This window comes from Haliotis rufescens, unplaced genomic scaffold, assembly GCF_023055435.1.
Source record: "Haliotis rufescens isolate VD_foot unplaced genomic scaffold, xgHalRufe1.0.p SCAF_6, whole genome shotgun sequence".
Taxonomy (NCBI): Eukaryota; Metazoa; Mollusca; class Gastropoda; order Lepetellida; family Haliotidae; genus Haliotis; species Haliotis rufescens.
Genome location: NW_025964334.1, coordinates 16807971 through 16926499, shown reverse-complemented (window position 1 = coordinate 16926499; position 118529 = coordinate 16807971). Strand labels below are relative to the sequence as shown.

Genomic DNA, 118529 nt, shown 5'->3' with positions numbered 1-118529 from the left:
ATGGGGTTAAAAATTCAATAGTATAGAACACCGTTAAATTGCAAAGTCAGAGTTTGGCCCAGTACCGCGGGACCGCAATTCTGACACAGCGTTGCTATTTTAAAACTCTGGGTCTAAAAAATTAACAGGATTCAAGCGGTAATGTAGTGAATCACAAGCTTTTGGTCATATCTCGCGAGATCTCACCACATGGTCCACCTACAACAGAGGAGTATGTGACGTTCAAACACACTACTGCGTGGTCCCACTCACACACCTACAACAGAGGAGTATGTGACGTCAAAACACACAACCACGCGGTTCCCCTCACACACCTACAACAGTGGAGTAAGTGACGTTACAACACACTACCATGAGGTCCCACTCACACGCCTACAACAGTGGAGTAAGTGACGCCCCAACACACCACGTGGTCCCCCTCACACACCTACAACAGAGGAGTAAGTGACATTACAACACACTACCACGTGGCCCCCCTCACACACTTACAACAGAGGAGTAAGTGACGTCACAACACAAACCACGTGGTCCCCCTCACACACTTACAACAGAGGAGTAAGTGACCTCACAACACACCACACGTGGTCCCACTCACACACCTACAACAGAGGAGTATGTGACGTCAAAACACACAACCACGCGGTTCCCCTCACACACCTACAACAGTGGAGTAAGTGACGTCACAACACACTACCATGTGGTCCTACTCACACGCCTACAACAGTGGAGTAAGTGACGTCCCAACACACCACGTGGTCCCCCTCACACACCAACAACAGAGAAGTAAGTGACGTCACAACACACAACCACGTGATCCCCTTCACACGCCTTCAACAGAGGAGTAAGTGACATCACAACACACTACCACGTGGTCCCCCTCACACACTTACAACAGAGGAGTAAGTGACGTCACAACACACAACCACGTGGTCCCCTCACACACCTACAACAGTGGAGTATGTGACGTCACAACACACAACCACGTGGTCACCCTCACACACCTACAACAGAGGAGTAAGTGACGTCACAACAAACTACCACGTGGTCCCCTCACACACCTACAACAGAGGAGTAAGTGACGCCACAACACACTACCATGTAGTCCCCCTCACACACCTACAACAGAGGAGTAAGGGACGCCACACCACACAACCACATGGTCCCCCTCACACACATACACCAGAGGAGTAAGTGACGTCAAAACACACTACCACGTGGTCTCCTTAACACACCTACAACAGTGGAGTAAGTGACGACACAACACACCATGTTGTCCCCTCACACACCTACAACAGTGGAGTATGTGACGTCACAACACACAACCACGTGATCCCCCTCACACACTTACAACAGAGGAGTAAGTGACGTCACAACACACAACCACGTGATCCCCCTCACACACTTACAACAGAGGAGTAAATGACGTCACAACACACAACCACGTGATCCCCCTCACACACTTACAACAGAGGAGTAAGTGACGCCACAACACACAACCACGTGGTCCCCCTCACACACTTACAACAGAGGAGTAAGTGACGTCACAACACACAACCACGTGGTCCCCTCACACACCTACAACAGTGGAGTATGTGACGTCACAACACACAACCACGTGGTCACCCTCACACACCTACAACAGAGGAGTAAGTGACGTCACAACAAACTACCACGTGGTCCCCTCACACACCTACAACAGAGGAGTAAGTGACGCCACAACACACTACCATGTAGTCCCCCTCACACACTTACAACAGAGGAGTAAATGACGTCACAACACACAACCACGTGATCCCCCTCACACACTTACAACAGAGGAGTAAGTGACGTCACAACACACAACCACATGGTCCCCCTCACACACTTACAACAGAGGAGTAAGTGACGTCACAACACACAACCACGTGACCCCCCTCACACACCTACAACAGAGGAGTAAGTGACGCCACAACACAAACCACATGGTCCCCCTCACACACTTACAACAGAGGAGTAAATGACGTCACAACACACAACCACGTGACCCCCCTCACACACCTACAACAGAGGAGTAAGTGACGACACAACACACTACCACATGGTCTCCTTAACACACCTACAACAGTGGAGTAAGTGACGACACAACACACCATGTTGTCCCCTCACACACCTACAACAATGGAGTATGTGACGGCACAACACACTACCACGTGGTCCCCCTCACACACTTACAACAGAGGAGTATGTGACGTCACAACACACTACCACGTGGTCCCCCTCACACACTTACAACAGAGGAGTAAGTGACGACACAACACACTACCACATGGTCTCCTTAACACACCTACAACAGTGGAGTAAGTGACGACACAACACACCATGTTGTCCCCTCACACACCTACAACAATGGAGTATGTGACGGCACAACACACTACCACGTGGTCCCCCTCACACACTTACAACAGAGGAGTATGTGACGTCACAACACACTACCACGTGGTCCCCCTCACACACTTACAACAGAGGAGTAAGTGACGTCACAACACACTACCACATGGTCCCCCTCACACATCCACAACAGAGGAGTATGTGACGTCACAACACAACACGCGGTCCCCCTCACACACCTACAACAGTGGAGTATGTGACGTCACAACACACTACCACGTGGTCCCCCTCACACACCTACAACAGAGGAGTATGTGACGTCAAAACAAGCTACTACGTGGTCCCCCTCATACACCTACAACAGTGGAGTAAGTGACGTCAAAACACACTACCACGTGGTCCCCCTCACCCACCTACAACAGTGGAGTAAATGACGTCACAACACACTACCACGTGGTCCCCCTCACACACCTACAAGAGAGGAGTAAGTGACGTCACAACACACCACACGTGGTCCCCCTCACACACCTACAACAGAGGAGTAAGTGACGTCACAACACACCATGCGGTCCCCTCACATACCTACAACAGTCGAGTAAGTGACGTCACAACACATAACCACGCGGTTCCCTCACACACCTGCAACAGAGGAGTAAGTGACGTCACAACACACAACCATGCGGTTCCCTCACACACCTACAACAGAGGAGTAAGTGACGTCACAACACACAACCACGTAGTCCCCCTCACACACCTACAAGAGAGGAGTATGTGACCTCACAACACACACCACGCGGTCCTCTCACACACCCACAGCAGAGGAGTATGTGACGTCACAACACACACCACGCGGTTCCCTCACACACCTGCAACAGAGGAGTAAGTGACGTCACAACACACAACCATGCGGTTCCCTCACACACCTACAACAGAGGGGTAAGTGACGTCACAACACACAACCACGTAGTCCCCCACACACACCTACAACAGAGGAGTATGTTACGTCACAACACACCACCACGCGGTTTCCTCACGACTCACACAGCTGGGCAAGCTCGGCCGACCACAGCTGACAGGGGGTGAATAAATAAAGATGATGTATATTTTTTGTGTATGTGTAAAATGGATATGATGTCACGTGTGTCTGTGCCAAGCATTTCATTGCAAAGCCCAAATTGCCTCTTCGTGGAGATAATTACAATGGAGGTAAACACCTGTTTGGCTAAGACACTGTTCAAGTACATTGACACATATACGACCTATGTGGGAATAGTCAATGGTAGAGTGTGGGTAGAATCAGCAGAAGTGTGGGTAGAGTGAGTAGAAGTGTGGGTAGAGTGAGTAGAAGTGTGGGTAGAGTCAGTAGAAGTGTGGGAATAGTCAATGGAAGTATGGGTAGAGTCACGGTCGTCTCCGTGGTCTAGTGGCAGAGCGTCCGCCCGAAGAGTGGAAGGTCCGGGGTTTGTCATGCCATACCGTACTGTCTGTGGTCCGTATACCTGTCTAGCTGTCTGTTGCATGCATACCTGTCTGTCTGTTGTCTGTATACCTGTCTGTCTCTCTGTAGTTTAGTTTAAACATATTTTATTCTCATGAAAAGGATTGGGCACAAGTTATCACAACTTGGAACGCCCTCTCTCATAGATTTACATGTATGCTCATTTACAGTTAATAAATCAAATGACAGAAATGAAAGAAAAGAGATAGAGAAACGTATATTCAATTAGCCAGTCTTGAGCCAATTCATTAATTTTGTTTAAAATGCTATTCATAGTAGTAGTTTCTATACTTTCAATGTTATTTAAGAATTTACCTTCACTTTGTGTGAGTTCATTGAAGTATGAACCTTCATAGAGTGACGGCCAAACTGTATGAACGTCGGAGCTTGAGAATCATACACAGAAACATCTTCACTTACAATTATCGGATCTAGTAAAGTAGTCGTTGTTGTAGAAATCCGAGTAGGTTCATTTATCACATTATATAATTTTTTCCTAACAAATCATTTACATGAAGTTTTCTCGCAGACAAAAGATTTTCATTTATATCTCCGACAATCACTAAATTACATATTATATCGAACGCATTATCAATACTGTCGTCTAGGCGATTCCAGAAATTTTTTTTATATACTCTGGTCTGTACACAACACACAGAATTAAGGACTTTTGTGGTAGAAATATCTGTATCCATATAGTTAGATCAATGATATTTTCTGATACATTCAATCTTTTATATGTTAACCTTTCATGTACATAGGCTCCCTCCAAATGCATTTCTGTCTTCTTTTCTTATCGGATCGTGGTAGTTTTGCCATCGTAAGACATCATTATTGACAGTATCATCTGAATGAGATTCAGTCAAACTCTCTGTCTATCTGTTGTCTGTATACCTGTCTAGCTGTCTGTTGTCCGTATACCTGTCCAGCTGTCTGTTGTCTGTATTCCTGTCTGTCTGCGTGTTTTCTGTATACCTGCCTGTTGTCTGTAATCCTGTCTGTATGTCTGCATATCTGTCTGACTGTCTGTTGCATGTGTACCCGTCTGTCTGTGTGTTATCTGTATACCTATCTAGTTCACTGTAGGTGTGTATGTCTATCAATCTGAATGAATGCCTGTCTGTTGTCCGTATACCTGTCTGTCTGCTGTCTATATCTGTATATATGTCGGTTCTTCTGTTATTTGCCTGTATATATGTTTGCCTGTCTGTCTGACGGTATATCAGTATACCCGTCTGTTTTCACAAGAAATTATGTGGTTTGTTCTGGAGAGTGCGCAGACTTCTGCCAAGAGCATCCCAGAGGTGTTCGATGGGATTGAGGTCGGGAGACCTTGACGGCCAGTCCATGACGCTGACTCCTGCATTCTGAAGGAAATTCCTTTTCAAAATTGCTGTGTGGGGTCTGGCATTGTCGTGTTGGAAGATCAAACCGGGCCCATGTGCTGTCATAAAAGGCAGAAGTTCTGGTGCCAGTACCTGGTCGCGGTAAGCAGCAGCGTTTAGGTTGCCACTGATGACAAGAAGCCTGGAACGTGCATTGCTACAGAAAGCACCCCACACCATGACACGTCCGCCTTGAAATCTGTCAACTTCCTGTACACAACACTTGGCGTAACGTTCAGGACGGCGCCTCCACACCCTCGCCCTACCATCAGCAAATCGAAGATTAAATCGGGATTCATCACTGAAGACGACTTGATTCTAATTCTTACGAGTCCATCTATGTGCTATTGGGTTAAGATCTGGAGATCGCGACGGCCAGGGCAAGGCATTCATTTCGGCATGGAGGTAGTCTACCGTGATACGAGCTGTGATCGGTGGAGTGTTGTCCTGTTGAACCTCATGAAATTGTAATAACAATAACTTCGCAGATATGAATAGCTCTGTAGTAGCCTCATGACACAAAGGCATAAAGAGAATGTACTAGGTTATGTAGCTCACATCATATATAGTATATGATATCGGTAAATATTACACCTTAGAATTATATGTCAGGGGCTACAAATTAAAAAGATTAAAATCTATAAATAACAAACTGCACTACTAGTGAATATGATTGATATGTGCATAAAGTTTGGTGAATCTCTGTTGCATGGTTTAGAAGATATGCTCCAGACGAGGACATTAACCTCAGTTCATCAATTTTCAATTGAAATTGAAAAAAGACAAAAAAAGAAAAAATCGGTTAATAGCAAAGGCACCACTACATAACCTGCTTGATAGGTCTAAAAAACTTTTGAGAAGCTAAGTTGTATGGTTCGAGAGATATGGTCCGGACAAGAGCACAACCCTCAAATTTCCTAAGTTCATAATATTTCCATGGAAACGACAAAAATAAAAAATTCTAAAAATTTCTAAATAGCCATAGGCACTACTACTGAGCCTGATTGGTAAGTGTACCAATATTTGTGAAGCTAGATTGTACGGCTTAGGAAATATGCTCCGGACAAACAATGATTACAGACGGACAGACAGACGGACGGACGGACGGACGGACGGACGGACGGACGAACGGACGGACAGACGGACATACTGATGGCTATATCCCCCGTCATTATATGTTGGGGGATAACAAGCGTGAAAACAATGCCGTTTAAGACACTGCATATCGAAAATGGCTGCGTTTTGACGCACCGTTTGTCGAATATCGAAAACAGTCCGAGTGGCTGAAGGGACAATCATGGCATGCCTGAAATATTCACAATGTTAAATACCACCCGATTATTTATATTACTGTGGTTGATATGTGTGTGAGCGAGTAAGTATGATTTTACGCCGCTTTTGGCAATATTCCAGCAATATCGGGGACATCAGAAATTGGCTTCACACATTGTACCCGTATCGGGAATCGAACCCGGGTCTTCGGCGTGACGAGCGAACGTTTTAACCACTAGGCTACCCGATCCCCAGTTAATACGTAATGGCATGACAGATTAATTATAATAATATGGATAATACGGATGGTCTTTAACTTCTATTTAGTGGTATATTCAGGGTCTTGTTTTCTCACCTTAGAGAGTGGTCCTTACTCCTCTACAGTAAAGTTATACACACATACACGGGATAGTTCGGTCTTCTTACTTCTAAGCCTTTAATAACAATACAAATATTTGAAAACATTTAATAGTTCATTTCACACTATTAAGGCCATGTGACGCCTGGTGAAAAAATGTATTTTCGGACAAAATTAAAAATCATTACAAAGAATGTTCCATCAATTCTACGTGTACAGGGTGCGTTGGGGTCGCCTAGTAACGCCTGGGGACACTTTTTCTAACAAAATTTGAAATTATTTACAAAGATAGTTTAATCAATTTAAAATGTAGACGGAGCGGTGGGGTAGCAAAGTTGATAAAAAGTTCCCCCTTCAGGCAGTAGTCCTGGGTTCGATTCCCCACATGGGTGCACTATGTGAAACCCATTCTCGTGTCCCCCGTCGTGATATTGTTGCAGCATTGCAAAATGCTCACTCACTCTAAGTGTACACGGATTGCAATGTTGGTTAAGATAATGCAGGCATGAATAATTGACATCGACTGTCCATTCGGGAAACATAATGGCTTGTTTAAACAATAATAAGATGCATTTTAACCGCGGTGAAATGGCTCAAGACTGACTCTATCACAGCTACTGATAACATTAGATTTATATATCAAAGAGTATTGTGTAGATGTCGCTTAAGGTTTTATCTCGATTTGCAACAGATTGCCATCAGAGATATGATCACTCTCATGAAATAATTACATCTTAAAGCTGCTTCGAGACTGATATCCAGAATCCCAGAATCTTCGCTTAAATCGTCAAACAAAATGTATGCCACATCACAGGGCTTTGAATCTAAGTTTGTTTGTTTGTTTGTTTTTGTTGTTTAACGCCGTACTCGAGCCCCGTGATCCGCCTTCTTGTCTTAGAACTGTATGTCCTGTCTTTAAGCCACTTGAAAGTAATGCGTTTACCAGCAGTTACCTTGAAACTCTTCAGGACACGTGCCTGTTTCAACTGGTAGCAAGGTTCTTTTGGCTTATAACAGCATATTGGAATAAAAAACTCTAACCTTTATGCATGAACCTAAAACAGACGAGGCTGTTCACTTGTCTCTTTCATTGCGAACTCATATTGTTTTTTATCATTTTAAAAACGGCAATGTTACTGCATAACGTCAAATTACTTGTTGAACAAATGTCAAGATTAAGAAGGCACCGTCGTCGATAATCCCACAGAAAGTGCATAAAAGCATAAAACGTGTGTCATATAGTTCATCATACTAGAAAAGGTTAATCCTAAAGCTTGTTCATTATGATTGATGATTAAACCACATGATTTCCTGTGTTTTAAATGCTTACAGTAACGTCCAAGGATGTGAATTTGTAATGGTACTTTTTCAGTGGACAGAGATTTCACTATTTTTCATTCATAAACACATGGTCATGATGTGGTCGGAATCGTACAATTGAAACTGCTTTATGCAGAGATTTCTATTAGATATGGAAAGGGGTTTGTCACTATATTTAATGGAAACATGAGACGCACACGCTTTATCCATCGCTCAATGTAGTCAGGGCCCCGGACACCATACACGAGATGCTAAAACGATACCTTTCTTATGATTATGGAAAGGTTTTTGGCGCATTTATTTTCATGTCATTGCAGTGTAAAAATATTTTCAAAATTCAAGCCATAATTCCATAACAAAAAGGCAAAGGAATTAAACAATTCCTGAATTCATGTGTGATGCTGTGTTTCTTTATATAAATGAACACTGTATTATGAGCCCATCACACAATCTCAAGGTACGATGACACATGCTGAAGGAAGACACAATTACCACCCGATCAATGTAGTCGCCTTTTAAAACAAGTATAGGTTGCTGGGGACCTACTGGGGAATGACATAAGGGTTGCATGATGTATAATATGTATACAAAGTTTCATCAAGAACTGTAAAATGGTTAATGAGTTATGCTATGAAAAATGAAACCTTCAGGTAAATCTTAGTCCGACTTTATATTACCCAAGAAACGCAAAATCTAGAAATTAAGAAAACAACATCACCTGAAAAGTAGAAGGAACCAGTTCGACCATGTGTGTAAACAAAGTTTTACAAAGATATAGTAAACAGTTATGAGCTTTGACTTACCCTCCGGAAGTTAAGTCAAAATTGATGCACTGGAAACGGAAAAAAAAACTTAAAAAAATTATAAACCTTTACATCATTGAAATATTACATTCGTGAAGATCCGGGGTAGAAGAGGTCTTAAGCAATCCATAAAAAAGCCGTAAAAAGCGACTATGCTTCTCGTAAAAGGCGACTAACGGGATCGGATGGTCAGGCTCGATGATTTGGTTGATGAATGTCTTCGTATCCCAATTGCGTGGATCGATACAAACGAAATATTACATTCAAATTAAGTCTGAGTGACCTATGAAACATTTTCTTCTTGAACACCGATGATACAAAGTGGATAGTTTTCATTGTAATCCATGATTGTCCATTAACGACTTTTCCAAGGACTTTTGCGCAAAGTGTCGTTTTTTCTGCGTAGTTTTCAATTCATTTTCGCCATTGATGATTGCATGAAATTGTTGCCCGGAAGTAGATTAACAAAAAAATTTGATTTCTTCTGTTTTATCAGTTCAACAATTCAAGTAATTATCACTTGACTATTACCATTCAACGTTACTGGGGACCAACTCGGAAGGCCCGGTGTGCCTTAGGACTAGCACTGGGTACTCTGGACATTGGAATTCCCGCGGTGCTTTAAGACAATGACTTAGTAATGGGCACCTATTCTAACCCGGAAGTCCCAACTGGGCCTTCAGACAAGCACTTGGAAGTGTGGACCTATTCTAACCTGGAATCTCCAATGTACAGGGTACTGGGCCCCTATTCTAACCCGGAAGTCCCAACTGGGCCTTACGACAAGTACGGGGTACTGTGGACATGCTCTAACCTTGAATCTCCAATGTACTGGGCCCCTATTCTAACCCGGAAGTCCCAACTGGGCCTTACGACAAGTAGGGGGTACTGTGGACATGCTCTAACCTGGAATCCCTGCGGGGCCTTAAGACAAGCAGATGGTACTGGGGGCCTATTCTTGCTCAAAATCAGAAGGAAGATTTTTCGCGCTGACACATGTTGGAAAAGAGGTGTTGCTCATATGACACGTAAAAAGTGTTTGGGGAGTTTTTAATGGTACCGTACAAAGTGTGTTCTGTAAAGATTTAGCGATTTGTTGAATGTTTGGAGGTCGAAATAAAAATATAATAATTGAGAAGTAGGTAAGCTTCGTGTTTGTAAACATGAAACAAAGAAGTACTATTCATGGTCCTGGCGAACGTTTAATACCACGTAAAAATAGACATGATAACGTATGGAAACGAGATGAAAAAAAATTGTTCTAAAGATAACTCACAGATAAGAAGGACTGTACACCGTTTGATACACTAAATGCTAAAAGCTTGTTATTTTGGAGATAGCAGACTTCACTCTGATATTGCTATTTCTGTGAAACGCCTGTGTTTGTCTGTAACTGATACGGTAAAGGGTGTCGTTTAACTGGACACAATCACGAAAGTCCTCTCGAAGAATGCATCAGTTCTCTCCTCTATTGCTCTTACAATGTATGTTTCTTCTCAGCAGTGTAACTGTTGATGGTAGTAGCGTCATGACAGGCTTGATGATGTGCAAGCGTTGGTGCGAGAGAAGAAGCTGGTGCGTAGAAGCCACGTATGACTCGCACTCACTCCAGTGTTCGACCGAGAAGAAAACGCCTCGACTTCCTGGACTGACTGTGATTCGTGTTCAGGTATGTGAAAACAAAACTTGTGGTATTATTGACAATGTTCATCATGATCATATGAGGTGAGGTGGGGATTAAAACCGCGTCCAAGATTATTGCACTTATATACCGACGTGTATGCACGTGCGTGTGTGGCCGCTTGTACGAGTTGGGACTAATACCGATAATATAGTGCTATCCCACTGAGATGCCAAGCTGCAGTTTAACATGAATACCCGACTCCGACGAGTCCTTTTCTCCCCTCAATGCCGAGCCCCAGGCAGGGTAACAAGTAGTACCATAACGAATATTGGTATGATATGCCGAACGGGGACCGAACCCCGACATTCAGCCCTTCGCACAGATGCTCTATCCACTAGAACATGGAAACCATCACTTATGCAGAAAGAAACTGATCAGCACGGATGGGAGCTCCATCAGTTAGATGAACTGAATATCTGTCTACAGGCTAAAATCAAGCACTAACCAGGATCTGAAGAATAATTCCAATATTATCATGAAAGAAGCCGACAAAGGTGGTGCTGTTATAGTAATAATGAATAAACAATTCCATAAAGGACATCAGAAACTTTGGGAAATCGAGAACAGTATAAAGTCGCAGGGGAAGAAAACGCATCAAGCACAGGACAATTGTATTAGTAAGAAAATCAATGATCAATTACGGGTAATTATGAAAAAATGTTTTAATGGGTTTGCGAAAATCCACGGAAACATATGAACATAATAATGTCATAGTGGCAGTTTCCGATCGCGAGGACCTTACATACAGACCAGTTGTTGGAGGACCGGCAAGTCACAATCAACGATTAAGTAAACTTTACACACATTATTAAAAAAAATCAGTAAACATGTTTAACGGGTATTTAAGATATTATCTCGATTTCATGTTCAAACATCCTAAATATATTTCACCAGGATGTAAGCATTTCGTTTTGATATAGAACCGAATTTATTTCGTATAGTCTTGCCATGAGGCCAATAGTACAGATGGTTGGATAATATTTGACATATTGTGACAGAGCGCTTCAGTTAATATTGGCTTTGGAATTTCTAAGTTTAAACATTTTATCTAAATAAAGATCTAGCTGAAATAAAATGTTGTCGTCATTTGTTGTGAGTAACAATACAAACTTGTGCAGGGTAGGATATTGATAATAATACGAGGGCAAATACCTTATCCTTAAGTTAGGATAAGCTGGACATATAAATGCGCATCTAAGTCTTCTTTACAGAAAGTGCATAGAGTGTCAGCAAAGTCATGGTCACTAGACATTCTATATTTATGTATTTTAAAATCATTTGAACAACGTCTAAATTTTGTTAAAGATCTTCTTAAATTTACAGTCTTAATCGATGATAGATTTTTTTCTTGGTGCAGTAAGGATTTGTAATATAAATCTAGCCTTGGTGAATTAGATATACAATCTGACCATTCTTGCATAAACAAATCTCTTGTTCTTTCCTTAAATGTATAAATAAAAACATCACAGTCTCCGACATCTTGCATCAACCATACATAAGTACCGATACCATAACTAAACAATGTATATCTTACAAATGAAACCCAATTTGTATAACCTAATTCATCATATTTACAAAATTTAGTATGTATAATTTCAACGCTTTTTCTTTCTTCTGTACACCATATTTCCGCACCATATAGCAAATTGGGTAACATTTTACAATCAAATATTTTAAAGTATCTATCAACGTTTACGTCTGGATATTTTACCATCTTTCTTTTAATTGGCACTAGAGCCTTGTTTGCCTGTTTAGCTAAAGTAACACATGCTTGAGTAAACATATTTCTACATGAAGTTAGAATACTAAGATATTTATAGTATGACACCACTTCAAGCTATTCACTTTAACTAACTTTTACGTTGCTATACATACATTAAATACATTTCCATGGATGCACTGTGTCAAGCCTAAATACAGTAATTTTGTCCTATCAACCATATCAAAAGCTTTCTTAAAATCAATGAACAAACAGTAAAATTTACCTCCTTTTTTCCTTAAATATTTATGTGCCAGTGAATGGAGAACAAATATATTATCAATAGTGGAATGACCCTCTCTAAAACCAAACTGTGATTCGGATATGCAATTTTGAAGTTCAATCCAAAAAGTAAGTTTTGTATTAATTACTGATGGAAAGATTTTCCCCATAATATTTAGGAGGGTGATACCTCTATAATTACTTGGGTCAGTTATACTTCCTTGCTTAAAGAGAGTGGTAATAAGCCCATTATTCCAAGCCTGTGGAAAATATCCCTTCTTTAATACTTCATTAAAAAGTATTAATAAATAAGGCATTATGATATAACAAGATTCTTTAAATATTTCGGGTGGGAGACCACCAATTCCTGGAGATTTTCCAGTTTTCATTTTTTTCAATGCATGTTTAATTTCTTCTTCAGTTATTACACCTCCTATTAAGACACCACACTGTGCACATTTTCTCACAATTAGCAACATTATGATCTAGAATGTAATTCTTGACATATTCGTTAAGCGCAGCATCTGATTCTATCTCTGGATTTAAATGTTTCTTAAAATAGGGCAGCCATTCTTCTCCTGATATTTCTTGCCTTAATTGTTGGTAAGATCCACATAGTTTCTTAATTAGTTTCCAGAATATCTTACAATCTTTGTCTTGTGCTGCTTTAGAAATATCCTCCATAATCTTATTCTCAAAGTCCTTTTTCTTCTGTTTGCACAAACTTCTAAAATGATTCTTCGAAGATATATATTCTGTATAATATTCAGCATTATTTGTCTTTCTAAAAAGGTTTAACGTTTTATATTTGTTCTTTTTAGCACTGTGGCAGCTCTTGTCGAACCATTGTGGTTGCTGGTTAATTATCTTGGTTCTTTTTCCATTAGTAGAATGAAAACATGTCTTGACAAGTGATTCACTAACAGCTAATTGTAATAGTTCAACACTGTAATCAATATCATGTTCAACTGCCTTTTTGAATGTCTCTATATTAAAAAATTGTTCATTACTAAGGTGGTTGAGGAATGCATCGCGTCTACAGTTCACCCACACAAAGCGCGCCAGGTCATGCTGTTTGCACTGTGTTGCACCTGCTGCATCGTGCTGGTTTATTGACATGTCATTTTCATTTGGTACAGTTATAACTGCATTCACGGGCATGTGATCTGAATGCATTTCGCTCAGCACATGAAAAGATTCAACATAACTAAAGATATCGGATGACACTACACAGTAATCGATGACACTACAGCCCTGAGAACCTACGAAAGTGAATTCGCCACACTCATGCTTTCTGCCATACGTCACGTGCATATCAAACTGACAACACAAATCTATCAGTGATCGACCATAGCTATTAACAATATAATCCTTTGATGATCGAATAATATTAAAGCAATCGATACTGTAGAGGCCATCATCATCTAATGGTAGATATGCTGTGTCATCATTAATTCATTAATAGGTCCTGCAGTTGACCCATGCGGGCGTTAACATCACCAAACAATATGAATCTGCATTCTTGATATTCATGGAAGAGAGAGAGAGAGCGAGAGAGAGAGAGAGAGAGAGAGAGATTCTTTATTTCCTCCAAAAGTTAATCTTAAGATTATACATAATTAATCAAACGTATTCACACAAACTCATATTACCTGTACTTATATACAATACAAGACAGTAGCACCAGTGTTACGCCATTCACACAGTACAAAAGGTTAGATCAGATGTATACATGCTTTGGCAAAGATATCTGGCACATAGAAAAAGACACAGTCCTCCCACTCTTTATGTATTCTCCTGAAGTGTTCGTATAAGCCTTCCTTAATATAGACGGCGATACCTCCGCTATATCTACCTTTCAAGTGTAGTTTCTGTCCAGTGCATTGAAATGAAGAGTAACCCGGAAATAAATCCCGAAAGTCTGTGTCATTTTTAGCCCATGTCTCAATGTTTACTTAATATGCATTTAAGTTCGTTAAGTTCTGAGTTAATCTTGGAGTATAGTCCATTGATATTCCAACAGAGGACAGAAATACCTTGTATTTTGTGAAGACGGTTGCTTATACGTCGAATATGTTTGTCCTTGGTCAAAGAAGTATCTTGTCGGCCTCGGCCGTATCCCTAGGTTGTGTTAACCTTCTCAGTGTCCTCGTGATTACGTTTCATTGTTTGTCCCTGAGTTCTCTCCCTTCCTCGCTGTCCCACACGAATGAGTTTGTCCTTAACACTGTCGTACTTATAAGCACGATTTGATACAATAAGTTTATCATATGAAATATAGCAGTTTTCTTCACCTTTATTTCTGTATTCTTCCAGATACTTTTCAAGTTGTTTCCTCGTCTCTCTGATGTTTCTTGTATATTCATCACCAACTCTGTAGGCCTTGTTACCTTTCAACACCGTTCTTGCTTGTTTCTTCACTTTTTCTTTTTCTTTGAACGAGGAAAACTTCGCAATTATAGGTCTGGGACTGGTCTTTGTCAGTAATCTATGAACCCTTTCCAGGCCGATGTCATCAACATTTTCTAGTTTCAATGTATGTTTCATAAAGTTTCTTACTTTATCTTCACTTTCTTCCCATGTTTCTGCAGCCTCATCATCTATTCCAAAGATTAACACATCTGATCTCCTCATCTGTGCTTCAAGTCTATCCACGGAAGTTTTAAGTTGTTCATTTTCTTGCCATAACTTGTCATTTTCCGCCCACAGATTGTCTTGTTCGGTTTTCAATTCATGTATCAGTTCCTTCATTTCATCAAATTTTCCCAAAAGTTCGGCCATAGATTTTTTATTTGATTCGACAGTTGTTTGTATATCATGCAATATATCTTTCAACTCTTTATCTGATTCGGACTCACCCTATGATGCTGTGTCGACTTGCAATCCTCCTATCCCACGTGCAGTCAGTCGAACTTGACGGGTGTTATGTCCGGGACCCGGGTTAGGATAAACACTGCCACTCACAAGGAGGAGTAAACACACGACGATTGCAACTTGAATTTGTCGCTTAATTAGTCCACCACACACAAATGCACTTTAGCACTAATCTCTGTTCCTTCCCACGTAGGGCGGTCGGGTAGCCTAGTGGTTAAAGCGTTCGCTCGTCACGCCGAAGACCCGGGTTCCATTCCCGACATGGGTACAGTATGTGAAGCCAATTTCTGGTGTCCCCCGCCGTGATATTGCTGGAATATTGCTAAAAGCGGCGTAAAACCATACTCACTCACTCACTCCTTCCCACGTTGTGTGAATAGTCCAATTTTTATCCTCCATGCCTCTATTGAGATTCCGATACTGATTTGTTCAGCAGCGTTTTTCAACACGTCTTCACTGTCACCATTGTAGGTGGCGCTCATGTCAGTTATCACTAGATTGTCTGGTCCACGCTCGATTATTTGGCTGTATTGCTGGACGAGGCGTTACGGTAAATTGTTTGCGTGGCGGGTGATGTCGGTAAAGCAGGACATACCTACCCTTTTCACAAACTTCTGATGTCATCACCGATTTTCCCATATTTTTAATCGCCATTTCGCCTTTTGCGGTACATGGAATGTTTTGCCAGACTCGAAACTCATCATTCTCTGGATTTAACGTTTTGAATTGCCGACTGTAACTTAAGTACACCCACCTGTAACACATTGGAAGTCTCTTTTATACAACTCTCTGACAAATCAGAATAGTAACACATAACATACAATATCAAATGATCATGCCCTCAGCTCTTGCTATGTTCACAAAAGAGCAAACATCCCCATTTCAAGCCCGGAGAGCGGAAGTTCCGGGGTTCGATCCCCGGCCACGTCATACCAAAAGACGTTAAAAGATGGTACTTGTTGTTACCCTGTCTGGCGCTCGGCATTAATGGGCTTAAACAAGAACTGGTCGGCTCGGAGTCAGTACACTGTGTCTGAGTGGGGTATTCATGTTAAACTGCGGCATGGTATCTCAGTGGGCTAGCACTATAAATCGCCATCAGTCCGGAATAGTACAATCAGCCACACACACACACACACACACACACACACACACAAACACACGTGCATGCATGTCGCTATATATGTGCAATAATCTTGGACGCAACGTTAAATCCAATTTCACCTCACCTCTGATCCTCTGATACTTGAATATTCCATTTCAGCAACATCTCTGTAAAACGTGCCCACAACATCATGTCTGTCTTCGCACCAGAACAGGTGCCATCAAGTGCGTGAAAGAAGAGACATCCAGTGTGTCAATAAAAGGTAAAAACATTCCTACTTCATGTTTCATTGTTGGCATCTCGAGAGTGAGTGCGTGACGATCAGTTACGTCACAGATTGCAAACACTAGATCCTCATTCTGGTCGACTAGCACGGGAGTATTTAAAACAATACACAATTAAGTGAGTATGGTTTTACTCCGCGTTTTGCACTATATCACAGCGGGAAATCCTATCCATGTGAAGCATCGAACCCAGGCCTTTGTTTTGACGAGCAAACGCTTGAACCACAAGGTTACCCTGCCGCCCACCATGGAAAAGACGTAATCGGTATATAGAGTTAGGTTATTTTGTTTGTTTGTTTGTTTGTTGTTTAACGCCGCACTCAGCAATATTCTAGCTATAATATGGCGGTCTGTAAATAATCGAGTCTGGACCAGACAATCCAGTGATTGGCAACATGAGCATCGATCCACGCAATTGGGATCGATGACATGCATCAACCAAGTCAGCGAGCCTGACCACCCGATCCCGTTAGTCGCCTGTTACAGCAAGCATGGGTTGCTGAAGACCTTTTCTACCCCGGATCGTCAAGGGCCTAGTGTTAGGTTAGCCAAACATGATTAGCTGAAACTTATAACAGAAGTGTTTATTTTTACGAAAAGTTCCAAACTTTGTAGCTTAGGAGTCTTTGGTTGGTGGTTCCATTTAAGGTCGATCTGATGGGAAAAAAACTGGTTTTGACAATGTTTGGAAAAGATGCGGCCATGGACGCGGCAATAGAAAGAAGGATTGTATGGGAGGAAAACGCTGTATAAGTAGTTTATAAGTATCACCAAGACACTATTGCCGTCACGACAGCCATATTTAAAGCCTTATGTATGGCCCTCACTCAGCCATTTGGGTTCACAATATTACGAAATTTGGAATGGGTTGAGTTTGAAGTGGGGCTTAACACATATGTTGCGATATTTTAAATTTTGACATTTGCGTTTGGAACATAATCTTAAATTCTCTCAAAAATGCATTTCTTTGAAATGAAGATATCATCTCCTGGACCAATGAAGAAAACAAACCAATGACGACACCCGGTAGGGCAGGACACATTCATCTTTTCGCTGACACTTGGTATTATTACTGTTTGACGGTCATCCATAAACACATGCTTATGAAATAGTCGGAATCGTACAATAGACTTTTAGAAGGGATTCCTTAAAATTTTGGAAAGGGTTTTGTGGCTATTATTTATTAAAATTCTTTCACTATGTATTTCTGCAGTTGAAGTTGAAACTTCACGAGCTTGTTCCTAATTTTGTTTGTATAATTTAGCCCCTGTACAAATGGGCATTCTCAAAGAAACCATGCTGTGCTTTGACATCACAGGGGTATCATAGCATGCATATCTATTTTAAAGCCCTGATTAATTGGTTGGTTGGTTGGTTTGTTGTTTAACGCCGCACTCAGCAATATTCCAGCTATATGACGGCGGTCTGTAAAATAATCGAGTCTGGACCAGACAATCCAGTGATTGATATCATGAGCATCGATCCACGCAATTGGGATCGATGACATGCATCAACCAAGTCAGCGAGCCTGACCACCCGATCCCGTTAGTTGCCTTTTACGACAAGCATAGTCGCCTTTTACGGCAAGCATAAGTTGCTGAAGACCTATTCTACCCCGGAATCTTCACGGGTCCTGAATAATTGAATTGATAGATTGATATGTCATGTTTGTTTGTTTGTTGTTTAACGCCGCACTCAGCAATATTCAAGCTATAAATAATCTGTATAGACTCGAATCTGGACTAGAAAATCTAGTGATTGATATCATTAGCATCAACCCACGCAATTGGGATTGATGACATGCATGAACCAAGTCTGCGAGCCTGACCACCCGATCCCGTTAGTCGCCTTTTGCGACAAGCATAGTCGCCTTATACGACAAACATGGGTTGCTGAAGACCTATTCTCCAGGATCTTCACGGGTTGACATGTCATGTAAAGGTTCAAGGTCATCCTCACGATCACTGTCTGATAGAAATGCGTGTTTGCCACTAAAGGATGTACTGTAGGTTAATGGAACTAGAATGTCTTCCTTAGAGTGGGGCCAAGATCCTAGTTCATCTTTGCATCCAGCGATGGTCCCAAATGATACACCCGTGAAGATTCCGGGGTAGAATAGGTCTTCAGCAACCCATGCTTGCCGCAAAAGGTGACTATGCTTGTCGTAAAAGGCGACTAACGGGATCGGGTGGTCAGGCCCGCAGACTTGGTTTATGCATGTCATCGATCCCAATTGTGTGGATCGATGCTCATGATATTAATCACAATCGACTCTGCTTTATACAGATATTCTATTGGATATGGAAAGGGTTTTGTCGCTTTATTTGCAAAAAAGGTTCCGCCAGTCAGTTTCCGATATATAGAGTTGGGCTTGAGACCAATGTCTTTTTGTTCTAGTGGATAGAGCGTCTGCCCGGAAAGTGGAATGTCGTTGGTTCGATCCCCGGCCTTTTTATACCAAATTATGTTAAAATGTGGTACTTGTTGTTATGCTGCCTAGCGTTCGACATTAAGGGGATGCAACAGGTACTGGTCAAGTCGGGGTCCATTAAAAATGCATAATTGTGTATAAGTGCTCATTTCACCTCCGTCAGTGGTTTTACATTATTTTGTTTAGTTTCCATGTGGGGAGAAAACCAGGGTGTGGAAGATATCAGATTTCCCCAGCTTTAACTAAGCGTTATGGGCTTAATGCTGAGCCAATAAAGTATATGAACCTCTTCGACGAGGCCAATAGAGAAGATGAACTTGTTGAATGTCTTTGCGTGATGTCTTGTGTCAGGTTGTCATTGGTAGAATGCACAGACTGAAAAAGAAGTATTGGAATCAACCTATTCTGACATGTGGCTCACCTGCATTCAAAAGATTGTAATTGTTCCCTCTCATAAGGTTTCAAATACCATAAAAATCACACGCATTATGAATCACATTACTAGTTATTCTTCTGTCAATGAACTTGGAATAAGTGAAACATCAACTGCCACGAACAAGGCGAGTATGTTAGCTGAGGAAGAGGTCAGACGAAACCACGCATCAGTCATCTTAAAAAAAAGAAGGGGATCATGAAGTATGAATGTTAATATCAAATACTAGAACAAAGAGACGTATTGACGACATACATCCCCTGCAAGAATGTTTATGACTTTTAAACGTAACACCAAAACACATCCTGTACATTACACGTGCCTCACGAAGCACCGCCACACACGGGAGATGGTGTCATTCCTGATTTTGACACTGTGAAGGAAGGTCGATTAATCTCTGTGGACCATTATTTCTCTCAATTGTGATTACTTGATTTCATTCATCGTTTGTGTTTGAACTTGCGATACAGTATGTGATTAGCAGACTATGGAGCAGGTACCAACAAACCAAGAATGTTGACGATTGACAAGTTCATGGAGTCCCAGGTCAACGACACAATACCGGATCCGACAACGGGCAGAACGAAATCAAGCTCAAACGGCTAATCAAACTGCTGTAAACTTGCATTAGGTTACTGGAGTACTTTTTACGGGTCAGACGATTAGAAATCGTCTATTTTCACGTTTTGGGCCGCTCCCTTCAAATCGTCATATTGACAACAGATGTCAATAGTGTACAAAACTATTTCTGATCATCCCCTTCTTTGTTTCAAGAGTGTATTAAACCATGGTTTGAATATAAATCCTGAAGACATGACCCTTCTTCTTTTGTACTGGAATCCAAAGCTCACTAAAATCTGTAATGTTCAAATCAACGGTTTGGTATGGATTCATGGTTTGATGACGATTGCAGGGATTTGAAAAAACTCAAATATATATATTGACAAATGTGCACGAACAAGGAAGGGATGTTTGAAGATCAAAATAATGATCAATCCAACAGTTATGACAACTACAAAAATAAATAAAACTGGTAATTTTTGAATGGGTGTCACATTTAGCAAGTTTTAGCGAGGAGAAACCAAAATTATTCCACGATATTGACTTAATGTGTCAAGGTTGTTCCAGGGTATGAAACTCCAAAAAATTTCAGTCAGACCACAGGACTGGCTAGCTGAAATACTTGCCAGCCCTGACCAAAACCTGCCTGCCCACTATAATCATATGTTTCTCAGGATAAGCTAACGGGGTTTCTTTTTGGTTACATTTTATCATTCATCTTTACATGTGAATTAATGATTATCATCGGGAAATATTTAGAATATTGTCACATATGAAATATAACCCGACCGTCGGGCAGGGGGATTTGAAAATCTGGCAGCCCGAGTTGAAATCAACCCGTCTCGGACGGTCGGGCAGGCAGGTATTTCGAACACTGGTTGTTAACGATACTAGCACTTTACGGAGGAAAAGGCACAGCCTCAGGCTTTTTGTTGCTTGTTCGTTCGCTACACTCACCAGACCCCGAGCTGTATGACGCTGACAGTCTGTAAATAACTGAATATGGATAGACAGCATGGCCATCTATCCACGCAAATGGGATACGATGACACGCAATCAGCCAGACCACCAAATCGCATCTTACCATAAGCATAAGAGGACCCATAATCCCCATGGATAGTTTTTCTTTCTTTCGTAGATTTTTGTGATGAATGTATTGTGACCTGTTGGTAATGACATAGCTAACTACGATCAGTTTAGATCAGAAAACTGTGGGCAATTTGAGGAACAGATACGGAGCTTCTTATGCCCCAAGATTGGTGTCATTACTGATTTTCAGTGACCCATTTGTATACTTTCTCTGCTATTCGGAATGTCTTTGGGCAGATATTCCAGACTCTGCCAGGGTCTTACATATTATTTTTGTCCATTCAAGGTCCAAACACTCACAGTTCGAGAATGTCCATTTCCGGGAAACAGTCAAAAGGCGACACAAAAAAGATATGTTATGGACAAATAAACTGTAAGTATTTCAAAGAACGGCGAACTCTTAAATAGTTCTTAACATAAAAGTTGAAGCACGGTAAGGCTTTCAGTGCTTTGCATGTTAGTAGACATTACTAATCAGTTAGAATTTTGTTCACTCGTTGGCCTATCGTCACTAACTAATAAAGGTTAAATAGTAATCAGAAAAACTTTCATTGGCAGCTTCCCGTATAAGAAAAATAGTATTAGGCATACAGCAACTACACATTGCTGAACACCAAGGAAGAGAGTGGGATGGGTCGGGCTGCTTGGAATTCTAACCTGGAATTTACAAGGCAATTTCGGAATCAATGTAACTTTTGATGGACTTTCCCAAAGCCCCTGGCAAGTGACTGCAATGACCCATGAGGAAAGACATTCAAATAATTCAAAGGTCATACAGTCGAACAACCTCAACGCAGTTAAGCTTTTTTTCTGAAAACACGATGAGAATTGAGGAATTGTAATCCCAAAGGGGAAATAATATATTTTTGATCAATAGATTGGTTGACATAGCGCAAGGACACCAGGTGAATTTGAGGTGACGCTGATGAGGATTAACTCGGCGTTGATCTTCTCGCAGTCACCAATGGTTTGCATTGCTCACTTTGTGATTTGCAGGCCACCAGTCATAGATGGCATATCCAAATATATGTATTTTCATTTTCAATAATTTGTTGTGCAATTTATTTCAGATGTGGAATTGCAAAGGCCCTTTTTCGCAGATGATGCTGTCTATTATGACATATTTGCAGAATGTCTTGAAGACGAACAATTAAAACATGACGATGAATTAATCGGGACTTTTGAATTATCGTGTTTCAAAGAACGGAAGATATACTACTGGGTGATGACATTAGAAATTGATCAGTTAGGGTCACTAAAAGACACAAAAAATCTTTCTTTCGATGTAGGTGTCGTAAACGCAAAGAAAGTATCTTCCAACATTTTGAAAAGAATTGGAAGCTTCAAGGGTTTCACAATAACTGTTGGCAGGAAACGCATAACTTTCAAACCTTACAAAGCCAGGACGTACTTTCCAAAGACAAGAAGCCGTGGACCTTATCGATATGTTGTGGCACTTGACAAAATCAAAGGACGAATGTTTCTAGGTACCAGAAAGGCTTGCTATGCAATGGAGGACGGCATAGATATCACACATGACCAGTGTCCGGTCGTAATATATCCACGCGGACATTCACCAACCAAAAATAAGATGTTGTTTGACAGCATCAGGGGTGGGGAGTACAACTTCACACATACAGACGTAGAGGCCTTGATGTTGGAATGTGTTCACAATTATTGATATTTAATGCCACATTGAGAATATTTCAGTTTTATTGCGGCGACCCATTATCAAACGAGTAACGTCTCGCGCCGCCGAAAATAACTAAATTCACTCACCAGAGGACGGAATAGGGAGTTTAAAAGAAATGGCTACAGAACCCCCCAAAACGCCTTGTATTTAATTCCAGTTACAGGTATGCCGATCTCCTTTATATAACAGAGTGTGAGTGAGGTCTAATTCCACTTTAAACAGTATTCCGGTTAAATCACGACGTGTCAGTTTAATGTGGGAGGAAAGCCCGAAGTGATGCAGCCTCATACCTTTACCACTCTGGTAAAACCCTTCCAGCATGGGTATTGTGCTGACAAACCCAGAAACAATCGGAGCGAACCGAGATTCGAACCCACGATCATAGTTTCGTGTGTGTTAAAGGGACACAACCCAGCACCCGTGCCAACCCCTGCCCCCCAGACTCAATTATTTACAGTCCCCCATATAGCTGGAATATTGCTGAGTGCGGCGTTAAAAAAAAAAATATCACATCACATCATGAACCATTTGGAATGAACCCATACAGATGACTGATGACATCATATACATCCCTTATTTATTTCATGTACATGCACCTCCAGCTACCTGTGAATGCCTACGGTGTTGTTTCCGAATTTACGCGATTTGATCGACCAAGCGACGAGACAGAAGGTCATTCGGAGGAGATAATGATTGAACCGAAGACTATGTACTGTATAGTGCTATAAGTCCTTACCGCAACACAATATTCTCCTTAGAACAGTTTGTTTCTCTGATTTATTGAGTGAGTGAGTGAGTTGGGTTTAACGTCTATTTTTAGAGTATTCCAGTTATATCACGGCGTGCCAGCTTAATGTGGGAGGAAAGTCCGAAGTGATTCGGGTCTCACAGGTTTACCTTTTCGGTGAAGCCGTCGAGCACGGGTATTGGTGCTGACAAAGAAATATAATCGGGATCGAGCCGGGATTTGAACCCACAATTATAGGTTTCTGGCGTGCCCAAGGGACGCAAATCTGCACAGCGAATCGCGGCGCCTTAGACGACTGGGCCACCCGTGCCCCCGATTTATTTAGAGTTCACAACTGCGGGCTCTCGTAGTGTTATGACTGTCCGATGCATGGGAGTTCCAGATACCATCTTTATACATCGTAAGTTGCATTCCTGACCAACTCGTGTTATTCCGGGACAAGCCGAATAGCGACTCGTGCCCCTTTCATGGCCATTTTTGCGACTGGGTTCGCAAACGGGCATACCTAAAACAGTTGTCAACTCGTTGCGTAATGGTTCACATATATTTCCCCATATATTATATATATTTCAGATGCACATCGGGACGAGCGGAATTATACAGTATGATTGAACACATTTAAATGTGTCTTGGGTATATTTTTAGATGCAAGACATATGTAAAATAAAACATTATTTATGAGGGATTATTTGACAAAGAACTCGAAATCATACGCCTATTCTGATTGGTTTGTCGTATTTTCGCACATACAGTCATCGATAGGGGGACGAGTCTTCTTGCAGGTTACGGAAAGGGGCGAGTGGTGACGAATGCGTAAGTTGGTGCATGACGTCACTGGGAATCCCTTTGAGAAAGTAGTTCCGGATCGTAAGTATCTTCTGCAGCCTTCAACGAACAACAATATTGAATGTTTATTCCATGTAAGCCAATCACAATCACGGAAAACAGAATAATACATGGATGTCGTAATTAGTGAGGTATATTGCGTTCAGTATTACACAAATGACCATCATGTCAACCAAAAGTGTTGGGCTTTAAGTCATTGATCTTATTTTAGCATCTGTTATGTTAACAATATCGAAACTAAAATACTTTCATTCTGGTGAAACTTATTCAGAAAGTTTACACATAAAATCAAAATCATCTCTTAAATACCTGTTAAACATGTTTACTGGTTTTAAAATAAAGTGTATAAAGTTACTTAATCGTTGAGCGTGACTTCCCGGTCCTCCAACAATTAGTCGGAATGTAAGGTCCTCGGGATCTGAAACGGACACTATCAATTATCCTGTGCATTTTTTCCGTACGAATAGTGCTTTCTTGTGGATGTTCGCAAACCCATTAACATGAGAAGTTTTTCATAATTACACATAACTGATCGGTGACTTCCTAAGTAGTCTACTTATTGATACAGTGAACCTGTGCTTGATAACTTTCCAATTTTCTCCAGCAACTTTTCGTTGGTTGGTTGGTTTGTTGTTTAACGCCGCGCTAGGCAATATTCCAGCTATATGGCGGCGGTCTGTAAATAATCGAGTCTGGACCAGACATTCCAGGGATTGATATCATGAACATCGATCCACGCAATTGGGATCGATGACCGTGCATCAACCAAGTCAGCGAGCCTGACCACCCGATCCCGTGAGTCGCCTCTTACGACAAGCATGGCCTACTGTTTATGAATATGAAAGTTATGCATTTATAACGTTACTTAATTAGTTCGTTTTTGTTAAAAACATTCGTAACGTCCAGTATAAGTACCAAGGAAGCGACAAATATGGCGATTTTCGGCAATTTTAAGATTTCATAATAGAGCTAACTAGTTTCTCTTTTATTTTCATTGTAAAGGAAATCGGAATATTATGAAAAAAAATAATTAAGTACGATGAATCATCACATATTTCCCGATAGAGTGTTCTCGGTGACAAGGGTGAGTTAAGATTTAAAATGTAACGTCGCATCGGCATTATTTCAGCCATATAGCGACGACATGAGAAAATACCGTAAGTCATTGACTTACATAACACGATCGTACGAAAAGTGTTGTCTGTTGTTTATTTGTTGTTAAACACCGCACTCAGCAATATTCCAGCTATATGACGACAGTGTCTAAATAATCGAGTCTGAACCAGTCAATCCAGTGATTGACATCGAAGATGCAAACAGTAACGTAGATGTAAGTTTTACAATTTTTTAAACATATGTTTGTTAATTTTTCTAATTACTTCAGTTCATATATTTACGATTTGATTGAAAAGTCTTAAAATTGTTCTTTGGCATGATCATATCCGATATGGACCCATCTTCCCAAGGCATGAGACTTGACTTTCTATAAAAGTCAAGTTTCCACCCTTGCCGAACTAGGCTGGTATTATGGAGTGACATTTTGGCTGGACTAACAAGTCTATGCATAGTCCAATCAAAATCGCGCACCGAAATCGTAATCCGGTTCGTAAACTGTCGTGCAGATTTCGGTCGATTGCAGGATTTGCAAAGCATGTGCACCGCCAACTCGTTGTCAGCAGATATTTTCCAAACCTTTTCACGTTTTTAATCAAGGTGTTCACGTGATTAGATGCATTTCGCGATGTAAGACCCGTTTTATCACAATATAGATCTTGATCATTGATCAGATCGTCCTGACTGGGCGCCACCGTTTTGTTTGAAGCAAATGCAAGTGACACGAGAGGTGGAATCTGATTGGTTCATAGGAGAGGCTTAGAAGGAACATAACTGGTAATAGCCACTGGTGGCGCTACGATCGAGCCCAGTAATTCCAGCCTAGTTCGGCAAGGGTGGAAACTGGACTTTTTTAAAGTCAGTTAACACTCTTGCCTCGGGAAGATGATATGGACCCGTTGTCGAAGCATGTGTCCCGGATAATTTTTTTTCCAATAACATTTCGGGATGTAGTTCATAATTTTATATCTATTGATAAAATGCGATACATTGAAATGAAATACAGTAAACTACGTTTATAACGAACACGCTTATAACGAACAGACGGATATAACGAACTTGGTGTTTTGTCCCGGTCACTTTCTGTAAAGATGATGTATATGTGCTTATAACGAACTACGGTTATAACGAACTAAAATTAGTGGTCCATTTGAGTTCGTTATAACCGTAGTTTAATGTACTTATTTTCAGACTTTGTGAAAAGTGATTTAATAAATGAATGATATGGCAGGTAGGTTGTATACTATTTTGACGTGTTTACGGTGTGTCCGGTACACCGGCCTCCGGTGTTGAAAGAGTTAACTAACTGGTACTTTGGAACTGGACAAAGCAATCTTTTTGTTGTGATACATGTACCATGTTAACAGCTCAGATAAACAGCCTGCTGAAATTTAAAACTTATCAGCCCGAGAACAAATCTGTCTGCTTCCGGCCTACGGTTGGTTGGTTGGTTTGTTTGTTGTTTAACGCCGCACTCAGCAATATTCATCAACCAAGTCAGCGAGCCTGACCACCCAATCCCGTTAGTCGCCTTTTACGACAAGCATATTCGCCTTTTACGGCAAGCATGGGTTGCTGAAGACCTATTCTACCCCAGAATCTTCACGGGTCTCCGGCCTACGGGCTGGTGTCTATTTCGAACACTGTAGCTCTTGAATATAATTTTTCTCATTTGATCCTGATGCTATCTTTGGATGTGTAGTGTTGCTGAACACTAGTCTCATGTGCTTGAGACAACGAAACATCAAAATTCATTTGATGGTGTCCCTCCCGCGTGCATCGCGTGCATCGCCAGATCCAGGTTCTTTAAAATAATAATAATAATAAGTGCATTTATAATGCGCCAGATTCCATTCACCAAGTGGATGCTCATAGCGCTACACTATTATTACCCCGGTCAATCGATCAGTGAGCACTCGATTTTCATTCTCAGCTCCCTAATAAGGAGACACCACATGTGGTACATGTGCTTCAGTGTGGGGCAGGACCGAAGCCCTAAAACTCTCAAGAGTCAAGCTGCTGAACGTGGTCACCCATCCAACTACTCTCCGAGACCGACGTAGCTTACCTTCACCTGATTAACGGGTGCAGGTGGGTTAATCAGTGGCAGGGAATTAGCTATTTAATGGTTAGTTAACGGTATCAGAGCATCGATATACCTGAAGCTGAAGTTAAACCTCTTGGCCAAATTACCTTGTTTTCACCTTGCCAATCCAAACATAGATGCATGTGCGTAACGAGTGAGTGAGTGAGTGAGTTTGGTTTAACGCCGCTTTTAGCAATATTCCAGCAATATCACGGCGGGGGACACCAGAAATGGGCTTCACACATTGTACCCATGTCGGGAATCGAACCCGGGTCTTCGGCGTGACGAGCGAACGCTTTAACCACTAGGCTACCCGACCGCCCCATGTGCGTAACGAAACCGATAGGGATAAAGCATAAAGGGACTGCAACCATGTTCACACAAATAGCTACCACACTTAGGGCGTTGTAGAGACTGATACCTTCAGTGACCCTCCCCTCACACTCCCTTCCGTGTCCACAGTGAGACATTCCATATCCATATCCCGATGAAAATCCAAGGACCACGAAAATAAAACGACAAACCCCTTTCCATGATGATATGGATATCTCTGCCAAAAGAACAGTTCATTGCACGATACTGTGTTTATGAATCACTATAAAATCATGACGATACCAAGTGCGTCAAAGGTGGCTACAGCGAAACTGGGTGCTACGAAGGCTATTATTCCATTTCAGCAGCATCTCTGTGGAACGTGCTAGCTAGCAGCACTATGTCTGTCTTGTGTGAAAGAAGATACCTCCAGGGAGTTAATGGAGGGTACTTGTTGGCGTCCAGAGATTGGGTGAGTGCCAATCAGCAACATCGCAGATTCTAAACATTAGATCCTTATTGCCTTATTGTAGTCTACAAGCGTAGGAGCATTTAAAACACAACATAATTAAGTGAGTATGGTTGTAAGTCGTTTTTTTGCACTATTCCAGGGTTTGCCTGTGAACCCAAAACCCAGAACTTTGCTGTATCGCTTTAGTGACAAGGTTACTATAATATGTACCATATATCAACATCTGTTTGATTTGCTTTCATAATGAAAGAAAAGAGTTACAATAAAATGTACTTTCTCTCTCATGTATTTTGGGTTTATGTTACGAGTACCCAACTAAGAATTTTTGTGGATGAAATCTCAGCAAAAGAGAATAAGTGGATCAAGATAGTTCACGCTGTTAAAGTGCAGGCATCACACTATACTATCAAGTTTCAAATCATATTCTGCTGCATACAGCCACAAGAGGGCACTTGGTGGGTATATACGAGTATATAAATATACTGTGTCACCAACTCGTAGACGTGGAAGAACTTCATTGCAGCTGCGAACACTTCCGCTGAACAGTTTCCCGCCTTCTTGTCTGAACCCTGAACTTAAGTCAGTGTACACTATACTCTGTCCACCATGAGAATCAGGAATAAATGTAGCGTTGACCTGTGCATTTGCCATTTTCCTTATGATACCGACTAGAGCGCCGACGTTTGCTTTGATACCGACTCTGGACAACGATTGTTTATAGGCGGACGTGATATAACTTGAATTGCCTGACTGCGGCGTCAAACAAGATTCACCAACTCACTGGATGTAATCGAATTCAGGCAAGGTGGAACTGTTAGTGATGTTTGAGTGAACCTATATCGGAAGTGTAGGCGGGTTCTTAGATAAAATTGCTATTATGGGGCACAACTGTGTTCGACGAGTCAGCGAAAATTATAGGATGATAAGACGAGTTAATCTAGAGATCAGTCTCGAAGCAGCTTCAAATGTAATTATTTCAGGAGAGTGATCATATCTCTGATATCTGTTGTAAATCGAGATAAGACCCAAAGCGTCATCTACATTGTACTCTGATATATAAACAAAATGTTATCAGTATTGACCCCTTTCACCACGGTTAAAAAATACATCTTATCCTTAAAACAAGCCATTATGTTTCCCGAATGGACAGTTGATGCAAATTATTCATGCCTGCATTATCTTGCACCAAAATTTCACTTCCTGTACACTTAGAGTGAGTGAGTTTTCAGAAGTATTCCTACAATATCACGGTGGGAGACAAGAGATATGGGTTTCACACATTGTACCTGTGTGGGGAATAGAACCTGCAACTTTGGCGTGCCGAGTGAAAGCTTCAAGCACAAGGCTACAACTCTTTGTCACAATTAGCTTGTTTTGTGATAAGATTTGCAATACATTTTCCCAGACAGAAGATCCTTTCGCCTTTTCAGTTTGTTTGTTTAATGCCTCACTCAGTACAATAGGTCTTCAGCAACCCATGCTTGCTGTAAAAGACGACAACGCTTGTCGTAAGAGGCGAGTAACGGGATCGAGTGGTCAGTTTCGCTGACTTGGTTGATGCATGTCATCGTATCCCAATTGCGTGGATCGATGCTTATGATGTCAATCACTGGATTGTCTGGTCCAGACTCGATTATTTACAGACCGCCGTCATATGGCTGGAATATAGCTGAGTGCGGCGTTAAACAACAAACAAACAACATATGATGGGATACGATTACATGTATTAACCAAGAGACCGAACCTAACCACCTGATCCCGTCATTGGCCTCATTGGTTGATGAAAATCAATTCTTACACGGATCTTTTGGGTGCTTTTCGAGTTTAAATAACATACATATATATGGTAGGGGGTTTGACAACTTCAGTAAACATACCTATCAAAATCGAGGTGGATTCAAGATAATGTTGAAAATGTAGCTTTGATCAAGCATTCCCTCTCCTTGGATACAGATGCAATCGTTTGGGGACAATTGGGGGACAGGTCAGAAAAGGACACTGAGACCTCAAAGCTTTTGTTGTTTCCAGAATATATTAAAAAGGTTTTTAGTCCCACAACTGTAATGTAGCTTTCTTGTTTAACATCCCGTGTGGCTGGATGATGAAGATCATAGGTCTCGAAATACATTTGCTGTTGACTAAACATTTTGCATTTACAATAGTGTATCAATAGAACGCCGTTATGGTTTCAGGAGAAGTCGGTGGTGATTAACAGCTCCATCAACATGTTGATGAGTACAAATATATTATCTGGAAGATTCCTTGATCAGCTGAAGACTTTGTTGTGTTGTGTTGCATACAACTGTTCAGGATTGATAAAAGTGAGTGAGTGAGTTGGGTTTAACGCCGCTTTTAAAAGTATTCCAGTTATATCACGGCGTGTCAACTTAATGTGGGAGGAAAGCCCGAAGTGATGCAGGTATCAGACGTTTACCACTTCGGTGAAACCCACGAGCACGGGTATGGCGCTGACAAACCTTGACACATAATCGGGTCGAACCGGGATTCGAACCCACAATCATAGGTTTCTGGCGTACCCAAGGGACGCAACTTTGCACAGCGAATCGCGGCGGCTTAGACGACTTGACCACCCGTGCCTCCTCAGGATTAATAATAATAATAACAATAATAATACTAATAACAATAATAACAATAATTAAACTAATACTACTACTACTAATAATAATAATAATAATGTATGCATTTGTATAGCGCTTCATTCACTGTGCAAAAGTGCTCTGTGCGCTGCAATGAAGCCTATAGACAGTGAGAGTGTTTTTTGAAAAGGTGGGTCTTGATGGGGTTTGTTAAAGGAGGAGAGTGATGAGGAAGTCTTTATGGAGAGAGGCGGTTCATTCCACTTGGAGCTGGCTTTGTAGGCGAAGGTTGGTTGGTTTGTTGTTTAACGCCGCACTCAGCAATATTCCAGCTGTATGACGGCGGTCTGTAAATAATCGAGTCTGGACCAGACGATCCAGTGATTGATATCATGAGCATCGATCACCGCATTTGGGATCGATGACATGTATCAACCAGGTTAGCGAGCTTGACCACCCGATCCTGTTAGTCGCCTTTTACGACAAGCATAGTCGACTTTTACGGCAAGCATGGGTTGCTGAAGACCTATTCTACCCCGGAATCTTCACGGGTCTAATGATGATGTCTTCACAGGTGGAACTGTTAGAAGGAGGTGAGTTTGGGACCGCAGAGAGCGCACATTCTTGTAAGGATTCGAACAAGTGCATACTGAGAGAACATTTTACTCGAATTGCGTTGAATTTTATTTCGACGTTTAACACTACTTTCAAAACATGAATCATAAAGAAAATGTTCAAATGTAAACAAAATGAAAACTATATCCAAACAGCATATGTTTTTTTTATGTATTGGCTACTTTTTTACAAAGAGTTGGTCAATACTGTGATGCCCTATACTGTACCCAACTGTGATGTTGTTGTTACGGGTGCCACAAGTGATGCAGGATACGCCCACCTTTTCCCGAACACCTGGTATCATCCCTTAAATAGTGCCCATAAACATGCTCATAATATAGTTGGAGTGAGTGAGTATGGTTTGACGCCGCATTTAGCAATATTCCAGCAATATCACGACGGGGGACACCAGAAATGGGCTTCACACATTGTGCCCATGTCGGGAATCGAACCCGGGTCTTCAGCGTGACGAGCGAACGCTTTAACTACTGGGCTACCCGACCGCCCCTCATATAGTTGGAAGTGTACGATGGACGTATTAGGATAATGGAAGTGAATTTGTCGCTTTTATTTCACATACACAGAGATAAACTATCACTCTCACTCCCTGATATTCGTTTTGGTTTCTGTCACTTACTCACCCAATACACTCAAAATACATTTCTCTTGTGTAGAAGGTCAGACAAAGAAATAGACTTCTAGTTAAACACGTTCATCCTATTTTGTTTCATTTGGGTATTTAATGGAATTCCAAACAATTACCCCAACCTTCACTCTGACCATTATGCAGCCTCCATACACGTTTGTTTGAATTTTGAATCTACCGCCGACGCACTTGACTCTTGTCTATCTCGCGCAAATGACAGTTGGATGGGACTTCACACCACATATACATGTTTATTTGTTTATTGTTTTACGCCGCACTAAGCAATATTCCAGCTTTTTGACGGAGGTCTGCAAATAATCGAGTCTGCACCAGACAATCCAGGGATTGACATCATCAGCATCGATCTACTCAATTGGGATACTATGACATGCATCAACCAAGCCAGCGAGCCTGACCACCCGTTCCCGTTAGTCGCCTCTTACGACAAGCATAGGCGCCTTTTATGGCAAGCATGGGTCTTTTCTACACCGAAGATACATGTACACCAAGAGGTACGGGATTAATCCTGGCATATGTTTGGGTGGCCTTGAAAGTTGAGGTCAGTCAGAAGGAAACTGACCTAAACGATTGTAATTTGATGAATCGTCTCATTCGCATCAGCTTTTGGATGGTCGAAGTACAGAGGTCAAAGGAGAAAAAAAGGATTGAAATTTCAGGAAACTTTTTTATTCATGAAGTATCGAGGCATATTTCAATCATGAACTATAGATAAAGTGTTTATTTGTTGATCGCCGTATTTGATCGTAGTCTGTAAATAATCGTGTTTCCAGTGATTGATATTGCGAGCAGCGATCAACGATGTCGGGGAATGATGACCCCATGACAACATATTACTCTACACCGAATTCCCCATGGTGTCAAATGGAGAAAACGTTATGTGTACGTATGTGGTGTTACGCTATGATGGACGTCCACCAATGCCCGAACTGTTAAAACATGAAATACTTTTTTTAATTCATTACAATAGAAAACGTTTTTCAATTATACATAAACAACTGCCAAGCGATAAGATCGTGAAAACACATTTAAACACCGCAAGACATCTTCACGGTATCATTCAGATTCTAGTTACCTTGTGCTACGGTAGCTATGTGACGCCACTTGTGCTTACATTTTTAAATATTCACGCAACCCTGTGTTTGAATGCTAAGGATATCAGACCGGACGTGCATATAAGTTGCAAAAGTTGCAATAAAGGTACCTGGAGGTATGTATAGAGGCATTACTATTGCTGTATTGCATTGGTCAACTGTTTATCTAGCCTGGAAATATTGTAATTAAGCGAAAGTGCTGAAAGCCTTCTCATTAAGGTAGCTATTGTCATGGGACTTTCAGTTTTAAGTTACACTGCAGTAGATAAAATTAGGGATATTGTTAAGGTCATCTGACTTCTAAGTCCAACTGGTTCATAATACATATTTCTTGTGGGTATGGGGGATTGGGCCGCTTTGGATTTAGCATGCAATGCAAACACCATTCTTGTTTTATCTATATATCACTAGTATTATTATACAAGCTGCTAAGGGTGGCCCTGTCGCAATTCGATAAACAGGGTTTCGTTATGGGTTCTAATCCCGGTTCGCCTTAATGACGTTTCGAGGTTTGTCAGCACAATACCCGTACTCATGGGATTCAAGTGGGAAACGTATGAGACTTGCATCACTTCGGGGTTGCCTCTGACCCGCCGTGATATAACTGGAATGCTGTTAAAAGGGACGTTAAACCCAACTCACTCAACGTTATACATAACGGAGAATATACACTTGAAATACACTAAGGCGGTCTTAGAGTTTCTGTATCTAAACACATGGGCAAAAGAAAGTATCTACTTTGAAATTAATTTTTCACCAAAACTATCAAAGTGAGCAAAATGGTATAATGCTTAAAACAATTGTCCAAGAACTGGAAAATCAATCTCCACAACGCAACGCGTTGGCCGTAAAGAGACACGTTCAGTGGCCCCAAATCACCCAACAGCTTTTCCAGGTATTCAGAAAATTGCACGTGCTGAATTTGTATAAAAAGGCGACGAACCATTGCTAGACATCACATGTAATAAAAACAAGAGTTTGCCACAAACGTGGCTATATTCCCCGCCCCTGTTGCAGAATTTATGACATAATTAAATCTAAACAAACCCTAACCTTTTTTAACCGAGGTGGAACTTGTCATGGACATTGTAAAAAAGAAGAGTTTGGAACCTAAGTCCATCTTGTTGCCATGGAAACGTAAAAAATAAAAATTTATATAATTTCTAAATAGCAAAAGGCACCAGTTTAGCATTTACCTGACAAACCTGCAAAGTTTCATGAAAAAATATTGAACAGTTCATGAGTTATGCTCCGGAAACGAACCCTACCCTCACAGAACCTAAGTCCATCTTGTTGCCATGGAAACGTAAAATATATAAATTTCTAAAATTTCTAAATAGCAAAAGGCACCAGTTCAGCATGTACCTGACAGACCTGCAAAGTTTGATGAAAAAATATTAAACGGTTTCTGAGTTATGCTCCGGAAACGAAACGTGACGGACGAACGGACGGACGGAGCCCGTTTCTATATCCCCCGCTAACTTTGTTGGGCGGGGGATAAAAAACACACCAAAGATATGCCACGGTTGCAGAACAAAGAGAAAGAGAGCCGTAGGTTTGGACCAGATGGGAGCCAAACGCACCAAGATTGCATGAAACCAAACTGAACACGGGCAACGGTCGTCAGACTGTTTCAACGCTTCAGACAGACTGACCGCCTCTGTGGTCTTGTGGTAGAGCGTCCGCCCGGAGAGCGGAAGGTCCAGGGTTCGATCCCGGGCCGCGTCATACAAAAAGACGTTAAAAGATTGTACTTGTTGTTACCCTGTCTGGCGCTCGGCATTAAGGGGCTAAAACAAGGACTGGTCGGCTCGGAGTCAGTATACTGTGTCTGAGTGGGGTATTCATGTTAAACTGCGGCATGGTATCTCAGTGAGCTAGCACTATAAATCGGCATCAGTCCGGACTAGTACAAGCAGCCACACACACACATACACGTGCATGCACGTCGCTATATAAGTGCAATAATCTTGGACGCGACGTTAAACCCAATTACACCTCACCTCACCTCAGACAGACTGAGAGGCGAGTCTTGGCGTGCTTTGGTACTCACGGTGGTCATACTCGTTACTGTGCGTGCCAGGTATCATTTAAAGACCACAAACTTATCAAGACAGTACTGAATGACTCTGATCATTCCTGTGAACTGTGATCTTCCTTGCCCCATGTTCATGTAAACGTTATATACACGTCAACTGTTCTGAGTTTCGCACTGAAGTTGTCCATGGACTATCGCATGTGACCTTATTAGATAATACACCATCATTGAAGAACCTTCTCTTCTTTGTTTTCATTTTATTGACCATCAAACATGGGTGTACACTTTCTTTTGCCCACTAGTTTATGTATTTTAGCTTCCTATAGGCAGTAAAGCAATGATCGGCGGCACGAGACGTGACTTATGGATTGTATGGACCCAGCTCGATAATTCAATGGCCGCCGCAACTGAAATATTTCCGAATGTAGCGTTAAAAATCTTTCACACATCGACGCGTCATTTTCTCAACGTCTTCATATGTGAACTTGTACTTCCCACCTCTGATGCTGTCAAACAACAATTTAGTTTCGGTTGGTGAATGTCCTCGTGGATATATTACGACCGGATACAACGTATATCCAATATCGATGCCATCCTCCATGGCATAGCAAACATTTTGGGTACCTAGAAACATTCGTCCTTTGATTTTGTCAAGTACAACAACATATCGACCAGATCCACGTCTTCCTTGCCGTGTCCTGTTTTTAAGCGACTTGAAAGTAATGCGTTTCCTGTCAACAGATACAGTAAAACCCTTGAAGACCTCCGCATGTTTCAAATGACTGGAAGCTACTTGATTTTGGTTTGTAACAGCAACTTGGAATGAAAGACTCTTACTGTCGTGTTGTGACCATGTCCTATCTTTTTCAAGAGTCATCACCCAATAATATTTCTTAGGTTCTTCAAAACGCATTATGCCAAAGGTTCCAATTAGGTGCCTGAAAAGTTTTAACTTTTTGTCTATAGGACATGGTGCATATATGCTATAATAAACAGCATCAGTTTTGATAACAGGTCTTCGCAATTCCACATCTGAAATAGATTGATCAACAAATTATTGAAAATGAAAATACATATAATGAAAACAGTCTCTGGTTATTCTAGCTACAACTGGTGGCCTGTAACTACCAAAGTGGGCAAACCATTGGTGATCAAGGAAAGATCAGCGTCAAGTTAATCCTCATTTACGTGGCTCGCTTAACAAACTTTATTAATTGGGAAATAATTTTTCCGGTGTGAATCAAAGATTTTCAGTGCTTATCGTGTTTTCTTTCGATAAAATCCCGCTTAATTGAGGATCGGTTTGTGACACTGAATGACCTGTTTGATTGAGTGTTTTACGGCATGGATAATTTTATTCATGCAATCAATTGCCAGAGGCTTCGGTAGGTCCACAAAAATGGACATTTTTTATGGTTCCAAAATGTCGTTAAATATTCAAGGTTAAAATTGGTTCCAGCAACCCACATTAGTCTCATAATGCGCGCCAATGGAATGTGTGATCGGAGGATGCCCACACACCATCACCATATATATATGGTCTTTCTCACTATAGTAGTCCTGAAATTGTGTTGTTTTGTTACTGAAATCCGCGGACCAGATCAACATTTCATGGCATCCAGTCTACAGATTGCGGCATCAAGCAAACCACTTAACATGACTCGGCATTCGGCATACCAAAAGGGGATTGCCACCTCTAGTCAGACATAGCCGACGGCGTGAATCGTTGCTCATCATATCAAGCTAGGTTGTCTTGTGCACACATTGTTATTTACAGGCCGCCATATATAGCTGGAGTGTTGCCGAGAACGTACAGCAGAAAAGAAACAAACAAGTACGAATGCAAACAGATTTTCATGTTATCCAAATCAGATTTCAGTTTAATAATTCTAAAACGTGTCTGAGTGGGCCAGTATTATTACACTAACATCTACACCGGACGAGTACCAGCTTACACACACACACACACACACACACACACACACACACACACACACACACACACACACACTTGCTATATAAGTGAAATAAATGTAAACCCCATTTCGCCTCACCCAAAAGTAATCGTCTGGTATCAGAGGTTTCCGGATTGACGGGTCAGGACTAACGAGCTTTCTCTGAAGTTTTCTTTAATTTAGACTAAATATTTATGTGCATATCTACACAAATTGTTCACAGCAATAACGAGAAGGCAAAGAAATCACCGTGCCGTGCTTAAGGCATTTTAATATCTATTTAGGAGTTCGACATTCTTTGCGTACTTTCAGCGTATAGTTCCACGACATTTCTCTTTTGAGTTCCCTGCTGACTGTTTCCTGGAAGAGGGCGTCTTCTGACTTAAAGTCTTTGAACCTTGAATGGAATTACAACATAAAACGTCAACGCCAGACTCTCGATTATCTGAGAAAGTATATGAATGCATCACTGAAAATCCGTGATGTCACCAATCTCAGGCCACAACACTTGTGTCTGTTCCTCAAACTGTCCTCAAACTGATCGTATTTAGCCACCACATGACCATACCAGCATGTCACAATACATTCATTACAAAATTGTACGAACGAAAACATGCAATCTATAGAGATTCTGCGTAATAATAAAGGTCATTTAGTGCTTGGGGAAAGAGGCAACTTATTTGACCGGTCACCTGGCTCAGGGACCTGGGTGATTGCGGGTCACCGCATCCCATTTGCGTGGATAGATGGCGGTGCTGTCTATCCATATTCAGTCATTTACAGGCTGTCGGCGTCATACAGCTGGAATTATGTCGAGTGCAGCGATCAAACAAGAGAAAAAAACGCCTAAGGCTGTGCCTCTTGCTAAGTTAAAGTGCAAGTATCGTGAACAAAGTGAAATCGTGAAGTCAATTCCCTCAAGAAAAATGTCATAATATTCCTAGAAAGGATTTAAGTGTCCACGTGAAAGTGAGTGAAATCACACCTTACGTAAATGGATTCCAAAACAAAACTATTTGGGGGCGTGGCCAAAATGTGTAGTTATCATAACAGTGCCCCCAAACCTCCATTTTTCATCCCTTTTGAGTATCCTGCCATTTCTAAATACTGGTATTTCTGTCTCATCTACATTACCCTCTAAGCCTCATTTAATGCAAAAATCCTTAAGGATATGTTGTTTTGTTCTACGGTATTATTAATATATCATCAGAGTAACATTACAGAGACAATCCAGTGATTGACAACATGAACATCGATCCACGCAATTGGGATACGATGACATGCATCAACCAAGTAAGCGACCTGACCATCTAGTGTTTGCAATCTGTGACGTAACTGATCGTCACGCACTCACTCTCAAGATGCCAACAATGGAACATGAAGTAGGAATGCTTCTACCTTTTATTTTCACATTGGTTGTGTCTTCTTTCACGCACTTGATGGCACCTGTTCTGGTGCGAAGACAGACATGATGTTGTGGACACGTTTCACAGAGATGTTGCTGAAATGAAATATTCAAGTATCAGAGGCTTCTCTTGTGAAAAGATCAAGTATCTACCTGTTAACCTATTAAGTCGGGCTTGAATTAGGGATGTTTGCGAGTTTACCAACATGGCAAGAGTTAACTTGATTGGTTTGTTGTTTTACGCCGCACTCAGCAATATTCGACACAATTGGGATCGATGACATGATTCAACCAAGTCAGCGAGCCTGACAACCCGATCCCGTTAGTCGCCTCTTACGACAAGCATAGTCGCCTTTTACGGCAAGCATGGGTTGCTGAAGACCTATTCTACTCCGGATCTTCACGGGTCGTCAATAGTTAAGGGCATGATCATTGGATAGTGTATGTTGTGTTACAATTCCGATTTGTCAGAGAGCTGTAAAAAGAGCCTTCTACTGTATTACAGGCCAATGCACTTTTGTTACAGTCAGAAATTTAAAATGTCAAAATCAGAGAATGATGAATCTGACGAAACAGGGCGCAAAAAGCAAAATGGTAATTAAAATTATTTGAAAATCAGTGATGAGTTTGTGAAAAGAGTAGGCATACTCTACTTTACAAATAGCACCCGCAACTCACACAATTTACCTTAACGCCGCACCTAGCAATACAGCCATACGACGACGGCCTGTAAACAATCGAGTCTGGAAAAAACCTATCCATGGCCAGTGATGACTAACATGATGTAAGATCCACGTCATGAACCAAGTCACCAGGCATGACCACCCGATCCATTTAATCAAATGCCAGTGAGTAGAAAGGTGTAAACACTCCCTCTAATGCTCATAGTATTGTATAGCATCGCGCATCATGTTCACATGCAACGTGTCATATTTATTGTTTGGTTGCTAAAGGCTGTTACCTCGTGGGGATTTCGGGCTAAAACAGTAGAGCAGCCGCCAACCCTTTAAAATCTGCTTTATGCCATAACAATTTTTTTCATTGGTAACATCTTATAGAAACGACCCTTAAAATTCAGTATTGCAGCAGATAACAGAACAAAACATTTTATTTCAAAAATTTAAAACGTTAGCACCAGAGAACAACCGGTCTCGATTATCCGCCAATACAGATTCCGTTGGGCCTATCAACGAAATAGAGGTGAAAATGATATGAATAGATCACTGAAAATCAGTGAAAATGGTAAGCACGTCCTGTCCTACCGGTAACACCTGCCACTCTCAGAATTTGCATACAAAGTAAGTGTTTGTATGTTGCCTTCCGTGCGATGGTTGTCTCAAACAAACCAGAGAATAAAGTAATGTACCACACAGAAAATCCAGTAACACGATATCGAATTTATTGTTTTTGTGGAAACTAAAAGCCGATATGTTAATTTTGAATTACGTCTGCTGTGTACAAATGCAAAAGTGTTTTTGGAATGCAGCATGTCCACATAGCCACAACATTGTTTTTTATGCCATGATTAAATATATTTCTCGGATATATGTTCGTTTGTTTGTTTGTTTCTTTCTTTCTTTGTTGTTTTACATCACACTCAGCAATATTCAAGCTGTCGTAAATAATCGAGTCTGGACCAGACAATCTATAACTGACTTAAAGAGCATCGATCCACGCATTTGGGATACGATGACATGGATGAACAAAGTCAGCGAGCCTGACCACCCGATCCCGTTAGTCGCCTCTTACTACAAGTGTAGTTGCCTTTTACGGCAAGCACGGGTCGTGAAGACCTATTCTGACACAGATTTTCACGATATCCAGGGAGATCAGGAGTGCTTTCCTCGGGATCTGGAGAGATCAACAATAAAGGTTAGGCCTAAGGTCAGGAGATCGATCTAGACCGCTTGTAGTGGGCTCAGCTCACGGGGACGACAAGCTAAGCATTTGGAACCACCACAAGGACTATCAAAAGATTGGTATTTGGTGTGTCCAGCAATCTGACCCCGTGACAAAGAGCTGCCCTACAGGACCCTCAAGCTGATAAAAAGAGTGGCTATTTCAAAAACGGAAACTGTTTGTTCCAGATGTCCTTCGCGATAAACCACTGTCAACACCTACAGGTCAGAGGCCACAGCACACGAACAATTTCGCTAACCGCGTGCGTTCTAAAAGTATGAGGGCACGAGGCTCACAGGCAATACACGTGGAAACATGCTTCTGACAACACGCCTCAATACGAATAACGGTTAGGCCGGGCCCCATGACTGAATAATAGAAACAAAATATCAGTAATTGCCATAAAGCGCCGTAATCGCAGAGTTGCATCCAATATTATAGGCGTTCCAGAATCCTATGATCGTGGTATGGGATTTTTTATTTATCTGTACCATACACGTACCCACTGGTTTCAACAAATTTGTAAACGTCTGAGACCCGCAAGTGCACTGGAGGGCTGACACACCGTTGAATAACTGTTTAAATCAGCGTCAGACCAACGCTTATTAACTCACTCAATCTGATAAGACACTATAATCATGTTGCCGATTCAAGCTTCATCCGTACGCAATAGTGTCAAATTGTGCATATGATCATGAAGTAGATGGTTAATAATACAACAAGTTTTGTTTTCACATACCTGTACATGAATCACAGTCAGTCCAGGAGGTCGAGGCGTTTTCTTCTCGGTCGAACACTGGAGTGAGTGCGAGTCATACGTGGCTTCTGAGCACCAGCTTCTTCTCTCGCACCAACGCTTGCACATCATCACACCTGTCATGGCGCTACTACCATCAACAGTTACACTGCTGAGAAGAAACATACATTGTAAGAGCAAAAGAGGAGAGAACTGAAGCATTGTTCGAGAGGACTCTCGGGTCTGGTTTTCAGCTGACGCAGTCTACCTTATACGAGCTTAAGAGGCTTCACTGAGGCCGCAATAGTTAAGACTCCCAAACTGTAAGCTATAACGTGATTGGTGTCCAATGAACACACCCTTTATCTTATCTAACCCTTGCATCTATAATATAATTCTCGGAAACAGTAGTATCGGAGTGAAAGTTAATATCGTTCGAGTCTGCTATCTTCCATTAAAGGCAATATTAAACAAAATATAAAAGTTCTTATCAGAAAGTTAACTTTAGAACAAATCTTTCTTATCTTGTCTCCATACGTTTTCCATGTTTATTATTTACATAGTATAATACGTTCGACAGCACTAAGAATAGTACATCTTTGTTTCATTTTTTTTATACATATAATAGTTCAGCTGACCGAAGCTAGAGCCAGCTGGTGCAAACACCTGCTTCTCAATTATTTTGTTGTATTTCAACCACCAAAGCTGTTAAAATCCATTAAAATATTTTAAAAAACACATTCAGTGGTATTTACAGGTAGGTAGCATATAAACATGTTGGGAATAGCTGCAAAATAATCTTCGTTTGATTCTGAGTAATTCTGGGGGATTACAGTTGAGAAAAAGTCCCCAGTGTTAAGAGAATAGGTCCCCAGTAACACAGACTGGTAATAGCCATGTTCAAAAACTAGGAAAGAAAATAGCTCCCTACTCAAAGCTTTTGCAAAAATGTGAGCATATCCTGTCCCATCGTAAGGACCCGTCAGGAACAAAATAAAAGCGACAAAACCCTTTTCATAATCAAAGAAATTCGTGCTTAAAGTCTGTTATACGGTCCGACTGTGTCATAAGCATGTGTTTATGAATCATATAGCACGAAGTGATGATAACAGATGTTCGCGAAAAGGTTAGCGTGTCCTGTCCTACACATCCCACCGCCCAAAACACATGAATGGACAAGTCAATTGTCTGCCTGAAAAAAACACTACCTCCACATATCCAAAAACCTGTTTCAAAGCTTTGCTGAGACCTTGAATAATGTAACCTTGTTTAAGGAACTTTTGAGCAACTTCATGGCCAAAGTCCCTTGTTTAAATGTTGTCAAACCGAGCAGTAATTCCGATTCATATGCACAAAGAAACATATAAGCAAAAAGTGGAATACAACTGTTGCCGACCCGTGAAGAACCGGGTTAGAATAGGTCAACAGCAACCTATGCTTGTCGTAAGAGGCGACTAACGGGACACCCAGACAGACAACTTTTTACAATAACAGGCCAACGGTAATATAGCATAATAAATCGCGCATGCTGGAGTAAATTTCCAGTTGTCTCAAATACCTTCTGTGAATATAAAGAAAGTCCTTCTTTGATTTATATTTAGGATCATTGTTGGTTAATTAGATAGGGATTTGGTGGTGCATTTGTTCCATTTATGGACCTTTGGAATCTCGTACAAAAGTACTGATACGTTGTTTTTGTTCTTCATCAGGTGACATATTGGCCTTGTATGTGACATTATTATGTTACTCCTACCAAGTTCTTTGATCAAACAATTAATGAAGTGATGCTTATATATATAACGGTTGTTAGTTTTTTTAGGCCTTGTCAATGGGACCTTCTGCAAGCTTCTAATGCAGGGGGCCAGACTGTAGATGACAGCTGCTTTGGACAGAGTGTTAGGTGTTGTACAGAATGACATGCTTACCCTTATCCGCGTCACTGGACTGTCTCGTCCAGATTCTAAATCATTGGATTGTCTGTCACGACTGAATTGTTTATATGGTAGAAGTATTGCTGTTCGGCGTTAGGCAACATACACACACTTTTAATGTAAATTGTGTCAGTCTCGAGTGCTTACCCTTTCCTCGAAAACCTGAGACTCTTTCACGTACAATAATGTTTTCTAATAGCACTACCAATTGGCCTTATAATGTTAGCCCAGATAACCGATACGGACTATTCACTGGCACTGACGTTTAATATTTACTCACTCTGAAAGACATTTAACAGGTTCACCTTCTCTATTAGTGCATATAATGAGAATAATGCATTAATTCGCGTTAGATCACACTTTTTACGGAACAAGTTGACTTTCTGTGGTGTATGAGAACGTTCACGAGTTTCGTAAAAATGGTATCTCACTAGAAATGAATGTGGTATTTAATTTATTACCCACGTTAAATATGTATTTAAGTGTTATTTCATAACACCTTTCGTTCGTTAACAAACCAAACTGAAACCGGTTGCAAATCTGGTTGCGCATGGATATTGATATATGCCCAAATATGTGCGTTGTTGACATTTCTATGTATATGCATTAACAACGTGTTCCTGCTGTTGTGTGTGCAAACATGACAGCACCAACAGCATCAAGATTCAAGCGGGAGTTTTTACAATTTTCATTATAATCTTAACAAATTTACATAGTTTCTTTCGGACAGATATCTTATGGCAGTTAAAAAATTGCTGGAGCTCTTACATATTTGGTCTTTTTTAATAGTGTTTTGGGATGTGCATGTCCCTTTGTTCATTGAAATATTTACATTTGAAATTACAGTAGAATTCATCTCCAATTTAAAAAACTATCACATAACTCTGTTTGTTTGTTTGTTTGTTTGTTGTTTAACGCCGCACTCAGCAATATTCCAGCAATATGACGTCGGCCTTTAAGTAATCGAGTCTGGACCAGACAATCCAGTGATTGACATCATGAGCATCCACACAACTCTGCATAATCGTTCATTCAGCGGAGTTTTATTCCATCTTCCGGTTTCTCTTGGCAGGCGGTGACAAGATGTCCCAAAGAATAGCCAATATAAGTTGGGAGGAATGTTTATTAAATATGTTTCAAGTTTATTGGTGATTCTGAAAAGGCGATATGAGGAGCATTTACTAGAATTTGACATATATGCTTCCCAAGGTTGCCAATATGTATCAAAGAGAGTTTAGAGACATATGATTTCAACCAGGAGGATGATATAAAACTCTGTGATATCCAGACATAGGGAATACCTCATTGATCCAAAATAGTTTTAATAAAAGACAACCATTTATAAGTCCGTTGATTAACAATTGCGTATCTGTACAAGACTGAATACAATACAAACGAAAGTTTGCTAGATTTTTCTGACATCAGCTTCGACCAAAAACAAATTGATTCTTAGATTAACATCTAGACAAAGTGGGGTTCTACCAAGTTCTCCACAGAGCATTGTTGAAGGTGCGCTTTTCTTTACCGGTAATAATTTTCTGTACATTAACCTTTTCAATTAGTTCACTGTGGCCATAACCCCGTATTTCACAACAATACAGTAGTACTGGTTTTACCATGGGGTCAAAGACAGTTTGCATTTAAAAGAGAGATTGTGTATACGTGTCTTACGTAAGACAAAATACATTGCTTTTGCTGCTTGGTCCTACAGAGTATTAACAGACACACGTGTAACGTACGGATTTAGTATCTTGCCTCCTGTATCTTCACCACATGAGTAATAATTTGGCATACACTTCACAAGTTGTGAATGTCTGGTGAAGCTTCTCAACCCGTGAAGATTCGGGGTACAATAGGCGACTAACGCGATCGGGTGGTTAGGCTTGCTGACGTGGTTGATGCATGTCATCGATCCTAAGTGCGTGGATTGCTGCTCATGATATCAATCACTGGATTGTCTGGTCTAGACCCATATAGCTGGAATATTGCTGAGTGCGGCGTTAAACAACAAACAAACTAAGCAAACAAAATCTCTTGATGGGGAAAAAAAAATTTCACGTTTCTTGTTTGCAGCATCCTTTGGTCATTTAGTTTCAATTCTTGCATTGGAGAAAAATGAAACTCCCTAACTCATTCTTACAGAAATATATACAGTAGCTATTAAAAAAAGATATACAATCAATCACTTGTTCGTGGAAATTGATATTATCTATGTATATCAAGGTTTAACGCACCAATGACTGCAGCTGATAACAAATTGAAATTTCTAGGACAAGATAATGATACACACAGTGAAAATGGTTATCTTTCGTCGATCTAAAGAGCTGTTGAGAAAAGTCGAAGTTGGTAAGATTTCAGGTAAGTCAGCTTTGGGCAAAATGTCATGTATACCTTGTTTGACAATAAAATGAGTGAACGAGGCTGGTTATATCACGGGTTGATATGGGATTAAGGTCCACAGTGATGAACAGGTCTTAGTCGTTTACGAGTTAATTCTAGGAAGAAGGTAATTTTCAAAGAAAGACAAACTGAAAATATTTGGGTAATGATGATGCCTTTATTGATAAAGGTGACATGTAAACTGTATTTGATAATTCAACAAAAATGCAGTCATGTGTGGGTGAACGACAAATTAGTATGAAAATGTCCATACTGTAAACGAAATTAAATTGTCTAATTCTTTAAGACCAATTTAAAAAAAAGTACTTTGTTGTTGCAAACAGCTATTAAGAAATCTATTTTTGAAATTTCTATCCTTGAATGTTTGAGATAATTACTTATTGAAAAATATAAATATGTGTTCAGTCGAAAAACGGCAAAAGACAATATACTAGTTCAGTGCTAAGAAACTACACTTGAACAGTGCATCTTGCTATAAGCTTTCTTGAACAATAAGTGCAAAAGTTACTAGAACATATAAATTTGCCTATTATGTTATTTGTAGGGGGCACGGTTGGCCCACTCGTCTAAGGCGCCGTGATTCGCTGTGCAGATTTGCGTCCCTTGGGCAACACAGAAACCTATGACTGTGGGTTCGAATCCCGGTTCGCCCCGATTATGTTTCTAGGTTTGTCAGCACCATACCCGTGCTCGTGGGTTTCACCAAAGTGGTAAACGTCTGATACCTGCATCACTTCGGGCTTTCCTCCCACATTAAGCTGACACGCCGCGATATAACTGAAATACTGTTAAAATCGGCGTTAAATCCAACTCATTCACTCACCCACTCACATTTGTAGGATTGTTGTCTCGTATCAGTGGACATATGTAGTAACAATATGGACAACTAAGTACATGTCTGATTTTAATGAATATATATCAAAAATGAATAATGAAAAACATTTTTTGCATTCCATCAAAAGAAACATGATTAATCTACCATACAAAAAAGTATAAAAGTGAATTGTTGAAATGGACATAAATTGTATCAGTATTGACATCTGTCAAAATAGGAGTTTCTAACTGTAAACCTGTACAGGAAAACAGTTACTGGAATATTGAAGACCCATTTGATGATAAGTAAAGAACAACTGTTTAACCCACATCTGATAACATTTGTTGTTTACATGTATCTTCTTTGGTAGATTTGTATCCGGGACTGTCCAACCTAACCCCACTGCGATGAAGCACATATTAAAGTGGATGATAATGTTTTATCAGATTTCAGCTATAAAACCCCCTTTATAACATGCTTATAACACAGACAGAGCGACGATATTTCATATGATTATTGAAATGATTTTGTGGTTTTTATTCAAAACACACTGACTGAAAAACAGTTCTTCGTGACATTAGGGCCAATACACTCAATCAATACAATAGAGGGAGTGAATGAATTACAATAAATGTGCCTCTCTTTGTTCGATTTATTGGTCAGTGGTCGAAAGAAAACACAGAGCTAGTAAGTATAGGTCTTCAGCAACCCGTGCTTGTCGTATGAGGCGACTAACGGAATTGGGTGGTCAAGATCGCTCACTTGGTTGATGCATGTCATAGTATCCCAATTGCGTTGATCGATGCTCATGATGTCAATCATTGGTTTGTCTGGACCAGACTCATTATTTGCAGACTCGTAATATAGATGAAATATTGTGCTAGTGCGGCGCTTAGCGACACACAAACAAAGACACAAAAGCATTAGCCAACTGAAACAGTATTATCATCTGCAAATCTACACAAATGCTATTTTTAATGGTTTACGTACTAGCAACATTATAAATAATAAATTCGATGAAAGTGAAAACACGTTATGGAAAAGATTTCGTCTGAAGTTAACTCACAGATATATATTATATTTGGTTTGGTACCCTTTTACATCTTAAAGTTTTGTAGACAGCAGACAACGAATTTCCCTGTACCTAAATATTGCTGTTTCTGTGAAACATCTCAAGATCTCATGACTAAGGTAAACAGTGTCTTAAGCTAGATACCAGACTTGCCTCATCTCGAACAATGTTTCAGTACACTTCACTATTGCTCTCACAGTGTAGGGGGCACGGGTGGCCCAGTCGTCTAAGGCGCCGTGATTCGCTGTGCAGAGTTGCGTCCCTTGGGCACGCCAGAAACCTATGATTGTGGGTTCGAATCCCGGTTCGCCCAAATTATGTTTCTAGGTTTGTCAGCACCATACCCGTGCTCGTGGGTTTCACCGAAGTGGTAAACGTCTGAGACCTGCATCACTTCGGGCTTTCCTCCCACATTAAGCTGACACGCCGCGATATAACTGGAATACTGTTAAAAGCGGCGTTAAACCCAACTCACTCACTCACTCACTCACTCACTCACTCACTCACTCTCACAGTGTATGTATATCCTAAGCAGTGTAAATGTTGATGGTAGGTGGTAGTGTCATGAGGAGTGTGATAATGTGCAAGCGTTGGTGCGAGAGAGGAAGCTGGTGCTCAGACGCCACGTGTGACGTGTCACGCCAGTGTACAGTTAGCGAGGCACCTACACCTACTGGACTGACATGGATCCGTATTCAGGTATGTAGACAGCTGAGTGACTGAATGTTGCATACGGGACAGTTTGTAATAATTCAGCTGTTGTCACAGTCACCTGTAGATAGAACTGTCTAGTTAGTTTTCGAGATAGAATAGGTTTTCAGCAACCCATGCTTGCCGTAAAAGCCGACTAACGGGATCGGGTTGACATGCTTGGTTGGTTGATGCATGACGTATCCCAATTGAATAGATCGATGCTCGTGATGTCAATCACTGGAATGTTTGGTCCACACTCGATTATTTACAACCGCCCCCATATAGCTCGAATATTGCTGAGTGCGGCGTTAAACAAGATTCGTTAGTTTCAACAAAATCAGTAAATGAGCTATCGTGTCACTTGATTGTCTATTCCAGACTAGCTATCACTGGATTGTGTGGTCATGGCTCGATCGTTCGCGGGACGCCGCCGTGTGGTAGGAGTGTTGCTGCTACTGGCGAACACTTTCTTTTTTGTGCAAATTGTGTGACAACGTGCACATGAGTGATGGGTGTTGGTTGTGAGGCGGGACATGATTTCCCTTTATTGCGAGCACCTGGTGTCATTACTGAGTTTCAGTTATCCAAAACTTGTATCACTCGTTTGCCCTTGCCGTCCAATGCAGTCTTTTTCGGCAGGGGAAGGAGGCGTCTGGCGTTGACGTTTTGAGTCAACTAATATTTTTGCATTATTGCTAAGTGACAAGTTCACGCCAATTGTGGGATTGTTTTCATTGTCTGATGTCGTCCAGTCTGTTTGTCTTTAAGTAAATATTCACTGACAGAATTGTAAACGAGAGAATGAAAGCCTTCTTTGTTTTCCATGTAGAGATTCAGGGTTATACTGAACCGCAAAAGAAACGTCACCATGGATAGATATATGAGAAACCTTATTTGTCCAAACACTGTAAACATACTTTGAGACATATTGAAAAGAGGAAACTTGGCAAAACTGATCATCAATGTTGAAAGTATACTGTCAAATGTTCTTGAAGTGAAACACACCTCTAGTCTCTGAGACATTGGCATCGCAAGTCAGTATCTCGTGTGTCCGCCATGTGCATTGATGACTGCCGTGCAACGTCGATACATGGAATCGATGAGGCGGTTGATGAAGGCCATAGGCACTTGAGCCCACATTCTGAGGAACGCCTGATGCAGTTCAGCTGCAGTTGTCGGCCTTGGCCGGACGTCATTCAGCCGTCTTTTAATCTTGTCCCACAGGTGCTCATATGGGACTTAGGGAAGGCCACTGCATGGTTCTGATGCCATTCTGCTGGAGGAAGTCTCTTGTTGCTCTCGCAGTGTGGGCACGGGCATTATCATGCTGAAACACGCGGTTGCGGCGACGCGCCAAATGAGGTAAGGCGTGTGGTCTCAAGACTTGATCAATGAACCGAGCTGCTGTGACACCACAGCCGCTCCCTTGACCGATGTTCTGGAAGACCACAGGGCCGACCCTCTGTGCAAGACCAATTCGACCCCACACCATGATGCTCGGACCACAAAACGAGTCTCTCTCAACAAGACAATCATCCGAATAACATTCCCCACGGCGTCGCCAGACTCTCTCTCTCTCGCTGCCATCTGCTGTTGAGATACAGTAACGGCTCGCGTCTGAGAAATTAATTTCTTTAAAAGCAGATCTAATAACTTAGTTCTATCAACGGAATCAAACGCTTTCCGGAAGTCAATAAATGCAGCATAAAACAAACTCGGATACCGCGCTGTCAAAATCCGTTTGCGCAGACGTTTTTGGATTTAGGAGATGATTTAAATATGTATACCATGCATGTGGGGACGAACGTTCCCTATCACCTTTACTGCAATCTTGTTGCATTGTTCCAGCAAGAAAGAAAATATCAAACTGTTGTAAAAAGAGTGAAAATGATGGTAGTTTAGTTTTCGCGAGCAGTCCGTTAATGTACCAGGAACAGATGTTAAACAACTGACTGAGATTTGGGGAAAGATAAGCTCAACCTTACTTCCCTTTAAGGATATAGTCATGTTTGTCACTGCCGAGTCCCTAGCTGTCATACTGCCCGTCACGTGGTGACGTTGGCAGGTAGGCCCGGTCCGCCGTGTGATCCCTCTCGCCTGTGGGAGGATATCCCGGAACACTACGCCTGTTTCGAATTCCCACCTGCTCCAAATTGACTCCATCCTCCACTAAAACAAGCTTTGTTGGAAATAACAAGTTTATCGTATGACATATACGCCTTCTTTCCTTCTGATCTTGCATCTACGAGAAACGGGACAGGTCCTTTCCTGATATCCCTCACTCTCATTGTAAAGTCATTCGTCACATGAATAGCCTTTTTTCCCACCAACTTTGATTTTGCACCATCTAGAACACATGACCTGTCCTTAAAAGAAGTGAACTTTATAATCAGAGGTTTTGATGCAGTTTTACTTCTCAAACGGTGTTCTCTTTCTATGGGATACTTGTCACAGTTATGCAATCCTTATCTATCTCGCATAAAGTCCCTCACACAGTTCTCAGAGTCCTCCCATGTTTCTCCCGTTGCCGCGTCCAGACCATGGAATAGCAGATTATTTCTCCTGCTCTGAGTTTCTACATTGTCCAACTTTAGTTCTAGACAGTCGGCTATATCTTTAAGTTTCTTATTTTCTTCTTGAATCAGCTTCTGTTCATTCTTCGTTTCTTGAGTGAAATTAGCAAATTTTTGGTTTAAAGATTTCATTTCATTCCTTATAATTCTGAACACACCGGCAACGTCCCTTTCCGAGCACCCCCTTTTCGAGTCAATAGCGTCCGTTGGTCCGTAAATGGTAGTTTGGTCTGCTTGGTGTTCACCCTTCCCTGGCGTGTCTCCCTCGGGGTCTGTGTTGGATTCCACGTCCACGCAACATTCGAGTAACCTGGCTATGTATGGGTTTGATCATGAGAAACGACAATCACAATGTGATAACTCAATTATATTTAGAAACCTCCGTGGACACGAAAACAATTTGTCCCTTCGGACATGACTGCACCCCGATACCACATGGCCGGTCAGAAATATAAACAGATTCAACATCAGCAATATTTTTCTACTGCCTTGACAAAAAATGTCCTGTAATAGTTAAAAATGTACCTGCCCGGCATCTCTTGGACACAGGTTGACAGAAACCTCCAATACGAGACCTCCAACATTGAACAGAAATTCTCATATCTTGCTCGGTGATAACCGCACGAGCGTCTCGCTCGACTCGCGTCCAACAGTGGTATGATCAGCTTCGCTGACACGTTGCTGTTCCGCTACAGTGAACACGTTTTTTCCCAAAATATAACAAACCCAGTTTTGCAATAACCTAAAAGCACATCAGAATTGAACGTAATATACAACAACACTATACATGAACAGCAATATACATGTATTCAATGATAGTGTACATAGCAGCGTACCTTTGACATTGTATGTTTTAAGATATTTAGAACGGGTTTAATAAATGCATTTCATTTCAATGGATTTTTATTATTTATGTGTTTTAAATGCTTTTGTGATCAGTTCTGTATAATATACAGTCTGTAGAATACGGGATCCGGAGTAATATTTTAAGGCGCTAGTCGGGAAGTCTCACCCACAGGGTAGGCACATAATAACTTGTATAGTCAATTTCTATATATGTGTAATACATAAGTGTGTCACACCCGTAAATTCATATATATGTATGTATTTTGGAAGAGATTTATAATATCTTTACACTTAGATGATATAATATACTCAGACGCAAAAGAAACGCAAGTGGTTTTAAGCAAATAGGTAACAAACTCGGAACCATAAATTGAGTTTTAGCATGTAGTGAAGCCTGATGGTGTTATCAATATTTTTGGTTGCATTTTGGAAGCCCCGAGTAAAAACGCAACATAAAAAAGGAATCGCCAAAACGCATCATTTCAATGAATATGTGGGTATCGTGCACCCATTTCTCGCGAAATCGAAAATGCACGAATTGTTACGAACTGTAGTGGGTACAAAACTGTGGCCGATTCTTGGACCTACCACTCCTTGGTCAACAGTGCCACGCCTAACTCAAATTCAGAGAAACCCGGCTATATGACGTTTGGAAGCTGGAGAGTCTGTCCAAGATGTTGCCCGTCATTTCAACGTTAACATAACCACAATTTACCGTCTCCTGCATCGATACAATGCAACACAGATCACAGATGACCTTCCTCGGAGCGGTCGTCCTAGGGTCACCACACCTCGTCAAGATAGGCAGATTACCCGGCAACACCAGCGACATCCGTTCCTAACTGCAAGTGAAAGTGCTCGACAGACCATAGGAAGACATAATCGACACATTAGCCGGGACATTGTGATCCGACGTCTCCGTTCCAACAACCTCAGATGTCGTCCTGTTCTCCAACCACGGCATCGACAAGCACGACTTCAGTGGGCACAGGGTCATCACAATTGGCGTCATCGTGAGTGGAGGCGTGTCATCTTCTCTGATGAAAGTCGCTTTTGTGTCTCCCATGCAGACGGAAGAGTAAGAATTTGGCGGCGTCGAGGTGATCGTTTCGCTGACAGAAACGTTGTGGAAAGGGATCCATGCGGTGGACCTAGCGTCATGATATGGGCAGGGATTGGACTTAATGCTTTCTGAATGTTGGTCAAAGTCGGGGACACGGCGCCACTGCTCAGCGGTATATCGACCAAGTGATCAGACCCCACGTTGTTCCATTTTTTGCACAACATCAACAACACATTTTCCAGCAGGACAATGCTCGTCCCCGTGTTACCAGAGCTACCATGGCCTTTCTGCAACAACACAACATCCGTGTTCTGCCGTGGCCAGCCCTCAGCCCTGATCTGAACCCCATCGAACACTTTTGGATGAGGTTCAAAGGCGTCTGCACAATGTGCGCCAAGTCCCTACAACTGCCGATGAACTACGCACAGCTGCTCTGGATGTGTGCAGGAGGATCCCTAGGGCCTTCACAAATCGTCTGATCCACTCAATGTACAGGAGATGTATGGCAGTGATCAATGCTAATGGTGGTCACACCAGGTATTGACTGACATTTTTGGTATTGACCCGAAACTGTGTAAGCCCTTAACATCAGAAAAAAAGAAATTTGTCATCTGCCTTTTAATCCATTGAACTGTCTTCAGTCATTTTTTTGTCAATCTTGCCCAATTAGTATTTCTTGTCTTTACTGTTGAAAATAAATAACATGTAAACTGCATACTCGACTTGCGTTTCGTTTGCGTGAGAGTATATATGGATGATTATTTTAATTGGTTCTCACACCAATTAGCAGATTATTGTATGGTATAACAACTAATACATGAATAGGATCTGTTTGTAATGTAAAACAGTTTGTGATACTGTAATGTGGATGACTGCATTATGTATATTGTTAATATTACTTATCATGCCTTTAATATATTTCAGGGTGTAGATATTAGATAGATAAATATGTGACCAATCCATTGGAGGAATAAACGTCTCTCACCCGTAGCGTGTGTTTGGCTTTCACTCATTCACTGCCCTGCTACACATGTCATCGATCCCAAATGTAAATCACTGGATTGTCTGGCCAAGGATCGATTATTTACAGACCGCCGTCATATAGCTTGAATATTGCTGGGTTAGGCGTAAAACAACAAATCAACCAACCAACCAACCAACTGGACCAATGAACTTGAAACTTCACATGCTTGCTCCCAAAAATGATGACACGTACGATTTTCTTAAGTGGTTCCAACAGCAGTCGTACTGAGTGAGTGAGTGAGTATGGTTTTACGCCGCTTTTAGCAATATTCCAGCAATATCACGGCGGGGAACACCAGAAATGGGCTTCACACATTGTACCCTTGTCGGGAATCGAACCAGGGTCTTCGGCGTGACGAGCGAACGCTTTAACCACTAGGCTACCCGACCGCCCCTGCACGGTACAGAAAAGAGTGTCAACCAAGCGAAGTGTCATATCAAGTCGGCCCAGACTCCGTTTTTGAAGGAGAGGCTTTCTGAACGACCACTGCTTCCAGTTTATGTGCAGTGTGTTGAGAAGCTTTCTGTTTGCTGCTCAGGACCAGTCACTTCCAACTCGAAACCGTCAATGTGTCATTTTGCATCAAAATGTGAATATGAAACGTAGATTATGTAATGAATTTAATTAGACTGTCAATCACATTGTCAGTGGATGCCCAACTTTGGGCAAAGACACAGTATCTTAATCTTAAAATGATAACAGAGACATAGGAACAGATGGCAAAACTACTGCAGATGAGTTTATTGTATTTTTACAATAAACGGAACAAAACCACAAAAGAGCTAGCCAATGGTATTAAATTCAACAATATCAATACACAAAAACAAAGTTAAAGCGATGTAGATAATCTTTCAAAAGCAGTTCTATCCATGCAGCACAATAAGAGCCCAGGTATTGACTTATATCAAATTCACTTTCTATATTTTTTTTGTGAGGGATTTTGGACAATGAATTTATCAGTTTATAAAAGAAACCTTTAAAAAAGATTGTCTATAACAATGAACAGAATTAAACTATCAGTTCTCTTCCAAAACCATAAAAGGCATTTGTTTTATTAAATTTCCTTTTTAAATTAATAAGTATGAGTATAGCAAATAGATTAACTATCTTTGCAACTAGACGATCCAGGCCTGCTTTTATTATGTGGTTTTCAAAAAGCTTTTGAAACTTCTCTAAATAATTTAAACAATATACAACTGGATTTAGATCAAATATTATTAAACATTAAACCATATTCTGCTCTCACCAAAACGATTCATTTATTGATCAAGTATTAAGCAATGCACGGTATCCTTTCTGTATTCATTAAGATATTGATGGATATTTGTCAAATAGAAATATATTATACAAACAAAAACATGAGAACCCATTGGTATAAAAAAAGTGAAGCAAATGACAACTACCGCTTCTCGTAAACATGATATCAAGTGATGCGTTCATAAAATACTTTCTCTCAAAATAAGTCTAATATTAATATCAGCTGCCTTGTTCAAATATGGTATACAACAAGATGCATTGAAGGTAAATGTACTTGTCCACTTTATGCATGTGTCACAACTTTGAATGGAATACATTTATTAATAAACAGAATGACACAAAACATTCATCTCCTGTCGGACATTGATAGTGACAGTTCTGGACGGAATGTTAGATGCACAACATGCATCTGGGCCAAGGTGTTAACAAGAACTGTCCGGGACGGAATGATAGATGCACAACATGCATCTGGGCCAAAGTGTTAACAAGATCTGTTCTGGACGGAATGTTAGACACGAAACATAAATCTCTATCAAGGTGTTCTTGGCAGAATTCTAGACATAAGATACTCATGTTTGCAATGGGCGTTGACAAGGGCTTTTTGATACAAAAAATGTTGTTATAAAAATTTAATGTTAGATACAAAACATGCATCTCTACCACAATGTTACAAGGACTGTTCTTAGTGGAATGGTAGATACAAAACATTAATCTCTACTAGTGCCACAGTGACTGCTCTTTGCGGAATGTTAGATACAAAACATGCATCGCCACCACAGCGTTACAAGGACTGCTTTAAGTGGAATGTTAGATATAAAACATTAATCTCTACAAGTGCCACAGTGACTGCTCTTTGCGGAATGTTAGATACAAAACATGCATCGCCACCACAGCGTTACAAGGACTGCTTTAAGTGGAATGTTAGATATAAAACATTAATCTCTATTAGTGTCACAGTGACTGCACTTTGCGGAATGTTAGACACAAAACATGCATCTCTACCACAATGTTACAAGGACTGCTCTTAGCGTAATGTAAGATACAAAGCATACATCTTTCCTACGGTGCTACAAGGACTGTTCTTGGCAAATTTGATACGAATCGGGAATCCCTACCACATTGTTTAAACGATTGTTCTGGACGGAATGTCAGATATAAAACACTCATCCATCCAAAGGGCGCAAGCAAGGGCTGTTTTGGCAGAATGTTAGATAAAAAACATGCGTCTCAACCACGGCATTACAAGAACTGTTCTTGGCAAGTTAAGATACGAAACGGGCATCTCTACCATATTGTTAAAATGGCTGTCCTGGACATATACAGAACACCTTTACCAAGGTGTTAACAAGAACTATTCTGGACGGAACGGTAGACATGAAACATTCATCTCTACTGAGGATTTAAGGACAATGCTGGACGGAATATTAGATATAAAACACTCAAAACAAAGCAAACAAACAACATATTACAAACGTTTGCTCGTTTAAAAACTAATCGCTTCAAAATAAATGTGGTCAGATGTGCCAAAATATAAGCATAATTGATTTCATCTAGTATTTCCATAATGCATTCTGCTTACATTTGACATTCGGTGACGGCGCTGCGTTATCCAGAGTTCAAATTTAGTGTGTGTGTGTGTGTGTGTGTGTGTGTGTGTGTGTGTGTGTGTGTGTGTGTGTGTGTGTATAGTGCTAGCTCACTGAGATACCGTGCCGCAGTTTTACATGAATACCCCACTCAGACACGGTATACTGACTCCGAGCCTTGTTTTTACCCCCTTTTTCTATTTACGTCTTTTGGTATGACGCGGCCGGGAATCAAACCCCGGACCTTCCGTTCTCCGGGCGGACGCTCTACCACTAGACCACGGAGGCGACCTCGAGCCATTTAAGAGGGACGAATGCAAATCTTGCTCAGATGATTATTTCAATCTGTCTACAAACTCATTATAATACCAAAGAGTTAATAAAACCGAAAATATCTTGATTAGCATGCATTAAACTATTAGCTACATGTTTACTACATACCAAATATTTTGAAAACATGACAACTACATGAAAATACTCGTATGACGAAACACTTTCTAATTATTTACCATGATAAATCCATTGTTCATATTTCGACAACATGCCACCATTCTTTAGATATACATAACTGTGTCTAAATTGACAGTCTGATAATATTTTTTAAATAAAACACCTTCAACACGTCAGGACGATGTCGTAGGCCAAGTATTGTACCAGATAAAAACACAACATCATCTGCAAACATGGACAAATCTACAAGTTCAGGAGAAGTTGTATTCCTGGTATCCTCAAGACTTCATTCTCATAAACCAATTCGTTGATGAAAAACAGAGAATAACACAGGACATAATACACATCCCCGTCGTAAACCTAGTGGACACTCAAAGCAAACAGACACCTTGTTATTAAATTGCACACAATACCTGACATAATTATAAGCAGAGCTAATAGAATTTAGCAGTGTTTCATATGCTAAACAAAAAAGTTAGGGATCATGACATATTTTTCAATGCGGTACTCTTTTATAGAAACGATGTTGAGAAACATATATTAATAAATTTGAACTCTTCATGGCCTTAAGATACATGGTTGGTTGCACGGCGTACATATAAGTGTGGTTCTCGTACGGTTTCATTAACTGGATGCTGCTCGGCGTGTTTTCGGGCCAGGTCCTGCTCATGCTTCTTCCGATTTTCCCTTAGTCTAAACAGGACATCGTCACTACTTCGTCGAGAAAGCTGTAACACAAACAAATAAATAAAAGCGACAAAACCCTTTCCATATTCATACGAAATCTCTGATAAAAGCAGAGTCGATTGTACGATTCCGACTATATCATGAGCCTGTATTTATGAATCACTATCAACTAGTGATGATACCAGGTGTTGTTAGCGTAAATGTGAGCGTTTCTTGACCCACTGGTGACACCCGTAATAACCACATGCAAAGGCAAGTCAATCGTTCACCGAAAACCACGGGAACATATGGTACAAGTCACAATTGAGAATTGCATCGGACATGATCATTTCTGTAACTGACGCGTCAAATTTGGCAATGTCCTCCACATGTCTAAGGAAGGACACACCAACTCATAATTTTATGAATCGACAATTAAGATAATGTAAAACTAGCCAGGTAAAACTACAATTTTAAGATAATGTAGTTTTTAACTCTTCGAACATTAAAATATATTTCCATGCACTAAAGTGAATTATTAAACGTTATTCGTGACAGATGACCTCAACAGCATATACACCCGGTCGTGAGGCCAAATCTTATTTGATTATCATATTGGTTGATCATAAAAGTAACCACAACGAAAATTTGACAGTCCTTTTGTCACCCTAAATTACCAAGCCTCGGAAATACTTATGACAGTCAGTATTACCTATTTACACAATGTGTTCTGGTGCATGCCTTGTAAAGCGCAGGTACTTTCATGACCAAGAAATAATTGGTGTTTGGTTGCAGTTAGAATGATCAAAGATTAACTGGTCAGCCAACTGAAGGGAACGTTGGAGCATTCATAACAAAGCTGAGTACAAGCTGCTCTTGACAACTGTTATACATGTCTACCAGAACCTAACTGAGAAAGTTCCGTCGTAGTGCGAATGTTCTCCTATATTTGTATGCTCTAGCATTGATGAATGAGCGAGTTGTGTTTTAGTAGACAGTGATTTCTCAGATTTATCACGGTGTATGTCCTTAATGTGGAAAGAATGCTCAATGTGATTTATCTGGTACATGTTTATAACTTTTTTGAAACACTGTTGACGAATAGGTGCTGACATAAAGAATCATTCTCCGTGTTATCAAATCGCTGGGTAATTGAACAAACAAATAAACATAAACACACACACGAACACCCAGTCACTCACTCACTCACACTCACACATACACACAAAATAATTACATACCCCTTGATGACTTTTTCCTTTCTTTCCCCTTCTGATGTCAGAATCATTGCTCTGGCTGCTAAATTCCTGGTCAATTTGAAACATAAACATATAATTGATAATACTGTTGAAATTATGTTTTATGGACATAAGTGGTCCAGACTGTGTTTCCTCCAGTAGTTAATTTATATGTGCTGTGAAAATAATATTCCCATGGACGAAATGACTCACTCACTGACTGAGGTGTGTGTTTTACGCCTCTCGGAGCAGTATTTCAGTTTTGTCATGGCGTGTGGTGTTTTCTCAATAGTGACAGAGAGCAGGGAGGTTCTCCAATATTTGTATGCTCTGGCATTGATGAATGAGCGAGTTGTGTTTTAGTAGACAGTGATTTCTCAGATTTATCACGGTGTATGTCCTTAATTTGGGAAGAATGCTCAATGTGATTCATCTGGTACATGTTTATAACTTTTTTGAAACACTGTTGACGAATAGGTGCTGACATAAAGAATCATTCTCCGTGTTATCAAATCGCTGGGTAATTGAACAAACAAATAAACATAAACACACACACGAACACCCAGTCACTCACTCACTCACTCAAACTCACACATACACACAAAATAATTACATACCCCTTGTTCACTTTTTCCTTTCTTTCCCCTTCTGATGTCAGAATCATTTCTATGGCTGCTAAATTCCTGGTCAATTTAAAACATAAACATATAATTGATAATACTGTTGAAATTATGTTTTATAGACATAAGCGGTCCAGACTGTGTACTACTACTAAATTGGAGATTTTACGACCGCTTCTACCTCTGGCAATTTCGCAGTCGGGGAAGGAAGGGAAGAAACAATAAATAGTATAATAATAGAGATAATCACCATTCCCAAAAAACTGTAAGTGGGGGGGATATAACCTAAGTAAAGGGGAGAGAGAATTTTGCCTTATTATCTAACTAAGCTAATAAATGTAAAGCATAATAGGTGAAATGATTACAGTTAGGCTGTAATTTTAACAATAATGGAGTTTAATAAGGAAAGAAAAAGGAGATAAAGCCTAACGTAAGTCTAGGTAAGCTGGGGTGGGGGTGGGGGGTGAGGAGCCATGGTTGTGTGTGCCATGCATCTCGCAGTGATTGAATAGCTTTAGGTATGGTTAAACGATAATGATATTATAGTGGCTGGAAAAGTGGGTTTGGCGGCGCGGACGTCGGAGAAGACAGTCCGCGCTAGAAATTTGGATCCCGATCCTAAATAGAAACGTTTGTTTACAGTGGGACTATAAGAAACTGTTTATTTAGGAGAGAATTAACTGGAAGTGATAAAGGCGGATTTAGGTAGGGCTGCAGCTGGTACCGGGGATTTACTGTCTATGTGTCGGGGAGAGCTCCAGAGAGTAGGAATTTAGTGAGTTGGTGATCATACAGGCTTAGGGGGTGGTAATTTTTCTTTACAAAGTGGGCCGTGGTATTGGTGATGAATTGGGGGGTGAGGGTAATCCCCTGGTCTTGCACTTCGAGGAGTAGGGATTTAAGGTCTGAGGGGGTAGAGATTTCATGTTCGAAACGCTCCTTTCCCAGGTATTGTACGATGGTAAAGAGTGGGCGTTCATGGGTGCTTTTATATACTTTGATGCCAGGGGCTTGGAGCGTGAATGCGGAGGATAGGAGGTAGTGGTCGGATAGGATTTTATCGGCCAGTAGAGTGAGTTCTTTAGTATTTTGCAGCTGAGATGGGGCTGTTTCTTGGGCGATAGGGTCAGTTTGGGAATGAGTGTTAGTGTGAACCAGGTGTTTGATGGGTGAGGTGGATGAGTTGCTGGTGGTTGGTTGTTTTGGGGAGGGGGGTGGCGAATGGGGTAGTTCCATGGTTTGGGTGGAGCAGTGAAGACTGGTTATATTGGGAAAAGCATTGGGGGGTGTTTGAGTGAAGTGGTCAGTTTGGGGGATATGGGTAGGTGTGCTTAGTCTTTTCCTCTTTTTAACGTGTTGAGGGGTTTGATTGGAGGGGGAGGTAGCCGAGCTGGTGCAGGGGGTATGGGGGTTTATGCCCGGAGTTTGTTGGGAGGGATAAGTTGTGATATTTACATGGTCCTGATCTTGGGATGGAGGCTGAGGAGTCATTAGGTGAGTGACTGTTTCCTGGGTTGGCGGGGGTGATGATGTAGGTTGGTATTGGTCCATGTATATGGCCATGTCTGGGTTGACGCTGGGTTGGTTGGCCGAAGTCGAGGAGGAGGCTTGCCCGGTGGTTGAGGCTTGAGGAGGGTTAGGATGATTGATCCTCCTACTGTTCCTGTACCAGGCTGTTTTGGGCTGCTTGGTGTCAATGTCATGACGCCAAGAGACAGATCCGCTAATATGGAGTAGTTCCCCACTCTGTATGAAAGTAGTGGAAGTATAATTTCCACAAGATCCCTAGGAAGGGATTTGTTGATGTTTCTAGAAGCTGTGTTCATATTTGAACGAACGTGTACGACGGTTACCTGACTGTGAACGTGTTACGAACGCTGAACCAAAAGACCAACTTGTGACCTCCATAATTATGTTTTATGGATATAAGCGGTCCAGACTGTGTTTTCTCCAGTAGTTAATTTATATGTACTGTGAAAATAATATTCCCATGGACGAAATGACTCACTCACTGACTGAGGTGTGTGTTTTACGCCTCTCGGAGCAGTATTTCAGTTTTGTCATGGCGTGTGGTGTTTTCTCAATAGTGACAGAGAGCAGGGTCGTCTCAATGTTTTATAAGCTTTACAACCCGGGTCTTGGGCATGACCAACGAACGCTATAACCACAAGCCTACCCTACCGCCCCCGACTAAAATACACTTGCAATGAACTACTCAAACAATCTACTACATTGACTAGGTCACTTTGTTATGACCCATTGTTGAAATTTAGTCAGACTTTTTAACCAGCCGCCCTTTAGGATGGGTAATTGGATAAGTAGGTATATCTAAGACAAGTAGGTATGTAGGTAGGTAAGTAGATCCGAGAAGGTAAGAAGGTAGGTACACGTGAGAAGGTAGGTGGGTAGGTCTGAGATGGTAAGAATTGAGTGAGTGAGTTGGGTTTAACGCCGATTTTAACAGTATTCCAGTCATATCACGGTGTGTCAGCTTAATGTGGGAGGAGAGCCCGACGTGATGCAGGTCTCAGACGTTTACCACTTCGGTGAAACCCACGAGCACTTTTAACTTTATATAATCTTTATTAAAGTCACGAACGTGATAAAAACAAACATTAACGTCCTTGCACATCAAAATTAATGATATTAAAAAACACAAAACAGTGTCGAATACCGAATTTCGGTACCAGAATTTTCATGAAATATGTGAGGTGGGTGTTAGAAAATCAACGATGGCTGTTACTAACGGTATACGGTTTCATATTAGGTCAGTATCAACCATCTTGGATTTTTACTGACGGCATACGGGATCATGCGGGGTCAGTACTTCTGCTCTCTGATTGGTCAATCTCACTTTGAGGCATAATCAACATTCATATAAAGACATAAAGACATACCCCCTGGCTTTTACGTTCGTCATATCCGCCAATATCTATGTCCACGCTCTTAGCGGCACGCTGATTTCTCCCAAGTTTGTCCTACGAAATAAAATCATGTAAATCAATAATAGTAAAAAACATAAGTATCAAATAATCAATCAACCAACCAAACAACCAACCAATCAATCAATCAATCGGCTACAAGCACATAGTGTATCTGTTTATCTAGACTGTTTAACAATTGCCAGAATTTCACAATATTTGGATCATTAAGGTAATACACAGTGGAGTACAATGGACATACAAGTAAAAATTAGTATTCATGTGGATATTACACCTTTTACATAATCATTAACCTTGGACCTTGGAGATTTTGTATATCGCCCACTCTCGATGCATAGATCACTGGATGAACATCGAAATCTTGCCAATGAATTACGGTATTATATTTTATATTTACATCAAACAGATGCTTCTCAGTGCAAACATGAGGTTTCAACATTCTATAATATAAAAACGTGTTGGATAATGTTAACGAAAATGAAAGGATTGCAGATTTATTTTTTAAAACATATCTTTAAGCCTATGCAGAAAAGAATTGATCAAACAATTTCAGGGTATACAGATTGTTCATGCCAAAAATATCCACACAAACACTATTGAATTGAAAACATCACATAAGTTACCCAGTTATTCGTTCCATTTGTGTCATAAAACATCATCTTGTTGCAACATTTCTAAAGGGGCATATCGATGAAATCAGTTTAAGGAGTTTCATACAGTACTTTCGAACGTTTACCTGTGATTATATATTCATAGAGGAAATCTACCACATTCGCCATAAACCATTGCGAGGATGTGCTGATTTTGACAAGACATCTTTTACATTGAATTTCATACAAGTGAACCTTTCGATACCATTGAATTGTTTTAATCTCCATATTTAAGTACGGTAGAAGTAAAATTGGAAGTTAATTTAAACATAAAAAATGGTGAAGAATGTCTTGTAACTTATATCACCAAGGATTTGTATATTCGTCAATATACAAAATAAAAGGATTTTTCCTGGACTGATGTTTCTCTTGCATGTATAGGCCAGTTTAGATTGTCACTGAAATAAACACCCAAATATTTATAGTGTGTAGTTACATTCAAATTTCACCTTTAAATGACCGTTTTGCATCTTTTGCAAGTTTACAACTATATTTGAACACAAATGGAATGATTTTAGTTTTGACTCAATTAACAGTGAGTTTCCTTGTATCACAGTATTTTTCAAAGATATCAATTTGCATAATTATGCATGTCACCAGAAGTGCTTGAGAATGTAATAATATCATCTGCAAATAATAAAAGAATGAGTTGAACAACATCTGAATGTAATTGAATACCGTTTGTTCAACTGTTATGGATTTCTGATACAAATTCATTTATGAAAAAGGAAAATATAAACGGACTCAATATACATCCTTGGCGCACGCCGAATTTTCATTCAAATAAATCAGACATTTCTCCCTTTTCCCGTACACAGGTTTAAACACTTTCATTTATACTACATAATAATTTCAACATTTGGGAAGTACGTCCAGGTACAATAAATAATATACACCTGTGTACAGAATCAAATGCTTTGGAGAGGACAACACATATTGCGCGAAACTTCCTCCCTTTCTTGCTGATAAAGCGTTGTATCAGAGATTGCAATATGATGATATCATTAACATAAACGAATAAAAAAATATAAAGACAAATTGTAGTGGGGTGTCGATTTCGTCGATTGTTTTCCAACGAAATAAAATAATGTATGTAACTACTAAAATAGTGAAATAGACAGGTACTACCTGTGATAAGTAGGAATATTGGTACAGTATGTTTGCGCTGACTTTGTAACATGTTCATATTAGAAATTATCAAAATATAAACACAGATGACACAAGTTGTATAAAAAATCGTGAATAATGTGTTAATGACGTTTTTCTCATGTGCTGATATTAGGAATATAACAACCAGTGTTTGTGTATAATAAACGCCGCACTCAGCAATATTCAAGCTATATGACAGCGGTCTGAAGATAATGGTCTTGACACGTCAGTTCAGTGATTGACATCATAAGCATAAATTTTGATACGATGACATGCAATCAGCCAAGTCACGAAGCCTGACCACCCGACAAGCATATGGTTCCTGTCGGCCAATGTTATTACACGAATCTCCACGTGTTAATAATACCCAGTGGGGACTCGAAATAGGTAAAGGTCAATACCACCCAGTGCTCATGAACAGGGCCGATTCATGCTAGGAACAGTGTGGTCACAGTTTGTCTCCGTTACTAAACGATGCTCATAATATGAACCACTGGATTGTCTCGCAGACCGATTACTAACTGTCCGTTGTAATAAAGCCTGTATATTGCTGTTAGGACAGCATTAGTTCATGCGCTCCAACACTGATGTACCCAAGCTTGATGCGAATATAATATATACCACCAATCCTTCATAAGCTTAGGGACTTCGCAATGCCAAATCAACCAGAGATTTAGTGTGTTAGTATGGTTTTACACCGCTTTTCGGCACTATTCCATCAATATCACGGCTTCACACATTGTACCCCAAACAGATTTCAAACAATGATATTCATCATTGCTAATTACGTCAATGGACGACAGCTACGTACCCTTCCTTTGGCCCTATTCGGCAGAGCTGGAATGACGAAGGACAGAAGGACTCAGTCACTCACTCACTCACACCCACACATACACACAAAATAATTATATACCCATTGATCGCTTTTCAAACCAAGATATAATGCTCCAGCCGATTCATGGTCATCATTTGAAGAAGGGCCTTAAGTGTTTAAACTACATCGTTTTGATCACCGTATTTAAAAAAACAAAAACTTTCAAGAACTATATGCGTAACTGTGAGAACACTGTGTGAGTCGCCCCTGTGCGATGCACGTGAAATATGTTCCCTGTGCCACTTGCATCTCACTCTTTGATGTTATGAAATGCACGTCCCGGGGCAAGTATACAATTCATATAGGACCAGCTCGAGCAAATGTATCGATCACATATATACTATATTCCCGTGGTACTAAATTCTTGGGTTCGAATCCCACTGACGAAAAACGTTTGCGTGACATTGTTCTATCATTAAGATATCTGGATGTCTATGTATATGCCAATTAAGGATTGACTGTGTATTCTTTTCTCAATAGTGACAGAGAGTAGGGTCGTCTCAGTGTTTTATAAGCTTTACAACCCGGGTCTTGGGCATGACCAACGAACGCTTTAACCACAAGCCTGCCCTACCGCCCCCGACTAAAATACACTTGCAATGAACTACTCAAACAATCTACTACATTGACTAGGTTACTTTGTTATGGCCCACCGTTACTAAACGATGCTCATAATATGAACCACTGGATTATCTCGCAGACTTATCCCTAACTGTCCGTTGTAATAAAGCCTGTATGTTGCATTAGTTCATGCCTTTCCACACTGATGTACCCAAGCTTGATGCGAATATAATATATACCACCAATCTTTCCACTGTTAGTGCGTTAGTATGGGTTTACACCGCTTTTCGGCACTATTCCATCAATATCACGGCTTCACACATTGTACCCCAAACAGATTTCAAACAATGATATTCATCATTGCTAATTACGTCAACGGACGACAGCCACGTACCCTTCCTTTGGCCCTATTCGGCGGAGTTGGAATGATGAAGGACAGGGGCACCTTGGAATCCTCCTTCTTCTCATCACCATCAGTCACGAAAGACAACCGCCCCATCCTGGCCACGAACTCGAATGTATCGGGCTTATTCTTAACAGAAACCAAATTATATATATTGGTATATTCTCTTCAAGGCACCTTATAGAGCATTCGATGCAATGTATCATCTCTAAAAAAAGATAAACATCCGCGTTAATCATGACAGCTATGGGCGCTATGCCTGTTTTAGTGCGAGAGACGTGTATTGATGTGACCTACCCCCGCCGCACACATGGTGATGATCTTCGTTGTTCTTCTTTATCTTGAGCCTTGACTGCTTGAGTTACCGTATCTGCAACTGTTCACTGTATCACTGCAAACACGAAAATGTAGTTTTTTTCCGAATATGGTCATTGGACGGAAAAACGATGTTATTTGGACGTTTTCAAACCATCGTTTTTCCGTCCAAATAACGTCGTTATTTGACATCGGAATTTACTGGGAGAGAACGATACCATCAAGCTCCTCCCTTTCTTGATCGACATTGTCAATCAAGCAACAGCGTCTACCGGTATTTGTACTTCTCAGATTTCATTGGTCAGTTCTCGCGTGTTAGATTACAGGCCCGAGTTTGACATTAAAATAATTTAAAACTTTAATGCGTAGTCCCTAATATATAAAACTGTATAATTGTGATAGAATCAAGTAACTCCATTAAAATTGAAGAGGAGCCCCAGTGATATGGGAGATTCCGAGATGAACCTATTCTATGGATATCTTGGCTGCCACCCAAACTGATCCAAACGGGACCGGAAAGCTTATTGTAAGTTTTATAGTCATATGGAAGTGGACCAGAATTTATACAATCTATTCCGCACGATTGTGTTCTTTTAAGTCAGGAAAAATGATTTAAAAGGGTATTTGTTTAATTTAATTATTAAATGTTGCCTAAACACTACTCTGGACGTACTACTCATTGTTCTATTTATGTCATCTTATATACACTCTCCAAAAATGGAAACGCACAGGAAGATTTTGAGGAAATGTATTGTACCTAATAAAGTCAATATATTTAATTTAATATCATAGATACAAATATGATATGAAATTTTGGAGCTCGATAGTCACATGTTGTCGTTGTACAAAGGCATTGAAAACTGTTTATTGTCATGTCACATGAGGCCATAAGGGGGCGCTGAACTCAGTATCTCGTGTGACCGCCCCGGACAGCAATCACGGCTCTGCATCTCCTCGGCACTGCCTGGATAAGTGTACGAACTCTGTCCTGCGGAATTCTGCGCCATTCTGCTTGTAACGCGTTGGCCAGTTGTGGGAGTGTCTGACGTTGACGTACACGCCGATTGAGTTCATCCCAGAGGTGTTCGATTGGATTGAGATCTGGAGATCTCGACGACCAGTGCTAGACGTTGATGTTGGCATTATGAAGGCTGTAAGGTATTGCACCAACCCAAGCGTCGCTGTCGATGGATCTGTTGCACAACACGGATGATAACTTGTCTTCTGGGTCGGATTCCAGCCTCGCGAAGATGGTTCCTGACAGTCTGGTCCGATATCCTCCTCAAACAAGGGGTGCATCCTGCAGTCTCCGTAGCTGTGGCATTGCGATGACGTAGGTGGAACAGTCGAATGTAGCGATCCTGTTCAGGGGTGGTAACTCTTGGTCGGCCGGTTATCAGTCACAAAGGCGGCAAAAGGTGTTGTGGTGGACGTTGAAGTAGCGTGCAACAGAAGACTGGGATTCCCCTCTTTGTGATGTTCCGATCGGCAGCGCTGAGTCTCGGCATTTTCGAACTTAAAAAATGTTGACAATTAAATTACAAATTATTGGCTTATGCTTGCCTTTTCATAGCAACTACCACGAGTTACGAATGCCATGATACCTTGCACGTGCATTTTGCTTTACTGTTTTCCTCCATGACATTTTTTAACAAGTGTGAAAACAATGCCGTTAAAGACATTGCAAATCGACACTGGCTGCGTTTTGACGCACCGTTTGTCGAGTATCGAATATCAACATTTTCCAACAACATATATCCAATTTATATACCGGATTTTTTGTGTGGTCAGGTTCAATGGACAACATACTACCTGTGCGTTTCCTTTTGTGAAGAGTGTATATATCAGATATACATTAACGCATGTTACTGTTCTAAAGTCATCCTCTCATATAACCTTATATTGTTCAAACTATCAAAGTTTAGTCAACAATATCAAGAGCAGCAATTTAAACTCCTGAAATACTCAAACACAAGACTGTTATCAAGCGCTAGTGCACACGTGATGCATCATAAAAACTGTATTGTGATTTCTTAAGAAATACAATTTCTTGCAAATATTTATACTACGAGATAGTAAGGCTAACGCTTACTCACCGGTGGAACGTAGACAATAACGCTAATATCGACAATATCACGTATTTGAATGTTAATACTAAAGACAAACACTCAATAGTTTTGCAGTGACGAGATAACACTTATGCACGTTTATTGGTAACTTTCAACAGTTTTGCTCTTCATTTTCATAACTTTGTTTTCACATATACATGTAGCACTACCCGACTAGCGTGTCATACCTAATTATGGGGCAGTTTTCAATCTTGTACTGACTTACTCTGGTGTTACTGAACGAAGCTTCTTGGCTTGGGTGTTACACCCCGTTTTTCTGGTAATCCTATTATCACTTTATTCTTATCAAATGACATCCTGTTCTGTGACTGTCCATAACAATTTAAGATGAACATTCAGTTCAAGTACATGAATGTGTTTTTTTGGCGCCACAGCCAGTCAAAGGCCAATGCTGTGCGGATTGATGACACACTTCTACCAGGTAGAAAATCGTGGATATTCATTTAATCCGCACTGTGGATATTCCTGGTGACGAAAAGGCCCCCATGTACCTGGGAATGTTGTCAATATATTCATGCGGGGCATTTCCTACCTAAGGAGAATCATAGTTCATATGATATTGCATCTACCAATACCGTCCCGTTTAAGTTAAATTCAACACCTAACCTCCTAACCAGGCAACTACCATCATTAAAATAGAGGGTACTTCGATCTACTGTCGTATTTCAAGAAGGTTCAAGACATTCTGATTCATAATTTTTTTCAGAAACATCAGTTAAATCAATTTTTATAATATTAAATAGAAATTTGCGTGACATGTATGAGACTTCATCACTGATTTTCAGTGGTCAATTTATTCATATAATGTTCGCAGCTATTTTGCCTTTTACACCAACTGGAACCTGTTTCGACGGATAATCAAGGCTGGTTATGCTCTTTCATTGACATTTATATTTATAAGTTGACTGTGGTTGTCCTATTTTCGTTCAGCTATGAAAATCGAATAATAATGACATAGTATCTATATAAATATTGGAGGAATTTATTTTATGAATGCCTTCTAAATATGAAATCTGCTTCACAAGGGAAAGATATTTTGCATTTCTTTGTTGTAAAATATAAGAGAATATGTGGATGTCAGCTTCTTTATTATGAAGACCGGGTTCGATTCCCGACATGGGTACAATGTGTGAAGCCCATTTCTGGTGTCCCCCGCCGTGCTATTGCGGGAATATTGCTAAAAGCGGCGTAAAACCATACTCACTCACTATTATGAAGATCACAACGTTTCGAAGTATAGGCTTACTTCTTCACCTGAAACGTTGTGTTCCTCATAATAAAGAAGTTGACATCCATATGTTCTCATCCTTTTACTAGATCAGGTCCATCTGTCATTCTTATTTAATAGATTAAACATATTTAAGAAACTATCTAGATATAAACCACTGTAGAAAGTTTTCCCTTGTCCCTACAATTACAAGATTATATCCGGTTCCATTTCTACCTCTATGTTTATTTTGCCTGTTTTGCCCCATGAAATCTTTGGCGGCAAATCATCGAGACTGTTTTGTCTCTAGTGATGGCGTTCTCTATTTACAAGGTCACACGAGATCATGCCACGGTGACATGTGGTAGATACCTAATTAATATCAGTTTTCGTTTCACATATTAGTTCTAAATCTTGATCATATATGTATTCCTAAGAATTCATTTACACCAAACGGGATATTACACATTGGCCGCTGAGATAATAATAATCTATTTTTGTTTTACATGGGTTCGATTCCTTATGGACATAAGACTGAAGCAAAAAGAACATGTACGACATGCTTACCCTTTTGGCGAACCCCGTGATCCATTGATATATTTTTTACCGCTATTTTGCCCTTTTACGCCCATTGTAGTCTGTTTCGTGGCTATTTTCTGGCATTGACGTTTTACATTTATAATTCAGAAGGCTTTATGTAACGTATTATTTGCTTGTGAGTGCATGTTTACATTTATAATTCAGAAGGCTTTATGTAACGTATTATTTGCTTGTGAGTGCATGTTTACATTTATAAATCAGATGGCTATATGTTTGATTGTTTCTTGTTTACCGCCGCACACAACAATAATTCAGCTGAATGACGGCGGCCCGTAAATCATGACAAGACAATCCAGTGATTTATATCATGAGCACCGATCTGAGCAATTGGGATACGATAACATACACCACCGAGGTCAACAAGCCTTACCATCCGATCCCGTAAGTTGCCTGTTACGACAAGCATTGTCGCCTGTTACGACAAGCATGGGTTGCTGAAGACCTGTTCTAACCCGTATCTTCACTGGTGAGATGGCTACATCTCACGTATGAAATGCTTGTGAGTGAAGGGTTACGCGACAAGGTCCTTGTGCTTGTTCCTACTTTCTATCTCTGTTCTACTCTCTGTTCTACTGGTGGTCGACTTGATCTCTCCATCTCGAGCTGAACATACACATGTACACTCACCAACATGGTACAGTGGTGTCTAAAAGACGTCTTTGTCAGTATGTTAAATGTGCCCCTTGGCGAACAACGAAACTGCATTGTCGACATGTATGCGGTTACGTATTCCCACATTCAAGGACATGCACGTAGGCTTACCCAGTCTGCCAACAGTGGATCATTTGTCCGTCATGTGAACTCTGCCTGCCCCAAACTTACTAATACTTCTCCACGCGCGGGCGCAACTGTTTATACAGTGTCAAATCTTTAAAGGCGTTACCCTAGACTAACATTAAGTTCCAGAAATAAAGTTATGGTATTTAAAAATGTATATCTACAAAATATAATACAAATGATGAGGCAATCTAGACTTTCCAAAACATTCTAGACTTGAGTTGGGTTACTTTGTTAATATATTCTCTTGGGTCTGGGAGACGGACTATGTTACCCCTGAGGAATTACGACTAGTCCCCCGGACTTGTCTACTCGTCGTGTTTGTAATAGGGCATGTAATATTATATATGCTGACAATGCAAGTACAATACAGCAGGATAAAATAAAACATTTTACACAATGTTCCTATATATAAAGGTATTTGCATAACGTGTTACGAGAAGGAAATGTACCCAACAAATTCGTTATTCATCCAAAACTGTTTAAATTTCATTCGTTAATATCTTCTGATACCTGATGTAGGATAACTAAAAAATATGCTATGTACATTTATCATGCTAATAATCTTGGGATATAACCAAACCAAATATCATGTTCTTTATTCCTTAAATTTGTTCTGAGCATCTCGATTTTACTGTTCCCAGTTGGACGAATGGTATGCTGTGAATTTGGGTCGGAGGCCTACATTCCTACAACAACAGAACATTGTGCAACCAACGTAAAAGAAAAGTGGATAACGAGGGTGTACACCCGATCCCGTTAGTCGCCTTTTACGACAAGCATAGTCGCCTTTCACGGCAAGCATGGGTTGCTGAAGACCTATTCTACCCCGGATATCATCACGGAAAGATTGTTAGTAATTGAGAAGGTTCACTGATAATGGTCCTAAGGACTTTAAGGTCTGTTGAGCTTGGTGATTCAGTGATTTATTTTGTAAATTCATTTTTTAACCATGAAACCACGGGTCACCATAATATAACCAGTAGATATCTGTTATCGATACATTTGTGCGCACAAGACTATGTTCTACCTTTGTAATTCCTGTACGAGATTAGACATACAACACTACACCGTGGATATAATAACTCATATAGTGACAAGGACTTTTGGTCCACATTGTAGAGATTGTAAAGATTACAATCTGTTTAATCTTCACATGCATTGCGAAATATTGACAGTAGCGGGTGACCTCGCCTTGGTGAACACTACCAAGCTGTCTGTCGATCATTTAAACGCAGAATTTGGAGTTTCTCTAGTCCAAGGTCAAGGTGAAGAATAATTACCATCAAAATTACAAAAAAAGGTAAGGAGAAATGCATCTATTTGGTAAGATAGATGTAAATTGATGCTTTTCACCAAGAAAACTGTTTAATTCAAATAGTATTCATATAAGTTAAAGAGATTTGTAAACATTATAAAATATTATTAATTGTGCCCATGTTATGACAAAGGTCAAAGGCAAGAACAAACAAATAGCTGGTATTTTGTTTTTACAACAGTATTTTGGTTCCATAATAGTATCATATTATGTATCAAAATTAAACCAGCTGTAATATGAATAACAACATCATTTACTTGTTTGCTCAGACATGATCAGCTGAATTCGACCGAGATACAGTTATTGATAAATATTGACAGTAGCGGGTGACCTCTCGCCTAGGTGTAAACACTACCAAGCTGACTGTGGTTCATTTAAGAATTGAACGTCAGTTTGGATGGGTTCATTGAAGTGTGAACGATTTAAAAGCGCTGGTTAAACTGTGTGAACCTCCGAGCTAGTAACGATGTTTGCATAAATTTGAACTCCTCTGGTTTCGCCGAAGAACATTACAACAATGTTATTTTATCGGTATTTTGCCGGCTCTCGGTCACATACGTTTCCCCACTCATACTCAGTTACGCAAAGAAAAATAGTTCTTTGAATATATACAACATAATCCAGAAATATGTCAACATAATTTCATTCTCTGAACAAATTTACAAACAATATTTGGGATAAATCAAATCTTTAAAATAGGTTACAGGAAGTTGAACAAAAATATAAACATGACCTCGATGCACCGAGGCGAGGTCAACCTTCACGCGCGGATTTATATATGACGTCACATCAGTTTGTAAAGAGGTGCATTTCTAGTCGAACGGGAGCATGAGGATGAAATTTATACTTACTGCTGTTGAAAATGACGTTTATGGAGCAGTTATGGTGAACACCCCGACGCGTGAACCCTCTCGTAGCACTAGCAAATTGGGAATATCACCGATTTATGAATGTGTTGCTTGTGTTTGGATAATCGCAAACCGATTCGGACGATGCGGATTGAACTGAGTGCCCTGAAACTTGTGTGTTTTTGTGTTAATTTTCAACGTCAGGGTCAGTTATATTTGGAGTTTGGGATTTGTCGCGTGTGCTGTAATACTTTGCTTAGCTGGTGTTTCTTGTCACCTGAGATGGACCTACTGTATGACCTGACGCCAGCTTCATTACTGTGCCCCGTCTCTCCTATTGTGCCACTGCTTCTTGGCCTGGAATGCACGGAGAAGGTCGGCCAACTCAGAAACCGGAATAGTAGATTTCTAATTCCGTCTACGTATATTTTCTCGACTCCGATGACCAATCGATAAACAGGTGGGCAAGTTTTTGTGTGTTTTTTTAAATTTAAGATTATTTCCTTACCTTTTTATGGATTCTCAAAATCTTAGATTTTTTCCCCGATACGATAGAAAAATTGGATTTTAGTTTGGGATTGATCAGGAGCAATCGCGTTTGCTCTGTCAGCGGCCACATCTGAGCAGGGTACGACATTGTTTTCATTGGTGCAAGATTCCTGTTATTTCCCAAAACAAGGCATCAAAGTCAATATCGCTCAATAAATCAATTTCGTTCATCTCGGTAATTTTACAGAATTAATTTTCTTCACATGCGTTATTAGTATTGAAAGGTAGCCATTCCATATCCAAATCATCGCAAGGAGAATCCATTTTGTTTCATGTAGCAGCTAGACGACATCAATCACCAGAACCAAAGCATTTATGTATTTAGAAGTCAGATGAAATGTGAGGCCTACAAGGCCAGGCAAAAATACTAAATTAATTATATTGCTGATAAATGCAGGTATTAAAAAGAAAATAGAAAAACGAGTTGATCGTAAACACCGATCGAGAATTCGGGGAAACCCCGGAAAGTAGTTCCGGCAAAAGTTCACACGATCAATTTCACACTCCGTCGCAGTGGAGACTCAGCATAACACAACTGCCACAGGCTAATTTGCATATCACGTGACCGGACTTTTCTCTTGTTTGTAAACAAACGCGCTTTTTCAGAAATCAGTATAGAACGGACTAATGCAAGTATTTGGGGGCGCTTTACATATTGTTTTGCATAACTATATATATATGCTACTACAACTGCGACAGTGAGTTGCATGACAATATATATTTATGCATCAAAGTGACCGTGTCGCTAGCTCTCCGTTGGGCTTCGATGACAGCACGTGGAGCCGTACAACCAATGTAAACATAGGATAACTACGCAAAAACAAGTAGATTTTTACGTATTTGCATACTTTCTCAATGAAAGTTAACCATTCTTTGACATTTGTTTATGAAAATGTGTAGACTTGTCAAACATGAAACGGATGAAAAGCATATCCAATATCTTGAATGGACTGTGAAAGATGTGACGAATCGTCACATGGCGCTGGCCTGTGGCAGAGGTACTATGCTAGCTGGCTGCCGGCCGCATGGAACTCTGGGTAGGAGAGTGGATCAATTTCACAAAAAATTGTTCACATTGTGTGAACTTTTTTTGTCCGTTCACAGGTGTGTGAACTCCAAATATCAGATCACGTGTCTACCCATTCAGCCAATCAGCATGAAAGAAACAGTGTAAACTTCAAAGAATGAAATTATTTAGCTACGAACGTCAGTATGTCACGTGATTACGTTGACAATCTCGCGATGATATACAGAACTACTTTAGGGGAATTCCCCAATATCTGCAAAAAACATTAAAAATAATTGGGGAAACTTAGAGGGACATCGATTTAGGCTATGAATGATGCAGGCTTTAAAGTCAGATCTGTATAATGTCGGGTCACCGAAATGAAGCGTCCATTCGAAGTCATAACAGAAAATGCTCAAATTACCAAAAGAAATCACCGAGCTCTACACTATCGTGCCTCAGTAAATCCAAACGCGCCGCCTCAAACGGTTGGTTGCAAATTGTTTGGTTGGTTTGTTGTTTAACGCGAGTATGGACCAGACAATCAAGTGATTAATATCATGAGCATCGATCCACGAAATTGGGATCGATGACATGCATCAACCAAGTCAGCGAGCCTGACCACCCGATCCCGTTAATCGCCTTTTACGACAAGCATAGTCACCTTTTAGGGCAAGCATGGGTTGCTGAAGACCTATTCTACCCCGGAATATCAACGGGAAATCGTAATCCCCGTCATCAGCAGCCGTAGTATGACTCAAACAGACAGCAAAAGTTCACAGAACGTTCATATGTATCCATTTTCAGCATGAGCCGGGTCTGGATTTCTTTCCAATTCCAACGCTACTTGACTGGGTGCAACTTGTATTTCAAGCGAATGACATTGCGGTAGCCGCCTTTTTCTGCCGTTTGTAAACCCAAGGGATGTCACTCCAAATGGAATGTTTGGGACGGATAACATCACGACGTCACAACTCTCCGCGTTGATATAGTTCGCTTTCAATAATTAAAGTTTGATGTTTAATGGATTATTTTGTTATGATTTATATATCCGTCAATATAAGGATTAAAATTGTATTTGTTGACGTTCATCAACTGATGAAGACAGTGCCTCACGTGAGCAAATTTATCATGATGCGCGAAGCACCTTAATTGTGCGACGAGGTTGGATCAATACATTGCACTGAAGCCGCTGAGTGTGCACACGTTCTCAATGCAATGATTGATCAAATAATCTGATTCAATGGTTCGCTAGCACATGTTAAATATGCAATGATGTCGAGTGTGTGTGCACGTGAACAAAACAGATATTGTAGATTGAACAGAAAATGAACGCGTGGACAAGATGAAGCTACTGTCATGATAAGGGAGTTTGAAATGGTTCGGGAGGAAGTGAGAGAACAAACGGTTGATGTTGAAATGACGGATACTGACATCAGTTGGTTGGACTATGCTTCGTGTTGGTGTTGGTGTTGGATATCCATGGTATTATTGTTGACTATGCTTGGTTTTGAATATCCATTGTATTGTCGTTGACTATGCTTGGTGTTGGTGTTGGATAGCCATTGTATTATTGTTGACTATGCTTGGTGTTGAATATCCATTGTATTGTCGTTGACTATGCTTGGTGTTGGTGTTGGATAGCCATTGTATTATTGTTGACTATGCTTGGTGTTGGATATCCATTGTATTGTCGTTGACTATGCTTGGTGTTGGTGTTGGATAGCCATTGTATTATTGTTGACTATGCTTGGTGTTGGATATCCATTGTATTGTCGTTGACTATGCTTGGTGTTGGATATCCATGGTATTGTCGTTGACTATGCATGGTGCTGGTGTTGGATATCAATTGTATTGTTGTTGACTATGCTTGGTGCTGGTGTTGGATATCAATTGTATTGTCGTTGACTATGCTTGGTGTTGGTTTTGAACATCCAGTGTATTATTGTTGTCTATGCATGGTCTTGATGTTGGATATCCATTGTATTGTCGTTGACTATGCATGGTGCTGGTGTTGGATATCAATTGTATTGTCGTTGACTATGCATGGTGCTGGTGTTGGATATCAATTGTATTGTTGTTGACTATGCTTGGTGTTGGTGTTGGATAGCCATTGTATTATTGTTGACTATGCTTGGTGTTGGATATCCATTGTATTGTCGTTGACTATGCTTGGTGTTGGTGTTGGATAGCCATTGTATTATTGTTGACTATGCTTGGTGTTGGATATCCATTGTATTGTCGTTGACTATGCTTGGTGTTGGATATCCATGGTATTATCGTTGACTATGCATTGTGCTGGTGTTGGATATCAATTGTATTGTTGTTGACTATGCTTGGTGCTGGTGTTGGATATCAATTGTATTGTCGTTGACTATGCTTGGTGTTGGTTTTGAACATCCAGTGTATTATTGTTGTCTATGCATGGTCTTGGTGTTAGATATCCATTGTATTGTTGTTGTCTATGCTTGGTTTTGAATAGCCATTGTATTGTTGTTGACTATGCTTGGTGTTGGTGTTGGATAGCCATTGTATTATTGTTGACTATGAATGGTGTTGGTGGTTTTTTTTTGTTATGTTTGGTGTTTTGACTGCTTGATGTTGGTGTTAGCTATTCATTGTGTTGTTGCACATGTTGACTACGCTTTGTTTTGGTTGGTGTTAGCCATACATTGTGTTGTCATTGACTACGCTTGGTGCTGGTGTTTATGTTGTAATGCTTGGTGTTGTTTACTATGCCTGATGTCGTTGACTGTGCTCGGTTTTTATATTGACTACGCTTTGTGTTTGTTTGGTATTTATCTTTGTTATGCTTGGTATTTCATTCTTTCCACACAAATCAATCTCAATCAATTTTTGGTATTAATTTTGTATATGTCGGCGACACTCGGATATTCACGATTTTACTACTTTTGCGTTGCGTTTTTTGCAGAGTATAGATTCATAAGGTTTGATCAAATAATCTGATTCAATGGTTCGCTACACATGTTAAATATGTTTTGGGTTGTGAGGTGAAGTAGCACATCGGATTAGTAGTCACAAGTTTGTGCTAATCACTGAATGCCTATCGACAGATGGGTCATGCCGACGCTGGAGAAGACTGGGATGCTGTTGTACATTGTAAGAAAAGGTCCTGATCAATACACAACAGAGCTGCCATTATTAGAAAGTTATTACCAAACTAACTTCCGTATTATATTCATAACCTCGCAGTTGACGCAATTATTCACCGCGGCTATCACTTATTGTGTTACTGGTAATTAATAACTACTACTGCTGCTACTACTGACCCGTGAAGATCCAGGAGATCTTCAGGAACCCAGGCTTGTCTTACCTCTATGAAGACCTGGGTCCTGTGACACCAATATTTTAGTGTATTTTTCAAAAAAGTATAGTTTGGTTTTCAATATTGTAGTACATGTATGGAATCAAGTCACAAAAACGCAACTGCTACAGAAAAGCATGCATTCCATGCAAAATGTGACTTTCATGCAAGCCACATGCATTTCACTACCCAAGAATGGGTATAAAAACATGTGCGTTAACGGGATTCCATATGCATTGTTTAGTATCGTGCTGACAACAACCACTCAGAAAAACAACAAAATTACGCAATTATTCAACATTACGAAATGCCACGCCTGTCCGAAAATGAGCGTCTGCGAGCCATTGGTATGCTTGAAGCAGGATCGAGTCAACGTGATGTTGCAAGACAATTTAACGTCCACCATTAATTGGTGTTTATGGCAACGTTGGCAACAGGCGATTGCAGTCTGAGACCATCCTCGGAGTGGCAGGCCACGCGTAACCAATAATCGAGAAGAAAAGTGGATTCGAACAACACACCTACGAAATCGATTCCAGCCAGCAACAGTGAGTGCAAGAAGTATCCATTTGAACACTTACAGGAGTCTTTTATCTGTTGCAAACCGAAATTGTTTCAGATTTGGTAAAAAACATAACTTTGCATTAAATCTTATTCAGTGTCACGGGAACTTTTGTTGTGCAGTATATAATTGGTTTTCAGCACCCCATGCTCATCGCAAGAGGCGATCGTGTGGGATGGCTCGCTGACTTGTTTGAGTAGTGTTGTCGTATCCCAAATGCGTTGATCGATGCTCATGATGTCAATCACTGGGTTGGCTTGTGCAGCCTCGATTATTTACAGACCGCCGTCATATACGTGGAATATTCCTGAGGGTAGCGTTAAACCTCAGACAAACAAACAAACCGACTACTACCAGAACTACTACTACTACTACTACTACTACTCCACTACTACTACTACTTCTACTCAACAAAACTAAACAAGAAATTTTAAGACTAAAAGACATGTGAAATTTGTATCCGGTGCTGTAATTAATTTGTGATCACCTGCAGATATGATAGATACAGAAAGATAAAAACATATTTTCTGTACTCACTACGTTTTCAAGGTGGCCTTCTTCAAACGTGCTGACTCATAAATTCTGTCGACACGAATGTTTTGTCAAAAGTAGTTTCAACACGGAGCATGACGGAGCATGTCTACTCTGGACCTAGGCGCTTGCGGTGAAATAGCGATTCCTCGAGAATACATCTGTTGAGTAGGCGATTGTCGAATACTGAATGCTCACATAGCTTGTATCAGGGTTAACCCTTTTCATATGAGTTCAGGCTTAGCGTCTCGTTCAAGATTATATATAGCGACGTGCCTGCACGTGTGTGCCTGAGTGTGTGACTGCTTAACAAGTCCAGACTTTTGACGGATTTTTTATTGCTAGCCTACTGAGATACAATGGACACAGTATACTGTTTGTTTGTTTGTTTGTTTAACGCCAGTACTCGGCAATATTCCAGCTATATGACGGCGGTCTGAACATAATCGAGTCTGGACCAGACAATCCCGTGATTGACATCACGAAGATCGATCTACGCAACTGGGATACGATGATCAACCAAGTCAGCGAGCCTGACCACGTGATCCCGTTTGTCACCTTTTACGGCAAGCATGGGTTGCTAAAGACCAATTCTAACCCGAATCATCACGGGTCCACAGCATACTGACTTCGATCTGACCAGTACTCGTTTTTCATCCCCTTATTAGCGAACGCAAGGCAGGGTAACAACAAGTACCACATGTTAAAGTATTTTAGTGTGAATATCAAACAATCGGCCCCGTACACGTTGACTTATAGGATCGACATACAATGTACATATCGTAGATCAGATTTAAAATATAGATTTCAACGGTATCAACGATATATCTGGTACAAGTCTATTTTCGATTCCAACAATATCATGATTATGTGTTCATGAATCACTACCAAATAGTGATGATATAATGGTAACGCTATTGTTCGGGGCATTATCATTTGCAGAAGCCCATGGTCTTCCATTAACTGCCCGACGAAGATACCGGGTATTCGCAAAAAGATGAGCGTATCCTACCCACCCGTGCCAGCTCTTACAAACACGTGCAAAGGCAAGTCACGTGTTCACCTGAAAAAACGCGGGAACATGGTAAAAGTAACAAGAGTTTGCCACTAACGTGGCTATATCCCCCGCCCCTGTTGCAGAATTGATGACATAATTAAATCTAAACAAACCCTCACCTTTTTTAACCGAGGTGGAACTTGTCATGGAAATTGTAAAAAAAGAAGAGTTTGGAACCTAAGTCCATCAAGATGCCATGGAAAGGTAAAAAATAAAAATATCTAAAATTTCTAAATAGCAAAAGGCACCAGTTCAGTATTTACATGACAGACCTGCAAAGTTTCATAAAAAAAATATTGAACGGTTTATGAGCTATGCTCCGGAAACGAACCCTACCCTCACAGAACCTAAGTCCATCTTGATGTCATGGAAACGTAAAAAATAAAAATTTCAAAAAATTCTAAATAGCAAAAGGCACCAGTCCAGCTGTACTTGACAGACCTGCAAAGTTTCATGAAAAAATATTGAACGGTTTATGAGTAATGCTCCGGAAACGAACCCTAACCTCACAGAACCTAAGTCCATCTTGTTGCCATGGAAACGTGACGGACGGACGTATCCCCTCCTTGATATTACTGGAATATTGCTAAAAGCGTCGTAAAACCATGCTCACTCACTCACTCATTCACATTAAGCGTCACGCAGCGGCGTCACTAAAATACCGTTCAAACTGTAGGATGTGAAACTGGCCAGCTATAAATGTTTCCGTCTTGGCTAGCTTATTTAAGATACGAGTCCTTCGGTGAGCAACCGCAGCAACGACCCAGCCGCTAGGTACTTGAGACGTAGCCGCAAAGCCAGACGAAAGCCGAACAAGCACAAAAGGATTGTGACACCTATCGTAGCTAACAGTAAGTGATACGAAAAAGTAAAATTGTGATCTCGCATATGAGATCAGGTCGTTTCCGTCCCGGAGAACAGTACTATCGATTTGTCTAAGTCACGATTGAGTATAATTTCATTTACACATTTTTGCAATACATTTAGGGCCTTTCAATCACGCTCGTTGTGATAATGAAACATTATGTCTTAATGTTAATGAAAGTAAAGTCTCTGATTTCTGCGTCACTTGTCACTGGTGAGTATTGGATTACCCATGAATGAGTTTAAAATATACACAAAGAAAACAGTGAAGCACACCCTAATGCATTTCATTATTGTTTGGTCCCAATATCTGTAACAGTCATGAAAGATGTAATGACGGGAATAATTATGTTTTTTCGAGATGATGTAATCAGTCATGCGTGACGAAAGCTCACGCGCCAAGGTATGCAGGCACAGCATGCTACCCTCGAATATCGTCTGACTGGAGGCATGAGGCGTAGGTTGGAATGCGTCATCCGGGCACGTGGTGGTTATACCCGCTACTGTTCTGTTTCACGTGCCATGTCATGTAGAGACTTTAAGCAACATTTTCACATGAAACATCAAAGTAACTCGTTTACTTAATCCTGCAGCTCCATACTTTTTTTTATGTATTGTCTGAGGTCATTAACAGTACCTGTGTTACCATGATGTTTTTGTCAGTAAATTTCAATCACAACTCACAATTATCTTCTTTATTTGTTGTCAAATGTTTGTTCTGTCCGATGACATTGGTATCGCCCAGCTCCTGTGGTCAGTCATCCCGTGCCATGATTTTTGCCATTTGTCATAGTTCAGAAATAGGGGTGTGTTTAACTTTTTTTCTTTGTGTAATATAGTTCAGCTCACAATGCAAAGAGATCACTGTCCACATTGTTCTTTACAAGTCACTGAGGCGATAGTTGTGGACCAGTAACCCGGCCATTGATGACTTTGTTTGGTGGGGATATAGCTTATATAGCGACGTGCATGCACGTGTGTGTGTGGCTGCTTGTACTAGTCCGGACTGATGCCGACTTATAGTGCTAGCACACTGAGATACCATGCCGCAGTTTAACATGAATACCCCACTCAGACACAGTATACTGACTCCGAGCCGACCAGTCCTTGTTTTAGCCCCTTAATGCCGAGCGCCAGACAGAGTAACAACAAGTACCATATGTTAACGTCTTTTGGTATGACGCGGCCGGGGATCAAACCCCGGACCTTCCGCTCTCAGGGCGGACGCTCTACCACTAGACCACGGAGGCGGTCCAGGCATAAGAAAGGTTCCACTCACGTTTGATGGTGGCTAAAATGAAACAAACAAGAAATGGTTATTCGAAGTTGATGTATTTGATGCGGATATCATAGTTGTTGTTTGGACCCTACGTTTCAATGTTTCGCTGACTGTTTGCAACTAGTAACGTTTTGATAACGTCTGCAGGTTCTTTTGGTAAGATTCAATTTTCAAGTGTATACTTTCGTTTGCCCGGCAGTGTAAATTGAAATATGGCATAATTCGTTTGTTACGTCGTAGATCGGTCACGTACGAGATTTTATTGCGTTTAGGTTGCATTACACCAAAGTATGTCATCAAAAGGTTGTCAGAATGTGGCCCCAAGTCAATAACGAGTTTATGTTTATAAGAGCGACGCGGGTACCCGGGAGGGTGAATGACTGTTTAGCGCCTCACAGGCAATTTAATAATTTATCGCTCACTGATCCATTTATGCGGGCGTCACACTGTCCCGAAATTAACACGAGATGGCCATACGAATATGGGATTTTGAATTTCGCGCGAAGATGGCCCCGAACTTGGTCAACAACCAATCAACAGGCGAAGCAAGTACGATGCCTACAGAAGGTCACACGATGGCACCCGAAACACACACGAAGGCAACACGAAGATGAGAATTTTTATAGTAGTTTATACCCGCAGGACACACGAAGGCCACGCGATGGCTACACGACGTCGTATTGAGACTACGATGCGTTGGAACTAGGTCGCGAAGGCGTCACGTGACCTCCCGATGGTGTAAAACCTTCGGCCGACTATGGGAAATCCAATTGCTGATTCAACTTTAACATGCCACCCAAGGCAGGGAGAGGCAAAGGGAAGAAGCGGGCTGTTAAATACAGAACTCAGAAATGGAAAGCAGAGGAAACTGATGATTTAGATGTCCAAGAAGACACCCCTGAGTCTCCAACCAGAGAGAGGAGTGTGTGTGTGTGTGTGTCTTGGGGGAATCCAAGAAAGATGTCAGTCCTTGTCCAAGTAAGGCCAGCCAGCACTTCTACGAACTACTCCTCGCCAGGCTGCATTCGTCCAACTTCCTTCTCAGCCTTCTCATACACATTTTGCTTTAAACTACAATGCAATATGTGAAAATAATTTGTTCATCATCACAATGTTAGAGTCTCTGTAATCATGTTACTGTCGCTGCTTTGTGGGATTAATTACATGATCATCTTGTCCTGCCATGGCACTGAACCAGCCTTTGGGGTAAAGTAGTGGCCCAGGTATCTTCTAATTTGCCTCCCCTCATGGGTTCCAGTGTTCCTTGCCCTCTCATGGTAAACATCCAGAAGTACTTTGTCATTTCTCCATGCCCCTGGGATGACATTCTGGTTCTGGTCCACCAAGTCCATCAGGTTGTTGTGGGTGGCTGGATATCTCAGTCTGATGAGATTGTGAAGGATCACACAAGTTGTGATTTTTTTGCATGTCTCTGGCCTCTGGTTCATGGTCCTCAGCAAAACTTGGAACTTGTGTGCCAGAATGCCAAAGGCATTCTCCACTACACGCCTGGCTCTGGAGAGTCTGTAGTTAAATATTCTCTCATGGTGCTCCATCTTTCTGATTGAAAACGGGTTCATCAGGCGCTTGTTAATCCCAAAAGCATTGTCCCTTACTATGTAGCATGGGACAGGAACGTCATCACCAGGTAGAGACGTCTCGTCAGGGAGAATGAATATGTTGTTCGGACTCTCAAGGCCTTCTTTCAGTTCTGACCCATTGTAGATACTGGCATCAATGCTGGAACCATCAGAGCCGACATCAATCCATAGAATCTTATAGTCTGCGTCGACCAGGGCCATGAGGACAATGGAGAAGAAGCCCTTGTAATTTCTGTACACAGAGCCAGTATTCCAAGGACAGGTGACCGCCACATGCTTGCCTCCCAGAGCACCACAACAGTGTGGAAATTGCCATCTCTTCTCAAACTGCTCAGCAATGGCGATCCACACTTCAGTTGTAGTAGGACACTCGATCACCTCAGCAGCAAAATCGGCTTTGATGGCATCGCAGACTTCATTAATGATGAGGGAGATGGTGTTTGGAGCAACTCTGAAGTTGTAGGACAGGCTTGGATAATTGTCCCAACAGGCCAAGTGTGATGGACAGCTTGAGACCAGGAGGGGGAGACTTTCTGTACCATGTATGCTTCTACTCTATTCTGCCTTCTACCCTTCGCAGCACCTCATCGTAGAGGCCTCGGGGAAGTCTTGTGTAGTTGTAGAAGGCCTTCTCATCTTCTGTCTTCAGCTCATTTAGTAGAGAGCTATAGTGGCCATAGCGTTCTCTTCTCTTCTGACCCACATAGACCTCGGTTTCCTCCTTCGCCACGGTTTGCCCCTGCCCTGGAAAAAATAAAGCAAAACAAGATAAGTACAGTGTCGAATGCTAGAAAGGCAAATGGCAAGAAGTGAGGTGATATGGGGTTAACGTCGCGTACAAGATTATTGTCCTTATATAGCGACGTGCATGTACGTGTGTGTATTTGTGTGGTTGCTTGTAGTAGTCTGGACTGATGCCTATTTATAATGCTAGCTCACTGAGATACCATGCCGCAGTTTAACATGAATACCCCACAAAGACACAGTATACTGACTCCGAGCCGACCAGTCCTTGTTTTAGCCCCTTAATGCCGAGCGCCAGACAGGGAAACAACAAGTACCATATTTTAACGTCTTTTGGTATGATGCGGTCGGGAATCGAACCCCGGACCTTCCGCTTTTCGGGCGGACGCTCTACCACTAGACCACGGGGTCGGTGCAATTAGCATGAAATGACAAAGTGAAATAAGACAATTTTTACCTGTAAGAGGAGGTGCTGGGCCTGTAACAGTTGCATATCACGTTCTCTGTTCTCTGTTCTCTCTGAGGTGCATCAAAAGAAGAAATGCTGCTGCCTTCTTTTTCCTGGTTGTCACATCATCAAAGTATGCAATTCTGCAGGAACTGAATAGTGATTAATTGTGATTGAAGCTTTGGGAGTTACACACGCCTCTGCTCTGTAGAGTTGCTCAGGACTGACTGAGGAAGATGCTCTGAGGCTGTAACGTTTACATGTCCACGTTACCATGGGAAACGCTTGAGCTACTCAAATTCGGCTGTCTTCGCCGACACCCTGGTCCCATCTCGATGTCATCGTACTATAATACGATGGCTACACAACGGCATTGCAAGGGCTTCACGAAGTCGTGTTGCCTTCCTAAGACAATCGGGCAGCTTCTTGTTTCCTTCGTATTGTCTTCTTGGACGAAAAATGCCCGATGGAACCGATGATGACACGAAGTAAAGACGAAGATGACACGACTTGACAAGATGCCTCCACGATAGCCTTACGAAGGGCAAAATGGACACACGAATTCAAAACGAAAATGAACCTTCGCAAGGTCTTTCGTGAATTTTTTGGCATGCCAAAGATTTTGCCACCGCTCACGAAGTTGCTGCCGGAGCCTGAGATACTCCACCGGCGGTCATACGATGGCTTAAGATGCCCTCACGAATGGCCCGATGTTTTTACGATCAGAGCCGAATTTGAACATTTCCTTTATCGTGTGACCATCTGGTGTCAATTTCGGGACAGTGTGACACCTGCATTACAGGCGTAAACGTGCAGCGAGTTTGAGCATGCTTTTTAATTAGTTTGTGGATTTGGCGCATTGTTATTATGCATATTATTACACCCAACACCTTCATTAACAAGGTGAGGTGAGGTGAAATTGGGTTTAACATCGCGTTCAAGATTATTGCGCTTATATAGCGACGTGCATGTACGTGTATGTGTGTGTGTGTGGCTGCTTGTACTAGTCCGGACTGATGCCGATTTATAGTGCTAGACCAATGAGATACCATGCAGCAGTTTAACATGAATACCCCACTCAGATACAGTATACTGACTCCGAGCCTACCAGTCCTTGTTTAAGCCCCTTCATGCCGAGCGCCAGACAGGGTAACAACAAGTTACATCTTTTAACGTCTTTTGGTATGACGCGGCCGGGGATCGAACCCCGGACCTTCCGCTCTCAGGGCGGACGCTCTACCACTAGACCACGGAGGCGGTCCAGGCATAAGAAAGGTTCCACTCACGTTTGATGGTGGCTAAAATGAAACAAACAAGAAATGGTTATTCGATGTTGATGTATTTGATGCGGATATCATAGTTGTTGTTTGGACCCTACGTTGCAATGTTTCGCTGACTGTTTGCAACTAGTAACGTTTTGATAACGTCTGCAGGTTCTTTTGGTAAGATTCAATTTTCAAGTGTATACTTTCGTTTGCCCGGCAGTGTAAATTGAAATATGGCATAATTCGTTTGTTACGTCGTAGATCGGTCACGTACGAGATTTTATTGCGTTTAGGTTGCATTACACCAAAGTATGTCATCAAAAGGTTGTCAGAATGTGGCCCCAAGTCAATAACGAATACCCCACTCAGATACAGTATACTGACTCCGAGCCTACCAGTCCTTGTTTAAGCCCCTTCATGCCGAGCGCCAGACAGGGTAACAACAAGTTACATCTTTTAACGTCTTTTGGTATGACGCGGCCGGGGATCGAACCCCGGACCTTCCGCTCTCAGGGCGGACGCTCTACCACTAGACCACGGAGGCGGTCTTCATTAACAAATGAAGCATGAAATTACCATACAGATATATCTAATTGTTATATCTTTGCGTCGATGCTAGTTTTAATAACAGTCTGCATTCTGTCCACGCCACTTGCGATGTATGCCTCTGTGGATTGGTATACAGTAATCTTTGTGATAGTGATGGAATGTTACGTCGTTTTTATCAACATTCCAGCTGTACCACGGAGACGTGTTGCCAGTCTGGGCCAGACAAACCAGTGATTGGTACAGGGTGAGACTAACAACGCCCCACACTGTCGGGAACGGTCACACATATTCAGACAACTCACAGAGCTTAACCGACCGACCCTCACTTTAGCTGGCTCTTACGACAGGCATGAGGAACGTGAGTGAGTTTGGTTTAACGCCGCTTTTAACAATATTCCAGTTATATCGCGGCGTGTCAGCTCAATGTGGGAGGAAAGCCCGAAGTGATGCAGGTCTCAGACGTTTACCACTTCGGTGAAACCCACGAGCACGGGTATGGTGCTGACAAACCTACAAACATAATTGGGGCGAACCGGGATTCGAACCCACAATCATAGATTTCTGGCGCGCCCAAGGGACGCAACTCTGCACAGCGAATCGCGGCGCCTTAGACGACTGGGCCACCCGTGCCCCCGGCATGAGGAACGAACAGTTCTTCGGACGATTATAGAATATTAGTGTTTGTTCGTTCGTTTGTTTGTTTGTTGTTTAACGCACTCAGCAATATTCCAGCTATATGACGGTGGTCTGTAAATAATCGAGTCTGGACCAAATGATCCAGTGGTTGACATCATGAGCACCGATCTACGCTATTGGGATCGATGACATGTATCAACCAAGTCAGCGAGCCTGACCCCCCGATCCCGTTAGTCGCCTCTTACGACAAGCATAGTAGCCTGTTATTGCAAGCCTGGGTTGCTGAAGACCTATTCTGCACCGGATAACATCACGGAAAGTTTGTTAGTGATTGAGTAGGCTCACTGATAATAGTCCTAAGGACTTTAAGGTGTGTTGAGCTTGGTGATTCAGTCATTTATTTTGTAAATTCATTTTTTAACCATGAAAAATTGTTTACATTTATCTATCATTTGTTTGTTGTTTGACGCCGCATTTAGTAATATTGTAATTATATGACGATTGTCTGGATATAATCTGGACTAGAGATTGATATTGTGAGCAGCGATCCACGCCGTCAGGATACGTATCCGATTACACGGTATCAGCCGAGTCATCCAGCCTGACCGTACGGTCCATTACGCCGTCTCCAACCCTGATCGTCACGGCAGACAAGCAGACCCCTATACACACACACGTGCAATAATCTTCAACGTGACGTAAAACCCCATTTCACCTCACCTTACGTCTATATTAGTGAGAGAAGTCTTTGTTTGGCCTTTAGAAGTTGGCGGAACATGAAAACATGAAACGTTTATGCACAACATTTTTTTTTGTAACGCCATTTCATGGTTTCTTGCCCTTCACCCGGTGAGGTCTGATGTGGGGGTGCGTACTGAAACGTCGCCATTTACAATTAAGAAGTTGTCATCTGTAAACGTTTCATGTCTGCCAGTGAAAGACAGGTAAGGTTCAAAGATTGCAAGGTATTCAGTACTGCAACTTTGAACCGTGAGGAGCTCGACCTGTCCTCAGCTTCTTCGAATCCCTGGTTCTTGTTCCAGAAGTCTGATCATAAACGATGGACTGTCGGTGCCATGGTTACACGTGCTCATCGGTTTCACGCAAGTGCATGACTTGCATGATTTCAGGTCCATCCAAGCTGACACGTGTTAACACTAAAATCTATCTACGTCCCATTTATGTTAACGTAATGCTCATCAGGTTCTATTTTAAAATGCTTCGGAAGACAATTTCACAAACGACAACCATCTAGATTCGCCGCGAAAAACATCAAACCTGCTAATACGACTTTAATCTATGAGGCTTTTGTGTTGTTTAACGCCGCAATAGGTAAGATTCAATCCTCATGACAGCTGCCTGTAAATATTCCAGTCTGAACCACACAACCTTCTGATCGATATTGCGTGCAACGATCCACGACGCCGGGTTACGATGACATGCAATCAACCAATTCACCGAATCTGACAACCCGATCCATGAAGTCGCTCCCCGCGGATGTCGGCATGGGATGCTGGAGACCAATCCTGACCCGGAATCCTCTCTGGGATAATGATTGGCATCATGAAAGGGACAAATTGGCATTCTGGGAAAGAATATAGGTCCCCAGCAACCTATGGTTGTAGTAAGAGGTGACTGAATAGACAAACCTTAAACAGTAAGGGAAGATCACATTTAATGAATAAATGACAATGTGATTACCTTTCCGCAAACTTGATGCGCCAATCCTTCATGCATTGATCAGGTGTTGAGAGGGTGCGATAGGTAATCAACGGTGCCCCAGACTCAAGTAGCAGAACATGCGTTCGTTGCAGGTGGCGCTACAACCCAATCTGGTTGGCTTCATCAGCTCAATGGTGATCTGATTGCTGCGCCAGGCAGTAAAAGCTTCGGAACTGTCCGCTCTGTTAAGAAATCAATTTCGTTTAGGTAACTGTAGTTTTCTTGGAACTCGAAGTTCCCTGTAATTTACGCCTTGAATTCTGGTTGCTATGGTATTGTTACCAAAGTAATCAATACCCTGATTATCCAGTCGATCACCAAAGTGTACTGGAAGGAATGTGCAAAGAAATAATTAATAAAGTCACGTTGAGGATTCACCAGGTGAGAGACAGTGAGAGAGAGAGAGAGAAAAAGGCGGGAAGAGAGTGAGGGGGAGAGAGAGAGAGAGAGAGAGAGAGAGAGGAGGGGGGGAATTAGTTTATTTAATGTCGTCGCATCAGAAATGAGCTTTTTCTGTTATGTGTACGGTTCTATTCATCTATTATTAGAAAATCAAAGCCTGTCAAACGAATCCAGCAGCTGAATAGTGCCACAGCTGAACAGATAAGAAACATAATACTTTTGGAAACAATTATGGAAATACAATACCCATGTTTTGTACGAATATCAGTTTATACCAGAGTGCCGTTCCTCCGGCAATACTCAGTCAACTGAATACAAACTGAAAGCACTGTGACGCCCAGATTAATCTAGCTAACAATGATCACAAGCAAAGGAGCATTGATTATGCTTGTTTGTTTGCTGTTTATATGACGGCGGTCTGTAAATAATTGAGTTTGGACAAGACAATCAGGCAATTAACACCATGGGCATCGATCCACGCAATTGGGATACGATGACATGCATCAACCAAGTCAGCGAACCGCACCAGCTGATCACGTTAGTCGTTTTTTACGACAAGTATAGTCGCCTTTTACGGCAAGCCTGGAGACCTATTCTAGCCCGGATCTTCACGGGTCTAGATAGACGCAAAATTAAAACAAATATATCATGCTAAAAATAGTATCAAACGCATTATGGCCATCCTCATCAATACAGTTGGTTGGTTGGTTGGTTGGTTGGTTGTTTAACGCCGTACTCAGCAATATTCCAGCTATATGACGGCGATATGTAAATAATCGAGTCTGGACCAGACGATCCAGTGATTGATATCATGAGCATCGATCCACGGAATTGGGATCGATGACATGCATCAAAACAAGTCAGCGAGCCTGACCACCCGATCCCGTTAGTCGCCTTTTACGACAAGCAAGGTCACCTTTTACGGCAAGCATGGGTTGCTGAAGACCTATTCTATCCCGGAATCTTCACGGGTGGAATCTGACCAGCAGATCACGATAGTCGGTTTTTTGAACAAGTATAGTCGCCTTTTACGGCAAGCCTGGAGACCTATTCTAGCCCGGATCTTCACGGGTCTAAATAGACGCAAAATTAAAACAAATACCTCATCCTAAAAATAGTATCAACCGCAATATGGCCATCCTCATCAATACAGAGTATTTCGTGAGCAAAGCCATAATGTTTGAATTTCATAATCATTATCTTCCATTTCAAGATGCAATATCATGCAAGTGACAATGCCGTATCCTTGGACAAGGTTATTGACTCCACTGGTCCCGCTGTGATAGGACTGAAACAGTTGTTGACTGTGATGTGAAATGACAATTGAGCATCATTTACCCTTCATTGGAAAAAACGACAACAAAAACACGTGTATTGTCAAAGGAAATGAATTTTATATCAACATCATTACAAGTTATGCCATGAATGAGAAAAAAAAGAGAGAAGGTATTGAGTCCACAGTTTGGAGGAAGCGGTTAATTTTTCAGCATTCGATCAATCATCAAGACTGAAATCATGAAACTCCCTTTAATGCTCCAGAATGTCACAATTGTCAGTCAGCATTGTGTATGCCAGCACGGGAATCAATGCGCATGTGGCTAGACAAGGCCAAGCTGACCCACATCTGATCAATGACATAACTGAAGAGGCCGGGCACGTGCTGATAGACGCTGCACGCGCTGCCTTCGGGACCCGGAGGCAGGGTGTCGGTAAGAAATATAAGATGAACAAACCATGGTTTGGAAAGGAATGTTTAAATGCCAGAAAAAGTTTTTACAAAGCAAAACGCCGCTTGAAAAGATTTAATTCTATTTATAACAAACGCCTGTTAAAATATTAATCTAAGGCTTATAAGAAATGTATGGATAAGCATATAAAACAATATAAAGATAACTTAGGTAAAATGTTAAGAGAAAACCACAAACACTCTCCAAAAGAGTTTTGGAAAATGTTAAAAGGAGATAAAAAAGATGACAATATTTGTCCTGAAATTGAAGAATTTTACCAGTTTTTTAAGTCACTCAATGAGACAACTTCAGAAGACCCGGAAATGAAGGAATATACTATGGATACACAATATGACTGTGAAACTTTAAATGGAGATATCACACCTGATGAAGTTATGATAGCAGTAAGAGAACTAAAGAGAAATAAAGCATCCGGTATTGATTTTATAGAAAATGATTATTTTATTGATAGTATTGATTTATTAACCCCTTTGTTAGTTGAACTATTTAACCTGGTATTTGAAAAGGGTATACTTCCAGAATCTTGGTTAGTGGGTATAATTAAACCGATTTACAAGAAAAAAGGTGACCCACTTGATCCTAACTCGTATAGGCCAATCACTATCCTTAGTTGCTTTGGAAAACTATTCACCAGAATTTTAAACAACCGTTTAACTAAATTCTTAGATAAAAATAAGATTCTAACACCTGCCCAAGCAGGACTCAGGAAATCTTTCTCAACTGCTGACAATATATTTGTAATTTATATGCTTATGCAAATTTTAAAAAATAATAAACAAATATTATACTGCGCTTTCTTAGACTTTACTAAAGCTTTTGACACTGTTTGGCGAGTGGGATTGTGGAGGAAAATGCAGACTATTGGCATCAAAGGTAGATTTCTTACGTTAGTTCAAAATATGTATAAAAATATTAAATCGTTGATACAGTGTGATGATAAAATGTCAGGTTACTTTCCTTGTAATATAGGTGTCAGACAGGGAGAAAACCTATCCCCTCTATTATTCTCAATTTTCATAAATGACGTGGAAATCTTTTTGCTTTCATCTGGGTGTGGAGGAGTTAATCTCAACTATGATCAAGATAAAGACTTAATTGTATGGATCCAATTCATAATTCTATTGTATGCAGATGATGCTGTATTATTTGATGAATCACCAGAAGGTTTACAGAAAGCCTTGGACACTTTTAATGAATATTGTGAAGAGTGGAAATTACATGTAAATATAAATAAAACAAAAAATGGTTATTTTCGGTGGTGGCCCATCGAAAAATTCGAAACATAAATTTCACTATTCTGATAAAACTCTAGATATTGTCAACACTTATACGTATTTAGGAATTGTACTTCACAGGAATAGAAAACTAGTATCAAGTCTTAAGTCCCTAGGTGATAATGCTTTGAAAGCAATGTTTTGCCTGATAAAAAAATCAAGAAATTTAAATTTACCTTTGGACTGTGTATTATCAGCTTTTGATACGATGGTATTACCAATATTAACTTATGGTTCAGAAATCTGGGGCTTTGAAAATTTAGAAACTATAGAAAGAATACACCTCAAATTCCTCAGACTTATCACAGGATTAAGAAACACAACTCCTCGTTATATGATATATGGCGAATTAGGTAGGCTACCATTAAGAATAATAATTTGTAAACGAATGATATCTTTCTGGCACAAATTAACATATCAAACTGGTGTGTATAAACTTTCACAGCTGTTATATCAATATCTGACAATTAACGGGAACAAGACTATTGCATCAACAAATCCCTGGGTTAGATGTGTTATGAATATATTAGACAGTATTGGATTATCTTATGTATTTAACAATCCGTCAATCTGCACAACAAAGTGGCTAGTGTCAGGAGTAGAGCAAATACTTAAAGATCACTTTTTTCAGAAATGGAGAAGTGACGTTAATTCTAGTTCTAAAGGCTTATACTATAAACATTTAAAGGACTCTCCGGTTCTCGATAATTATCTTCTATTGCCAAAACGAATAGCAATTCCAATACTACGATTTCGAACCTGTAATCATAATTTACCTAATGAGACTGGTCGATGGAAAAATATTCCAAAGGAAAATAGAACTTGTAAATTATGTAATTCCCCATCTATTGCTGATGAATTTCACTACTTATTCAGATGTAATTATTTTAAATTAGAGAGGCGAACATTTCTCTCACCATATTATACTGAATGGCCAAATATTATAAAATTTGTAAAACTCTTATCAACAACAAACACACAGGATCTAAAAAAATTATCGAGATTTATTGTAAAAATGTCCATTAGTATTAAAAATGCTAGGTAATCACGTTGTTATTAATTGCCATCTTGTCTGCTTTTTGTACATATGCATACTTATTTATTGTAATATGCTCTTGTACCACCTTTTGTGGTTTCTGAGAATAAACTGATTCTGATTCCGACTCGACGATGAGAAATGGGATTCAACACTATTCTTCTCAGAGGGCTTGTGCTAACTGATCTTTGTTATAAGGGCGACCTAGTCGTGCTCTAATTTGTCGGTCAAGGTTATCCTACAAGTGTTGTATAGGTGATAAGTCTGGTGATTGTGCTGGCCAAGGTAAGATGTTGTATGGGGCCTCTTGTTATCTTGTTGAAACAGGGTCTGTCCTGTTCTGTTGCAAGAACGGTAGTACAACAGGGTAGAGAGATTGGTCAGTTGAACGCTGTCCAGTGATATTTCCTTCCAAAGTCATCAGATCTGTCTTGACTTGGCTACAGCTGCTGAATTGACAGGACTAATGTTGCCAAATTGACAGGGGTACATATGCCGCATTGTAGCACTAATGACGCCGCATTGACAGGGCTACAAATGCTGCCACCTCCAAACGGTTCATCTTGAATGCAACAAGGTTCTACTTGTTGGAGGCCTTCACACAGTCTTAAGAGAAAAAGCTCGAATCTGCTATCTTCTGTTCTACCAGCGTTGCAGTGTCAGCGTTACGTCTCGTAGTGGTCTGCAAGCTCTGATATTGTACCCACGCAGTCTTCCGGACACTGTCAGGATGACTGTCTCAGCTGAAGGGGTCACGTTGATATCATTCCTCAGATGAAGGATACGCATGTAGCGTTTCCAAGGAGGTCGCGACAGAAGGTCTGCATCTCTGAATCAAGTCTGTCTGAATCAGGCCATGCTCTTAGTGACTGTCCTTCGTCTACAGCTAAAACAGCTTGCGACGTGGTCGTGCGATGCTCCTTGATGCATCATACCAACAGCTTGTTCTTTTGTTACAGTAGCGTTATTCTAAGCATGCTACTTCCAACGTTTTGTGGGCGATCGGGTCGCCTAGCGGTTAAAGCGTTCGTTCGTCACGCCGAAGACCCGGGTTCGATTCCCGACATGGATACAATGTATGAAGCCCATTTCTGGTGTCCCCCGCCGTGAAATTGCTGGAATATTGCTAAAAGCGGCGTAGAGCCATACTCACTCACTATGTACCCATAGCTTTGAAGGTTGACATGCTGTAAGTGCAGCCAAAGGTTCACTTCCAACTCAAGCTCCCTTATCAGGGTAGCACTGTCATTACTCAGCAAATTGTTTTGCGATGTTGATTCTCAACCATTTTGTAACACTATTCGGGGTTTGGACCAAACGTGTTTAATTTTCAGATTGGTAAAATTTGTTCCTCAGTTTACATAAAAAGTTATGCTATTTCAGTCAATCATCCACCATCTCGGTAACTGAAGTACACTCCTCCAGCAGTTGTTAATACAAACATGTCAAGTTGACTAGTTTTCTGTCAATCTGAAGAAAACTGCACACAACGCTTTTCATACACATGGTATTGTAAAAAATGGTCTGTTACTATACTACCCATCAAAAGTTTAGACTCACTGAAACCACTCACTATATCTCGTAAGAAAATCGTATTTGTGAAAGCTACCGATAAAAAATAACAACATCATTCATTTAGGTCTTCATATCCTTATTCACAAGGACGTGTGCATTGATGATAAGTGAACCAGAATGCCGTATTGGCTAGTACCATACAAAAGTGAAATTGCAAAATTTAATAACGGGTATGACCACCCCTGGCTCTAACACAGACATTGCATCGACGTTGCAGACCACGAAAGAACAGTTCAATCTGCCGCTGGGGAATGTTTGCCACTCCTCAAACAATGCATTGCGAAGTTGGCGAAGGTTAGCAGGGGGAAGATGTCTGGCATAAACACGCCGTCCCAGCAGATCCCAAACATGCTCAGTGGGGTTCATATCGGGCGATAATGCTCGCTAATCCAAGAACGGTAGTACAACAGGGTAGAGAGATTGGTCAGTTGAACGCTGTCCAGTGATATTTCCTTCCAAAGTCATCAGATCTGTCTTGACTTGGCTACAGCTGCTGAATTGACAGGACTAATGTTGCCGAATTGACAGGGGTACATATGCCGCATTGTAGCACTAATGACGCCGCATTGACAGGGCTACAAATGCTGCCACCTCTAAACGGTTCATCTTGAATGCAACAAGGTTCTACTTGTCGGAGGCCTTCACACAGTCTTAAGAGAAAAAGCTCGAATCTGCTATCTTCTGTTCTACCAGCGTTGCAGTGTCAGCGTTACGTCTCGTAGTGGTCTGCAAGCTCTGATATTGTACCCACGCAGTCTTCCGGACACTGTCAGGATGACTGTCTCAGCTGAAGGGGTCACGTTGATATCATTCCTCAGATGAAGGATACGCATGTAGCGTTTCCAAGGTGGTCGCGACAGAAGGTCTGCCACTCTGAATCAAGTATGTCTGAATCAGGCCATGCTCTTAGTGACTGTCCAAGGTTCACAAGGACGTGTGCATTGATGATTAGTGAACCAGAATGCCGTATTGGCTAGTACCATACAAAAGTGAAATTGCAAAATTTAATAACGGGTATGACCACCCCTGGCTCTAACACAGACATTGCATCGACGTTGCAGACCACGAAAGAACAGTTCAATCTGCCGCTGGGGAATGTTTGCCACTCCTCAAACAATGTATTGCGAAGTTGGCGAAGGTTAGCAGGGGGAGGAACTCTGGCATAAACACGCCGTCCCAGCAGATCCCAAACATGCTCAGTGGGGTTCATATCGGGCGATAATGCTCGCTAATCCATTCGATTCACCCCATTTTGTTGTAAACAAACTGACACGATGCGAGCTCTGTGAGGCATTATCATCTTTGAAAACCGCGTGACCTGGCATGGCCCTTAAGAATGGAAGCACAATAGGAATGATGATCTCGTCCCTGTATCTCTGGCCAGTCAGATTTCCATCCTGTACCAGTAAATCAGTTCTTCCAGTCAGGGTGATACCTCCCCAGACGATAACGGATCCACCTCCAAATCGATCATGCTCCACAACAGCAACGTCAGCGTACCGCTCTCCCTGACGTCTGTAGACTTGGATCCGACCATCGTTGAAATGCAGATTGAACCTTGATTCGTCGGAGAAGAGTACCCTTGCCCATCTGCGGGGACCCCAGCGTAAATGTCCATTTCCCCAATTCAGTCTGTTCTGACGGTGGCGTGGTGTAAGAGGGGGTCTTACAGCTGGACGACGTGCCCGCAGTCCGTAGTGACGTAATCGGCGGCGTATTGTTGATACAGATACACGTCGTCCTGTAGCTTGTTGGAAAGCATTATTGGCTGCTGTGGCTGTAATGTGTCTGCCCCTGAGAAACGGCAAAAAGACGCATTAGTCATCTTGCTGTGATGTTACCCTTGACCTACCCGACCTGGGTCGATCCTGGACGGAGTTGGTCTGTTGTAAGCGTACCCAGAGGTTGGAAACTGCCTATTGGGATACGCCAAGACGTCTGGCAACATACCGTTGTGATCTGCCATCTTGTAGCAGTGCCAAGGCTTGATGTCGTTGCTCAATACGGATGTTCACCCTCTACCCATGCTTGCATCAAAGAAGAATTTCTCCACTAACTCAGAAGAGCCAACTGCAATCCTTATAAAGATGAAATGCACGAGTATCCCGCGTCAAATTGCTGCTAAAACACGTGCATTATCGTGCATGTGAACACCTGCGTTTTGGTGCGAATTTTGTTTAAAAATGTGCGACATTTCACAGAGTTTTATCAATTAATGAACGAAAAACTCTAATCTTTTCACCGTTACAGATTTGGTTTTACGCCACATCAGTTCATGTGCTAACAGTACCTGTAAAGTTTAGAATATTTGGCATTATCTGGTTTGAAACAGTTGAGTATAGTGAGTGGCTACATTTACACTGGTGAGTCTAAACTTTTGATGGGTAGTATATATATATATATACTGTATTATGCTGCTATTTTCATTGTTCTATTTTAAAAAGCACCTACATCTGTACTGTTTAATAGTGAACAGTGAATAAAGTTTAACATTCTATTTGAAACGTGACCTAAAAAATGTCAGCCCTTTTTTTTTAAGAAGAAATATCTCAGCCTCTAAAACCGAAGAAATAAAACCATGACATACCCAAAAAAACGCATCCCCCCTCTACTAAATATCAAAGGGTCCGCCCCTTATGCTGTGTATGTAACCTATTACGATCACTTAAGAATTGGACATATGTTCTGAGACTGGATCTATCACATTACTTATTTAACAGTGCTATTGACTTCTTAGAAACATGCTTCGCCCCGATTATGTTTCTAGGTTTGTCAGCACCATACCCGTGCTCGTGGGTTTCACCGAAGTAGTAAACGTTTGAGACTCGCATCACTTCGGGCTTTCCTCCCACATTAAGCTGACACGCCGTGATATAACTGTTATACTGTTAAAAGCGGCGTTAAACCCAACTCACTCACTCACTCTCAGAAACATGCATTGGACAAACCAATGTGTGTGTGTGTGTGTGTGTGTGTGTGTGTGTGTGTGTGTGTGTGTGTGTGTGTGCAATATTCCAGCTATATGACGGCGGCCTGTACTGTAGATAATTGAGTCTGGACCAGACGATCAACTGATTGATACACGATACAATCTGTACACACTATAGCGGAACGATGACACGCTATCAAACAAGTCACCAAATCTGACCACCCAATCCATTAGGTCGCCTCTTACAACCAGCATAGTTTGGTGGGGACCAATCCTAAAAGTCAGGTTAACAGAGGGGTAGGTATTTGGTGGGCAGTCAAATCATGCAGGCTTGATAATGTCAGCATGATCAGTCAGTGGATTGTCTGGTCCAGACTTCATTATTTATTGAATTATAGCATTCCTGTTGGGGGTATTACGTGGACCTGAATGATCAACGGAATAAACGGAATAAGCCGAGTGGACCTGAATGATTAACTGAATAAGCCAAGTTGACGTGAATGATTAACAGAATAAGCTAAGTGGACCTGAATGATTAATGGAATGAGACAAGTCGACGTGATTGATTAACAGAATAAGCCACGTGGACGTGAATGATTAACATAAGCTAAGTGGACCTGAATAATTAATGGAATGAGACAAGTCGACGTGAATGATTAATGGAATAAGCAAAGTCGCCTTGAATGATTAATGGAATAAGCCGAGTGGACCTGAATGATTAACAGAATAAGCCGAGTGGACATGAATGATTAACAGAATAAGCCAAGTGGACATGAATGATTAACGGAATAAGCCGAGTGGACCTGAATGATTAACAGAATAAGCCAAGTGGACATGAATGATTAACAGAATAAGCCAAGTGGACATGAATGATTAACGGAATAAGCCGTGTGGACCTGAATGATTAACAGAATAAGCCAAGTGGACCTAAATGATTAACGGAATAAGCCAAGTGTACCTGAATGATTAACTGAATAAGCCAAGTGGACCTGAACGATGAACGGAATAAGGCAAGTGGACATGAATGATGAACGGAATAAGCCAAGTGTACCTGAATGATTAACAGAATAAGCCAAGTGGACCTGAACGATGAACGGAGTAGGGCAAGTGGACATGAATGTTGAACGGAATAAGCCAAGTGGACCTGAATGATGAACGGAACAAGGCAAGTGGACATGAATGATGAACGGAATAAGCCAAGTGGACCTGAATGATGAACAGAATAAGCCAAGTGGACCTGAATGATTAACGGAATAAGCCGAGTGGACCTGAATGATTAACGGAATCAGCCAAGTGGACCTGAATGATTAACGGAATAAGCCAAGTGGACCTGAATAAATAACAGAATAAGCCAAGTGGACCTGAAAGATTAACGGAATAAGCCGAGAGGACCTGAATGATTAACGGAATAAGCCGAGAGGACCTGAATGATTAACGGAATAAGCCAAGTGGACCTGAATGATTAACAGAATAAGGCAAGTGGACCTGAATAAATAACGGCATAAGCCAAGTGGACCAAGTGTGTCTGCTTTATTTAATCAGCAGTCACCCCTGTGAAGATTCAGTTAGAATTGGTCTTCAGCAACCCATGCTTGTTGTAAGAAGCGACTTCAGGATTGGGGAAGAGCTGGTGACTTGGCCGATGCATGTCATCATATCACAATTGTGTAGACCATTGCTCATGAAGTAAATCACTGGATTGTCTGGTCCAGGCTTGATTATTTAAAACCACTGTCAAATGGCTGGAATAGGTCTAAGTGTGGCATTAACCAAACAATCCCCACTCAATTCTTTACTTACCACAAGCAACATGTACTTGTAACCTATTCTTGGAAGATCCACAGGGCTCAATGACAACAACTCAAAATATTAAAACTATTTAATAATTTAATAATTTTACATACTTTGTCCATTTAGGTCACCAACCTCACATACATGTACATGTACACCTACAAATAAATACATGTTGTTTTAGTCAGACAGACAGACAGACAGACAGGTTTATTTAGTGTTATGACCAAATGGCCTAACGTACAACTGATACTAATATGATGTCACCTGAATATGCAGAAATTACCTCTTCTTCTTGGATCTGACAGTAAAGAAATGCTTTATATAAGTAGCCACTGAAAAAATAACATGTTTATTTGGTGAGTTGATAACATTTATCATTAACATTTCTGATTGATGGTCATTATACAAGAAAGGGAGATATGTAGATCTGAACTTGGAATAACCTGAATGATTAAGGGAATAAGCCAAATGGACCTGAATACATAATGGAATAAGCCAAGTGGACGTGAATGATTAACAGAATAAGCCAAATGGACCTGAATACATAATGGAATAAGCCAAGTGGACCTGAATGATTAACAGAATAAGCCAAGTGGACCTGAATACATAAGGGAATAAGCCAAGTGGACCTGAATGATTAACAGAATAAGCCAAGTGGACCTGAATACATAACGGAATAAGCCAAGTGGACCTGAATACATAATGGAATAAGCCAAGTGGACCTGAATGATTAACAGAATAAGCCAAATGGACCTGAATACATAACGGAATAAGCCAAGTGGACCTGAATACATAACGGAATAAGCCAAGTGGACCTGAATGATTAACAGAATAAGCCAAATGGACCTGAATACATAATGGAATAAGCCAAGTGGACCTGAATGATTAACAGAATAAGCCAAATGGACCTGAATACATAATGGAATAAGCCACGTGGACCTGAATGATTAACAGAATAAGCCAAATGGACCTGAATACATAATGGAATAAGCCAAGTGGACCTGAATGATTAACAGAATAAGCCAAGTGGACCTGAATACATAACAGAATAAGCCAAGTGGACCTGAATGATTAACAGAATAAGCCAAGAGGACCTGAATACATAACGGAATAAGCCAAGTGGACCTGAATGATTAACAGAATAAGCCAAGAGGACCTGAATACATAACGGAATAAGCCAAGTGGACCTGAATACATAACGGAATAAGCCAAGTGGACCTGAATGATTAACAGAATAAGCCAAGAGGACCTGAATACATAACGGAATAAGCCAAGTGGACCTGAATACATAACGGAATAAGCCAAGTGGACCAAGTGTGTCTGCTTATCTAATCCCCAGTCCCCCCTGTGAAGATCCAGTTAGAATTGGTCTTCAGCAACCCATGCTTGTTGTAAGAAGTGAAGATGGTCATTTCAGTACATTAAGGTGACAAAGTGATTAACCTGAATTAATGCATGTACATATATGTATGTTTACAAACATAGGCAAAACAATGAGTCCACAAAATTTTATTAACAGAGATTGAGTTTCATAGTGGTAAAAAGTATTTCAAAACATATATTCATGTGAAAAGTTTCATGCAAGTATAAGTTTTATTACCTTCTTGTTCATAGAAACTTTCTGATCTGAGTTTTATTTCAAAATGTAAGTGATTTGAAACAAGTTTATGAATATTCCTTCATTCTGAAATCTAAAAACATCTGGTACACATTTACATTACTCAACACATACATACCATAGCACTTTGATTTCTTAAATAATAACAATAGTGCTTTTATTGATATGGATATATACAACAACATAAACAGAATATATTAAAATAAAATATATGTGACATATTATGCGAGAAATTTATCACAGTAATGCTTATCTGTTGTAATAATCGAACATTCTAACTCCTAAACACACACTCCAGTATCAAACTACATGAATTCACTGTTTCTCAACAATAATAATGTACGAGTGAGTGAGTGAGTATGGTTTTACGCCACTTTTAGCAATATTCTAGCAATATCACGGCGGGGAGGCCAGAAATGGGCTTCACACATTGTACCCATGTCGGGAACCGAACCCGGGTCATCTGTGTGACGAGCGAACGCTTTAACCACTAGGCTACCCGACCGCCGTCATAATAGCGTATGAAGTGTGTGGTATTATGTTATAAATAATATAAGAGAATATTACAACATTCAGAACATGACTGAACATTTTGGACGTCGTGGACATTTTTTTAATATCAGTCATCAGTTTTCTTATTTCAATATTTCCTTCTGTTTTTCTAAAAACAGGAAACTGTATGGGTCATGAGTTTCCATGAAACTGTAACTTTTTCTTATTAATCAAAAGAATTAATAACATCTCCTGACATAACAATACAGAGACAAATTTGGCATCACTTAAAATCAGGCAAGTCTTCGAGTTATGTTTAATGATCGGCCACAGACCAATACAAAAATGGCAAGGATTCAAATTCATGTTCCATTTTGGATGGATTAGAAAACCAAAATGCCAAAAGTAACCAGCTGTAAACATTTTCTTGTAATATTCATACAGTAGGATTTACAAATATCTAACATAGAAATATCCTACTGGGACATAAGAGAATACTTGTTTGTGTGTTCCACTCAACACTCAATAGACATTAATTTATGTTTTCTCACACCTTATTGATACTATTCTCATATTCAGACACCAATTTGTAATAATATTTTTTTCTTTTTATCCAAGCATTACTAGCAGAGAACAATAACCATAAATAAAAACAAAGACATCATCAATAAGGTTAAGAAAGTAAATGTAATAAAAATAATCCTTGAATCTTAAAATTAACTTCTTTCATTTCTATAAAACAATAATGAAGTAAGAAATCAGAATATCATTATAATTAGTAACATGTGCAGTGCAAAAACATCCACTTTATACAGAACAGTAATACCCCAGCATATGTATGTGCTGAAAACAGAATAGTCATAAGTCCACACATTTTATATTTTTCGTTTCACAGGCATGCCGCCCCTACTGAAAAACAGCCGGACTAAGATATAAATTAAACATAAAAATATATATTTTTATGATGTGTCCCACTGGTAATGATAGACCCTCTTATATAATAAAAAATGTTCCATATAAATTCGATGTCTACACCACCATCAGTGATACAAGAGGCCACCTGCAGTTTTAACTACACAGCAAAATGACTTTCATAGAAATGAATAAATGATTGACATTATTTATATTTTTATTTTGACCAAACTTTTGTGGAAAAGCTGGAAGAAGTACATGAAGCATAAAATGAAAAAGGTGTGGCCTATCTGTAATATGACCCCAGATATCCCAACAGAGTCCAGCCTGTGCATGAAGGACTCTTCAGCAGTACATGGCACTGATTTCTCTGTGTTCATAGGTATAGATATATCAGTGTGTGGAGATTCTACATCACATGTACCAGTACACATTAACAAGCAGTTTCTAGTTTCTTTATCATTAGTGCATCAGTATGCTGCTATGCATTGCCACTTTACAAACAAAAACATCATAATAAGGTTCATGATAAAAACAGACAAAAGATATATTATTGTCCGAGAGTCACATCCACATCCGATTTAAGTAATGTCATTTGAACAAGAAGCATCTTTATCCAGTGGCAACAAACACTACGTACTCTAAAGTAACTTTTACAAGTTATCATGAAGTCATCATTGAATGGTTTCAGAGATTTGGGTTTAAGTAGAAACATCCCTATATCAAAAGATTTATAAAACAAATTCCCAAATATAGGATATTAATGACACATTTGAAAAATACAGCATTTTAATTGGCTCTCTTTCTCAGAAGGGACTCACAGGACGTATAGGACACTTTAGGAATTTGGAGGAGGTAAACCTTATAGAACATAACTTATCTGCTCATGTAAATATCAATACATCAATATCCATCAAGGCACAAGTGTCGACAACTGAGTTGTTGAGTGAAAGACTAAGTCATGTTCACTACATGCTACAGTTCTCCTACATTCAGCCAATGAACAGAATAAAAAATAACAAAATTCATTTTTCTTGTCCTCAATGTCAAACAAACATACTACAAACAGTATGTCCGTGTGTTTACGCCAACAGATACACATAATGATAACGTTCCCTGTCATTTGAGACATACATGTCCATATTTTCATCAGCTAAAATTCATATTTCCAAAGAAAATAGAAGAGTTCAATAGCCATGATAAATTTTAAATTTAAATAATATTATAAAAACAAGGTCATTTGCCAAATCATCCATCAAGCAATGACAAATACATAGAGGATATTCCATGTGTCGAGTGAAATATCATGTTTCTCTCATCGAGTGACAGGGGGAAAGGAGATATTTACATGAGTGGCATAGCCATGACTGCAAATATCTCCTCTACCGTGGTCTACATAAAAATTAAATTATTTCATTAATGAAAAATGAAAAACCTTGAAATGTTAATCCTCCCTACCAAACACACAGGGACGGGTCAGCACCCCTTGTATTTGCGACTAAAAAATAGTTTCGTAAAAAACAAAAGTAAAAAAAGATATTTAGGGTCGGGAAAATTCTTTATCATACATTTAGATATGATTATATACAAAATCAACTTGAACAAAAAATATTCTTGAAAACTTCAAGACCAATGTTGGAAGCGAAATAATACACACTGGTCAATTAACAAAAATGGCGCTTTGCGAAACAAATGGTCTCTATTGACGAGTTAAGTGAGAAATTTACAGTTTATAACATTTTCAAGAGAATAACAAACGCCATGAAGCAATATCAACTCCAGAAATGGCCATCTGTCAATATTTTGCCTTATCAATGTGGAACTAAAACAAAAAGGAAGTCAACAGTTTGTGAACGGGCCAGGCACTTACGATAAAAGGAGACAATTTGAGGGGAGGTCACTATTGTATGACAATAGTTCCATCAAAGCGTTACATTCACAGCAGTGAAATATCAATTGTCATGTTCACTGCAATGAAAATATCACTTTTCTCAACTTTGGCAAACTCAGTCTTTCACACTGAAGTATGTAAATAAAGACCCTCATGACCAAAAACTATGAGTGAGTGAGTGAGTTGGGTTTAACTCTTTTAACAGTTTTCCAGTTATATCAGGGCGTGTCAGCTTAATGTGGGAGGAAAGCCCGAAGAGATGCAGGTCTCAGACGTTTACCACTTTGGTGAAACCCACGAGCACGGGTGTGGTGCTGACAAACCTAGAAACATAATCGGGGCGAACCGGGATTCGAACCCACAATCATCGCTTTCTGGCGTGCCTAAGGCAAATCGCGGCACCTTAGATGACTGGGCCACCCGTGCCCCCCTCATGACTAAAAACTATAAAAGCAGAAATAAAATGTTATCACATAAACAATGTAACTGTTGAATGTAACACACTCTAACAGAATGTAACACAAGCAAAGGCAGGACAATTATTCACCTCATTAAACATGTAAGATGTAAGTGGAGGGTAGCAAATTGAAAAATGCAATTCTTCGTCACAAAACAGAGTATAACTTGCAAAAGCAAAATCGTTATTTATCATACATAGGATGTAAAAAAAGTACATCCGAGAAAGACATGCAGTTACAATATAGGGTAGCAATGGTTACAATCCACAGACAATATCCTGAACTCAGTGACATTTCTGTGGACACATTGAACAAGACGGTTACAGGAATCTCCTTAAAGTGATATTTCCATATAAGGCGTATAGTCAGTAAACCCTAAGGCAAAATATGAAATCAATCATCATCAATATTTCCCATCCCTCACTCCCCTCGAGCGGTTGCTGAGCACACACTGAGGACTTACAACTATTGAACTGTTTTCACACAGAGACCTGAATGAATAATTTATTATTTTTAAATTTAAGTGGAATCCACAGACAGGCAGATTCTGAGCCAGCCTGACTGAACATCCTAATAAGTTATTAAAATTTAGCTACCAAGGAGCAAACTAAGCATCCTGTATGAAATCAAACCTAGACCTAACAATTCACTGGATGAACAACAATCCCTGCTGTGGATTACATAATTACACAGACTGACAATCAGCTCAGACATGAACTGATCAGTTGACATTGAAGGCATCACATGATGTGTCCGAGTCTGTTGAGGAATCTCCAGGCACAATGATGATCATATATTGTAGTGTTACATATGTAGTGTCTCAATACATCAATACTGCATCTCAGTACATCAATACTGGGATGAATCAGGACACCCTAGTATTGTCACACCGATTGTGGGCACAAGTGTCTCAATACATCAATACTGGGATGAATCAGGACACCCTAGTATTGTCACACCGATTTCGGGCACAAGTGTCTCAATACATCAATACTGGGATGAATCAGGACACCCTAGTATTGTCACACCGACTGTGTGCACAAGTGTCTCATCAGGACACCCCAGTATTGTCACACCGACTGTGTGCACAAGTGTCTCAATACATCAATACTGGGATTAAAGATGACATCACTATATTACAGCCAAGGAACATGTAAGGTGGGCTTCATGAAGGAAAAGTTTTATCTTCTCAAAATATGTAAATGGAAGCTGGACAAAACTCATATGTATCACTAACACACAGACTACCTATACAAGTACAAAAAGTGGATATCCAAGTTTACTAATCCACGGTAAATGTGGGTTGACAGCATGACAAGTATTTCATTGTGGTGAACGTGCTGGACATTCCATGCGATACAGGTACAATACATAAATAATAATGACATACCCATGTTCCCAACATCAAATAATGGATGTTGTTTGGCAAATCATGGTTACTAGGGTTTAAAGTACAAAAATGTTAATTTTGAGAATGGTTCATTCTTTCCTTATTGTCAATTCCCAAATTTTCGCACACATAAAAAATTGCTATCTGTTTATTTTTGTGTAACAGGGTTAGAAATTAACACTAGCCCGCTAGCCCGGGGCTAGTACAAATTCCTGTTGGAAAGCACAAATATTCCCACTCGTTCAGCATGTTTATTAATAATATTCACATAGTAAAGTATTTGATATACACGATATAGTATAGGCATATACTGGTGAGCGGTCTAACATATACTACTGGTACCTATTGCACTAGGTACCATTGCTACAGATAAATACAATAGGGACGAAACAAACACTTTCTCTTGGACCATTGAAGAGTAAGACCGAGTCTCTCAAACTGGCAAACAGTTGAACTCTAGAATAACCCAGTATGTGGAAACATCATTGATCAATTCTCTATTATTCATACCTACGCTAAAACATGTAGATTTGTCGTAATAAGCGCCCCGCTCTAATAAGCACCCACGGCGATATTTGCTAATATATTGGCCAGTGAACAATCCTAATTAGCACCCCTTCCGATTGATCAATGTACACAAGACTTATATATTTGCGTATAATACGCACTCATGTGTTATATGCACACTTAATTATGGGCAATTAAATTCTGGAAAAATATATCTGTCGTACATAAACATTTCAGGCGCTTATTACGTCGAATACGGTATAGTAATTTCTATATCAAATCAACTATGTTATCTGCCCTTTCTTCACCTTAACCAATCCCTGGAGTTGAAGCTGATAATGAATCCTGAGTGGAAGGATTATTTTCGGAATGTTGTACAAGGGAAAACATGTTTCTTCTCCGGTTGCCTGCAGGGGAGTATTGCTATATTTCGTTGCGTTATATGTGCCTCAACACTAAATTTGTTGTATCATACACAATACCATATTTGACACTAGCCATGTCAAAAGCCATATTCCATTATCAATAGGACAGAGGCCCAAACACAAGACACATCTTATAAGTTGAATATATCACATAATGGCTTGAAAATTTGCACAGACATCGGATAGTATCTTACAATATATTTTCATACCATGTAACCCGTGCTCTGATGTATATATATATATAGCTTGTATCATCACTGCATCATCTGATCTTTGGCTGATCATTCCCCCCTAGTTCTCTAACCTGCAATGTCAAATACACTACATACCAGGAACATGGTCCTAATGGCTACTGGACTCCAAATCCATTGATAAACAAGAAATTCTATGTTTCACCTTCTTTGAAAATAGGAACAAGACGTTGAAGTTCTTCCTGAATGTACTCCTTCAGTTCCGGTGGTGTACCCTCCTCAAATATTTCGGCATTATTCAGGTTCGCCCCGGATCTGTTTTCCCCTTCGTCAAGTTTGGTCATGATATTCTGCAACATGTCTTCACGCTTCCTTGACGCCCTCAACTCGCTCTGTAGCAGAGCTTCATTCACCAGCTGTTGGGCATGCATTTGTGCTTCTCGTTTCTTTTGGATCCTTGCTCGACTCTCCATCATTTCCTTAAGCATCGTTTTTCTTGTCGAGCCATCATCCTGAAGAGACAAGTTTTCAGATTAAAGTAAACAAGGGCAAAAGTGAGCATGGCTCACTAATCCCCCCAACCCGCCTAGTGTTTCAGTAGTTTCAAATTAAATAATGGATAGGGTTAGGGTTTGAAAAATTCATTAAAAAATGGAAAATTCATAAAAACATTTTTTTTCTTTTGACTGCACCCCTCCATATAACACAGATTATATGTACTAAGTTTGAGATGAATCCACTAAATAGTTTAAGAGAAATCGCGATAAAGTGTTTGGATGGACGGACGGACGGAACACCGCTTTTAACAGTATTCCAGTTATATCACAGCGTGTCAGCTTAATGTTGGAGGAAAGCCCCAAGTGATGCAGGTCTCAGAAGTTTACAACTTCAGTACTAGTGAAACCCACGAGCAGGGTATGGTGCTGACAACCTAGAAACATAATCGGGGCGAACCGGGATTCTAACCCACAATCATAGGTTTCTGGCGTGCCCAAGGGACACAACTCTGCACAGCAAATCACAGCCCCTTAGACGACTTGGCCACCCGTGCCCCCCAATGAGAAAGAGAAGGATTTGGCAGGGGTAGTCATGTGATCACATCTTGTAGGTTGCTATGCACGGGATTACAGTGTGTGACGCATCTGCTTGGGTGATGACCATGGTGATGCTTGTGTTCGGGTGACATGTTTTTAGAAGCTGGAAACCTTGTTCAAGCACGTTTCCACATAAGGATCGAAAGAAGGAGGAAGAAATGCATGGTAGGAATTTGTGTTATTTTAGTTGCAGCTTTACTATAAATATTAAAAATGATAATAACCATAAGTGGTTGCTATTGCCAGATATTGTTTACATATGGAATCATCACTGAGGCTCACATTCTTTATGTTGACATATATTAGTCAAACTACAACAAATATGACTTTTAACAAGTCCAAGTATGGCATTTATGATATGTGTGTCTATTCTGTGTCAACTAAAGTTCGTTTTAAGGCATCAATAGCAGTAATCTGAGTGTGATTGCTGTAAATATCGCTGAGGTGTGCAATCTATCGATCACTTCACACACGATTTCGCCGAGATTAATGCAAACAATGAAATTTTAAATAAAATTTGATTCAATAGGTTGCAAAGTCCAGATACACAATGAATACTTTTTACAACCAGACAGTGTAATGACATGATCAATTTGCGTACTTCAGTACAGATCTATTTGACATGGTATTTCCAGAGTTACTGTAATTTCTTTGATTGGGGGGGAAAAAACCCATCAAAACTCATTATGGCGTGTATAATGTGCACCCCTTCTACACACCTGTCCCTTTAGAAAAAAAAGTGCTCACTATACTCAAGAAAATAGGGTAATTTTGCAAAAAGCGGTATATTTATTCATTTTTAATTAAGCAGCATATTTGTTAATTCTGTATAAAGCGACATATATTTTGTTAATTCTGCATAAAGCGGTATATTTATTAATTTCATATAAAACGTCATATTTGTTAATTCTGTATAAAGCGACATATTAATAAATTCTGCATAAAGCAGCATATATGTTAATACTGCATAAAGGGGTATATTTATAAATTTTGCATAAAGCAGTATTTTTGTTAATTCTGCACAAAGCTGTATATACATGCAAGCCATGTGACAAAGAGTACACAAGCTCCTTATTCTACCGAACCTACATGTACATTGTCCTCAAGGCTGCATCTATGACGTGGAAGCTGAAATCAAATCATGATGATCATGATGATTCTTCTTTGTTTGTTGTCTAACAATGCATTCAATTAATGTTCAGAACAATAATAATCTAAGGTGAGAATCCACAAAATTCAATTCCAGAAATATCCACCTTACAACTATCTGAACAACCATGACAATGTCATTGTTTAGTGCTGGAAATATTCCAGTGATTGACATTGTGAACAATGATCCACACCATCGGGGTACGATGACACGCCGTCATCCAAGTAACCAAGCCTGACCACCCCATCCAAATGGTACCCCATTACGACTACCAAGGTTGCTGGGGACCGTTTCTAACCCAGAATCCAGACGATGGATCCATGCCAATCCGTGATATCTACAATGTTTGCATTTAGTTAAGGTTTTTACTCACATCTTGTATAAAGTCATCCAGATTAATGGACACGTCAATGGGTTTCCCAAAGGGAGCTGCCCTCATGTTCCGGCCAAGGAGAACATCTTGCTGGAAAAACATTAGAAGAAATTAATTACTTTGTTGTTGCAGAAGTGAAGTTACCCTTTCTAAATATTAAACTAACTTAATAATAACAATAATTATTATTATTATTATTATTATTATTATTATTATAAATACACAAAAAAGATTTTTAAAAACAACAGTAATAATAATGATCAGAAGACATGTCAGAAAATGCCATCACTGGTCACTTAGACCAAACTAAAAACAAAGCTTGGTGATTGGGTCCAGGTATATTTATCCTTATCAAATGGAGATTTAAAACACTGGATAATGAGGGCTGGACGCATCAATATTGGTGAATCGTTCCATCCAGGTGTTTAATGACTTTAGTGTGTCTTTGATGTGATCTCCGGTATGACATGAGATGACAATGAGATCATTCTACAAAGAGTTCTAAGAGTGTTACCTACCACCAGTTCCTGTTGTGGGGGCTCAGGGATGCGGAATGTCACAGGGATCGGCTCTTGTGTCTTGGAATTCTGGTTTGGCACAACAATTCGACCCATCCTTGCCACAAACTCAAATTTACGGGGATCATACTGAAAAGAAAAGTAGTACTTACATCCTTCTTAGTTCCTACATGATAACAAAAGTTATCAGTATATTAAATTAGTACTAACATCCTTTATTAATCATAACAAAAGTTACAAGGCAAATGTCAAAATGAATCATTTGCCAGAAAACTGATTTATTGAGGGTGCCAACCCCCACCTCTAGGAATCCGGAATATCGCTTGATTTGTCTTGGCATCCATTTTAGGAACTCCTAAGCCCTGTCAGTGTTCACAAGAGGAATATACAGTATACTACGGTTATAACGAACTCCAAGGGGCCACTAATTTTAGTTTGTAATAACCGTTTTGTTTCTTTCTTTCTTGTTTAACGGCGCACTCAGCAATATTCCAGCTATATGACGGCGGTCTGTAAATAATCGAGTCTGGACCAGACAATCCAGTGATTGACATCATGATCATCGATCCACACAATATATGATGACGTGCATCAACCAAGTCAGCGAGCATGACCACCCAATCCCGTTACTCGCCTTATACAACAAGCATAGATGCCTTTTACGGCAAGCATGTGTTGCTGAAGACCTATTCTACCCCGGATCCTCACAGGTCTTGTAATAACCATAGTTCATTAAAAGCATATATAGACTATATACAGGAAATGGCCACGACCAAGAAATAAGTTCGTAATATCAGTCATTTCGTTATAAGTATGTTCGTTAAAAACATATTTTACTGTATGAGTAAACTAGACTGGGATTTTCACATACCCAGAATGCATGGCCATGCATGCTTGTAAGCTTAGGGCTAAATATTGTTTTGATTTGTTATCCTTTGCACATGCTGCAAGAAAAAAGATGAAAACTAAACTTCAACATTGAAATATTGGCATTCGCATACCATATAAACATTTCATGGCATCCAGCCTTCTTGTGCTGGGGAATACCATTAACAGAGCTTGGCATCCGGTGTACCAATAGGGGCTTGGCACCATTATTGGTACAGAGAGAGATTTTCATTATTATTGCAGAAATATCTTCTCCTTGGCGAGAGAATACTAAACGCCAAGTCTGCTTCCATGCAATGATGCAGGTTACATCAGAGCAGTTTAAAAGGATGCTCTGTGACTTGACTATTGCGATATTGCACAATGACTGCTCCCTGTAGTATGAGTACTGGATGCTACCAACACATAGAGAGAGTATATAACAGAATGGAATAATTCAGGGAACAAAATGGCTGCATCCCATGTAGTTTGGGAAATACACTGATGAACTCTGACCAGGGACTTATCTAGGATTCTAAATTAAGTGTCCCTTGCAGGCAAATTGTGAAAAAAATATGTCAAAATTTGGATATTTTAAACTACATATTTTCTAAATTTCAGATGTATTTTAACATTTTATACTGATATTTTTGCAATAATATAAAACTAAGCATGAAAACTTTTACTTATTTATTGGTTTTGTTTTGTGTGTTTGCCACACTTAGCAATATCCCATCTATATGACGGCGATCTGTAAATAATCCAGTCTGGACCAGACAATCCAGTGATTGACATCATGAGCATCGAGCTACACAACTGGAATACGATGACATGCATCAACCAAGTCAGCGAACCTGACCACCCGATGCCGTTAGTCGCCTCTTACGACAAGCATAGTGGCCTCTTACGACAAGCATAGTGGCCTCTTACGACAAACATAGTGGCCTCTTACGACAAGCATGGGTTGCTGTAGACTTATTCTAACCCGGTTCCGATTCATTGGTCCCACTATTAGTGAAATACAGGTTACTTCTGAAAAGCCATAACATTAGTAACATATTAGTAAGAGGGAATCAGTCTCTCATGGAGGCTCATAATAAATACTACACAGATTTGGGAAGGGTCATGAAAAAGATGTACGACGGAAAATCATTCAAGATTATGACAAGCATTAGAGGAGGGTCATTATTTTCAGAACATTAGAGCATAAAAACCTTTGACCCAAACCCCACCTCTTGTAATAAATAACCAATCCCTGAAGCATTAAACCATACCGTTTTAGACGACATCTTGACTGATCAATCTTCTACTCCTTCTGTGATATCACTTGATTTCCTGAAAATTATTCATAAGCATTGAGTTTTATACATGTTATAAGGAAATATAAAATTGTACGCCTTTTCGTTTTCCAAACACAAACAGCACTAGGTTAGATATAGCCATGATGCTCGAAAGCTCAACAGATTGTTTTTGGACAGTCCTACTAATTAACCATCCCGGACCGCCCAGTGATTATCGATCGTTTGTGACAACACACAATTAAGTTATTGCCATTCCAATGTTCTATTCCAACAATTCTATCTGCCTTAAACACCCAAACAGGGCTGAAATGGCTTGAATCTATTTATAGCTCCCAGCTCCGGAGTACATGTGCACTACCTGCATTTTTACAATGTTTCTATGTGACAAAGTGACAACCACAAACATTAGATATTGTCAAGATAAAATGACTCCTGAGCCCTGTCAGTGTTCACAAGATGAATATACAGTATACTACAGTTATAACGAACTCAAAGGCATCACTAATTTTAATTTGTTATAACCATAGCTCTGTAAAACCAAATGTATGGAATATAAACAGCAAGTGAACAGGATCAAATAATAGTTCCTTATATCTGTCAGTTCGTCTTAAGTGTATTCGTTACAAACGTAGTTTACTGTAGTTACCCTTTCTTTGAATATTTACAAACAATTAACGGTAGTCCTGTGTTGAGGATGCTGCAAGTTGCTGTGAAGGGTTGCATCCCTTTTTGGGGCTAGGATCAGCTATCAGGGATTCATATCTTCCTGATTATACCCCTTGTTTGTCAGCAGCTTGTCAGCCATGCTCTTGGGTTCCGCAGAGTGTATGCGAGAGCCGCAATGGAGTCCGACGGTCAAGACATGACTTTCGGACCGGTCGATCTCGGCAACACCAATTAAATTGTACCCGTGAGCCGCGATGGGGTCTGACAGTCATGTCTTGGTTGTCGGACCCAATCGCCCCTCTCGGCTAATTAAACTGGTATCTAAATGTCCATCTCGTCCCATGTCAAGCCTACATCTAAAGTCATCCTCTCAACCTCGCATGAGTTGAAGAAATGTATGGAAAATTCGGAATTATGTTTGCTAACCTGTTAGTCTAAAGCAAGAATCAGATAGTAGTCCAGGCCGTATTGATGTCAAATCATGTCATGGCTTTTGAGTACTGTGAAGAAGAAAAATTGCCCCGCGACGCAAGATAATTTTGTATTGATCAATGCAGTCGCTATGTGTCTTTTGAAATTACATGTTCTCATTCCTACATAACCGCACGTTCCGCGACTCCTCTGTTACCTGTAAATACTTTAGCAGTCTCTCTGGCAGATGTCATTCATTCAACATTATTTCGTTGTCACGCTGTCGCTCATGTAAATAGTCGCCATTTTGCCGGAAGTGAGCAGCTGGTGAGTGCGCGCTGTCAAAACGAGGTCCACAACTTCAACAGGATTTTAGTGCCGCTTCCAATAGTGACAGCGTGAATGAGTTGTAAACATGTTAAAATATAAACGCTAATATGTGCTTTTCCAGAGATTCACTCAGTGACTTCTATAATATTTTAAAAACTATACGTGGGACACACGTGCACGCGTGCATGCGTGAGCGAGTGTGTTTGTGTGTGTTTGTTTGGAAATTATTTATTATAAGTACAGTCGAAAATGAAAACTGTCCCGCCTTATTCCCTGGCCTCAAAAATGGGACTGTACTACATGTTCTATGTTTGATGCGAGGAAATCAGCAGGAATAAGCAGGATCGATATTTTTCGACTGTACTTTATAAATATATAATTTCCAAATAACTACAAGGTACATGTATTTGGGATTTCCCACTGATCATGTTCGAACATATTACATCAACCCTGGATATCATTTAGTTTTAATGGGAAAAAGACATATTCACGTGAGTGGAATTAAAGAAACCAAACCGAAATTAGATATACTTTTAAAACTATTAAAAAACATAGATTCAATCGAGAAATTTATTGCTATAAAAAAGGATGACAAAAATAACTCTAACAAAAAAAGGTCACCTGTATTCTCAGCATTTGATTCATAGCTCTCTGTTGATACATGATATTTTGAGTCTGATTGTGTGTTGCAACCGTTTTGGTTTGAAATAGGACAGTGTTTGTTTCAAACCCTTTAATTTTTCAAAGAGTGTTTTGTGCGATTCTATGCAATTCAAAATATGTCTTTGACGGAATGCTGTATTAATCTACAATTCTGGGAACTATAACAAAACAAAAACAAAACTCTGGATATACTACTTTGCAATGTAATCAACATTACATGTAATTTAGCTCAAATATTTTGAAATATTGGTCCACAATTTCGTGAGCAAAAACTTATCCGATTTAAGTATTACTTTGAGTCGGTACAGAGGGGAAAAGAATAATCATATACCAAGCTCGCATCCCTGTGCACGAAATACAACCGAATGAGCAGTCAAAAACGACTTTACGTGTAAGAAATAACAAATCAACCAATCCCTATTATCCAATATTTTGTTTTCCAGCTCAAAACACGCGAAGCACACAGCTGCCCAGTGGGTGGATATTAGTGATCGGTTCCTTGTATGTATTCTTTACCAGGATCAACTGTATATTGCATTGGCCGTCAGACCGCGTCAAGTGATGCAGGCCGAGGTGTCTTATTATGTATAACACCTTACTAAAACCCAACTTAAAAAATGAATTCATGACTGAATAAGGAGAGATTTCTTTTAAAGGTGCGTACTACCTTTCTTCTTTCTAAATTTTGCGACACTTGTTGGGAGATCCTGTTATCAATACCTGAAAAAAGATCACCGGAAACAATCCTACATGAAGCTTAACCACAGATCAGAATCTGACTGTCGAAGGGAGATAACTCCGTATACCCTATTGACAGCCCTTAATATCAAACGTCCATTCGACAGTCGTCATGCAGTCTCACAGTCCCTGAACCATATTATTTGCCCTTCCGCCAAGCCCTTTTTGTTAAGCCAAAAGACCCGTGAAGTTTTTGGAAGAATAGGTCTTTAGCAACCCAGGCTTGCCGTGAAAGGTGACTAAAGGGATCGGGTGGTCAGACTAGCTGACTTGGTTGAAGCATGTCATCGATCCCAGTTGCGTTGATCGATGCTCATGATGCCAATCACTGGATTGTCTGGTTCAGACTCGATTATTTACAGACCGCCGTCATATAGCCGAAATATTGCCGAGTGCGGCGTTAAACAACCAACAAACAAACAATGTTATGCAAAAGACCTAAATGAAGCAAGTCTAGATCTTCCTCAGGTTCTGAATCTTCCATCTGACTGGGGCTCCTTTTCAGTTAAATGGAATTATTTGTTTCGTTCAAAATGATAAACGTTAGTCTAATCCGACTCTAACGAAGAGAGGTATGAAATTGGGTTTAAAGTAGCACAAATGGAACTCGTGTTGTAAATTTTTCAGTACCTGTATAATCTTCCATTTATATAATTTTCCCCGCTGGTTTGTCTTTTATACCCAGTGGAATCCGTTTCGTCAACTAATCGAGACTGGTTATTCTCTGGCGTTGACGTTGTATATTTATATAAACAAATCTTGTCCTTCCTTATATCCTAATGCTTGTGTATGCGTTTCTTTTTTTTAATGTGTCTTTGTAATGGCGCTTCAGTAATTACCGTCAATATTCTAACTCTGAATGAAGTAACGCATTTTAATACAAGGGCGGTAGTTCGGTTGGTTGGTTGGTTGGTTTGTTGTTTAACGCCGCACCCAGCAATATCCCGGCGGTCTGTAAATAATCGAGTCTGGACCAGACAATACAGTGATAAATATCATGAGCATCGATCCACGCAATTGGGAAACGATGACATGCATCAACCAAGTCAGCGAGCCTGACCACCCGATCCCGTTAGTCGCCTTTTACGACAAGCATAGTCGCCTTTTACGGCAAGCATGGGTTGCTGAAGACCTATTCTACCCCGGAATCTTCACGGGTCGGTAGTTAGGACCTTAAATTTTATTGTTGAGTGCTTGAGTATGATATTACGTCGCCTTTAGTAAAATTCCAGCCATACCCGACTGGGGATACCGAAAAATGGGCTTTTGCATAATGTGACCATATCGGGAATCGAACCCGGGTCTTCGGCGTGACGAGCGAACGCTTTAACCACTGGGCTACCCATATTATGGCTGGGCATTGTAATTGTAACACCTGTTTTATAACCAATGATTATATAGATGTTTTTAAATGTAAATGTACATTGTGTGAGACATGAACGAACTATTTTTCTCTTCTCCATGTCAAGTTGATGTCTGTAACAAATGCTCGGATCACATTAAACCAGTGGGTGTTCGTGTGAACACTGAACCAGGGCAATGTGATGTTAAACACTGAATATGTAGAAGATGGACGCGTAATCTTGGGAAATGTTTGCTGTTTAAACTTCTTTATATTTACGGATTTTCTGAAAAAATCATTTTTTAAAAGTTCGAAATAAGAATAGTATCAATCAAACTCAACATTTTTATATTTTTTAATTTTTGACATGGATATTTTTGCCATTTCCAACTAAAGAATTATCAGCTCCTCGCTCTTGACAGATACATGTACACATCAAACTGTTGCAACCCTTTTCCCGAAAAAAACTACACTGGCTAGCAACACAATGAATACACTTGAAAATTCACACTTCATTCTGCTCATAACTGTGTACTGTGAAATTGCGACCCTTTGTTCATTGAGACGTCGGG

The 118529-nt window shown here is 40.4% G+C and overlaps 2 protein-coding genes across 5 annotated transcripts; both read right to left on the bottom strand.

The window, feature by feature from the left end:
• Positions 1–54847: 54847 nt before the first annotated feature.
• Positions 54848–90017, bottom strand: LOC124140564. 3 transcript variants are annotated; one of them, XM_046508202.2, is made up of 8 exons: positions 89842–90017; positions 66828–66921; positions 66522–66659; positions 62849–62929; positions 61407–61697; positions 59949–60014; positions 59335–59400; positions 54848–58155 (listed from the first exon to the last, which is right to left on the bottom strand). In XM_046508202.2, the coding sequence occupies exons 2-8, from the start codon at positions 66840–66842 to the stop codon at positions 57994–57996; spliced, it is 819 nt and encodes a 272-aa protein (XP_046364158.2). In that variant the 5' UTR covers positions 66843–66921; positions 89842–90017; the 3' UTR covers positions 54848–57993. The 3 variants fall into 3 exon arrangements, with proteins under 3 accessions (XP_046364158.2, XP_046364157.2, XP_046364161.2); XM_046508201.2 differs by lacking the exon at positions 89842–90017 and adding an exon at positions 79704–79848; XM_046508205.2 differs by lacking the exons at positions 61407–61697; positions 89842–90017 and adding an exon at positions 79704–79849.
• A 15950-nt stretch (positions 90018–105967) lies between these two features.
• On the bottom strand, positions 105968–115207 carry LOC124140565. Of its 2 annotated transcripts, XM_046508206.2 has the most exons (6): positions 115102–115207; positions 113781–113841; positions 111640–111768; positions 111122–111211; positions 110688–110726; positions 105968–109016 (listed from the first exon to the last, which is right to left on the bottom strand). In XM_046508206.2, exons 2-6 carry the CDS (start codon positions 113793–113795, stop codon positions 108699–108701), a joined length of 591 nt encoding a protein of 196 aa, XP_046364162.1. In that variant the 5' UTR covers positions 113796–113841; positions 115102–115207; the 3' UTR covers positions 105968–108698. The 2 variants fall into 2 exon arrangements, with proteins under 2 accessions (XP_046364162.1, XP_046364163.1); XM_046508207.2 differs by lacking the exon at positions 110688–110726 and having other exon boundaries at positions 115102–115185.
• Positions 115208–118529: the final 3322 nt, after the last annotated feature.

Bases quoted from the DNA above. Each gene is read 5' to 3' on its own strand.
- LOC124140564 (XM_046508202.2), bottom strand. The intron at 60,015-61,406 runs GTAAATATCACA...TAAATTGACCAG, and splicing joins CATCCCAAGATCAGGACCAT to GAATTTAGCAGCCATAGAAA. The intron at 59,401-59,948 runs GTATGTAATTAT...CAAATTGACCAG, and splicing joins AAGGAAAAAGTGAACAAGGG to GAATTTAGCAGCCAGAGCAA.
- LOC124140565 (XM_046508206.2), bottom strand. The intron at 111,212-111,639 runs GTAGGTAACACT...ATGTTTTTCCAG, and splicing joins CCCCACAACAGGAACTGGTG to CAAGATGTTCTCCTTGGCCG. The intron at 109,017-110,687 runs GTAGGTTCGGTA...TTGTCTCTTCAG, and splicing joins GCCTTGAGGACAATGTACAT to GATGATGGCTCGACAAGAAA.